Source organism: Urocampus carinirostris, chromosome 2 (genome assembly GCF_059441175.1).
Source record: "Urocampus carinirostris isolate Australia breed hairy pipefish chromosome 2, RoL_Ucar_1.0, whole genome shotgun sequence".
NCBI lineage: Eukaryota > Metazoa > Chordata > Actinopteri > Syngnathiformes > Syngnathidae > Urocampus > Urocampus carinirostris.
Genome location: NC_142350.1, coordinates 66,902,846 through 67,047,024, shown reverse-complemented (window position 1 = coordinate 67,047,024; position 144,179 = coordinate 66,902,846). Strand labels below are relative to the sequence as shown.

The 144,179-nt window shown below is 41.1% G+C and overlaps 3 protein-coding genes, 14 non-coding genes and 1 pseudogene across 21 annotated transcripts in view; 2 read left to right on the top strand and 16 right to left on the bottom strand.

Moving 5' to 3' along the window:
* bbs9 (Bardet-Biedl syndrome 9) overlaps window positions 1-44,710 on the top strand; it is a 266,939-nt gene extending 222,229 nt beyond the window's left edge. For both annotated transcript variants that reach the window (XM_088327566.1, XM_088327565.1), the window contains one exon: window positions 44,124-44,710. In XM_088327566.1, coding sequence (XP_088183692.1) covers window positions 44,124-44,410 — 287 coding nt within the window. In that variant the 3' untranslated portion in view covers window positions 44,411-44,710. The remainder of the gene's footprint in view (window positions 1-44,123) is intronic.
* trnak-cuu (transfer RNA lysine (anticodon CUU)) lies at window positions 1,913-1,985 on the bottom strand. The gene has a single exon. It is a non-coding gene; the product is annotated as a tRNA-Lys (tRNA).
* trnak-cuu (transfer RNA lysine (anticodon CUU)) lies at window positions 2,735-2,807 on the bottom strand. The gene has a single exon. It is a non-coding gene; the product is annotated as a tRNA-Lys (tRNA).
* trnar-ccu (transfer RNA arginine (anticodon CCU)) lies at window positions 3,147-3,219 on the bottom strand. Its single transcript has one exon. It is a non-coding gene; the product is annotated as a tRNA-Arg (tRNA).
* trnak-cuu (transfer RNA lysine (anticodon CUU)) lies at window positions 13,001-13,073 on the bottom strand. Its single transcript has one exon. It is a non-coding gene; the product is annotated as a tRNA-Lys (tRNA).
* trnak-cuu (transfer RNA lysine (anticodon CUU)) lies at window positions 18,894-18,966 on the bottom strand. The gene has a single exon. It is a non-coding gene; the product is annotated as a tRNA-Lys (tRNA).
* Window positions 20,820-20,892, bottom strand: trnak-cuu (transfer RNA lysine (anticodon CUU)). Its single transcript has one exon. It is a non-coding gene; the product is annotated as a tRNA-Lys (tRNA).
* Window positions 21,138-21,210, bottom strand: trnak-cuu (transfer RNA lysine (anticodon CUU)). Its single transcript has one exon. It is a non-coding gene; the product is annotated as a tRNA-Lys (tRNA).
* Window positions 21,456-21,528, bottom strand: trnak-cuu (transfer RNA lysine (anticodon CUU)). Its single transcript has one exon. It is a non-coding gene; the product is annotated as a tRNA-Lys (tRNA).
* Window positions 22,410-22,482, bottom strand: trnak-cuu (transfer RNA lysine (anticodon CUU)). The gene has a single exon. It is a non-coding gene; the product is annotated as a tRNA-Lys (tRNA).
* On the bottom strand, window positions 22,728-22,800 carry trnak-cuu (transfer RNA lysine (anticodon CUU)). The gene has a single exon. It is a non-coding gene; the product is annotated as a tRNA-Lys (tRNA).
* On the bottom strand, window positions 23,365-23,437 carry trnak-cuu (transfer RNA lysine (anticodon CUU)). The gene has a single exon. It is a non-coding gene; the product is annotated as a tRNA-Lys (tRNA).
* trnak-cuu (transfer RNA lysine (anticodon CUU)) lies at window positions 23,684-23,756 on the bottom strand. Its single transcript has one exon. It is a non-coding gene; the product is annotated as a tRNA-Lys (tRNA).
* Window positions 24,002-24,074, bottom strand: trnak-cuu (transfer RNA lysine (anticodon CUU)). Its single transcript has one exon. It is a non-coding gene; the product is annotated as a tRNA-Lys (tRNA).
* Window positions 24,511-24,583, bottom strand: trnak-cuu (transfer RNA lysine (anticodon CUU)). Its single transcript has one exon. It is a non-coding gene; the product is annotated as a tRNA-Lys (tRNA).
* A 15,802-nt stretch (window positions 44,711-60,512) lies between the features above and the next one.
* On the top strand, window positions 60,513-127,222 carry bmper (BMP binding endothelial regulator). Of its 2 annotated transcripts, XM_088328146.1 has the most exons (16): window positions 60,513-60,761; window positions 76,376-76,461; window positions 98,213-98,312; window positions 109,374-109,456; window positions 109,542-109,632; window positions 109,705-109,787; window positions 109,864-109,963; window positions 110,040-110,149; window positions 112,131-112,265; window positions 112,371-112,475; window positions 113,104-113,149; window positions 113,228-113,385; window positions 117,421-117,622; window positions 122,944-123,289; window positions 124,681-124,811; window positions 126,160-127,222. In XM_088328146.1, exons 1-16 carry the CDS (start codon window positions 60,674-60,676, stop codon window positions 126,339-126,341), a joined length of 2,046 nt encoding a protein of 681 aa, XP_088184272.1. In that variant the 5' UTR covers window positions 60,513-60,673; the 3' UTR covers window positions 126,342-127,222. The 2 variants fall into 2 exon arrangements, with proteins under 2 accessions (XP_088184272.1, XP_088184271.1); XM_088328145.1 differs by lacking the exons at window positions 60,513-60,761; window positions 76,376-76,461 and adding an exon at window positions 89,096-89,146.
* Window positions 111,224-111,356, bottom strand: LOC148373051 (U2 spliceosomal RNA; annotated as a pseudogene).
* Window positions 127,223-135,160: 7,938 nt separating the features above from the next.
* eaf1 (ELL associated factor 1) lies at window positions 135,161-144,107 on the bottom strand. Of its 3 annotated transcripts, none has more exons than XM_088327580.1 (7): window positions 143,939-144,107; window positions 143,111-143,270; window positions 140,851-140,945; window positions 140,645-140,781; window positions 140,400-140,572; window positions 138,519-138,746; window positions 135,161-136,924 (listed from the first exon to the last, which is right to left on the bottom strand). In XM_088327580.1, exons 2-7 carry the CDS (start codon window positions 143,211-143,213, stop codon window positions 136,875-136,877), a joined length of 786 nt encoding a protein of 261 aa, XP_088183706.1. In that variant the 5' UTR covers window positions 143,214-143,270; window positions 143,939-144,107; the 3' UTR covers window positions 135,161-136,874. The 3 variants fall into 3 exon arrangements, with proteins under 3 accessions (XP_088183706.1, XP_088183707.1, XP_088183705.1); XM_088327581.1 differs by having other exon boundaries at window positions 143,111-143,224; XM_088327579.1 differs by lacking the exon at window positions 143,939-144,107 and having other exon boundaries at window positions 143,111-143,391.
* Window positions 144,108-144,179: the final 72 nt, after the last annotated feature.

Below are 144,179 nucleotides of genomic sequence, written 5' to 3'. Positions count from 1 at the left end.
ACCGATATGATGCACCGGTGCCCGCTCCTTTGGCGCCAACTGCCCCGGACTTTAGCTCCCTGTCCCTATTTAAACCCACTCCTATCTGTCCCCTGTTGTCAGTCCGTCTGCGAACCTCAGATAACTGAGAAGAAGGCCGATAAGCGGCAGTGGCTCAGGAGGTAGAGCGCTCGTCTTGGGATCAAGAGATCGCAGTTCGAATCCCGGCTCCTCCGTGTTACATGTCCAAGTGTCCTTGGGTAAGACACTGAACCCCTAATGCCCCCAATAAGCAGGTTAGCACCTTACATGGCTGCACGGCCGCTATTGGGAAATGTGAAGCACACTGTAAAGCGCTTTGGGAAGTCTTGACTTGAAAAGCGCTATATAAATGCAGATCATTTCATTTCAACACTAGGCAAGCCTTTTTTGACCCTGACTCCCACCTTTCCCATTTTTTGCTCCCGTCTGTCCCCGGCTTCAACCCGTTTTAATCCTGACCACGTCTACTCTCCCATCCAAGCTTTCGACCTCTAATTGTCCCCGACCACGTCTACTCTCCTTTCCTGGCTTACGACTTCCTTCCGAGCCCGACCACGTTTTTGCTCTCCTGTCCCGGCTACTGACCCGTTTTTCCGTTCCCAACACTGCCATCGCTCGCCACGGAAGACGCACCCCTTGGTTTACTGATCAAACTACATCGCTTCAACAAGACTGCAGGAAATCTGAAAGAAAATGCTGCGCTACCAAGCTTGAAGTTTATTGGACCATCTCTACTTCATTCCAGTCCACCATCTCCACGACAACCAATAACGGCTAACCTTTACGGTTCACCACATAAAGCTGTCATCGGGAGACCTCATTAGTTGTTGTTTTTTTATATCCACCTGTACGCCACGCCGCCGTCCTCTGCTTAAACTCTCGGGCTTCGTGCAGCTGCCGAGCGTTCACACACACATCTCCGAGATCTTGGCCTTCAAGTAGATGTCAAACCAGGTGGGGACGAGCTACTACGAGCCAAAGCACGATACAAAGCAGACTCTCGTTGAAGTGCAGTAAAAACACAATGTACACACATTCACACACTTCCTTCTACTAGGTGAAGGAGCGTCCGCCGAGGGCCGTAAAAGTGAGAGATTAATGTGGCAGGGCGGTGAGAAGAAAGCCGATAAGCGAGCTTGAGGTGATGATATCATCGCCTCTGAGATCATTTAGGCAGTTTGCGCGGGAAGCGCCTTTCCCTGCAGCTGTGTGTGCTTGGATTACAGAATGTGAGAGAGAGATATCAGGGACTACTTTCATCAAGTTTGTCCTGAATCGGTACCCGATTCTGTTCATACCTTTAATACAGCCTTGGCGTTGAAGTGGTACGGGTTGGGAGTGTGAAGCGGCCGGGATGTTAATCAGCACCTCCAAGTCTGAGACCATGGTTCTCAACCGGAAAAGGGTGGCATTGTCAAGGTTGCCAGGTGTCCAATTGGCCCCCGCCATGTGGCGCCAGCTTCTGTCACGGTTGCCAGGGCGCCCTATTGGCCCCACCCATGGACACCAGCTGAAACTCCATGACAGATTGTGATCCAACTTAGTAAAGAGACTATCTCCAGCACAGTATTGTAAACGTTTTTCAACTAATCTGTAATTGGAAGACCTTGACATCAAAAGTGTCATGCTCTACCAGAAAAGCTAGCTTCTGAGGATGCATATAACATGGAGTTAAAAATATCCTGGTCCGCAATCTGACCCAGTATGTTTCAAACACAGGATTGTATTTTAACACCCAAAATGAGACTCACAGCCAGAGTTATGAGTTTAAATGTCTCATGCTCTACCTACTGATCAGGTAAAGCATCTGACGAGGCTTTTTGGATGAAGAGTTTCCTGGTCTGTTGATGTTAAGTTGATACTTTTCAAGCACAGGATTGTAAAAGTAATGCGCCCAACGTGGGGCTCGAACCCACGACCCTGAGATTAAGAGTCTCATGCTCTACCGACTGAGCTAGCCGGGCACAGATAACAGTGTCATCACACCTGATAACATGGACAGTGCCCGGCACAGGATCGTGTCAAAAGTGGTATGCTCCAACAACAAGCTAGCAAGGCTTCTGAGGATGCATATCACATGGTGTTAAAAATATCCTGGTCCGCAATCTGACCCAGTATGTGTCAAGCACAGGATTGTATTTTAACACCCAAAATGAGACTCACAGCCACAACTATGAGTTTAAATGTCTCATGCTCCACCAACTGATCAAGTGAGGTATCTGACTAGGCTTTTTGGATGAAGAGTTTCCTGGTCTATTGATGTGAAGTTGATACTTTTCAAGCACAGGATTGTAAAACTAACACGCCCAACGTGGGGCCTGAACCACCGATCCTGAGATTAAGAGTCTCATGCTCTACCGACTGAGCTAGCCGGGCACAATTAACCAGTCATCACACCTGATAATGTGGACAGTGTCCGGCACAGGATCCTGTCAAAAGTGATATGCTCTACCAACAAGCTAGCAAGGCTTCTGAGGATGCATAGCACATGGTGTTAAAAATATCCTGGTCCGAAATCTGACCCAGTATGTGTCAAGCACAGGATTGTATTTAACACCCAAAATGAGATTCACAGCCAGAATTATGAGTTCAAATGTCTCATGCTCCACCTACTGATCAAGTGAGGTATCTTACTCGGCTTTTTGGATGAAGAGTTTCCTGGTTTGTTGATGTTAAGTTGATACTTTTCAAGCACAAGATTGTAAAACTAACACGCCCAACGTGGGGCTCGAACCCACGACCCTGAGATTAAGAGTCTCATGCTCTACCGACTGAGCTAGCCGGGCACAAATGGCAGTGTCATCACACCTGATAACATGGACAGTGCCCGGCACAGGATCGTGTCAAAAGTGGTATGCTCTACCAACAAGCTAGCAAGGCTTCTGAGGATGCATATCATATGGTGTTAAAAATATCCTGGTCCGCAATCTGACCCAGTATGTGTCAAGCACAGGATTGTATTTTAACACCCAAAATGAGACTCACAGCCACAACTATGAGTTTAAATGTCTCATGCTCTACCTACTGATCAGGTAAAGCATCTGACTAGGCTTTTTGGATGAAGAGTTTCCTGGTCTGTTGATGTGAAGTTGATACTTTTCAAGCACAGGATTGTAAAACTGACACGCCCAACATGGGGCTCGAACCCACGACCCTGAGATAAGGAGTCTCATACTCTACCGACTAAGCTAGCCGGGAACAAATAATTGTGTCATCACACCTGATAACATGGACAGTGCCCGGCACAGGATGGTGTCAAAAGTAATATGCTCTACCAACAAGCTAGCAAGGCTTCTGAGGATGCATATCACATGGTGTTAAAAATATCCTGGTCCGCAATCTGATCCAGTATGTGTCAAGCACAGGATTGTATTTTAACACCCAAAATGAGATTCACAGCCAGAATTATTCAAATGTCTCATGCTCTACCTACTGATCAAGTGAGGTATCTGACTAGGCTTTTTGGATGAAGAGTTTCCTGGTCTGTTGATGTGAAGTTGATACTTTTCAAGCACAGGATTGTAAAACTAACACGCCCAACGTGGGGCTCGAACCCATGACCCTGAAATTAAGAGTCTCATGCTCTACCGACTGAGCTAGCCAGGCACAGATAACTATGTCATCACACCTGATAAGGTGGACAGTGCCCGGTACAGGATCGTGTCAAAAGTGGTATGCTCTACCAACAAGCTAGCAAGGCTTCTGAGGATGCATATCACATGGTGTTGAAGATATCCTAGTCCGCAATCTGACCCAGTATGTTTCAAGCACAGGATTGTATTTTAACACCCAAAATGCGACACTCAGCCACAAATATGAGTTTAAATGTCTCATGATCTACTTACTGATCAAGTGAGGTATCTGACCAGGCTTTTTGGATGAGGAGTTTCCTGGCCTGTTGATGTAAAGTTGATACTTTTCAAGCACAGGATTGTAAAACTAACACGCCCAACGTGGGGCTCGAACCCACAACCCTGAGATTAAGATTCTACTGCTCTACCGACTGAGTTAGCCAGGCACAGATAATATTGTCATAGCTCCTGACAAGCTGGACAGTGTCCGGCACAGGATCGTGTCAAGACACCCTCTCACCCTCTTGTGACTGTAATCTTTATATGAATTCTTCCAGTTTATCTCAGTGCTGCCTGGCATATTGTGGCTCTACGTGGTACTACACTGAACATGCATACTGTACAACTCCAAATTCAGACTCACATAGTGCTGTAAACTATAAATTGTGTTCCTGTACTCTGTAATCTATGACATTGTTGCAGGAAACTGGTGACAGCAGCGCCTGAAAAAAGAAATTGAGTTTTTCTTGCCCTCATGTTGGTTCCAGATCAGGGGATGGTGTAATAATGGTCTGAAAAATAGTATGTGTAATAACCATTGAAGCCCTTTAAGACTCTTTGTGATTAGGGGTTTACAAATAAAAATGACTTGACCTGACTTGACTTGACTTCTGTAAATTGCACCTGATTATAAGCCGCACCCACCACATTTTAAGAGGAAAACCAATTTCGTACTTACACAAGCCGCACCTGTATATAAGCCGCATGCGTCCACATTAAAAAAATATAACACAAACACAAAATTAACCCAAACCCGACTTAAATTCCCGCGATTGAAACTGAATGTCCTTCATTAAAGTACAGAGTCCAAAAATCACAGCCGGCAAAATGAACGGAAAATGATACCGGTACTTAAGGTTTGATGCAGACCTGCAGAGTCCGGGTCCCGTTGAAAGTAATCCAAGGAAAAAAGTGTATATTTCCAAAGGTAAGGGTGGGAAAAATATATATCCACTATTGTCCGCCGCGTCCACAAACAGGTCTCACCTTTACCCCGCTTCCCGTCACCCCGCGTTTGTACCGCCCCTTCTTTTTTATTCGCCCGTGCATATCAAATCAGTGTCTGAAATAAATACATTACAAAAATAATATATATATATATATATATATATATATATACATATATATATATATATATATATATATATATATATATATATATATATATATATATATATATATATATATATATATATATATATATATATATATATATATATATATATATACATATATATATATATATATATATATATATATATATATATATATATCACAGCCATATCCCCCTAGTAGGAGGTGGCTAGAGTCATTTCTGACTCTTTTTGTGAGATTGATTCAGAGGAGGGGATTCCCAGCCCCCTCGCTCAACCCAACTGAGGTGTTGGGAGTCATTAGGTGACCAAACCCCCCAATTCCAACCCCTCATGCTGAACGCCAAGCAGGGAGGCAACGGGTACCAATGTTTAAGTCCTCAGTATGACTCAGCTGAGGCTTGAACCACAACCTCCCAGTCTCGGGGCGGGTGCCATACCCCCAAGGCCACCGAGCTTGTTATATACAGTTGCAAATACATATTATACATGGTTACACATATTTACGAAGAAAGACGGTACATCGAGAGAGTTTTCAAAGCTTTAATAATAATATAACTTTCATCCCAAACAGTGCCTGTGACAGGTAGCAACACGCTAGCAACACGCTCGCAACACAGTAATCGGGTCTGTTAAAAAAACATACCGTACTTGTAAAAATCACGGTAAACCGTCCTCATCTTCCTCCTAAGAACTGAAGCCATCAAAGTCGTCTTCCTCAGTGTCGGAAAGAAACTTTGTCGTATAGACGTCGTCCCACGCTCCCGTAGCCTCCCTCGCGCTGTCACTGTCGCTGGAAGTATCATGTACTCCTGATTCTGTGCCCGCCTCTCCGTCACTCAGCAGACCGGCTTTTCGGAACCTGTTTGTGATGGTGGATTTTTTATGTGCCTTTCTTTTAGCATTTTGCATGAGGGTATGTTTACGCTAATTTAATTTAGGCACAAGCCAAAAAGTTGCAGTCTTCCTCTGTGCATATATTCCACCGGTCTAAATCTTACCTTTTGTACTCGAGCTTTAGAAAAATGACATAAATTGGCCGCATCACTGAATAAGCCGCAAGGTTGAACGTTTGGGGAAAAAGTAGCGGCTTATAGTCCGGAATTTACGGTATATAGTTTTTACGAAACACAATGTAACCTAATATACCCACCGTGTGACATTTTAACGATTTATTGTCAGTTGTTGGAAAAACTCTCACCGTGTTGAACACAATGGCTAACATGTTACAGATGTGAGGGCGGAGAGTCTGTTAGATTGATGGCACGTGGGATAAAACAGTTCTCAGTTAGATAAATAAGTCCTGTACTCTGGATGTGTCTCGCCCACTCTCGCTCTCTGCGGGACACACTGCTGTCTTTGTTCCCTTTGAACACGCGTGTTGCAATGGTATACGCACGTACCGGATCGGACCCGTCTTTGAAACGGTACGCCTCGTATTCTTCGCGAGCGCTACGCAAACAAGCTTTAAAAGCAAAGCCTTCGTAAATAAGAAGCGCTGCCAAAGTGTCGACGCCCGGCAAGCCCGGTGCCTTCTCGCATCCCCGCCCGTTACGTCCTATCAGGATTAGTGTGGAATGTGGGCGCTTCCTCCTACCGTCCGACCGTCCTCCGTTGTATTTTGTGTATGGGTACAGCATGGCCGTGACCACGGGCGTCATTTTTATGCACCATTACTACGCGCAAGTGTGCACAATCATTGATTTACTTTTAGAAAGAGAAGTCAAACATTTACCTTTCTTTCACAACATCTAAAAAAATGGTTAAAGTGAAAAAATACTATATTTATTTGTTCATCATGCACATTTCATCTCATCTCATTATCTGCACTGCTTATCCTCAGTAGGGTTGCGGGGGTGCTGGACCCCATCCAAGCAATCATCTGGCAGTGGGCAGGGGACACCCTGAACTGGTTGCCAGCCAATCGCAGGGCACACGGGGACAGACAACTCACTCGTCCATGCACACCTAGGGGCAATTTGGACCGGCCAATCAACTTGAAATGCATGTCTTTAGAATGTGGGAGGAAACCGGAGTGCCCGGAGAAAACCCACGCAAGCACGGGGAGAACATACAAACTCCGCACAGGAAGTCCGGTAGCTGGATTTGAACCCACGCAGGAGGTTCCCAAGATTTTAGAGCTGTGCCGCACACGCGCTAACCACTGCGCCGCCGTGCTGCCCATGATGCAAATTTTCTTCCCCTAAAATAAACCTCAAATTTTGGGTGAGTGTTATTCATGGGGTTTTACGGTATTTGTGAATGGATTCATTCATCAGTCGAAAAATCTTCTCATCAGCTGCACCGCTTAACCTCAGTAGGGTCGCGGGGATGCTGGAGCCCATCCCAGCAATCATTGGGCAGTGGGCAGGGGACGCTATATCTTTAAATCTATGTTATAGATGACATATGATAAGGCATTAGAATTGATCTCATTATCACGTTTTTTATACATGGTACCAGAGACGAACGTGAGAGAATGGAGGACACAGAAATTCGTCCTGAAAAATTATAAATAAACAGAAAAAAGCACGGCAAAGGAAACAACTATTCCTCCCACCGTCCGTGACCATGGGCGTCATTTTTATGCACCATTACTACGCGCAAGTGTGCACAATCATTGATTTACTTTTAGAAAGAGAAGTCAAACATTTACCTTTCTTTCACAACCTCTAAAAAAATTCAAATACTGACGCTGCCCTACTTCTGATCGATTGTTAGTAAGTTGAATTTTTTCGTAAGTTGCTTCAGCGCTATATTTTGTATGTTTAGGGTTTATTTAAGTATGTTTAAGGCTTGTATGAGTAACCGGTATTGTTTTGTACTAAAAAATAAACTTCGTAAAATAATATGCGCTATAAAGATAAAGTTTAGTTACTCTTACTTTTAAGAAATGGGCTTCAAGAGGTCTTCTTTCGTGGTTCACATAATAATATGCTCTATAAAGATAAATAAAGTTGAGTTTAATTAACTTTTGGAAGATGGGCTTCAAGAGGTCCTCCTCCGAGGTAGAAAGTGGCAAAGAAAATGCGATTCCAACCATTTTCTCAACCGCATTAAGCTTTCTTTTTCCACTTTCATTTTAAAAGAAACAGCTCGCCTTTTCTTCACACTTTACACCAACCATATTGAATAGATGCATGAGATATTAAACAATAAAAACATCCAAGTTCTTAGTGCGCTGGAGATACAGTATAGAATGTTTACACACAAACTAGGAAAAGGAAGCGGATTTCTTCTTCGCGGTGGATTCTGGGTGTGCTCTCACAGTGCCACACGCCGGTAGTGGCGGAAAGAAGTACTACAGTAATGTCCTGTTCTCAGAAAAAGGTGCACAATACAAAATCTAACTTACAGCAATGTCCGGATATTTTTCAACATCCCGAAAAAAATGTTCGTATCTACCATTTTACGTAAGTCGAATGGTCGTAAGTAGGGGAGCGTCTCTACACTTTTCCAAAGGTTTTAGTGTTGTAAACTGGTCATCTCCAAAATTTTGTAACTACACCTTCTGCTCTATATTAGGTTTTTAAAGTATTTTTAGGAATTCAAACTACTTCAATACTAAAGTCTTGGCTATTTTTACTTGTATTGGTAATTTTTTTGTATTATTCATCTAGAAAGACAAGGTACAAATATAGGAAAACATTGGATATGAGGGTTAAAAAAATCTATAATTACAGGAAGACTAATGATAGAAGTAAATAACCTGTCCTGAGCCACAAATAGTACGTACAACTTTATATTGTGGATGTAGGCAACAAGATCATTTAGGATTCTAAACAAGAATAAGAAACTGTCATGATTACTGATGTGCCCGTTCGTTTGGTGCCAACTGCCTCGGACTCTGATTGGCTACCTGTCCCTATTTAAACCCACTCTGTCCCCTTTTGTCGGTCCATCTGCAAACCTCAGTGTATAGTAGGCAAGCCTTTTTCGACCCTGACTCCCACCTGTCCGGGTACGACCCGTTTTTGATCCTGACCACGACCACTCCCCTCTCCTGGTTTTCGACTCGTTGCTGATCTCGACCATGTTTTTTGCTCTCCTTTCCCGGCTACTGACCTGTTTTTTTCCGTTCCCGACACTGCCATCGCTCGCCACAGAAGTGCCAGTGTGTGCAATCCTTTCCCTTCTTCCCAATAAAACTAAGAGAAACATAACGCAAGTGGGTCTTGTCTCCGTTCTGGTCTTTTGGCAGTGCCTCGATATTTTTCACTAAAAAGGAGCTTTGGCTTATTTTCAGTTTGAGAATCACTGCTCTAATCACGATGGCCATTAGCTGCATCCCGTCTTAATTTTTCATCTTGCACATCAGCAAAACGCCGCTGTTTGTATTTCCGCGGTCCGAAGGAGAGTTTTGCGCGTGCACACACAACTCAAAAAAAAGAAATGGATTGTGCATCTGAGTTCCTCCTTAAGTACAGTTGCTCTCCCATGACCGCGTCCAGTACCTGGGGACCCCTTGGTCTCGGGGCCCCCTCTGCGTTTCCGTGTTTGTGTCTCCGCCTCGCCGCCTCGGCCCCATCGGACCGTGTCAGTGAAGAACCCGTCAGTCAAAACATGTCTCAGAGAATAATTTAGGGGTTACAACAGGGGTGGGCAAACTGTGGCACTTGGGCCACATGGGCCACGGTTGGCTCATCAATCCGGCCTGACAAACGAAAAAAGGTACAAATATGACAACCTATAAAATTGTCAGGGTTGGGTTGGGTTACTTTAACTGGATTACTTTCTATTACTTTTGGATTACTCCAATATCAAATATGCTAATAAAAGACAAAAGAAACGAAATATGAATAAAATTACAAAATTTTGTGCAGGCTTGGGGAGTAACGGAATACATGGAACGGCAAAAATGATGTTGGCAAGCTGTTTGGATTGATTTTCATTTTGTTTCTGTCGCATTTGATGTTCGTTTTGCCGGAGATCAAAGAGATCAAAGCCAGGAGAGAAAGCTTACCACGTGTTGTGAGTCATCATTTTATTCATATTTAGTTTCTTTTGTCCCCGCGACCCTAATGAGGATAAGCGGTACGGCTGATGAGATGAGATGAGTTTCTTTTGTCTTTTAGTAGCATATTTGGTGATGGAGTAATCCAAAAGTAATTGAAAGTAATCCAGTTAAAGTAACCCTACACAACCCTGCATTTGATGTTAGTTTTGCCGGGTATCAAAGAGATCAAAGCCAGGAGAGAAAGCTTACCACGTGTTGTGTGTCATCATTTGATTCATATTCAGTTTCTTTTGTCTTTTATTAGCATATTTGGTATCGGAGTAATCCAAAAGTCATTGAAAGTAATCCAGTTAAAGTAACCCTACCCAACCCTGCATTTCATGTTAGTTTTGCCTGAGATCAAAGAGATCAAAGCCAGGAGAGAAAGCTTACCACGTGTCATCATTTGATTCATATTTAGTTTCTTTTGTCTTTTATTAGCATATTTGGTATTGGAGTAATCCAAAAGTCCGGACAGGACGGGACAGACAGGATCGATTTTGAAACAGGAAGTCAAAATTGAACAGGACAAACCAGACGGGAACGAAAACTGGAGAGACAATTTCTTTATCGTATTTCTTTAATTTTATCAAGGCAATGAATCATAATTCAATCCATCCAATTCAGTCATTTTGATTGTAGGCTTATATAGCTAATATACATACAAAGCATGTTTTGCATTCATTATAAGGCTTATACAAGACATTTAATTTTGGCAGCTTCAGACTAATTCCGTTTTTTTTTTTTTATTATTTATTTATTTTTCAAATATGGCTCTTTCAGCATTTTGGGTTGCCGACCCCTGATCCGCAGCCAGTGAAGGGATCCATGAACCGAGGTTAAATTTTGGTAAATTACAATGTGTAAATTTGATGACCTGGGGGAAGATGGGAGCCACCGGGCTGTACTTACCCAAGACGCACCACGGGAAATGGTGCCCCTACGAGGGATAGCCTAAACCAGTGTTTTTCAACCAGTGTGCCGCTGGAATTTGCCCAATTTTCTCTTTCAACAAAATCAGGCCATCATTCAGTATTTTTGTTATCTTCAGACGAGTAACTGTAATAGTCATCCATATCAGTAGGTGGCAGTAGATTTGTATACACTTTTTATACACAGTGGGACCTCACTACCTCGCGCTTTGACGTTCACGGGTTCAGAACTTCGCGGGCCTAAAAAAAAATTATATATATATATATATATATATATATATATATATATATATATATATATATATATATATATATTTATTTATTTATTTATTCATTTTTTTAAGCATTTTTGAAGGGGCTTCGCTACTTCGTGGTTCCACGTTTGCGAATTTAGAGCTTCGCAGGTCTAAAAAATAATAATAATAATAGAATAAAATAGATTAAAAAAATATATACATATATTTTTTATTTATTTTTTTAAACCATTTTTGAAGGGGCGTCACTACTTCGTGGTTCCATGTTTGCGGGTTCAGAGCGTTGCAGATCTAAAAAAAAACAATAATAGAATAAAAAAAAATTTTTTAATGTTTTTTTTTTTTTTTTAAACATTTTTGAAGGGGCGTCGCTACTTCACAGATTTTCTCTTTTCGCGAGTGGTTTTGGTCCCCATTAACCGGGTCGAATTTTTTTTTTTTTTTTTTTTTTTTTAAGGTGCGCCGCTACTTCGCGGATTTTCGCCTATCGCGGGTGGTTTTAGTCCCCATTAACCGCGATAACCGAGGTCCCACTGTACTAATTATCTGCGCATGAGACAACACTGGGCCTGGTCCTGAATGTTGACAAGACTAAAGAGATCATTGTCGACTTTAGGAAAAACCAGCCCAACCATGCCCCACTTTGCATCAACAACAAGGCTGTGGAGGTTGTCAGCAGTATCAAGTTCCTAGGGGTGCACATCACAAACAAACTCACCTGGTCCGTGAACACTGCATCTCTGGTTAAGAGGGCACAGCAGCGCCTGTACTTCCTGCGGAGGATGAGGAGAGCCCACCTGCCCCCACCATCCCTCATCACATTCTACAGGGGCACCATAGAGAGTATCCTGACCAGCTGTATCTCTGTGTGGTGTGGAGGCTGCAGCGCTACCGACTGGGGTAGTGTGAGGAGGGTAACGAGGACAGCGGAGAAAATAATCGGGACTACACTTCCCTCCATTCAGGACATTGGCCAGAAGCGCTGCTTATCCCATGCTAAGAACGTTACCGGGGACCCCTCTCACCCCCATCATGGACTATTCACTCTGCTAGCCTCTGGGAAGAGGTACTGCAGTGTGCGGTGCAGGACCACCAGGCTCCGCAATAGTCTAGTCCCCCTGGCCATTAGACTGTTAAATGGTCAATCTAACATATAGTTAACTTAAATCTAAACGGCTGCTAATTTGACTTTTGCACTAGTGGCAGTTTTTTTTTATAGCTTGCCACTCCTTGCACATTTGATCTCTGCACTATTGTTACTTACAGTGTTATTACTTACAGTGTTATTGTTTACAATATAATGGTACTGTGTACCTGACTTGTTAACCTGACTGCCCATCTTGCACATCTGGTTAGCGTCTCTTCTTGCACTATCGGCACTATGGTAAATAACACAATACAGCTTTATTTATATCTGTACACTGAAGGACACTGAGGGAAACTGTGGGAGTCAGATCCATCGACATTTCGTTCTGTATACACGTGTACTAGAATGACAATAAAGTAGATCTGAATCTGAATCTGAATCTGAACACAGTACATTTAATAACTTAACTTGTCTAACAATGCGGTTTAAGATTGCAATAAAAAAAATAAAATCAAAATAAAGCACATCATTATTTTTTATTTCAAGTATTATTTTCTTCTTTTTATAAACTAATTACCTACTTATGAGGTAGTACAGTAAAATATTTGACATAACTTCATTTTCAAACATTTTCGACAGACGGTGTGCCTCGGAACTTTTTCATAAATAAAAGTGTACTTTGGTTCAAAAGGGGTTGAAAAACGTGGCTTAAACAAACTAAAGGGAAAGGTTAAAAAGAGTGGAAAAAAAAATTTCAAAAGCAGTCGCCCAACGTGGGGCTCGAACCCACGACCCTGAGATTAAGAGTCTCATGCTCTACCGACTGAGCTAGCCGGGCACATGCGACTTTGTAAGAAAACGCGGTTTATAACATTAATACGATCCTCTACAGGGTAACGTACTCTACATATTCTACATTAAAGCACACACTGAGTCGTAAAGATCATATAAAAACTCCTTTTGGATAGTTAATTCTACTTTTGCGTTGCCTCGTTTTGCAGGTGAATGCACGCTTATTTGTGCGTTTACGTTTGGAATGCAGCATGCCAACGTGTCTTTGATTTATGGCGTAAATCTTGCCAGCTTTGGGGAGTGCTGAGATAAATTGGATAACAGCGACTCACTAATTACGGGCCACATCCGGCCCTTTGTACGTCCCTGTCCGGCCCGCGTAGGACCAATTATACACCATAAAAAAAAAAATAAACTTTTATTTTGAAATTTTATTTTGACTACATATACACGTCATAGACGTAGCGCCTTCACGCGCGTATACACTTGAGTGAGTGAAGGTGATACTGTTCGCCAGGGTACCCTTCAAGATGTCGGCACACCCCAAGAAAAGAAAAGTTGATAACGAATGCCGTGTTTTCAACAAGACATGGACTGCCAAATATTTCTTTACAGAAATTAAAGGTAAAGCAGTGTGCTTAGTCTGTGGTACACAGGTTGCTGTGTTTAAAGAATATAATTTGAGTCGCCACTACACGACCAAGCATGAAGATGAATACAGAAACCTGTCTGGTGAAGAGCGTGCAAGAAAGTCTGATGCATTGCTAGCAAAACTACAAACCCAACAAGGTTTTTTCACTAAACTTCACACTTCCAGAGATGCAGCCGTCAGGACAAGTTATGTAATTTCTCATAAAATCGCCAGAAAAAGTAAGGCATTTTCCGACGGAGAGTTCATTAAGGAGTGTTTATTGGACTCTGCTGAGCTGATATGCCCAGAAAAAAAGGGCGCGTTTGAGAACGTTTCACTCTCCCGACGCACTGTAACGAGGCGGATTGAGGACATCGCGGGAAATTTAGAGCTTCAGTTGAAGAAAAGAGCGGCCGACTTTGACTTTTTTTCTCTGGCTTTGGATGACAGCTGCGATATACGTGACACCGCCCAGCTGCTCATCTTCTTACGTGGGATAACCGCAGACTTTCAAATCACGGAGGAGTTGGCAGCCATGCAGTCAATAAAAGGGACAACCACAGGTAATGACTTGTTCAGAGAGGTAAATGCATGTATGGACATGTTAGGACTGAAATGGGACAAGCTTGCAGGTGTGACAACAGATGGTTGTCCAAATCTTGTCGGGAAAAATATTGGACTTTTAAAGAGAATGCAGGATAAAGTGACAGAAATGAACCCTGATCAGAAATTGACATTTTTGCATTGTATCATACATCAGGAAGTGTTGTGTAAGACAGTGTTAAAAATGAAACATGTTGTTGATTCTGTCACTAAAATAGTTAACTTCATCAGAGCGAGAGCTTTAAATCACAGACAGTTTGTTGCTTTGTTGGAGGAAAATGAGGCTGAACATGGTGACATAAGCTATTACTGCACTGTTAGGTGGCTCAGCCTTGGCAAAATTCTGAAAAGTGTCTGGGACCTGAGAGACCAGATTCAGGAGTTCTGTGTTCAGAAAGGTCATGACGTCTCAGAACTTTCAGATGAAGACTGGTTGGCAGACCTCGGATTCACTGTGGATGTGACTGCACTAATGAACGAACTTAATGTCAAACTGCAGAGCAAGGGCCTTTTTGTGCATGAGATGTACAGTGCAGTGAAGGCTTTTATGAGAAAACTGCAGCTTCTCTCAAGCCAAGTGAAGGACAACATTCTGACCTTCTTGCCAACACTTAAGGAAGCCAAAAGATCAGGCGATCACCTCCAAAAGTACTCAACCATGTTAGAAACATTGCATGCAGAGTTTTCAAGGCGATTTCAAGATTTCAAAACTCTTGAGAGTGAAATGCACATGGTCTCTTCTCCCTTCAAATGCAGTGTGGATGATGCGCCAAGTGAAGTTCAGATGGAACTCATAGATCTGCAGTCTGACACACTTCTGGCAGATCACTTCAAGTCAGTCTCACTGCTGGATTTTTACTCCTCCCTCAAAGAGGAGAACTTTCCACACCTGAGGAAGCATGCTCAGAGAATCCTAGTCCTCTTTGGATCTACCTATCGTTGTGAACAGACATTCTCAGTTATGAAGTTTAATAAATCCACACATAGATCCTCCATGACTGATGACCACCTCTCAGCTGTCCTTCGCATAGCCACTTCAGACATTCCGCCGGATTTCAATGCTCTTGTTCAAGCCCAGAACAGACTGGATTATTCTCACTGAAGAGGTGACATGAGGTGAAGAACATTAAAAGTTATTGTTTGTGGAAATTAACAAGTTAAAAATAAATTGCACTGGTTCAATGATTGTTTTTCTTATTTAACCAATACACGACAATTTCACATAGCCTAATATAAATATTTACAGAGTGCTATATTCTTCTGATTATCAGCATCAGCTATTCAAAATATTTAATTTGAGCATTTTACAATGAAAGAAAGTGTGTGGCCCTCTGACACAATTCAGGTTTCTCATGCGGCCCCTGATAAAAATTAATTGCCCACCCCTGCACTAAACCAACAAAAGCTTCGTTCTGGAATGATTTGCACGAGCTAAATCTAAACATGAGCAAAAAAAATCCCAACGCATAGGAACGAACGCTCTTAAAGTGGCAGTGACGTTTTTCGAGAAGGAGTTGCTTTTTAACGACTAGTTTATTGCTATCCAGCGTTGGGTAGGGTTACTTTAACTTGATTACTTTCAATGACTTTTGAATTACTCCATTACCAAATATGCTAATAAAACACAAAAGAAACTAAATAGGAATAAAATGACTCCATTTTGTGCAGGCTTGGGGAGTAACGGAATACATGGAACGGCAAAAATGATGTTGGCAAGCTGTTTGGATTGATTTTCATTTTGTTTCTGTCGCATTTGATGTTCGTTTTTACCGGAGATCAAAGAGATTAAAGCCAGGAGGGAAAGCTTACCACGTGTTGTGAGTCATCATTGTATTCATATTTAGTTTCTTTTGTCTTTTATTAGCATATTTGGTATCGGAGTAATCCAAAAGTCATTGAAAGTAATCCAGTTAAAGTAACCCTACCCAACCCTGCATTTTATGTTCGTTTTGCCGGAGATCAAAGGGATCAAAGCCAGGAGAGAAAGCTTACCACGTGTTGTGAGTCATCATTGTATTCATATTTAGTTTCTTTTGTCTTTTATTAGCATATTTGGTATCGGAGTAATCCAAAAGTCATTGAAAGTAATCCAGTTAAAGTAACCCTACCCAACCCTGCATTTTATGTTCGTTTTGCCGGAGATCAAAGGGATCAAAGCCAGGAGAGAAAGCTTACCACGTGTTGTGAGTCATCATTGTATTCATATTTAGTTTCTTTTGTCTTTTATTAGCATATTTGGTATTGGAGTCATCCAAAAGTCATTGAAAGTAATCCAGTTAAAGTAACCCTACACAACCCTGCATTTTATGTTCGTTTTGCCGGAGATCAAAGAGATCAAAGCCAGGAGAGAAAGCTTACCACGTGTTGTGAGTCATCATTGTATTCATATTTAGTTTCTTTTGTCTTTTATTAGCATATTTGGTATTGGAGTCATCCAAAAGTCATTGAAAGTAATCCAGTTAAAGTAACCCTACACAACCCTGCATTTTATGTTCGTTTTGCCGGAGATCAAAGAGATCAAAGCCAGGAGAGAAAGCTTACCACGTGTTGTGAGTCATCATTTTATTCATATTTATTTCTTTTGTCTTTTGTTAGCATATTTGGTATTGGAGTAATCCAAAAGTCATTGAAAGTAATCCAGTTAAAGTAACCCTACCCAACCCTGCATTTTATGTTCGTTTTGCCGGAGATCAAAGAGATCAAAGCCAGGAGAGGAAGCTTACCACGTGTTGTGAGTCATCATTTTATTCATATTTATTTCTTTTGTCTTTTGTTAGCATATTTGGTATTGGAGTAATCCAAAAGTCATTGAATGTAATCCAGTTAAAGTAACCCTACACAACCCTGCATTTTATGTTCGTTTTGCCGGAGATCAAAGAGATCAAAGCCAGGAGAGAAAGCTTACCACGTGTTGTGAGTCATCATTTGATTCCTATTTAGTTTCTTTTGTCTTTTATTAGCATATTTGGTATTGGAGTCATCCAAAAGTCATTGAAAGTAATCCAGTTAAAGTAACCCTACACAACCCTGCATTTTATGTTCGTTTTGCCGGAGATCAAAGAGATCAAAGCCAGGAGAGAAAGCTTACCACGTGTTGTGAGTCATCATTTTATTCATATTTATTTCTTTTGTCTTTTGTTAGCATATTTGGTATTGGAGTAATCCAAAAGTCATTGAAAGTAATCCAGTTAAAGTAACCCTACCCAACCCTGCATTTTATGTTCGTTTTGCCGGAGATCAAAGAGATCAAAGCCAGGAGAGAAAGCTTACCACGTGTTGTGAGTCATCATTTTATTCATATTTATTTCTTTTGTCTTTTGTTAGCATATTTGATATTGGAGTAATCCAAAAGTCATTGAATGTAATCCAGTTAAAGTAACCCTACACAACCCTGCATTTTATGTTCGTTTTGCCGGAGATCAAAGAGATCAAAGCCAGGAGAGAAAGCTTACCACGTGTTGTGAGTCATCATTTGATTCCTATTTAGTTTCTTTTGTCTTTTATTAGCATATTTGGTATTGGAGTCATCCAAAAGTCATTGAAAGTAATCCAGTTAAAGTAACCCTACCCAACCCTGTTGCTATCAGAGTGAACTTGTTGAAAATAGAATATAATAGATTTGTCATGATATCACCCGTGTCTGAAATAACGTCTGCCCGGGTGGCCGACAACTTTTTACAAGAAAAAAAAACAGAAAATTTTATTTTTCAAATCAAACGTTTGCCTAATTCCGATTTCGAAATCTTCGTTCAGTTTGGAAATTCCGGAATTTAGGTTCATTTTGCAATTTGCATACTCGGCAGCCAATCAGAAGCCTGCATCGAATAACTTGCCTCCGGACTTTCCCGAGTGCTATAAAGTGCATTTGTATATTATTTTCCAAAGGAGACGCACAGAAATCACAAGAAAATGTTTAGGAATCAAGCCAAAACTTCAGCCCCAGAAGAAATATTCGAAAGAAGCTAACAAAATTGTTGACGCTACAAAATGAAAAATGGGGCAGGCAACTTTTCAGAGTTGTCTGCCCTGGTGTCCGCTAACATTTTGTCACGAGCTCAGTGCTCTCCTTATTCCTTTGTCAGTCCATCAACATTTTTGTCCTGTTTATTTATTCTCTCCAGTTTTCGTTCCCTTCTAGTTTGTCTTGTTTAATTTCGATATTCTGTTTCAATATCAATCCTGTCCGTCCCGTCCTGTCCGGTATCGACCCCATCTATCCGATATCTGCTCGGGCAATTGGTATCGATCTCGTCGGCCTCTGGCTTCCTGTCTTTCCACGCCATGACTCTCCATTTCCCGTAAAATAAAAGGCTTGTGTGAGAACGTCACGCATTTGGGTCCTGATCCTGTTCCGGTTCTTGACAAAAATGTGATAAAGAAAATGTTCCTACATGCCTAAAACAAAATAGAAATGTTAAATTAAAATACCTTTAAAAATATGTTTTAAATATTATTGCAAAATGCCTAAAAATAAATAAATAAATAAAACCACTTGCTTGAGCAGAAAAGTACATTTGAAAATATTAATAATACTGTACTGTGTTGCAATAGGCCTAAAAAAACATATCATGCCCTTTGGCCGGATGATTAAGGTTGGGTACCACATTTCAATAACGAAGAAAATAAATCTAACGCCCAACGTGGGGCTCGAACCCACGACCCTGAGATTAAGAGTCTCATGCTCTACCGACTGAGCTAGCCGGGCTACGTTAAACATTAGAACTGGCCCACTCACGCTCCTAGCTCCATATGCTAACTAGCATTTGGCATCAGCTGAATGAACCCCTGTTATGTTTTATTATCTGTATGCAAGCAGGTCCAATTTCATGGTTGAGGTTATAGCAGCACACGCAAGTATTAGCGTATGAGCATATGTGTCAGTGTGCAGGTTAACTTATCGTAAGTACCGTACTTTCCGCACTATAAGGCGCACCGGGTTATAGGGCGCACCCCGAAAAAATAGTTTTTGGTCCTATATTTTCCATACATAAGGCGCACCGGATTATAAGGGGCTACAATGGGAACGTGGACAAAACAGTCTGATAGTTCAGTCCAACTTCTTACCCCCTTAACATTCCCAAAGCTTGCAAAGACGCAAATACGTGTCGTAGACACGTGCGGATGCGGTGTCCGTACGATGTCACTCAAATGCATCGTTCCATCATTCGGAAGGTTAAAGTCTTGGGATTCAAGAAATGCCATCCATTCCTTAGTTTCTATTTTCTTTTTCGCTCGCAACTTTAGTGTATATATGACAATAAACACTTGGAATTGAGTTGAATTTAAAAATAGACACTCCATTCCATCCATTATCTGCATCGCTTATCACAGAAACATCGAGTTCAGTCTGAAACAAGATACAGGGAAAATATATAGCCGGAGTAGCTCACCGAAGTCGTGTTCATAATAATGTGCAGCCGTGGTCCTCTTATATCCGTGAGTTTAGTAAATCCAGGAGAATCAAATATTTACAAACACAAAATAGTAAAAAAATGCTTTCTGTATGCCGTCAGCCACGTGCTATACGCATTCATCTTTTTCGGCCAATTGCAGGCTTTGTTTTGCCGTTTAAGCCAATGCCAGCCTGTAAATGACAAAAAGGATCCGCCTCTTGACCTCCGAATAACTTTAACCAATAGTGATCGATTCAACTGATGATTGACACGTCTTTTTGGGCCAATTGCAGGCTTTGTTTTGCCGTTCAAGCCAATGCCAGCCTGTAAATGACAAAAAGGATCCTCCCCTTGACCTCCGAATAACTTTAGCCAATAGTGATCCATTCAACTGATAATTGACACATTGGTTAGCCAATGAAACGCCGGTAAATAAATCCCAGCATACACCGCTGACTACTCGGCGTTCGGGGGAAAATCTAGTCGGCGGCTGCAAGTTAGTTGCAAGACTTTGCGACTTAATATTGATCCATCTATAAGGCGCACTGTATTATAAGGCGCATGGTCAGCTTTTGAAAAAAATAAAGGCTTTTAGGTGCGCCTTATGGTGCGGAAAATACGGTAAGCTGACATATGTAACCCCTCGCTACTTCATGCTTTGGTTACTGCAGATTTTTTATTTGATTTCATTTTAATCACCGCGAAGATCTGTCTCAATTCGAAGGCATTCAATCATAGCAGGCGGCTAGCCGGCCGCTCTCTAAATTGCTTTCTTGAACTGAAAAAAGAACCCTTCCAATTTTGTTTTACTTATGTATTCTGACTCTGAACCCAATTATTCTACTGCAGTTATGTGTTGTGTATTATTTGTGGATCTGTAATTGTTATTTTGTCATTGTCGTATACTCTATGTCTGTAATAACGTCATGTTGAGGTAAGTTTTATGAAGGTGCAACACTACTTCGTGGATTTTCATTTCAAAAACCAAGCAAGATTGAAATTTTGTAATGTTCGAGACTTTTTTGTGGATATGAGCTACACCTCTTTTGAGTAATTATGCTAACTACCATTTAACATCACCAAACCCTACTGAGGATAAGTGGTGCAGCTAATGAGATGGGTTATGCTAAATTTATATGACTGACAGCAGACCTTAAAATGCTAGCGCCCAACGTGGGGCTCGAACCCACGACCCTGAGATTAAGAGTCTCATGCTCTACCGACTGAGCTAGCCAGGCTGCATACACACTGGGAACCACATTTCCAGCACTGCAAGCACATTATGCTAACATGCTAACTACCATTTAGCATCATCAGATGAATGAACCCCTGTCATTTTTCAATATTTGTATGAAAGCGGGTATGATTTCAGGGTTAAGATTAACGCAGGAAACACAAGTGTTAGCATACGAATGTTGGTGAATTTTGGTCTATATGGGCTATGCTAAATTTATATGACCGACAGCACACCTTAAAATGCTAGCGCCCAACGTGGGGCTCGAACCCACGACCCTGAGATTAAGAGTCTCATGCTCTACCGACTGAGCTAGCCGGGCTACATACTCACTGAGAACCACATTTCCAGCGCTACAAGCACATCATGCTAATATGCTAAATACCATTTAGCATTACCAGATGAATGAACCCCTGTCATTTTTCAATATTTGTATGAAAGCGGGTATGATTTCAGGGTTAAGATTAACGCAGGAAACACAAGTGTTAGCATACGAATGTTGGTGATTTTTGGTCTATATGGGCTATGCTAAATGTATATGACCAACAGCACACCTTAAAATGCTAGCGCCCAACGTGGGGCTCGAACCCACGACCCTGAGATTAAGAGTCTCATGCTCTACCGACTGAGCTAGCCGGGCTACATACTCACTGGGAGCCACATTTCCAGCGCTGCAAGCACATTATGCTAATATGCTAACTACCATTTAGCATCACCAGATGAATATTCCCGTGTCATTTTTTCAATATTTGTATGAAAGCGGGTATGATTTCAGGGTTGAGGTTAGAGCAGCACACACAAGTATTAGCATACGCATGTTGGTGATTTTTGTTCTATATGGGTTATGCTAAATTTATGTGACTGACATTAGACCTTAAAAAGCCAGCACCCAATGTGGGGCTCGAACCCACGACGCTGAGATTAAGAGTCTCATGCTCCGACTGAGCTAGCCGGTCTACATACTCACTGAGAACCACATATCCAGCTCTGCAAACACATCATGCTAATATGCTATCTACCATTTGGCATCACCAGATGAATATACCCCTGTCATTTTTTCAATCTTTGTATGAAAGCGGGTACGATTTCAGGGTTGAGGTTAACGCAGCACACACAAGTATTAGCATGCACTGGTTGGTGATTTTTGGTCTATATGGGCTATGCTAAATTTATATGAGCGACAGCACACCTTAAAATGCTAGCGCCCAACGTGGGGCTCGAACCCACGACCCTAAGATTAAGAGTCTCATGCTCTACTGATTGAGCTAGCCGGGCTACATATTCACTGAGAACCACATTTCCAGCTCTGCAATCACATTATGCTATTATGCTAACTACCATTTGGCATCACCAGATGAATGTACCCCTGTCATTTTTTCAATCTTTGTATGAAAGCGGGTACGATTTCAGGGTTGAGGTTAACGCAGCACTCACAAGTGTTAGCATGCGCATGTTAGTGATTTTTGGTCTATATGGGCTAAGCTAAATTTATATGACTGACAGCAGACCTTAAAATGCCAGCCCCCAACGTGGGGCTCGAACCCACGACCCTGAGATTAAGAGTCTCATGCTCTACCGACTGAGCTAGCCGGGTGACATACTCACTGAGAACCACATTTCCAGCGCTGCAAGCACATTATGCTAATATGCTAACTACCATTTAGCATTACCAGATGAATGAACCCCTGTCATTTGTCAATATTTGTATGAAAGCGGGTATGATTTCAGGGTTGAGATTAGCGCTGGAAACACAAGTGTTAGCATACGAATGTTGGTGATTTTAGGTCTATATGGGCTATGCTAAATTTTTATGACTGACAGCAGACCTTAAAATGCTATCGCCCAACGTGGGGCTCGAACCCATGACCCTGAGATTAAGAGTCTCATGCTCTACCGACTGAGCTAGCCGGGCTACATACTCCTTGAGAACCACATTTCCAGCACTGCAAGCACATCATGCTAATATGCTAACTACCATTTAGCACCACCAAATGAATGAACCCCTGTCATTTTTCAATCTCTGTCTGAAAGCGGGTCCGATTTCAGGGTTGAGGTTAACGCAGCACAGACAAGTATTAGCATGCGCATGTTGGTTATTTTTGGTGTATACGGGCTCCACTAAATACATATGACTTACAGCAGACCATAAAATACTATCGCCCAACGAGGGGCTCGAACCCACGACCCTGAGCTTAAGAGTCTCATGCTCTACCGACTGAGCTAGCCGGGCTACATACTCACTGTGAACCACATTTCCAGCACTGCAAGCACATTATGCTAATATGCTAACTACCATTTGGCATCACCAGATGAATATACCCCTGTCATTTTTTCAATCTTTGTATGAAAGCGGGTACGATTTCAGGGTTGAGGTCAACGCAGCACTCACAAGTGTTAGCATGCGCATGTTGGTGATTTTTGGTCGATATGGGCTATGCTAAATTTTTATGACTGACAGCAGACCTTAAAATACTATCGCCCAACGTGGGGCTCGAACCCACGACCCTGAGATTAAGAGTCTCATGCTCTACCGACTGAGCTAGCCGGACTACATACTCACTGAGAACCACATTTCCAGCACTGCAAGCACATTATGCTAATATGCTAACTACCATTTGGCATCACCAGATGAATATACCCCTGTCATTTTTTCAATCTTTGTATGAAAGCGGGTACGATTTCAGGGTTGAGGTTAATGCAGCACACACATGTGTTAGCATGCGCATGTTGGTGATTTTTGGTCTATATGGGCTAAGCTAAATTTATATGACTGACAGGAGACCTTAAAATGCTAGCGCCCAACATGGGGCTCGAACCCACGACCCTGAGATTAAGAGTCTCATGCTCTACCGACTGAGCTAGCCGGGCTACATACTCATTGAGAACCACATTTCCAGCGCTGCAAGCACATTATGCTAACATGCTAACTACTATTTAGCATCACCAGATGAATATACCCCTGTCATTTTTCAATCTTTGTATGAATGCGGGTATGATTTCAGGGTTGAGGTTAACGCAGCACACACAAGTGTTAGCATGCGCATGTTGGTGATTTTTGGTCTATATGGGCTATGCTAAATTGATATCACTGACAGGACGCCTTAAAATTCTAGCGCCCAACGTGGGGCTCGAACCCACGACCCTGAGATTAAGAGTCTCATGCTCTACCAACTGAGCTAGCCGGGCTACATACTCGCTATGAACTACATTTCCAGCACTGCAAGCACATTATGCTAATATGCTTACTACCATTTGGCATAACCAGATGAATATACCCCTGTCATTTTTTCAATCTTTGTATGAAAGCGGGTACGATTTTAGGGTTGAGGTTAATGCAGCACACACATGTGTTAGCATGCGCATGTTGGTGATTTTTCGTCTATATGGGCTATGCTAAATTTATATGACCGACAGCACACCTTAAAATGCTAGCGCCCAACGTGAAGCACACTGTAAAGCGCTTATGAAGGCAGATCTTTTCATTTCAAACTCGATATGCTAACTACCATTTAGCATCACCAGATGGATGAACCCCTGTCATTTATAATCTCTGTCTGAAAGTGGGGATAGGGTTAGGGTTAGGTTAAATTTATATGACTGACAGTAGGCCTTAAAATGCTAGCGCCCAACGTGGGGCTCGAACCCACGACCCTGAGATTAAGAGTCTCATGCTCTACCGACTGAGCTAGCCGGGCTACATGCTAACTGAAAACTTTCTGTCGACTGCTGCAAACACGATAGGCTAACTACCATTTTGCAAGACCAGAGGAATATACCCCTGTCATTTTTCAATCTCTGTCTTAAAGCGGGTACAATTTCAGGGTTGGGGTTCACTTAGCACACACAAGTATTAGCATGTGTGTTTGTGTTCACTATTCATAAGCAAGCTGACGTATGTAAGTGTATGCACATCTGCAAATGTACTTTGTGCGTCATTCGGTGTTATAAAACGTCCTCTCTGATGTGGCTAACAGTATTTAGAAAGAGTTCAGAAAGAGCGAGAAAGCCGACACACTTTTTATGTCAGAGTGTTTGTGTGCGAACGCTGGGATTTGTTACCACCACACGTTTTGCAATTTTCCGGTCCTCCGAAACACTTATTGGGCAAACCACCGATCGGTCGTCACAGTATTGTGTAGGAGTGTGTGTTGTTGCTAGCAGGGCGTTTCTGTCCAGAAAGAAAATATCCCGGGACGACCACGGGAATGAATCCGCCCACTTCACCACACCCAGCCGGCGAGCGATGAAGTTGCGGTCTTCCGGCGTTGCTCGTCTCTCGTCTTGTGTTTCAGCACTTTTTAGGTTGAATTTGCTTTAACTGAAAATGGGCAGCACGGCGACGCAGTGGTTAGCGCATGTGCGGCACAGTTCATGTCTTGGGAACCTCTTGCGTGGGTTCAAATCCAGCTCCAGACTTCCTGTGCGGAGTTTGTATGTTCTCCCCATGCTTGCGTGGGTTTCCTCCGGGCACTCCGGTTTCCTCCCACATTCCAAAAACATGCATTTCAGGTGAATTGGCCGGTCCAAATTGTCCCTAGGTGTGAATGAGCGAGTGAGTTGTCTGTCCCTGTGTGCCCTGCGATTGGCTGGCAACCAGTTCAGGGTGTCCCCTGCCCACTGCCTGATGATTGCTGGGATGGGCTCCAGCACCCCCGCGACCCTACTGAGGATAAGCGGTGTAGCTAATGAGATGAGATGAGATGAGATGAGAAAATGAAATGTGAAATGAAATGAACTGCATTTATATAGCGCTCCACATCTCCCAATAGCAGCCTGCTTATTGGGGGTATTAGGGGTTCAGTGTCTTGCCCAAGGACACTTCGACATCTAACACGGACGAGCCGGGATTCGAACTGGGATCCCTTGATCCCAAGAGGAGCGCTCTACCTCCTGAGCTACTGCCGCCCCAATGTCAGCTAGATTAGCACAGGGTTCGTTCGGGTGCTTGAAATCCTTGAAAATGCTAGAATTTTAATACAGAGGTAGCTCTACTTATAAATTTAATTGGTTCTGGGAGTAGCTGTGTAACCTGAAAACTTTGTAAGTAGAGACACATTTTGAATGTAAATGCGGTAATATGTGCCAGTACGGTGGATAAGGGGTTCTCAGGTCATGAGATCGAACCTCCTAGTGTGGAGTTTGCATGTTCTCCGGTTTCCTCCCACATTCTAAACACATGCATGTCACGTTAATTGTCCCAAATTGTTTTTACTTAAATAATTATGAATGATTGCTATTGAACAGGGCAGCCCGGCGGCGCAGTGGAATTTGCGTGTTCTCCCCGTGCTCATGTGGGTTTCCTCCGGGTATTCCGGTATCCTCCCACATTACAAAAACATGCATGTTAGCTTAATTGGCCGGTCCAAATTGTCCCTAGGCATGAATGAGCGACTGAGTTGTCTGTCCCTTTGTGCTGGCAACCAGTTCAGGGTATCCCCTGCCCACTGCCCCGAGAAAGCTGAGATGGGCTCCAGCACCCCCGTGACCCTACTGAGGATAAATTGCACAGAAAATAGATGAATAAATGGATGGATGAAGTAATCTATTCCAAGCTCCACAAAAGCACAGTATGATATGTTTTCAATAAATCACAAAAAGGCATCAAAACGTGAAAAAAATGCATGTTAAAAGTAGATGACAGCACATTTACCTTTTGCCTCATGTTTCTTGAAAAACTGATCCAATGATGTCTGCTTTTGCCGGCTTTTGTCAATACGGCGGAAATTCACGGCGGCAGACATCATAATGAGCGATCGTTGACTTGTCAACACTTTTTTGGGTGATTCTTTCCACAAATTTAAGACTTCATAGAATTTTGCTAAAATGTCTTTAATTTGTGGTGATTAAATGATAGCTGCCTCCTCTATGACACCAACTTGTTGTAGCTCCTCTTCCTTGTTTTTGAACACTGAACTGTGACAGTGACACGAAGAGCATGTTGGGATACACACATGTGCACCGGGTTGCCAACCATTGGTTTGGGGAACTCTGAGAGCGGCTAATAGCAGTGGGTACTATACTGTATTTCTACTTTGTATCCTGAAACGCCTTTGTAACTAGAGGCGATATTTTCCCGTTCAGATACTTCGTAACCTGAAACCTTTGTATGGTGAGACATTTGTAAGTAGAGGTTGTATTCACCCAACATGGGGCTTTGACTCACGAACTTGAAAATAAGGGGATCACAGTCTTCATTTGAGCTGTGAAAAGTGATGGGTCCCAGGGACTCACATGCTCAAAAATCTATGGGTCCCAACAGAGATCTAGGGGTCCCCAAAATTTTGTGTTATCGAGGTTGAAATTGTAAATCGGCGACAAATATATAATCTAAATCTATATATTCATTCAGTTTTAATCATCACAGTTAATTGGTAATACTAAGCAGTTATCACTTCAGATTTTTCAGTTCATATATTCTTCGTCGTTTGCTGTCCCGCCATAGTTGTAATGCCTTCTCAAAGTCCAATCCATTATCCTCCTCCTTATAGCGTCACCACAAATATAATTTAGTCCATTTTGGCAGAAAAGTCCTTTTCTTGCTAGTATTCGTTTGTTTATTTTCTTTCGTCGAATCGTTGGCTTCAACACACGTGTTTTCCTTGCCTTCGCGGTCTTCCAAAGAATTTCTCCTCTGTTTTTTGGTGCCGGAATTATTGCCGTTGTTACCACTTTCTGTATTATGTTTCGACTTATTACCGACACTGAAGAAATGACCAATTTTTTGTTGATTTGCACCTAACACCAACTGTTTTTTCGGAGGCATACTTCTCTTTCACTCGACAACCGCCACAACAATGACGTCATCTCGAAGAATGACATCTCGTTTGCCGAGATCGGCGCGAGACCAAAACAACAATGGCGGATCTGCCTGACGAAAAGTTTGGAGTGCGGTAAATCTTTGTTAAAAAAAAAGAATCGGGTAATAATGACAATTTGGTGTCAAAAACGTTGCGTCCCGGGGACGCATGTTGATTTGACCCAATGCGTCCCCAGCAAGGACGCGGGGACGCGGCCAAACCAGAAGACTGGGATCAGGCTTTACTGACTGAGCTCTCTAAGCTAGATGGTTGTGCAGTTATCCAAAGACTCTCGAAAGAAAAATCGAAAACCCTACAAGACTGCTAGGTTTGTTATTCTTCTGCCAACGTCATTTTAAAAGTGGCTTTGCCAACACTTAACCTAAATGACCTGGAAAGTTGTTCTTCTCCTTCGGTGCCGTCACAACATTGGCAAAGAACTCAAAAAAATTTTGGGTCCTCCTCAAAACGTACGAGCGTTTAAGAAGCAAAAGCATGGAAATTCGAGCTGTGACGAAAAAGCTAATGGCTAAAAATAACATCGGAAAGGCAAAAACCTGTCACTGGCAAAACGCTCGGAGCACCTGCTCGTCCGTTCTTCAACTTGAAGTTTTCCTCGACGACGTACGCAAATATTGACGTTGTAATTCCTTTCCACAAATTTTGAGACTTCATAGAATTTTGCTAAAATGGTGGTTAAATGATAGCTGCATCCTCTTTGACACCAACTTGTTAAAGCTCCTCTTCCTTGTTTTTGAACACTGAACTGTGACAGTGACACGAAGAGCATGTTGGGTTGCCAACCATTTGTTTAAGTTTAGGGAACTCTGAGAGTGGCTAATAGCAGCGGGTATTATACTGTATTTTTACTTTGTATCCTGAAACGCCTTTGTAACTAGAGGCAATATTTTCCCGTTCAGGTACTTCGTAACCTGAAACGAAAAAGTTAATAGCTAAAACTAACATCAGAAAGGCAAAAACCTGTCACTGGCAAAACGCTCGAGCACCTGCTCGTCCGTTCTTCAACTTGAAGTTTTCCTCGAGGACGTACGCAAATATTGACGTTCTAATTCCTTTCCACAAATTTTGAGACTTCATAGAATTTTGCTAAAATGTCTTTGTGGTGATTAAATGATAGCTGCATCCTCTTTGACACCAACCTGTTAGAGCTCCTCTTCCTTGTTTTTGAACACTGAACTGTGACAGTGACACGAAGAGCATGTTGGGTTGCCAACCATTTGTTTACGTTTAGGGAACTCTGAGAGTGGCTAATAGCAGCGGGTATTATACTGTATTTTTACTTTGTATCCTGAAACGCCTTTGTAACTAGAGGCAATATTTTCCCGTTCAGGTACTTTGTAACCTGAAACAAAAAGTTAATGGCTAAAACTAACATCAGAAAGGCAAAAACCTGTCACTGGCAAAACGCTCGGAGCACCTGCTCGTCCGTTCTTCAACTTGGAGTTTTCCTCGAGGGAGCCCTCGACGAAGTACGCAAATATTGACGTTGTAATTCCTTTCCACAAATTTTGAGACTTCATAGAATTTTGCTAAAATGGTGGTTAAATGATAGCTGCATCCTCTTTGACACCAACTTGTTAAAGCTCCTCTTCCTTGTTTTTGAACACTGAACTGTGACAGTGACACGAAGAGCATGTTGGGTTGCCAACCATTTGTTTACGTGAGACTTCATAGAATTTTGCTAAAATGTCTTTAATTTGTGGTGATTAAATGATAGCTGCATCCTCTTTGACACCAACCTGTTAGAGCTCCTCTTCCTTGTTTTTGAACACTGAACTGTGACAGTGACACGAAGAGCATGTTGGGATACACACATGTGCACTGGGTTCCCAACCATTTGTTTACGTTTAGGGAACTCTGAGAGTGGCTAATAGCAGCAGGTATTATACTGTATTTTTACTTTGTATCCTGAAACGCCTTTGCAACTAGAGGCAATATTTTCCCGTTCAGGTACTTTGTAACCTGAAACGAAAAAGTTAATGGCTAAAACTAACATCGGAAAGGCAAAAACCTGTCACTGGCAAAACGCTCGGAGCACCTGCTCGTCCGTTCTTCAACTCGAAGTTTTCCTCGAGGGAGCTCTCGACGGCGTACGCAAATATTGACGTTGTAAAACAAGATGGCGAGCAAGGGACAAAGCGTCCCTAGACTAAACAAGACGCCCCTTCTTCCTTTGCGACACTGAGGCGCTGGGTAGGCATCTTCAGACGAAGGGGAAGGGGATCGGAGCTTTGGGAATCGACTTTGTAGCTAGCCGGGGAATTTGTTTAGCGGGGTAAGCTAGCCACAAATGAGCAGCCAAGGTGTTTCATTTTCTGAGCGCTTCAGTGTTCATTTGACCAGTGAAAAGTGATGGGTCCCTGGGACTCGCATGCTCCAAAATCTATGGGTCCCAACAGAGATCTATGGCTCCCAAAATGGAGTGTGCTCCATGCCCTTACAAACTGTCGTATTTACTCTTACAAAATAAAAAAAAAACGTTTTTTGTTTCAAACATGTTTATTTATGTACCGTAAATTCCGGACTATACTTTTTTCCCTAACTTTCAACCCTGCGGCTTATTCAGTGATGCGGCCAATTTATGTAATTTTTCTAATGGCCGCGGGGTGCCGAGTTTCAGTGGGGACCGCTAAAGGTGACGGACGGACAAGGAAAGAAGAGGGGGTAAAACGTTGGTTAAAGAAAAAGGAGTTGCGTGAGTAAATGTGTTCATCTGATATATTTTTCCCACCCTTACCTTTGGAAATATACACTTTTTTCCTTGGATTACTTTCAACGGGACCCGGACTCTGCAGGTCTGCATCAAACCTTAAGTGTCGGTATCATTATCCGTTCATTTTGCCGGCCATTTTTGGACTGTGTACCTTAAGTCGCTGGTTTGCGCCTCGGCCGAGTCATACCTAAGACTTATAACATTGGTAAAATGGTGGCGCCCTCTGTTGGCTGCGGCTGCATCGGCTCGCTACAATGGGTCAGGTGTATCGACATTTCGTTCTAACAAAGAATGACAATTCAAAGGAAATTATTATTATTTATTATTATTATTAATGAAGGACATTTATGTTCAATCGCGGGACTTGAAGTCGGGTTTGGGTTAATATTGTGTTTGTGTTACATGTTTAAATGTGGGCGCATGCGGCTTATATACAGGTGCGGCTTGTGTACGTACAAAATCAGTTTTCCTCTTAAAATGTGGTGGGTGCGGCTTATAATCAGGTGCGCTCTATAGTCCTGAATGTCCGGTAGTTTAGCATGTTATATTGTACCTGTGTTTCCTTATATCATATATTTTGTAATGAACATTTTGTTGTGAGACACTGAGTTGCTCGACATGAATGAGGTTTATTATCAAAAAAAGTTCAAAAATGAAGTCGCTTGGACGTTCACTGTAGAAGAAAAAATTCATGCAAATATAATTAAGCAGAATAATAGATTTTCTTATTCAAAATATGAATTCATTTTCTGCATTCAATTATTTTTGGTAATATACGGATTAAAGGGATCACCATAAACCTGCCTTTTTTCATTTTCTCCTTTTATACTTCCTTTTTTTCTTAACTTCTTTATACAACATCATCATATAATGCATCAAAGCAAGTGAGCCGTTTGAGAGCCGGCTCTCTCTAATGAGTTGAGCCGAAAAAGCCGGTTCTCCTAAAGGAAACGGACTTTCACTACATAACACGAACCGGAGATTGGCGTGCAGACGAAAACTCGAACCGCGAGACCAAAACAACAATGGCGGATCTGCCTGACGAAAAGTTTGGAGCGCGGTAAATATTTGTTAAAAAATGATAATGACAATTTGGTGTCAAAAAAGTTGCGTCCCGGGACGCACGTTGATTTGACACGATGCGTCCCCAGCAAAAATAATGCGTCTAGGACACAGGGACGCGGGCAAACCAGAACACTGGCGTTTCTTGTATTCCGTGTTACATTTTCTGGTCGGAGATACCTGTTCTTTTATAAGAATAATAGTCTGGCGTTGCCGGGCTTGGCGTTGCTGGGCATTCTACTTGAGTGAAGTTGTCGGGGATGTAGTTTGTCGAAAAAGCGCCACCGGGGAGAGCACATGTAGCTCCAGAGCCGCCTGTACACGAAAGCAGATGTTTATCGATTTTGTTCGTATTTATTGAGAGTGCTTTGGCACGAAATCTAGCTGAAGAAACTTGAAGAAGCCTAAGATACTTCTGTGTCACGGTTGCCCACTGCCCTCACTTGGCCCCCCTGTTTGGCGCCAGCTGCAGCTTGTTGCCTCATTGGCTTCTCTATTTAAACTGTCATTCACTCCATGTTAGTCCGTCAACGAACCTCTGCACTAGCAAGACTTTGTTTGTTTTGTGTTTTGACTCTGTCTGGTCATGCTGGTGTATCCAGTGTCCGGTATGGATCCCGCCTGTCTCGTCCTGTCCGGTATATTGCTCAAGTGTCCGGTATCGACCCCGTTTGTCTCGAACTGTCCGGTATCTTGCTGCCGTCTCCCGTATCCAGTATTGATCCCGTCTGTCTCCACCTGCCCGGTATCTTGCTACAGTCTTCGGTATGTGATATTGATCCCGTTTGTCTCATCCTGTCCAGTATCTTGCTCCAGCCTCCAGTATCCGGTATTGATCCCGTCTGTCTCCTCCTGCCCGGTATCTTGCTCCAGTCTTCGGTATCTGATATTGATCCCTTTTGACTCATCCTGTCTGGTTTGTTGCTCCAGTATCCAGTATCGACCCCGTCTTTCTTGCTCCAGTCTTCGGTATCTGATATTGTTCCCTTTTTACTCATCCTGTCTGGTTTCTTGCTCCAGTATCCAGTATCGACCCCGTCTGTCTCGCCCTGTCCAGTATCTTGCTCTAGTCTTCGGTATCTGATATTGATCCCGTTTGTCTCATCCTGTCCGGTTTCTTGCTCCAGTATCCAGTATCGACCCCGTCTGTCTCGTCCTGTCCGGTATCTTGCTCCAGTCTTCGGTATCTGATATTGATCCCGTTTGTCTCATCCTGTCCGGTATCTTGCTCCAGCCTCCAGTATACGGTATCGACCCTGTCTGTCTTGTCCTGTCCGGTATCTTGCTCCAGTCTTCGGTATCCGGTATCGACCCCGTTTGTCTCATCCTGTCCGATTTCTTGCTCCAGTATCCAGTATCGACCCCGTCTGTCTCGCCCTGTCCAGTATCTTGCTCCAGCCTCCATTATCCGATATCGATACCGTCTGTCTTGTCCTGTCCGGTATCTTGCTCCAGTCTTCGGTATCCGGTATAAATCCCGTTTGTCTCATCGTGTCCGTTTTTTGCTCCATTATCCGGTATCGATTTCGTCCGTCCCGTCCGGTATCTACCCGTATGTCCTGTATCGATCCCGTTTGTCTCATCGTGTCCGTTTTTTTGCTCCATTATCCGGTATCGATTTCGTCTGTCCCGTCCGGTATCTAACCGTATGTCCTGTATCGATCCCATCTGTTCTGTCCGGCCTCGATCTCGTCTGTGTCTGACTTCTCTGTTTCACTTCTTCCGCACAGCGATCACTGCATCCCTGGGAATTTTCACATGTCGCAGGGGGTTCTGGTCCATATTAACTCTGATGAATGAGAGATTACAGTACAGGAAATTAATTTACCTTTCCCAAAAAGGACTCAACATTTTGAAGAAATATCTTTGAATCCATCTATCCGATTTCTGCACTGCTTATCCTCACTAGGGTCACTGGAGCCTAGCACAGGTCTAGTTTTCAGGCAGTGGGCAGGGGACCCCCTGAACTGCGTGCCAGCCAATCACTTACAACACAGAGACAGACCACTCACTCCCTCATTCACACCTAGGTACAATTTTGGAATTTAACCTGAAATACATGATTTTGGAATGTGGAAGGAAACGGACACAGGCATGGAGAGAACATGCAAACTTGGCACAGAGAGGATGTAGTAGCTGGAATCGAACCCTGGACTGCCCGATCGTGGAACTGTGCGCTAACCACACAGCCACATTATGTCACGGTTGCCATGGCGCCCAATTGGCCCCGCCCGTGTGGCGCCAACTGCGGCTCATTGACAGATTGGCTTTCTGTCTATTTAAGCTCAGTGCTCTCACTCTTCGTTGGTCAGTCTGTCAACAAACCTCTGCCCCGCACGACGTGGGTTTTGACTTGAACCTATTTTCCTGTTGGTATTTTCTCTCCGGTTTTGTGCCCGTTTATCTTTGTCCTGTTCAATATCAGTTTCCAGTTCGTTCTCGTCTATTTTTGTCCTGGTTATTATTCTCTCCAGTTTTCATTCCCGACTAGTTTATCCTGTTTATTTTCATCCATCCTGTCCGTCTTGTTCAGTCCGGTATCGACCCTAACTGTCCGATATCAACTCGGGCACTTGGAATCCATCTCGTCGGTCTCTGGCTTCCTGTCTTTCCACGCCAGACCGCTGCCTAACGTGCCTGACTCCCCATTTCCTGTAAATAAAAGGCTTGTGTGAGATACGTCACGCGTTTGGGTCCTGATCATGTTCTGGTTTATGACACATTACTCTAAATCCCAACACAATATTTTTGTTTATAATCACATCTTGATACAGTTCATCTCAATCAGAGGTCTCAAACCTAATTTCTAATAGGGAGCCGCCGCAGTGAGGGTCCACTACTCTCAAATTTAAGTTTGGCAGATAATACAATACATGCATGGTTTTAAAAGCAACCCTACTAGTTTTCCTGGTGCACGTATCGAAATCATTTATAAACATTTGGCTTGATGACATGCTGGTGTTAGCTTAGTGTTAGCTTTCTATTCACATTTCCTCTTCTACCTCTTGAAAAACGACATTGGATTTCAAGTTTTTAGCGTGTTCACGTTTTGTTGTTCCCGACCGAAGACGAAAAAAACAAAGCCAGGCGAGATTATCTGCGGTGCGTTCAAAGCCCGCAGGTTCCGCTCGCTCGGGCCTGTTAGCGGCGCTGCATTCAGGCGTCGTCAAAATACAGGCGGGCCGCACAGATGGCCCGCATGATGCGTTTTTGTTGGAAGAGATTTTGGCTCGATGGCATCTCGATTAAAGCGCTTATTTCACTGCCTACGTTTACGCGCATCCAACAATTCGATTGGAAACCCATTTTTGAATGTGTGAAACTGGAGTGTCATGCCCAATCTCGTTGTCACAATATGTTAACCCATTTTGTAACAATTAAAATAAAGGTGTATTCTATTCTATTCTATTTTGCCAGTATTCCGATGACGGGAGAGCAGACGTGGTCGGGATCAAAAACAGATAGTAGTTGGACACAAACAGAAAAACGGGTGCAAAAACTGGACTATAAGTCTCTTTGGAGTATGGGTCACACCAGCCAAAAAACATGTTTAAGACACACTCAGACTATAAGTCACATTTTTGTGGGAAATTAATTTGATAAAATCCAACTCCAATAACATTATATTGCCATGATTACCGATTTGACTCACCTGATTGCTTCCCCGTCACTATTTGAACCCAGTCCTGTCAGTCCCCTGTTGTCAGTCCGTCTGCGATCCTCAGTGTATACTAGGCAAGCCTTTTTCAACCCTGACTCCCACCTGTCCCGTTATTGCTCCCGTCTGTCTCCGGCCACGACCCGTTTTGATCCTGACCAAATCCGGTCTCCCGTCCCAGCTTATGACCTCTTTTTGTCCCCGACTACGTCTACTTTCCCGCTTACGACTTGTTTCAGAACCCAACAACGCCTTGCTCTCCCAGTCCCGGCTGCCGACCCGTTTTTCCGTCCCTGACACCGCCATCGCTCACTACGGAAGATCCACTTCGGTGTTCGGATCAAAATCCGAGTACGAGAGCGACTTGCTTCTCGCGTCCAGCAAACACCGGATCGTGGGTGCAGCCCTTCCTCTTCCCTTCAATAAATCTTAACGCAATTGGGTCCTGTTCCGTTCTGGTGCTGACAGTGACATGATATATGACCTTGCATTAATTCTGAATGGTTCAAAACCAGTTGAATGAAACTGTCATGATGACTGACTTGGATTACCTGTCTTGTCCTGTCCGGTATCTTGCTCCAGTCTTCGGTATCCGGTATCGACCCCGTTTGTCTCATCCTGTCCGGTTTCTTGCTCCAGTATCCAGTATCGACCCCGTCTGTCTCGCCCTGTCCAGTATCTTGCTCCAGCCTCCATTATCCGATATCGATACCGTCTGTCTTGTCCTGTCCGATATTTTGCTCCAGTCTTCGGTATCCGGTATAGATCCCGTTTGTCTCATCGTGTCCGTTTTTTGCTCCATTATCCGGTATCGATTTCGTCCGTCCCGTCCGGTATCTACCCGTATGTCCTGTATCGATCCCGTTTGTCTCATCGTGTCCGTTTTTTTGCTCCATTATCCGGTATCGATTTCGTCTGTCCCGTCCGGTATCTAACCGTATGTCCTGTATCGATCCCATCTGTTCTGTCCGGCCTCTATCTCGAAATGTTAATTAAGAATGTAAACGATATAACGAAAAACATGTACAATATAACATGTTAAACTACATCAATAAACACGTTTGAAAAAAATAATTCGAGTTGTGTAGTGAAAGTCCGTCTGTCTTGTCCTGTCCGGTATCTTGCTCCAGTCTTCGGTATCCGGTATCGACCCCGTTTGTCTCATCCTGTCCGGTTTCTTGCTCCAGTATCCAGTATCGACCCGTCTGTCTTGCCCTGTCCAGTATCTTGCTCCAGCCTCCATTATCCGATATCGATACCGTCTGTCTTGTCCTGTCCGATATTTTGCTCCAGTCTTCGGTATCCAGTATAGATCCCGTTTGTCTCATCGTGTCCGTTTTTTGCTCCATTATCCGGTATCGATTTCGTCCGTCCCGTCCGGTATCTACCCGTATGTCCTGTATCGATCCCGTTTGTCTCATCGTGTCCGTTTTTTTGCTCCATTATCCGGTATCGATTTCGTCTGTCCCGTCCGGTATCTAACCGAATGTCCTGTTTCGATCCCATCTGTTCTGTTCGGCCTCGATCTCGAAATGTTAATTAAGAATGTAAACGATATAACGAAAAACATGTACAATATAACATGTTAAACTACATCAATAAACTTGTTTGAAAAAAAAAATTTGAGTTGTGTAGTGAAAGTCCGTCTGTCTTGTCCTGTCCGGTATCTTGCTCCAGTCTTCGTTATCCGGTATCGACCCCGTTTGTCTCATCCTGTCCGGTTTCTTGCTCCAGTTTCCAGTATCGACCCCGTCTGTCTCGCCCTGTCCAGTATCTTGCTCCAGCCTCCATTATTCGATATCGATACCGTCTGTCTTGTCCTGTCCGGTATCTTGCTCCAGTCTTCGGTATCCGGTATAGATCCCGTTTGTCTCATCGTGTCCGTTTTTTTGCTCCATTATCCGGTATCGATTTCGTCTGTCCTGTCCGGTATCTAACCGAATGTCCTGTTTCGATCCCATCTGTTCTGTCCGGCCTCAATCTCGAAATGTTAATTAAGAATGTAAACGATATAACGGAAAACATGTACAATATAACATGTCAAACTACATCAAGGCAGCACGGCGGCGCAGTGGTTAGCGCATGTGCGGCACAGTTCATGTCTTGGGAACCTCCTGCGTGGGTTCAAATCCAGCTCCAGTCTTCCTGTGCGGAGTTTGTATGTTCTCCCCGTGCTTGTGTGGGTTTCCTCCGGGCACTCCGGTTTCCTCCCACGTTCCAAAAACATGCATGTCAGGTGAATTGGCCGGTCCAAATTGTCCCTAGGTGTGAATGAGCGAGTCAGTTGTCTGTCCCCATGTGCCCTGCGATTGGCTGGCAACCAGTTCAGGGTGTCCCCTTCCCACTGCCCGATGATTGCTGGGACTGGCTCCAGCACCCCCGCGACCCTACTGAGGATAAGCGGTACAGCTGATGAGATGAGATGAGATGATTCTACTCCATTCTATTTGCATGTATTTTTTCCTTCTACGGTGAACGTCCAAGTGACTTCATTTTTAAACCTCATTCATGTCGAGCAACTCAGTATCTCAACAAAATGTTCATTAAGAATTTACCGTATATTCCGCACTATAGGGCGCACCGGGTTATAGGGCGCACCCCCAAAAAAAAAAGTTTTTGGTCCTATATTTGACATACAAAAGACGCACCGGATTATAAGGCGCTACAATGGGAACGTGGACAAAACAGTCGGATGGTTCAGTCCAACTTATTACCCCCTTAACATTCCCAAAGCTTGCAAAGAAGCAAATATGTGTCATAGACACGTGCGGATGCGGTGTCCGTACGATGTCACTCAAATGCATCGTTCCAAATATCATTCGGAAGGTTAAAGTCTTGCGATTCAAGAAATGCCAACCATTCCTTAGTTTCTATTTTCTTTTTCGCTCGCAACTTTACTGTGCATATGACAATCAACACTTGGAATTGAGTTGAATTCACTCAACTCATCACAGCAACATCAAGATCGTTCTAAAACAAGATACCGGGAAAATATAAAGCCGCATAGCTCACCTAAGTTCTCACGTTCAAAAATGATACGCAACCATGGTCTTCTTACAACCGTGAGTGTAGTAAATCCAGGAGAGTCAAATATTTACAAATACAGACTAATGAAACATGTTTCTTTATGGCGTAGTTTAGCAAGCTTGCTATTCAGTCATCTTTTTCGGCCAATTGCAGGGTTTGTTTTGGCCCTCTAGCCTATCCGAGGCCCCGAATAACTTCAGCCAATAGCGATCGATTTAACGGACGATTGACACATCTTTTTTGGCCAATTGCAGGGCTTGTTTCGGCCCTCTAGCCTATCCGAGGCTCCGAATAACTTTAGCCAATAGCGATCGATTTAACGGATGATTGACACATCTTTTTCGGCCAATTGCAGGGCTTGTTTCGGCCCTCTAGCCTATCCGAGGCTCTGAATAACTTTAGCCAATAACGATCGATTCAAATGATGATCGACACATTGGTTAGCCAATGAAACGCCGGTATATAAATCCCAGCATACACCGCGGACTACTCCACGTTCGGGGGAAAATCGAGTCGGCGGCTGTTGCGTAAGTTGCGAGACCTTGCGATTTAATATTGAGCCATATATAAGGCGCACTGTATTATAAGGCGCATGGTCAGCTTTTGAAAAAAATTAAGGCTTTTAGGTGCGCCTTATAGTGCGGAAAATACGGTAAATGATATAACAAAAAACATGTACAATATAACATTTTAAACTACATAAATAAACAAAAATTCGAGTTGTGTAGTGAAAGTCCGTTTCTTTTTAGAGAAGCGGCTTTTTCGGCTCAACTCTTTAAAGAGAGCCGGTTCTCAATGCCCAACAACGCCCCTCCAAATTTATTTTTTTAATTTTGTAAGGGAAAATATGACAGTTTGTAAGGGCACGGAGCGCCACAGGTTGGGTTTTTTTATGGCCTAATAATGGGAATCTCAATGGCGAATAAGGCGAGCCGTCGGCTGAATTTGACCGGTATGCATTCTCTCTCAGAAAACCCAGCAGGAGTGAGACGTGAGTCTGTGTTCTGTAAATGTTCTCATGGAGATAAGAAGAGCGTCTCATTGTGAGCAGACGAGCGTCCTCTTATCGTCTTATCAGCCGGCCAATCCCGGCTCTCGTACGTATGTGTGTCTTTGTGAGAACACGTGTCTTTGACGGGGCCCCGGGAGGGGTCGGGGTCCTGCGCTTGAAGTGGCGGTGCTTTGTCATGCGACAGGTGGCGTTGTCGCTCGATTTGTCCGAATGCTAAAGAGCGTTCGGGCGTGTTAGCGTAAGTGTACTCGTCTTCAACAAAAGTTAATCCTATCTGTGACCCGTCTGAGGCGCGGCAAACGGCTCGTTAGCATGACAAAGGGGTCTTGACTTGAAATCAATTGGGTCCAAATCAATGTTCCCTGTGATTCTCCTTACGGGTCTGAGCGTTCACACAAAGTCGGTGAGCAACGCTTGAAACAACAGTGAGCAACGGCAATCCCAAGTGTGGCAACTAAGTCATGATCAAACATGTCCGAAACTTGACTTCAACTTACATTTTGCTGAGTTTCCGGCAATGCAAAATTATTTTTCTCTTTTGAATGAATTGACTCATGTACTATTTCCTACAAACGTCATTTGTTTTTACAATTCTTTCACAAGATATCCATTTCTTTTTATTTCTTTATATATTTTGTCGCATAATATTAACATTTTTGGGGGGCTTATTGAGTCGGTTGTAAGATACAAAACTGTACTTAATCACATTTTTTAGTGGAAGTACAATGTTGGCAACAAGATTCACTTGATATCATTGGAAATTATTTGAATGCAACACAAACTTTTTCCCGTGTTTTTTTTCTACTTTTTTTTAAAATGCCTTTAAAAAAAATGTCATTATGTTTATTTTTTCTGAGCTGTTACTTTTTTCTTTTGTTTCTTTATTTACTTTTTTCCTACATTTCTTTCTTTTCTTTTTTTCTGGCTTTTTTTCTAAATGTTTCCTTCTTTTTTTTCTCTTCGTTTTGTGTCTTTTTTTCTCAGCTTTTCACTGCTTTTTCATTTTGGTATTTTTTTCATTTTTGTTCTATTTCCCCCCCTTCCTTTAAGTCATTTTGTGCATAATTCTACATGATATTTGGTCATGTTGGGATTAAAGAAGTAAAAACAACCTGAAGAGCCGTTTAGGACCCGAAAGAGCCGGTTCCGTTTAGTGAGCCGGGCCGAAGAAGCCGGTTCTCGACAACCTCTACTAACTTTACTCAACTTCGTTCTTCTTCGACTCGACTTCAAAATACCGCATTAAGGACACAACGTTAGGGGAACCCGTGTATTTTGACCTTCATGCACTGTAACTTTGACTTAAGTCGCTTCTTAATGAGTCATTTTGAGCCATCGATTTTTGTGCGCTGGCTAGATTTTCTTGTACGCGCAGCTTAGTGGGAACATGTCCAAAACTTGACATCACGTTACATTTTGCTGAGTTTCCGGCAATGCAAAATTCTTTTTCACTTTTGAATGAATTGACCCATGTATTATTCCAAAGGTTGTAAAGGTTGTAATTTTAACCAACATCATCCTTTTTAATGTATATGAGAAAATAGAAATAAGAACAATAATGAGTATAAAAACGGGTACAATTTACCTGCAAACGAATGAGTCACAACATTAGCTCTTCTGCTGGCTTTGATCTCTACAAGGGGAATTAACATTTTAGTAAAACGGAAACAAAACGAAAATAAATCTAAACAGCTTGACAATATCAATGTTTTTTTCTCTTTTTTTTTAATTCCTTTAAAAAAATCTCGGTGTTTATTTTTTCCTAGCTGTTACTTTTTTTCTTTTTGTTCTCTATTCACTTCTTTTCCTTTGTTTATTTTCTTTTTTTCTGGCTTTTCTGAATTTTTCCTTCTTTTTTTCTCTTCCCTTTGTGTCTTTTTTTCTCAGCTTTTCACTACTTTTTCATTTTGGTATTTTTTTCTTTTTTGTTCAATTTCCCCCACCCCCCTTTCCGTTAAGTCATTTTGTGGATAATTTTAAATAATATTTGGTCATATAGGGATGAAAGAAGCAAAAACAACCTGAAGAGCCGTTTAGGGCCCGAAAGAGTCGGTTCCTTTTAGTGAGCCGAGCCGAAGAAGCCGGTTCTCGAAAAACTCTACTAACTTTACTCAACTTTGTTCTACTTCGACTCGACTTCAAAATACCGCATTTAGAACACAGCGTGTATTTTGACCTTCATGCACTGTAACGTTGACTTAATTCGCTTCTTAATCAGCAATTTCGAGCCCTGATTTTTGTGCGCTGGCTAGATTTTCTTGTTCACGGAAAAGCTCTGGGTAGTGCGCAATTGCGCACACACGCAGCTTAGAGGGAACATTGGTCCAAATCCTATTTTGGATCAGCAGTGGACAAACCCGATACTTGGGTCGATCGTTTTGCAGAAGCAACCGCAGAGGTCCTCCATGTCTAGACGGGCCAGCAGTCTATAACCACAGGCTGTAAGGCTATTGAACTCTGCACCCCCCTCCCTCTTTGTCCCCCGCCTTTGCCCCCCACTCACACACACACTACTACAGTATACAATCATTACTCACCACTTCTTTCCATCATAATTCCCGAGAGAACCATGTCGGACACAATTTTATCTGAACATCTCATCTCATGTCATCTCATTAGCTGCACCGCTTATCCTCAGTAGGGTCGTGGGCGTGCTGGAGCCCATCCCAGCAATCATCGGGCAGTGGGCAGGGGACACCTTGAACTGGTTGCCATCCAGTCGCAGGGCACACAGGGACAGACAATTCGCTCATTCACACCTAGGGACAATTTAGACCGGCCAATTCACCTGAAATGCATGTTTTTGGAATGTGGGAGGAAACCCACGCAAGCACGGGGAGAACATACAAACTCCGCACAGGAAGTCTGGAGCTGGATTTGAACTTTGAATTTGCAGGAGGTTCCCATGACATGAACTGTGCCGCACATGCGCTAACCACTGCGTCACCGTGCTGCCCTTTATCTGAACATTGACTGATTTAATTATGCTGTTTGAGTTTTCAGGGTACCAGGTCTGCACTTTTACTTTTAATGTGTATATTGGGTTATCTCTGGGCATTGGGTTTTTAATCTCAATTTATTCTAAATATTTATGGATATTTGCATTTTATTTTGACTGTTGTTGGGAATTCACCATCTTCTCCCCGCATAATGCCGTTCCGACTCCTCCCGTGGGCGTGCCAAGGAAGCCCCCCCCCTGGGCGTCGCGATGTCTGGAATACTCAAAACAACACCGAGCGTTTCTACGTCATCAGGGCCTTTCGTCTTGATCTCTTCTGCTTCTAGCTTTCTGTTTTCCCGTGCCTGACTTCTCTGTCTCACTTCTTCTCTCTCTATCTCTCTCTCTGTCTCTCTTTCTCACTCAGTCTCTCTCTCTCGCTCTTTCTCTTCCTCCCCTTTTCTCTCACTCTCTATCTCTTTCACTCTCTGTGTCTTTTTCCTTCTTTTGCTCTCTCTTCCTTTTTTCCCATCCCCCCTTCTTTCTCTCTTTCTCACTCCCTCTCTTGCTTTCCCCCTCTCTTCCTACCCTGCTCTGTTTCTCTCCTTCTCATTTCTCTCCTTCCCTCTTTCTCTTTTTCTATTTCTCTTTGGATTTTTTCTCTCTCTCTTTCTTTCCCCCTCCCTCACTATTTCTCTTTTTATCTCTTTTCTTTCTCTCCTTCTCTTTTCTCTCCTTCTCTCTTTCTCTTTTTCTATATCTCTTTGGATTTTTTTTCTCTCTCTCTTTCTTTCCACCTCCCTCACTATTTCTCTTTTTATCTCTTTTCTTTCTCACATCCTCTCTCTCTCTTTTCTCTCTCTCTTTCTTTCTCCCTTTCTCTCGTTCTTTGTCCCACTCTCACTCTTTTTCTCTCCCTCTCTTTCTCTTATTTTTCTCTCTTTCTTTCTCCCTCTCGTTCTTTGTCCCACTCTCACTCTTTTTCTCTCCCTCTCTTTCTCTTATTTCTCTCTCTCTCTTTCTTTCTCCCTTTCTCTCGTTCTTTGTCCCACTCTCACTCTTTTTCTCTCCCTCTCTTTCTCTTATTTCTCTTTCTCTCTTTCTTTCTCCCTTTCTCTCTTTCTTTGTCCCACTCTCACTCTTTTTCTCTCCCTCTCTTTCTCTTATTTTTCTCTCTCTCTTTCTTTATCCCTTTCTCTCGTTCTTTGTCCCACTCTCACTCCTTTTCTCTCCCTCTCTTTCTCTTATTTTTCTCTCTCTCTTTCTTTCTCCCTTTCTCTCTTTCTTTGTCCCACTCTCACTCTTTTTCTCTCCCTCTCTTTCTCTTATTTTTCTCTCTCTCTTTCTTTATCCCTTTCTCTCGTTCTTTGTCCCACTCTCACTCCTTTTCTCTCCCTCTCTTTCTCTTATTTTTCTCTCTCTCTTTCTTTCTCCCTTTCTCTCTTTCTTTGTCCCACTCTCACTCTTTTTCTCTCTCTTTCTTTCTCCCTTTCTCTCGTTCTTTGTCCCACTCTCACTCTTTTTCTCTCCCTCTCTTTCTCTTATTTTTCTCTCTCTCTTTCTTTCTCCCTTTCTCTCGTTCTTTGTCCCACTCTCACTCCTTTTCCCTCCCTCTCTTTCTCTTATTTTTCTTTCTCTCTTTCTTTCTCCCTTTCTCTCTTTCTTTGTCCCACTCCCTCTCTCCTTTTCTCTCCCTCTCTTTCTCTTATTTCTTTCTCTCTTTTTCTTTCCCTCTAATCTACTAGTCCGGCCCCTGAGAATTGTTTTCGTTCTATCGTGTGGCCCCCGTGTTAAAATGAGTTTGACACCCCGGGGTAACCCGTTTTTCAAATAGTATTGGATGCCTAAAAGTAGAGAATGAATGAGCGTATCAATCAATCAATCAATCAATCAATCATGTTAATTATATTGTTAACTAGAAAAAAATGTGACATTTTTGTGGAAAAATAAAATAGAAAAAACAACTGGTCCCCACAAACCTCTGACAATGTCATCCTTTTCTTTCAGAAAAAGAGAAGAAAATCCAAAGTCTGCCTGTAGAGGGCGCCATGAAAGAAGAAGAGGAGACAGTGGCGGCAGGCGGGACAAAGAAGAAGGAGTCGTCCAAGGAGAAGAAGGAAACCAGGGAAAAATCGAGCAAGGAAGAGGTCAAGAAGGAATCGTCTTCCAAGGAGAGGAAAGAACGAGACAACAAGGAAGACCTCAAAGAGGCAGGGGACAGGAAAGTGTCCAAAAAGTCATCCGCGGGAAAAGTCAAAGAGAAGAAGAAGAACCCGGAAGCTGGTGAGGCTTGATGCCCAAAATGGAGGATTGAAGCCAGAGATGCTAACTGCCAAAAATATGTTGGCTAGCTGTTTGGATTGATTTTCATTTTGTTTCTGTCGCATTTTATGCTCGTCTTGCCGGAGATCAAAGAGATCAAAGCCAGGAGAGAAGGCTTACCACGTGTTGTGAGTCATCATTTGATTCAGATTTAGTTTCTTTTGTCTTTTATTAGCATATTTGGTCATTAGCATCATTTTTCTGCAGCATTACTACGCGCAAATGTGCACAATCATTGATTGACTTTCGGAAAGAGAGGTCAAACATTTACCTTTCTTTCACAATCTTTAAAAAGTGGTTTTAAGTCAAAAAATACAATATTTATTAGTCCATCGTGCACATTTTCTTCCTCTAAAATAAACCTCAAATTTTGGGTGAGTGTTATTCATGGGGTTTTACAGAATAGATTCATCCATCAGTCGAAAAATCTTTATGACCAAAAGCAAAACATTAGATTAAAGAGGATTCGAACCCAGCCGTGAGAACGCCATATCCTTAAATAGATGTTATAGATGACATATGAAAAGGCATTAGAATTGATCTCATTATCACATATTTTATTTATGGTACCAGAGACGAAAATGAGAGAATGGAGAAAACAGAAAGTCGTCCTGAAAAAATGTAAATAAACACAAAAAAGCACGGCGAAGGAAACAACTATTCAACTATTCCTCCCACCGTCCGACCGTCCTCCGTTGTATTTTGTGTATGGGTACAGCATGGCTGTGACCGGCCCAGTTTTTGGGCGTCATTTTTATGCACCATTACTACGCGCAAGCGTGCACAATCATTGATTTACTTTTGGAAAGAGAAGTCAAACATTTACCTTTCTTTCACAATCTCTAAAATTATGGCTCAAGTCAAGTACTGACGCTGCCCTACTTCCCAACCATTGTAAGTTGAACTTTTAAGTAAGTTGCTACAGTGCTATATTTTGTATGTTTAAGGTTTTGTAAGTCCTGAGTGGGTTCAAATCCAGCTCCTGGCCTTACTGTGCGGAGTTTGTATGTTCTCCCCGTGCTTGCGTGGGTTTCCTCCCACATTCCAAAAACATGCATTTCAGGTGAATTGGCCGGTCCAAATTGTCCCTAGGTGTGACTGAGCGAGTGAGTTGTCTGTCCCCGTGTGCCCTGCGATTGGCTGGCAACCAGTTCAGGGTGTCCCCTGCCCACTGCCCGGAGATGGCTGGGATGGGCTCCAGCACCCCCGCGACCCTACTGAGGATAAGCGGTGCAGCTGATGAGGTTTTTGTAAGTATGTTTTAGGCTTGTATAAGTAACCGGTATGGTTTTGTGCTGAAAAATAAACATTTCATAAAATAATATGCTCCATAAAGATAAAGTTGAGTTTAACTTACTTTTGGAAGTTGGGCTTCAAGAAGTCCTCCTCCGACGAAAAAAAAGTGAGCCAACCATTTTCTCAACCGCATCAAGCTTTCTTATTCCACTTTCAAAATAAATGGCTCGCCTCTTCTTTACACGTTACGGCACAGGTGTCAAAGAGGCGGCCCGCGGGCCAGATCAGGCCCGCTAAGGGATTGAGTCCGGCCCGCGAGACGACACTCAGAGAAGCGCAAGAGAAAAACAAGCTGCAGGTTGAAATAGGTCAACGTGATGTTGCCAAGGCCAGGTGCCTCGAACAAAGACACTGTACTTGTATCTCTCTCTCTCTCTCTTTCTTTTTCTTTTTTTTCTTTTTTTTTCTTTCTCTCTCTTTCTTTCTCTTTCTTTCTCTCTCTTTCTTTCCCTCTCTCTCTTTCTTTCCCTCTCTCTCTTTCTTTCTCTCTCTCTCTTTCTTTCTCTCTGTCTCTTTCTTTCTCTCTCTCTCTCTTTCTTTCTCTCTCTCTCTCTTTCTTTCTCTTTCTTTCTTTCTCTCTCTTTCTTTCTTTCTTTCTTTCTCTCTCTTTCTTTCTTTCTTTCTCTCTCTTTCTCTCTTTCTTTTTTTCTTTCTCTCCTTTTCTTTCTTTCCCTCTCTTTCTCTCTCTTTCTTTCTCTCTCTTTCTCTTTCTTTCTTTCTCTCTTTCTCTTTCTTTCTTTCTCTCTTTCTTCCTTCCCTTTTCTCCCAGTGTCTCTGTCTTTTTCACTCTCTGTGTCTCTTATGTTTTTCTTTCTCTTGAATCTACTAGTCCGGCCCCCGACAGAATATTTGTTCTATCGTGTGGCCCTCGAGTTCAAATGAGTTTGAAACCCCTGCTTTACGCCAACCATTTTGAATGGATGCACGAGATATTAAACAATAAAAATGTCAAAGTTCTTAGCGCGCTGGAGATACAGTATAGAATGTTTACACACGAACTAGGAATAGGAAGTGGATTTCTTCTTCGGTGTGGATGCTGGCTGAGCTCTCACAGCGCCACACGCCGGTAGTGGCGGAAAGAAGTACTACAGTAATGTCCTGTACTCGGAAATAGGTGCTAATTACAAAATCTAACTTTTCTACGTAAGTCGAATGGTCGTAAGTAGGGGAGCGTCTGTATCTGATAATGAGTTTCTTTAAAATAAAATGGCCGCACCGATTCAACAACAATGTCGAAATGCTTAGTTTGAGCTTAAAAGAGGAAACAAAATTGTACACAGATTTTTTTGTCAAAAATAGCTCGTTAGAGGCGAGTGCATATTACACAGTGAATGTCAGGACCAGAACGGAGACAGGACCCACTTGCGTTACGTTTCTTTCAGTTTTATCGGGAAGAGAGGAAAAAATTGCACCCACGATCCATTGGGAAGCAGGTCGCTCCGAACGCGGAAGTGGGACGTGGCGAGCGATGGCGGTGTCGGGAACGGAAAAAACGGGTCAGTAGCCGGGACAGGAGAACAAAAAACGTGGTCAGGATCGGAAACAAGTCGAAAACCAGGAGAAGGGTGTAGACGTCCATCCATCCATTATCTGCACCGCTTATCCTCAGTGGGGTCGCGGGGCTGCTGGAGCCCATCCCAGCTATCTTCGGGCAGTGGGCACGGGACACCCTGAACTGGTTGCCAGCCAATCGCAAGGCACACAGGGACAGACGACTCACTCGCTCACTCACACCTAGGGACAATTTGGACCGGCCAATCTACCGGGAATGCATGTCTTTGGAATGTGGGAGGAAACCGGAGTGCCCGGAGGAAACCCACGCAAGCACGGGGAGAACATACAAACTCCGCACAGGAAGTCTGGAGCTGGATTTGAACTGAGTGTAGACGTGGTCAAGATAAAAAAAAAACGGGTCAAAGCCGGGATACAAACAGGAGCAAAACAGGTGGGATTCAGGGTTGAAAAAGCTTGCCTAGAGTACACTGAGGTTCGCGGACGGACTGACAACAGATGACAGAATGGAGTGGGTCCAAATAGGCACAGGAAGCCAATCAGAGTCCTAGGCAATTGGCGCCAAAGGAGCGGGCACAGGTGCGTAATCATGACAGTAAATACATTAGGAAGATCTTCGAACTGGATCTTTGATGCCCTTACTCATCAACAGGGTTGGGTAGGGTTACTTTAACTTTATTACTTTCAATTACTTTTGGATGACTCCAATACCAAATATGCTAATAAAAGACAAAAGAAACTAAATAGGAATAAAATGACTCAATTTTGTGCAGGCTTGGGGAGTAACGGAATACATGGAACGGCAAAAATGATGTTTGGATTGATTTTCATTTTGTTTCTGTCGCATTTGATGTTAGTTTTGCCGGGTATCAAAGAGATCAAAGCCAGGAGGGAAAGCTTACCACGTGTTGTGAGTCATCATTGTATTCATATTTCGTTTATTTTGTCTTTTATTAGCATATTTGGTATTGGAGTCATCCAAAAGTCATTGAAAGTAATCCAGTTAAAGTAACCCTACCCAACCCCGCATTTGATGTTCGTTTTGCCGGGTATCAAAGAGATCAAAGCCAGGAGAGAAAGCTTACCACGTGTTGTGAGTCATCATTTTATTCCTATTTCGTTTCTTTTGTCTTTTATTAGCATATTTGGTATTGGAGTCATCCAAAAGTCATTGAAAGTAATCCAGTTAAAGTAACCCTGCCCAACCCTGCTCATCAATGACAGTGAACGGGTTAAAAAAAGATGGCGTCCCTAACCCATTCCAGTGGGAAAAACTGAATTTAGGTTTTCTGTTAGCTCAGGTTAACGCTTCCTTCCCAGTGAATTGAGTTTATGGTTAGCCATGACAGCGCTAACACTTGCCTAGAGTACACTGAGGTTGGCGGACGGACCGACAACAGATGAAAGAATGGAGTGGGTCCAAATAGGCACAGGGACGTTGGTCACCTAGCACGTTAGCATTCATGTGTTTAGCGCTAACATGTTTTAAAATGTTTTTTTTTTTTTTTTTTTGAAACTTTGTAATATAAGGTTTTCTACATCCTTGTGAAGAAAACAAATGTTTACTAGTAAATAAAACGAATTAAAAGTCAATTTTGACACATTTTTCTTCATGACTCTTGGTGTTTTTGTTTGATTTATTTGAACTCATTTGTTTGTTTTTTTCACTATTTTTGTTACCGGTTTTCCTTTTCTGTACCATTTTTTTATTATTTAGAGCAGGGGTGTCAACTCATTTTAACACGGGGGCCACACAATAGAACAAACATTCTGTCGGGGGCCGGACTAGTAGTTTAAAGAGAAAGAAAACGAGAGATAAAAAAATAAGAGAAAGAGGGAGGGAAAAGGAGAGAGGGTGGGAAGAAAAGAAAGAAAAAGAGAGAGGGAGAGAGCGTGAGAAACAAAAGATAAAAAGTCGTGAGAGAGGGAGAAAAGAAAGGGAGAGGAAGAAAGAAATCCAAAGAGAAATAGAAAGACAGAAGGAGAGAAAAGAAAGCGTGAAGGGTAAGAAGAAAGAAAGAGAAAAGAGAGAAAATGAAAAAAGGAAGTTAGAGCAAAAGAGGTTAAAAGACAAAGAGAGAGAAAAAGACAAAGAGCAACAAAGAAAGAGAAAAAAGAGACACAGAGAGTGAAAGAGCCAGAGAGTGTGGAAAAGAAAGAGAGAGAGAGAGAAAAAGAGAGAGGGAGAGAGAGCGTGAGAAACAAAAGATAAAAAGTCGTGAGAGAGGGGGAAAAGAAAGGGAGAGGAAGAAAGAAATCCAAAGAGAGATAAAAAGACAGAAGGAGAGAAAAGAAAGCGTGAAGGGTAAGAAGAAAGAGAAAAGAGAGCGGATGAAAAAAGGAAGTTAGAGCAAAAGAGGTTAAAAGACAAAGAGAGAAAAAAAGACAAAGAGCAACAAAGAAAGAGAAAAAAGAGACACAGAGAGGGAAAGAGCCAGAGAGTGTGGAAAAGAAAGAGAGAGAGAGCGAAAAAGAGAGAGGGAGAGAGAGCGTGAGAAACAAAAGATAAAAACTCGTGAGAGAGGGAGAAAAGAAAGGGAGAGGAAGAAAGAAATCCAAAGAGAAATAGAAAGTCAGAAGGAGAGAAAAGAAAGCGTGAAGGGTAAGAAGAAAGAAAGAGAAAAGAGAGAAAATGAAAAAAGTAAGTTAGACCAAAAGAGGTTAAAAGACAAAGAGAGAGAAAAAGACAAAGAGCAACAAAGAAAGAGAAAAAGAGAGACACAGAGTGGGAGAAAAAGGGTGGAAAAGAAAGAGAGAGAGAGAGAAATAAATGCAAGTACAGTGTCTTTGCTCGAGGCACCTGGCTTTGGCAACATCAACTTGACATATTCAACCTGCAGCTTGTTTTTCTCTTGCGCTTCTCTGAGTGTTGTCTCGCGGGCCGGATTGAACCCCTTAGCGGGCCTGATCTGGCCCGCGGGCCGCCTGTTTCACACCTCTGCTCTAAGAGATGGCAACATTACCCCATTTTCCAGTACCCTTCACAATTCCTCTCCCCAGGGGCTTTTCAATCATACAATGAGCCACCTCTACCATAAATACTAAAGGCTCCCACCTCACATTGCTAACTCCTTTCGATTCATGAAGACATTCATTCAATTGTCAAGATGACAAGCTTCCCGTCCTACATCTTCTATCTTCAGTTCCTTCCTCGTATCAAGTTTACCCATTCCAAGATCTTCCACTCCAGCCATATTTTCAAAGGTACTCCTGAGTCTCCCTTTCCAGATTTTCGCCACTCGAGACCACCTCTCACGTTTCCCTCTCTAGCCTCCCTCCCCAGTTTGTATCCCAAGTCCCCCTTCATCGGGAGTCCACTCCTCATCCCTAGATCTTCTTTCCAAGACCTTAGACCTTAGCTGTCCAAGTCTTCCCTCCTTGTCCCAGGACCTTCTTAAAGATACTCCCAAATTCCCTCCCCTCCCTATTGGGGGTTAATTTTGCCTAGAGAGGGATGGGCGCCACCAGACTGTACTTGCCCAAGACACACCTCAGAAAATGGTTCCCCTACAACCGTAGTGGTTAAGGGATTCACCCACTCACTGTTTGGGGTTCGATCACATCCCTGTTTTACATGTCCTTGTGTCCTGCATTTGGGTCCTGTCGGAAAAATCTTGTTAAAGGCTGAGCAAAAATTTTAAGGATGGAAAATGGTGCAGTTTATATTCTAACTCGTGCCTTGTACCACTCTTTTTCCGTTGCGTTACACGATACAGCAGGGGTGTCAAACTCGATAGAACAAACGTTCTGTCGGGGGCCGGACTAGTAGATTCAAGAGAAAGAAAAAGAGAGATAAAGAAATAAGAGAAAGAGGGAGGGAAAAGGAGAGAGGGTGGGAAAAAGAAAGAGAGAGAGGGAGAGAGCATGAGAAACAAAATAGATAAAAAGAGAAGAGAGGGGGAAAGAAAAGGGAGAGGAAGAAAGAAATCCAAAGAGAAACAGAAAGACAGAAGGAGAAAAAAGAGAAAAGAAAGCACAAAGGGTAGGAAGAGAGAAAGAGAAAAGGAAAAAAGGAAGTTAGAGCCAAAGAAGTTAAAAAGACACAGAGAGAGAAAGAGACAAAGAGCAACAAAGGAAGAGAAAAAGAGAGACACAGAGAGTGAAAGAAAAGGGGTGGAAAAGAGAGAGAGAGGGAGAGAGAGAGAGAGAGAGAGAAATAAATACAAGTACAGTGTCTTTGTTGGAGGCACCTGGCTTTGGCAACATCAAGTTGACATATTTCAACCTACAGCTTGTTTCTCTCTTGCGCTTCTCTGAGTGTTGTCCGCCTGTTTGACACCTGTACGATACAGCAACAACTAGTGGTGAACTTCCTGTACTTCAATGTTTTCTTTTTTATACACTGTCCCTTTACTCTTTTTATAGTTTAATTTTCTATTGATTTTACATCTCCCCGTCTATTGTTTCTTCCATTTCCACGCCTTTATACATTAGAACAGTGGTGTCAAACTGGTTTTAGCTGGGGGCCACAAATGCTATAAAAAAAATTACAGGGGCCGGACTAGTAAGTTTAAGAGAAAGAGAGAGAGCAGAATAGTGATATGAATGGACAAGAAGGGGGAAATTAACATAGAGAGAAAAACAAAGTAAAAAAGAAAGATAGAAAGAATAAGAGAAGTGAAACGACAGAAAGAAAAAGAGTCAGCAGGAGAAAAAGACACAAAGTGAGGTGAGAGAGAGAGAGAGAGAGAGAGAGAGAGAGAGAGAGAGAGAGAGGTCGAAAAAGAGAAAGAAAGAATGTGAGAAAGAAAGAGGAAAATAGAAATTAGAGTGTAAATTAGAGAGAGACAATAGAAAGAGAGCAAGACAGAGAAAAAGAAAGAGTGAGTGAAAAGAGAAAAAGAGGGAGAAAGAGAGAGTGAACAGGAGAAAGAAAAAGAGTCAGCAGGAGAAAAAGACACAAAGTGAGGTGAGAGAGAGAGAGAGAGAGAGAGGTCGAAAAAGAGAAAGAAAGAGTGTGAGAAAGAAAGAGGAAAATAGAAATTAAAGTGTAAATTAAAGAGAGACAATAGAAAGAGAGCAAGACAGAGAAAAAGAAAGAGCTAAAGAGTGAGAGAGAAAAGAGAAAAAGAGGGAGAAAGAGAGAGTGAACAGGAGAAAGAAAGAGTCAGCAGGAGAAAAAGAGACAAAGTGAGGTGAGAGAGAGAGAGAGGTCAAAGAAGAGAAAGAAAGAGTGTGAGAAAGAAAAAGGAAAGTATAAATTAAAGTGTAAATTAGAGAGAGAAAATAGAAAGAGAGCAAGACAGAGAAAAAGAAAGAGTGAGTGAAAAGAGAAAAAGAGGGAGAAAGAGAGAGTGAACAGGAGAAAGAAAAAGAGTCAGCAGGAGAAAAAGACACAAAGTGAGGTGAGAGAGAGAGAGAGAGAGAGAGAGAGAGAGAGAGGTCGAAAAAGAGAAAGAAAGAGGAAAATAGAAATTAAAGTGTAAATTAGAGAGAGAAAATAGAAAGAGAGCAAGACAGAGAAAAAGAAAGAGTGAGTGAAAAGAGAAAAAGAGGGAGAAAGAGAGAGTGAACAGGAGAAAGAAAAAGAGTCAGCAGGAGAAAAAGACACAAAGTGAGGTGTGAGAGAGAGAGAGAGAGAGAGAGAGAGAGAGAGAGAGGTCGAAAAAGAGAAAGAAAGAGGAAAATAGAAATTAAAGTGTAAATTAGAGAGAGACAATAGAAAGAGAGCAAGACAGAGAAAAAGAAAGAGTGAGTGAAAAGAGAAAAAGAGGGAGAAAGAGAGAGTGAACAGGAGAAAGAAAAAGAGTCAGCAGGAGAAAAAGACACAAAGTGAGGTGAGAGAGAGAGAGAGAGAGAGAGAGAGGTCGAAAAAGAGAAAGAAAGAGTGTGAGAAAGAAAGAGGAAAATAGAAATTAAAGTGTAAATTAAAGAGAGACAATAGAAAGAGAGCAAGACAGAGAAAAAGAAAGAGCTAAAGAGTGAGAGAGAAAAGAGAAAAAGAGGGAGAAAGAGAGAGTGAACAGGAGAAAGAAAGAGTCAGCAGGAGAAAAAGAGACAAAGTGAGGTGAGAGAGAGAGAGAGGTCAAAGAAGAGAAAGAAAGAGTGTGAGAAAGAAAAAGGAAAGTATAAATTAAAGTGTAAATTAGAGAGAGAAAATAGAAAGAGAGCAAGACAGAGAAAAAGAAAGAGTGAGTGAAAAGAGAAAAAGAGGGAGAAAGAGAGAGTGAACAGGAGAAAGAAAAAGAGTCAGCAGGAGAAAAAGACACAAAGTGAGGTGAGAGAGAGAGAGAGAGAGAGAGAGAGAGAGAGAGGTCGAAAAAGAGAAAGAAAGAGGAAAATAGAAATTAAAGTGTAAATTAGAGAGAGAAAATAGAAAGAGAGCAAGACAGAGAAAAAGAAAGAGTGAGTGAAAAGAGAAAAAGAGGGAGAAAGAGAGAGTGAACAGGAGAAAGAAAAAGAGTCAGCAGGAGAAAAAGACACAAAGTGAGGTGTGAGAGAGAGAGAGAGAGAGAGAGAGAGAGAGAGGTCGAAAAAGAGAAAGAAAGAGGAAAATAGAAATTAAAGTGTAAATTAGAGAGAGACAATAGAAAGAGAGCAAGACAGAGAAAAAGAAAGAGTGAGTGAAAAGAGAAAAAGAGGGAGAAAGAGAGAGTGAACAGGAGAAAGAAAAAGAGTCAGCAGGAGAAAAAGACACAAAGTGAGGTGAGAGAGAGAGAGAGAGAGAGAGAGAGGTCGAAAAAGAGAAAGAAAGAGTGTGAGAAAGAAAGAGGAAAATAGAAATTAAAGTGTAAATTAGAGAGAGACAATAGAAAGAGAGCAAGACAGAGAAAAAGAAAGAGCTAAAGAGTGAGAGAGAAAAGAGAAAAAGAGGGAGAAAGAGAGAGTGAACAGGAGAAAGAAAAAGAGGGGGGAAATAGATAAAAAAGAAGTGAGTCAGAGAGAAATGGAAAAATACTACCACAATTGTGTTGCAAGTGTTTTCCTCTTGCGCTTCTCTCACTGTTGTCTTCCGGACCGGATTCAAACCATTGGTAGACCTGATCTGGCCCGCGGGCCGCCTCTTTGACACCTGTGCATTAGAAACTTGTATGTAACTGCAGTACCGTAGTCGTGCTGCAGGGGGAATTTAGCCGTGCTAAATTTATCTCCTTATGTTGGTGATTCAGGTATAAGTCCAGATAGAGCAGGGCAAGCCCCTCATGTGGTCGGGACAGCTGGACCCCCGGCCCCTCCCGTCCTCAAAACTCATCCCCCCCCCCCCACACACACTCATACATGAGGTCTTTAAGGGCCAGACCTGTCGGCTGCAGGGGGCTTTAACCTCGGGGCCCGCGAAGGCTCCGAAGTTCCGACAATGGGCTCTGTTTTCATCAACACAATCGAGCAGTTTTGTCCTCTGCCGTTTAGCTTCGCTCTGTTAGACCAAGGGAATCACTTTGTATCCTGAAACGCCTTTGTAACGTGAGGCAATAGTTTCCCGTTCAGGTACTTTGTAACCTGAAACCTTTGTATGGTGAGCAGGGTTGGGTTTGACGGAGATCGAAGAGATCAAAGCCAGCAGAGAAAGCTTACCACGTGTTGTGAGTCATCATTTTATTCATATTTAGTTTCTTTTGTCTTTTATTAGCAGATTTGGTATTGGAGTAATCCAAAAGTCATTGAAAGTAATCCAGTTAAAGTAACCCTACCCAACCCATGGGGAAGACGATTTAAGTTGGGGATTGATTCCCAGACCAAGGGAATCACTTTGTATCCTGAAACGCCTTTGTAACGTGAAGCAATAGTTTCCCGTTCAGGTACTTTGTAACCTGAAACCTTTGTTTGTTGAGACATTTGTAAGTAGAGGTATTGTGTTTTCAAGGTCAGGAAAATGCTTCAATTTTGGATGAAAGGCTCTATAATGCTTTAGATCACAGGTGTCAAACAGGCGGCCCGCGGGCCAGATCAGACCGGCTAAGGGATTGAATCCGGCCCGCGAGACAACACTCAGAGAAGTGCAAGAGACAAACAAGCTGCGGTTGAAATATGTTAACTTGAGGTTAAGCCAATTGCCTCGAACAAAGACACTGTACTTGTATTTCTCTCTCTCTTTCTCTCTCTCTCTCTCTTTTCCACCCCTTTTCTTTCACTTTGTGTCTCTTTTTCTCTTCCTTTGTTGCTCTTTGTCTCTTTCCTTGTTGCTCTTTGTCTCTTTTTCTCTCTGTGTCTTTTAACCTCTTTTGCTCTAACTTCATTTTTTCCTTTTCTCTCTTTTTCTCTCTTCATACCCTTCGCACTTTCTTTTCTCTCTTCTCTCCTTATGTCTTTCTATTTCTCTTTGGATTTCTTTCTTCCTCTCCCTTTCTTTTACCCCCTCTCTAACGACTTTTTATCTTTTGTTTCTCACGCTCCCTCCCTCTCTCTCTTTTTCTTTCTTTGTCCCGCCCTCTCTCCTTTTCCCTCCCTCTCTCTCTTATTTCTTTATCCCTTTTTCTTTCTCTTTAATCTTCTAGTCTGGCCCCCGACGGAATGTTTGTTCTATCGTGTGGCCCCCGAGTTCAAATGAGTTTGACACCCCTGCTTTAGATTGTTGCCCTTGCCATGATTCTTGGCAGTCTGGCTCTATGGGCCACGCAATAAATGAAGCCGTAAATGAAGCAATAAATGAAGCAATACATGAAGCAATCATTTTTTTAATGTGTGAAAAGGACGCTAAAATATTTGCTCGGTTTGCTCGTCATGATGGCGTTGTCATGTGAAGCGTCACCGCCCCCTAAAGGGTGCACTCAAGAGGACAGCTCTATTTAGAGAACTGCCTCTTTCGGCTCCGTAGATTTGATATGATACATTAGTAATAATATCAAAACATTATGCACCAAATTATTAAGAACTGTATTTTCGCACTATAGGGCGCACCGGGTTATAGGGCGCACCCCCCAAAAAATAGTTTTTGGTCCTATATCTTCCATACATAAGGCGCACCGGATTATAAGGCACTACAATGGGAATGTGGACAAAACAGTCAGATAGTTCAGTCCAACTTCTTACCCCCTTAACATTCCCAAAGCTTGCAAAGAAGCAAATACGTGTCGTAGACACGTGCGGATGCGGTGTCCGTACGATGTCACTCAAATGCGTCGTTTCAAATATCATCCGGAAGGTTAAAGTCTTGGGATTCAAGAAATGCCAACCATTCCTTAGTTTCTATTTTCTTTTTCGCTCGCAACTTTACTGTGCATATGACAATAAACACTTGGAATTGAGTTGAATTAAAAAAAAGACCCATCACAGAAACATCTAGATCACTCTGAAACAAGACATTGGGAAAATATATAGCCGGAGTAGCTCACCGAAGTCGTTGCGTTCAATAATAATGTGCAACCATGGTCCTCTTATATCCGCGAGTGTAGTAAATCCAGGAGAGTAAAATATTTACAAATACAGAATGGTAAAACATGTTTCCTCTATGCCGTAGACAACCAAACTTGCTATTCACATTCCTCTTTTTCGGCCAATTGCAGGCTTTGTTTCGCCCCTTTAGCCTATGCGAGCCTGTAAATGATAAAAAGGATCCGCCCCCTTTACCTCCGAATAACTTTAGCCAATAGTGACTGATTCAAATGATGATTGACACATTGGTAAGGAAATGAAACGCCGGTATATAAATCCCAGCATACACCGCAAACTACTTCGCCTACGAGGAAAAATCTAGTCGGCGGCTGCTTGCCTTTGTTGCGAGACCTTGCGACTTAATATTGATCCATATATAAGGCGCACTGTATTATAAGGCGCATGGTCAGCTTTTGAAAAAAATTAAGACTTTTAGGTGCGCCTTATAGTGCAGAAAATACGGTAATTAGTGGTTTCATATGTTTCGAAGGGGATCCCTGCGAAACACACAATATATAAATTAAAATATTCACTAATCTACAAAAAAAATCATTTTTAAAAGACAGTTTTTGTAACAAGCCAGGAAAGGAGACAGGACCCAATAGCGTTCGTTTTACTCAGTTTTTATTAATAAAGACAGCAGTGCTTGCTTCCACGATCCGATGATCGTCGGTCTCGGGTCACTTCCGTGTCGAGCGTGGGGAGTCGTTGACAGCGAGAAAAACAGGTCAATGGCCAGGACGGTGAAGCAAAACAGAAACGGGTCCAGAAAATAGGTCGGCAACCGGTATCGGGCAGAAAAAAACAGGGCAGGATAATGTTGGAGAGTACAAAAGCTTGCCTAGCTGAGAGCATAGGTTCGCAGACGGTCTGACAGGTTCCTTTCGGAAGTCAATTTTAACTCATTTAGACACAGATCCTCTAAAAAAAAAACACGTAAAATATAGATTAAAATAAGTAAAACAAAAACGAAAAGATAAGCAGTCTCTAAGATTGAAAGTCCAAATTTGGCTCATTTTTCTGCGTTTTATACATACAGTTCTTCCTTTCTTATTTGTCTTCCGTATCCAACTCCTTTACCTTTACCGTGTTTACAAACAAGTGTGACGTGGCAAAGCTGCGCGTGCATTGTTAAAGCAAAATGGCGGAATTCATGTCAGTTTATAGCAGCCCATGGACACAAAAAGATTATAGATCGTAAATAGTTACAGCTCAAAATAGCACGGAGTACGTGTTAGCAGCAAGATAGCTGTCATGGTTGCCATGGTGCCCAATTGGCCCCGCCTGTGTGTGTGTCACGGTTGCCATGGTGCCCAATTGGCCCCGCCCGTGTGTGTCACGGTTGCCATGGTGCCCAATTGGCCCCGCCCAGTGGTGGGGGCAGCTGCGGCTCGTTGAGAGATTGGATTCCTGTCTATATAAAGCTCAGCGCTCTCTTGCTTCGGTTGTCAGCCTGTCAAATGAACTTCTGACCCACAAGACGTGGGTTCTGACTGTTTTCCTGTTGGTATCTTCAGTCCGGTATTGTTCCCGTTTATTTTTGTCCCATTTAATTTCGGGTTCCAGTTTTGTTTCTCTCTATTTTGGTCCTGTTTGTTATTTTCTCCAGTTTTTGTCCCCGTCTGGTTTCTCCTGTTAATTATCGATGTCCTGGTTTGTTGTCAATCTTGTCTATCCCTTCCTGTCCAGTATCGACCCCATCGGTCCGATATCAACTCGGGCAATTGGAATCGGTCTCATCGGTCTCCTATCCTTCCACGCCAGACCGGCTGCCTAACGTGCATGACTCCCCATTTCCTGTAAAATAAAGGCTTGTGTGAGAACGCCACGCGATTGGGTCCTGTTTCTGTTCCGGTTCCGACAATAGCGACTTTATTTTAGTTATCAAAGTTAAAAAAAAAAATTGGGGGGAACTGTGCTTGTTTTTTGCTTTTGAAGATAGTGGAACATTTGAAAAATTGGCCTTGAAAGTGCTTGGAAAGTAAAAACTTGGGTCCCTTTGTATTTAATACCCAGGGTTGGGTAGGGTTACTTTAACTGGATTACTTTCAATGACTTTTGGATTACTCCAATACCAAATACGCTAATAAAATACAAAAGAAACTAAATAAGAATAAAATGATGACTCACAACACGTGGTAAGCTTTCTCTCCTGGCTTTGATCTCTTTGATCTCCGGCAAAACGAACATAAAATGTGACAGAAACAAAATGAAAATCAATCCAAACAGCTTGCCGACATCATTTTTGCCGTTCCATGTGATCCGTTACTCAAAATGTAGTCATTTCATTCATATTTAGTTTCTTTTGTCTTTTATTAGCATATTTGGTATTGGAGTCATCCAAAAGTCATTGAAAGTAATCACGTTAAAGTAAAGTAACCCTACCCAACCCTGCTCACCATACAAAGGCGTTTCAGGATACAAAGTGATTCCCTTGGTCTGGGAATCTCCCCCCAACTTAAATCGTCTTCCCCATGGGTTGGCTAGGCTTACTTTAACTGGATTACTTTCAATGACTTTTGGATGACTCCAATAGCAAATATGCTAATAAAAGACAAAAAAAACTAAATATGAATAAAATGATGACTCACAACACGTGGTAAGCTTTCTCTCCTGGCTTTGATCTCTTTGATCTCCGGCAAAACTAACATCAAATGCGACAGAAACAAAATGAAAATCAATCCAAACATAATAAATAATAAAGTATCGCAGTGCGTATTAAACAGGGTTGGGTAGGGTTACTTTAACTTGATTACTTTCAATGACTTTTGGACGACTCCAATAGCAAATATGCTAATAAAAGACAAAAGAAACGAAATATGAATACAATGATGACTCACAACACGTGGTAAGCTTTCTCTCCTGGCTTCGATCTCTATAAGGGGAATTAGCATTTTAGCACAATATGCACATCCGGCAAAACGGACATAAAATGCGACAGAAACAGAATTAAAATAAATCCAAACAGCTTGCCAACATCATTTTTGCCGTTCCATGTGTTCCGTTACTCCCCAAGCCTGCACAAAATTTAGTCATTTTATTCATATTTAATTTATTTTGTCTTTTATTTGCATATTTGATATTGGAGTAATCCAAAAGTCATTGCAAGTAATCAAGTTAAAGGAACCCTACCCAACCCTGCCCCTTCATACACCCCCCTCCAGAGAAAAACAAAGCCTGCAACAACGACAATACAAACATCTTCTTTTTTCCTTTATCTTCTTTGTTCTCCTTTATCCTCACTGTAAAATGTGAAACTGGAGTGCCAGGTCCAATTTCGTTGTCACAATATGTTGAACCCATTCTATTCTATTCTAGTCCGATTCAAGGCCATCGTACCAAACCCTGAGCCTTTCCCAATAAACAGTGTTGGTTAGGGTTACTTTAACTGGATTACTTTCAATGACTTTTGGATGACTCCAATACCAAATATGCTAATAAAAGACTAAATAAACTCAATATGAATAAAATGATGACTCACAACACGTGGTAAGCTTTCTCTCCTGGCTTTGATCTCTATAAGGGGAATTAGCATTTTAGCACAATATGCACATCCGGCAAAACTGACATAGAATGCGACAGAAACAAAATGGAAATCAATCCAAACAGCTTGCCGACATCATTTTTGCCGTTCCATGTATTCCGTTACTCCCCAAGCCTGCACAAAATTTTGTAATTTAATTCATATTTAGTTTCTTTTGTCTTTTACTAGCATATTTGGTATTGGAGTAATCCAAAAGTCATTGAAAGTAATCCAGTTAAAGTAACTCTACCCAACCCTGTTAATACCACAAATGATTGGACTTTGCTGCCTCTGCTGGCTTCACACGCTGCAGAAGAAGAGGGGGAGGAGAGAGAGAAAAAGAGAGAGCGAGAGAGGAAGAAGGAGAGAGCAGCCGTCAAGAGCGCACGCACAGTCTGCAGTCAGCATCCACCGAAGCAACATATCTTCGATTTCTCCCCCAAATTTTGACGTTTTCTTCATCCCAAACGGATATAAGCCGCGAAGTCCAAACCGCGTGATGCGCTTGCGCTCCAGCTACGAAACCTCCGCGCTCCTTCCCTGAGGACGTCCTTCTTTTCGATTTTTGGAGGATTAAAAGTTCTAAACCAGGATGTCGTCCGGACGCCGGTTCACCTGCCGTATCCCGACTGCGTTTTATCTTCTATTTCTTCTCCAGGCGACCGACGCGCTCATCACAGGTGAGCTCCTGGTTTTTTGGGTCTTCCTTCCGTGCGTAAAAGCGCAGCGCGCGGGGGGTTTCGGGGGGTTCGTTTGAGGAGTATTGCAGGGCCGATTCCGTTTTGGGAGACGAGAAGACGAAGAAGGTTGTAATTAGACGTCTTTTTGACTACAATTTGCGCACGTGCGAGCGTTGCTGCCACGCAACCGCAGCCACGCGACTAAAAGGCGCAGAATCGGGATTTGGTTTGTTGGAGGGTTTTTATTTAGGCGCAGCTAAAAAAAAACAACGACATTGGGAATTTAAAAAAGGAAACAATGAGTTAATGTTATTGTGTTTTTCTCATCTCATCTCATCTCATTATCCGTACCGCTTATCCTCATTAGGGTCGCGGGAGGGGCTGGAGCCTATCCCAGCCATCTCTGGGCAGTGGGCAGGGGACACCCTGAACTGGTTGCCAGCCAATCACAGGGTGGCGAGCAAAAATCCAAGGAAGCAGACGTATTAAAGTTGCAAGTTTTTTACATGAACAAAAATAAGAAGAATAAATATTTCAAGATTAAAAACTAGTGGCTCATTAAATATATTCAAATCGTAAAAATTCAATCCTCTCGTTGTCTTCGTTCTATAGGATATCTTTGTACTTTTTATGCAGCTTACATGGAAAATGGTTTATAATATATAATGTATAATTGTTATAATGTTGAAGCCAATCTAGGAAAAGTCCTAAAATTGAACGTTAAAAATAATAATATAATTGTAATTAAGGTTTTTTTTCCCGTGTTTTTAACAACACATTAGTGGGTCATTTTGAGGATTACTTTATCACAATAAAAAAAAGTAAATATAAACAAATCTTCGATTTTTCCAATGTTGGATCCGATCTAGGAAAAGTCCTAAAATTTAAAGCTAAAATTGTGTAATTTAGGATTTTTTCCCCGGGTTTTTAAAAACACATTAGTGGGTCATTTTGACCCGAGGACAAATGGATTAATTTATCAAAATGAATAAAATTTAAATATAAACAATACTTCAATTTTTTAATGTAGGATCGAATCTAGGAAAAGTCCTAAAATTTAAGGCTAAAAATAGTATAATTTAGGGTTTTTTCCCCTGTGTTTTTAACAACACGTTAGAGGGTCATTTTGACCCAAGGACAAGAGGATTAATTTATCAAAATAAATAAAATTTAAATATAGACATAACTTCGATTTTTTTAATGTTGGATCCAATCTAGGAAAGTCCTAAAATTTAAAGCTAAAAATAGCATAATTTAGGGTTTTTTTCCCCTGTGTTTTTAACAACACCTTAGTGGGTCATTTTGACCCGAGGACAAGAGGATTACTTTATCACAACAAAAAAATGTAAATATAAACAAATCTTCGATTTTTCTAATATTGGATCCAATCTAAGAAGATTCATAAAATTTAGGGCTAAAAATAGTATAATTTAGGGTTTTTTTTCCCCCCGTGTTTTTAAAAACACATTAGTGGGTCATTTTGACCCGAGGACAAATGGATTAATTTATCAAAATGAATAAAATTTAAATATAAACAATACTTCAATTTTTTAATGTAGGATCGAATCTAGGAAAAGTCCTAAAATTTAAAGCTAAAAATAGCATAATTTAGGGTTTTTTCCCGTGATTTGAACAACACGTTAGTGGGTCATTTTGACCCGAGGACAAGAGGATTAATCTATCAAAATAAATAAAATTTAAATATAGAAAATAACTTCAATTTTTCTAATGTAGGATTGAATCTAGAAAAAGTACTAAAATTTAAAGCTAAAATTGTGTAATTTAGGAATTTTTCCCCAGGTTTTTAACAACACGTTAGTGGGTCATTTTGACCCAAAGACAAGAGGATTACTTTATCAAAATGAATACAATTTAAATATAAACAATACTTCAATTTTTTAATGTAGGATCGAATCTAGGAAAAGTCCTAAAATTTAAAGCTAAAAATAGCATAATTTAGGGTTTTTTCCCCGGGTTTTTAAAAACACGTTAGTGGGTCATTTTGACCCGAGGACAAGAGGATTAATTTATCAAAATAAATAAAATTTAAATATAGACATAACTTCGATTTTTTTAATGTAGGATCGAATCTAGGAAAAGTCCTAAAATTTAAAGCTAAAAATAGAATAATTTAGGATTTTTTTTCCTCGTTTTTAAAAACTCACAAGCGGGTTATTTTGACCCTGAGAATGACTGTCAGGACCAGAACAGAGACAGGACCCACTTGCGTTACGTTTCTCTCAGTATTATTGGGAAGAAAGGAAAGGATTGCATCCACGATCCGGTGATCGCTGGTCGTGGGAAGCATGTCGCTCTGAACACGGAAGTGCCACGATGGTGGTGTCGGGAACGGAAAAAACGGGTCAGTAACCGGGACAGGAGAGCAAAAAACGCGGTCGGGATCAGCAACGATTCGAAAGCCAGGAGAGGAGAGTAGACGTGGTCAGGATCAAAAAACAGGTCGAAGACGGGAGCAAAAACAGGTTGGAGTCAGGGTCGAAAAAGCTTGCCTAGAGTACACTGGGTTTTGCAGACGGACTGACAACAGGTGACAGATAGACGTGGGTTTAAATAGTGACAGGGAGCCAATCAGAGTCCGAGACATAAGCACAATAAAAATACATAATTAACACAAAAAACTGCAATATAGTGAATAGTACTCAATGTAAAAGTTTCAAATAAATAACCACAAATACTTCTCATTTAAATATACCAAGAAATCTAGAGCAAGTAATATATTCAAGTTTAAAAATAAACTTTTTCTATTTGGATGTATTTATATTCTTATTAAAAAGTTCTGAAACAATACGTATTTGTGTTATATAAAAGGTAACAAGTTAAAAGATTAGACTGGATCATTTCATCACTCTGGATAATATTTAATATATATATATATATATATATATATATATAAGTATTCACAGGTACCCTTAAAGAGGTGTTTTGTATTATTTAGCGCCTCCTAGTGTTAAAAACTCATTCAAAAGAAAAGCAGAACATATTGATATCAAATACAAGCAGAAATACATAAACTGTCACATAAAAATTTCACTTTTTAAAATACTCATTGTCAGAGACCAGAAACGGAGACAGGACCCACTTGCGTTCATTTTTCGGGTTCAGAAAAGGGGTCGTAGCCTGGAATCAAACAGGAATCGGGACAGGAGAAAGTCAGGGTCGAAAAAGGCTTGCCTAGCAGGAGCTGAGGTTTGCAGACGGACTGACAACGGGTGACGGGAAGAAAGGGGGTTTAAAAAGAGATAAGCAGCCAATCAGCGTCCGAGGCATTTGGTGCCAAAGGAGCAGACTCATGGGTCGAGAAATTTTGATATATTTTACATAACATTAGGGAGCTGCATAAATGTCTGCCATCTTGCTAGTACGGGTACCCGTAAACATCAAAAAGACTGGGCAAAAAATGAGAAAAAGAATGTGCGATTTGGTCACTTTGACTCTCTATAGGTTGTATTTAACTTTGTGGTTTGTAGCACTCATTTTCTGTTGCAATACGCAATGCAGCTACATATAGTGGTCAGTCATTACACACTGTCCCTTTAAATAAGAAAGCATATTTAGCTTTCCACATAAATGTATATTTCCAACACATTTAATGCCATTGACGGCTATAGACGTCTCTGGCATTTACTCAAGCACGTTAGTGAATGAGTACAAAAATATTTTATTTGCTAGCTCATGTTTGAGTTTTGTGTTTCAAAATCGGAGTTTATATTTTCTCTGATACATGGTGTTCGTTGCAGAGGATAAAGACTATACAGTGTTTTTGATCACATTGTGAATGCAATTTGTGTCACAGTTGCCATGGCGCCCAATTGGCCCCGCCTGTGGGCGCCAGCTGCAGCTTGTTGACAGATTGGCTCCCTGTCAGTATTTTAACTCTTTCTTGTCAGTCCCTTTTTTGTCGGTCCGTCTGCAAATCTATGTATTTACTCGGCAAGCCCCTTTTCGCCTGTCCCGTGTTTTTGCTCCTGTTTTTCTCCCGCTACGATCTGTTTTAAGTTAGACCACGTCTGCTCTCCCGTGTTGAATTACAACCTGTTTTGATCCTGATTACGTCTGCTCTCCCGTCCTGGCTTACGACCTTTTTTGTCCCCGACCAAATCCACTCTCCTCTCCTGGTTTTCGACTTTTTTTCCGTTCTCGCCGCCATCGCTCGCCACGGAGGTCCCACTTCCGCGTCTGAGCAACCTACTCCCCACGACCAGCGATCTCCAGATCGTGTGTACGCTCCTTTCCCTTCTTCCCAATAAAACCGAGAGTAACGTTACGCGAGTGGGTCCTGTCTCCGTTCTGGTCCTGACAGTTTGGACCTAAAGCTAATGACGGCTAAGGACATCACTGGCACTGAAAATATACACTTGTTTGCTAATTTTGCAAACATGAAACCCCAAGCGACAGAAAACAATTTTAAAGGGACAGTGTGTAATATTTAGCGCCTGCTAGTGGTCCAAAAAACTTTCATCCAGTATTAAAACATTGATTTGAATACCTGACAAAAAACCATGAACTATCATTGCAATATTCATTTTCACCAGACAACATAAATGCCATCTAGTGGGCAAATTTTACACAATGGTGTCACGACCAGTACACAGGGTGGACCCAATCGCGTAACGTTTTCTCACAATTTTATTGGAAGAAAGAGGAAGGGCAGCGCCCACGATCCGATGCTCACCGGGACTGGGAGAGTAAGGCGTGGCCGGGGTCGGAAACGAGTTGTAAGCCAGGACGGGAGAGTAGACGTAATCGGGGACAGAAAAAGGTCTAAAGCCGGAGCGGGAGAGCAGACGTGGTCAAGATCAAAACAGGTCGGAGACAGACGGGAGGAAAAACAGGACAGGTGGGAGTCAGGGTTGAAAAATTGCTTGCCCTGTATACACAGAGGTTCGCAGACGGACTGACAACAGGGGTCGGACGGGACTGGGTTCAAATAGTGACAGGGAGCCAATCAGAACCTGCGGCGGTTTGCGTCAAATGAGCGGGCACAGGAAATCTGTAATCATGACAAATGGGGCTTTAATGTTTTAGTTTTATCAACCATAGGCACAAAACAGGACTAGGGCTGCAATTAACTATTATTTTCATGATGGATGAATAAGTTGTTGTTTACTTTTTTTCATTTTTTTTCCTCTTTACTACTGCAGCACTTTCTGTTCCCTTTAAAAATGCTCACTTTGATAGTCAAACAATACAAAGTTGAAAATATCATGCCATTTTTTTAAATTATTCAATGTTCAATTAAAAAAAAAGATTAAAAAAATATATAAGGTAACTTTATTATAAAAACTGTCTGTGCACTCTCTGCGGGGCCGAAGAGTGACAGACCAGGAACGGAGACGGGGCCCAATGAGGAAAGGGCTTGCACCCACGATCTAGTGATCATCGGTCACGGGTAGCAGATAGCAGGAACGCGGAAGTGGCACGTCCGTGTCGAGCGAAGGCAAAGTCAAGAGCGAGGAAAAACAGGTCCATGGCCGGGACGGAGGAGCAAAAACATAAACGGGTCCAGAAAAGAGGTCGGCAACGGGAATCAGACGGAAAACAGGGCAGGAAAGAGTCAGGAGTCACAAAAGCTTGCCTAGCGTGTAGCGTAGGTTCCCAGACGATCTGACGAATGTTGACAGGAAGGCGGGGGTTTACAAAGAGTACAACAGCCAATCAGGGTCCACGGCAACGGAGCAGACTCGGGTGCCCCGCATCAGTCATCATGACACAAAGTGCAGTGTTCTGGTTTGCCCGCGTCCCTGCGTCCTAGACGCATTTTTTTGATGGGGATGTTTGGAAAAAATAAAGATTTTTTTTTGTATTTGATGAAAATAAGACCAATTTGTTGAATCGTCTCATACGTGTTCAAAGAAATGCAGGAATCAAATGACGTAAGAGGGAGTTCTTTTTTATTGATACACAATTTCAACAAGAAACTCCCTCTTACGTCATTTGATTCCTGCATTTCTTTGAACACGTATGAGACGATTCAACAAATTGGTCTTATCTTCATCAATTATTGATACACAATTTCAACAAGAAACTCAGCGAATCTCAGATATGCGTGGGTCTTTATAGTTTCAACATAGCACGTGTACCCGGTTTGGCCCCGTCCCTTTTCACGCTACACCCTTTCACATGTACATGCCCAGGGTTCCGTCCTTATTTGGAAGTGTTTTTAAGTTTATGCCAGTTTATGTCACCTTGCCCTTTGCCGTTATCTGTTGTCCTCCCTTAAGGAGGATTGTTTATACTATTTCGTCCGCCGAGACCTTCCCGAGATGTAAGCAACATTTCTCCCAACTGTAAGCAAGTCTTTCTACATTTCTTTCTAAATGTATGCAAATCTATTCTACAAATGCAAGTTTATTTTCTACAACATGTTTTGTAAGGGAAATTACGACAGTTTGTAAGGGGATGGAGCCCACTAAATTTTGGGGACCCTTAGATCTCTGTTGGGACCCCTAGAGTCCCCGGGACCCATCACTTTTCACAGCTCAAATGAACACTGAAAGTGGTTCTATAACGGAATAGATTTAATATACATAGTGGCTCATAAATCTAGCGACGCAACAAATGGATGATCTAATTCCTTGTTTTTAATAATCGATTGTCATTGATTTCATCGATGAGTTGTTGTCGCCCTAAACACGACAAATCCCAGGGTGAATTTCTTGCTTTTATGAGACCAACGCCGTCATTTTCTTTGCTCTTTCTTTCGTCTCGCTGCTTAACTGAAAATGTCAAATAGAAATGGTGATTTTCTCATTATCGGGGAACAAGTTGGCAAGGTGGCAGCACGGCAGCGCAGTGGTTAGTGCGTGTGCGGCACAGTTCTAAGGTCTTGGGAACCTCCTGTGCGGGTTCAAATCCAGCTACCGGACTTACTGTGCGGAATTTGCATGTTCTCCCCGTGCTTGCGTGGGTTTTCTCCGGACATTCCGGTTTCCTCCCACATTCCAAAGACATGCATTTCAGGTGGATTGGCCGGTCCAAATTGTCCCTAGGTGTGTCTGTCCCGGTGTGCCCTGCGATTGGCTGGCCACCAGTTGAGGGTGTCCCCTGCCCACTGCCCGATGATTGCTGGGATGGGCTCCAGCACCCCCGCGACCCTACTGAGAATAAGTGGAACGATTTCTCGAGTCATTTTTTTTCGTGCAAATTTATCCGAATGTATCCAAGTAGAAGGCAGAGGCACAGACCAGTTTTTTTTTTTTTTTTTTTTTTTTTTTTGCCAGTTGGCCTTCATCTTCATGGTCCCCATCGTGTGATTATAGCGAAGGGATGAAAGCGTTTGATGCAGAACATGTCCCGCGTCTTTGGGCTCAGCTGGAAACGTTAAATCAGACAGGAAAAAAAATGTTTGGGTTTTTTTTCCCCCCGTTTTTTTTCTTTTTTTTATTCTAAACATGATGTCGCGGTTCCTGGCGGGTTCTCCTTCGAGCAAAGATGGAAATGAGGCCAAAGAGGCACCAGATGGGTTCTGTGGGCGGAGCATCATAGGGGGCGTGGCCAATGGGCGGTCCTACTGGGGATGATTCATTGGCATTCGTACCTGCCGACAGGGTTGGGTAGGGTTACTTTAACTGGATTACTTTCAATGACTTTTGGATTACTCCAATACCAAATATGCTAATCAAAGACAAAAGAAACTAAATATGAATCAAATGACTCCGTTTTGTGCAGGCTTGGGGAGTAACGGAATACATGGAATGGCAAAAATGATGTTGGCAAGCTGTTTGCATTTATTTTCATTTTGTTTCTGTCGCATTTTATGTTCGTTTTGCCGGAGATCAAAGAGATCAAAGCCAGGAGGGAAAGCTTACCACGTGTTGTGAGTCATCATTTGATTCATATTTAGTTTCTTTTGTTTTTTATTAGCATATTTGGTATTGGAGTCATCCAAAAGTCATTGAAAGTAATCCAGTTAAAGTAACCCTACCCAACCCTGGTCATTGGGAAGCGATTTACGTTGGGGGGGATTCCCAGACCAAGGGAATCACTTTGTATCCTGAAACGCCTTTGTAACGTGAGGCAATAGTTTCCCGTTCAGGTACTTCGTAACCTGAAACCTTTGTATGGTGAGCAGGGTTGGGTAGGGTTACTTTAACTGGATTACTTTCAATGACTTTTGGATGACTCCAATACCAAATATGTTAATAAAAGACAAAAGAAAATAAATATGAATAAAATGACTCCATTTTTGCAGGCTTGAGGAGTAACGGAATACATGGAACGGCAAAAAGGATGTTGGCAAGCTGTTTGGATTTATTTCCATTTTGTTTCTGTCGCATTTTATGTTCGTTTTGCCGAAGATCAAAGAGATCAAAGCCAGGAGAGAAAGCTTACCACGTGTTGTGAGTCATCTTTTTTTTCATATTTAGTTTCTTGAAAATAGGATATCATTTTATTCATGATTTTCAAGGTATTGGATCGAGACTGTATTCGCGGATAAGGAAAAATCAATTTTTTGATTTAATGCTGCACAAAAATGTTTGACCACCCTTGCTGTAAAAAATGAGTCCAAAAGTGAAAAACTGTGAATTGTATCTTTTAGCCAAAAAGTTGTTCTACATATTCTGGGACATCGTTCCTCGGAGCGCCATCCCTTTGCTGACATCTATAATCTAATCTCTAATCTGTTTATTTGCGGCCCGAAATGTTTATTTTTATCCACGGCGTGAAGGGCGCGTTTGTTTTGCCGACCTTTACGTTTGACGGTCATGTGCAGAATCACTACTTTGAAAATCGAGTGAGTTTTGTAAATTGTATTTGTGATTTCATTTTTGAACTGGTTGTCGTACTTTTACAAAAAAAAATTGAGGCTTCAATGGGCCATCTTAGAAAAAACATGAATACGTTTTCTTTTGATTTAAAATAAATTGTCTTTATTGTCATTTTCATAGTGATGTCATGAACCGGAACAGGACCCAAACACGTGACGTTTCCTTTTATTTTACGGCAAATGGGGAGTCAGGCACGTCAGGCAGCAGTCTGGCTTCAAATGATAGGAAACCAGAAGCCGACGAGATCTATACCAATTGCCCGAGTAGATATCGGACAGGACGGGACAGACAGGATTGATAATGATACAGGATATCGAAATAAAACAGGAAAAAATTGCTGGTAAAGAAAACTGGATATTATAATAATAAACAGGACAAAAATAGACGGGAACGATACTGGACAGGAAACGCAGGCAGGAAACCGGAGTCCAAACCCACGTCTTGCAGGGCAGAGGTTCATTGACGGACTGACAAAGGGTGAGTGTGAGATCTGAGCTTAAATAGAAGGGAAGCCAATCTGTCAACGAGCCGCAGCTGGCGCCACACGGGCGGGGCCAATTGGGCGCCATGGCAACCGTGACATTGTCCCCAGTTTCCCTTCCTGCATAATCCAGTCCACGATAAATTGAACAGGTCTACATTATCTGAGGTATCGGATTTTAAACATATAAAAAAATCAATTAGTCAATTACATTTTCCTCCTAGCCCCACTTTAGGTCAATTAACGTTGAAACCAAAAATGTCGAAAGATAAATCTTACATTAATAAATCCACTATTGATAAAGCAATTAGTTAAAAACCCATTTACTTAAAGGGACACTGTGTAATAACCTACCACTAGATGTCACTATGTCATGTTTGGTGGTCATGTCACAAAAAGTGACCAAACCTCGACATTTTCTTCCCATTTATTTGCTGAGCTTTTCACAAGGTTTTGGGTTTGTGTAGCAGCAAGATGGCGGACAATCATAGTAGCTTCTTTTAGGTGAGGCTTATATCATATCAAATATATACATTTTTCAAAATTCACGTTTATATTATGGGCAGCACGGCGGGGCAGGTTAGCGCATGTGCGGCACAGATCATGTCATGGGAACCTCCTGCGTGGGTTCAAATCCAGCTCCAGACTTCCTGTGCGGAGTTTGTATGTTCTCCCCGTGCTTGCGTGGGTTTCCTCCGGGCACTCCGGTTTCCTCCCTTATTCCAAAAACATGCATTTCAGGTGGATCGGCCGGTCCAAATTGTCCCTAGGTGTGAATGAGCGAATGAGTTGTCTGTCCCCGTGTGCCCTGCGATTGGCTGGCAACCAGTTCAGGGTGTCCCCTGCGCACTGCCGGATGATTGCTGGGATGGGCTCCAACACCCCCGCGACCCTACTGAGGATAAGCGGTGCAGCTAATGAGATGAGACGTTTATATTATATGCTCATTCTGTTTTTAATATTGGACACCTGCACAGGAAATATCATAGGATGCCAGTTCATTATCTCGACTTTTTACATCATTGTCACTATCGGCCAATAATGGAGCTGTTCTTTGATTGCCACACCATTTTGGGCGGATCTGCTTTTTATAACCTTGGAGATTTAAAGAAAAGATAGTACTCAGGGAAGGGCTTTTAGAACGGTTGGAATTTCTTATTGAAGTTTTGGGTCCTCTCCTGTTCTCCTTGCAAAGTTCGGAATCCATTGATGAGCTCTTATTTTGAGTGTTTAGTAAACTATAAACTCATGTGTAGTTTTTGTGTTTTTGCATGCTTTTCAAATCAATATATTTTTTTAATAAACAAGTTTGTTTTTTGAGGTGCTCAATAATGCACAATGTACCTTTAAATCAGGGGTGTCCAAATTTTAAAGAAATCGCTGAAAATGTTTCTAACAGTCTTTAATGAATTCAAGGATTGCTGTGCTTGGCGATCGGCGTCATGATCTCTTAGCTCACCTTTGTAGCAGTTTCATTTGACTCGTGGGATCCTGTGAAAAAAAGTACTGCTTTGTTGTTAAAGCAGCTTCCAATTGCTTCACCTTTTCACAGTGTTTGTTTCCAGTTGGCTTGTCATAGTCAGCATGTTTCCTCTGGCAGTTTCTCCTGGCATATTAGGCAAACGCAGGTTCAGATTTAGAGGAAAAATTACTCCAGTTTTGCCTTGTCCTGGAAGCGGCGGCCCTCACAGTCAACTTTCCTTTTTTATTTATAGTCTCAATGTTGGAAAATAGGGTTGGCTAAAATTCTCACAGAAAGCCAAGGACAAGATAGATAGATAGATAGATAGATAGATAGATAGATAGATAGATAGATAGATAGATAGATAGATAGATAGATAGATAGATAGATAGATAGATAGATAGATAGATAGATAGATAGATAGATAGATAGATAGATAGATAGATAGATAGATAGATGGCTGGGTAGATAGATAGATAGATAGATAGATAGATAGATAGATAGATGGCTGGGTAGATAGATAGATAGATAGATAGATAGATAGATAGATAGATAGATAGATAGATAGATAGATAGATAGATAGATAGATAGATAGATAGATAGATAGATAGATAGATAGATAGATAGATAGATAGATAGATAGATAGATAGATAGATAGATAGATAGATAGATAGATAGATAGATAGATAGATAGATAGATAGATGGCTGGATAGATAGATAGATAGATAGATAGATAGATAGATAGATAGATAGATAGATAGATAGATAGATAGATAGATAGATAGATAGATAGATAGATAGATAGATAGATAGATAGATAGATAGATAGATAGATAGATAGATAGATAGATGGCTGGGTAGATAGATAGATAGATAGATAGATAGATAGATAGATAGATAGATAGATAGATAGATAGATAGATAGATAGATAGATAGATAGATAGATAGATAGATTAGATGGATAGATAGATACTTTATTCATCCCCGTAGGGAAATTCACACTTCCAGCAGTATCAATTGAAAAATAAAAAAATATAGATATAGAATACAAAAATACCCAAGATAACATTTTGCTATAGAGTATTTAAATAGTGTTACGGAAAATACACACTGTAGTAAGAATAAGATCATATGCAAATGTAGGGGTGGGGTTTAATGTGGGCTTTTGCTCCCCCGGGTGGGGTTAAAGAGCCTCATGGCATGAGTAGGAAATGATCTCGATTTGAACAACTCACTGAAGGTTATTGTTTTTTGCTTTTTTGTTTATGCAATTGTATTTTTGGGGAAGTCTATTTTTCAAAAGTGAGATACAAATGTTGTTTTCACCTCTCTAATTCAAAATATTTTGATTTTTATTCGCAAAATGCGCCTTTTCTCTTCTTGAATTGCAATTGTCGGTGTCCCTAATGAAGTGTCCCCTGAGGTGGCACGTTAGATAAACATGTTAGCAAAGAGTCTCCACGGGAAAGTTTGAGCTTGTTAGCGGAGACAGCACAAAACAATGAGTGAGTTATTTAGTCAAAGCGGGGACGTGTCCCCGGAGACGGGTGTCTCCGTCACCCCTCCCTCGACTTCTTCAGGGCCCCCTCCCTCAGCCATGCCAGTTTAATTAGGCCCGAAGGTCATAAAGTTTAACAGTGGCGGCGGAGTTTTTTTCCTCCGCCCCCCCCGAACGCAGACGACCCGGCGCTAGGAAGCTTCCGAGGGGTTCCCTCGGCCGCCCCCCCCTCGTCTTTAATTAAACGTGATGTCATCCAACATGGCGGAGGTCGGGAAGCGGTTTCGCAGGTCGCGGTCGGAAGTTTTCTCGGTCCTGCCCGAGCGGTTTTGCTCCCGAGTCCACGTGCGCCCGTAAAGTCTGGTGTTTCCTGCGCTCCTGCCTCAGGTTTCGTTTGCCACCGTGACTTTTAAGACCCTTAAGACCAATGTTCCCTGTAATTTTCCTTACGGGTCTGAGCGTTCACACAAAGTCGGTGAGCAACGCTTGAAACAACAGTGAGCAACCATAATCCCAAGTGTGGCAACTAAATCATTATCAAACATGTCCAAAACTTGACATCACCTTACATTTTGCTGAGTTTCCGGCAATGCAAAATTATTTTTCTCTTTTGAATGAATTGACTCATGTACGATGGCCGACAAACGTCATTTGTTCTTACAATTCTTTCACAAGATATGCATTTCTTTTTATTTCCTGATATATTTTGTCGCATAATGTTAACATTTTTGGGGGCTTATTGAGTCGGTTGTAAGATACAGAACTGTACTTAATCACATTTTTTAGTGGAAGTACAATGTTGGCAACAAGATTCACTTGATATCATTGGAAATTATTTGAATGCAACACAAACCTTTTCCCGTGTTTTTTTCTACATTTTTTTTTTAATTCCTTTAAAAAAAATGTCATAATGTTTATTTTTTCTGAGCTGTTACTTTTTTCTTTTGGGGGCGGCAGTAGCTCAGGAGGTAGAGAGCTCGTCTTGGGATCAAGGGATCCCAGTTCGAATCCCGGCTCGTCCGTGTTACATGTCGAAGTGTCCTTGGGTAAGACACTGAACCCCTAATACCCCCAATAAGCAGGTTAGCGCCTTACATGGCTGCAAGGCCGCTATTGGGAAATGTGGAGCACATTGTAAAGCGCTTTGGGAAGTCATTGACTTGAAAAGCGCTATAGAAATGCAGATCATTTCATTTCATTTTCATTTCTTTATTTACTTTTTTCCTACATGTCTTTCTTTTCTTTTTTTCTGGCTTTTTTTCTAAATTTTTCCTTCTTTTTTTCTCTTCGTTTTGTGTCTTTTTTGCTCAGCTTTTCACTGCTTTTTCATTTTGGTATTTTTTTCTTTTTTGTTCTATTTCCCCCTTATTTTAAGTCATTTTGTGCATTATTTTACATCGTATTTACTCATGTTGGGATTAAAGAAGCAAAAACAACCCGAAGAGCCGTTTAGGACCCGAAAGAGCCGGTTCCTTTTAGTGAGCCGAGCCGAAGAAGCCGGTTCTCGACAAACTCTACTAACTTTACTCAACTTCGTTCTCCTTCGACTCGACTTCAGAATACCGCATTTAAGACACAACTTCAGGGGAACCCGTGAATTTTGACCTTCATGCACTGTATCTTTGACTTAAGTCGCTTCTTAATGAGTAATTTCGAGCCCTCATTTTTGTGCGCTGGCTCGATTTTCTTGTGCGCGCAGCTTAGAGGGAACACTGCTTAAGACCCTTTAAATGTCACCGGTTAGGATTTAGTGGAATGCTCAAAGTGACCGGTGTGCTCGGGCTAACGGGATGTGCTTTGTCAAAGTGTCAGAACAAAAACATTCAACGTTTTAAAGAAGAAAAAATGTGAAACAAATAAATCATTTCTTGGGAGATTTAAGACCCTGAAGACTTCAAATGTCAAAAGCCAGGTAAAGGAATGCTAAAACTGATTTGTTCTTCTTACTGTGAAGTTTTCTTTTCAAACTGTAATTTGAGAAGGGAAAATACTTTATAGCATTGCTTAAATGAGGTAATATATTACCATAAACTTTATGTATGACTGCAGACCCAAAGTTTTTGTGTCAGGACCAGAACGGAAACAGGACCCGCTCGTGTAATGTTTACCACAAGTTTTATTGAAGGAACGAGGAAGGGGTGCGTCCACGATCCAGTGTTCGCTCTCGTACTCGGCTTGTGATCCGAACATGGAAGTGGATCCTCCGTAGCGAGCGATGGTGGTGCCAGGGACGGGAAAACTGGTCGGTAGCCGGGACTGGAGAGCAAAAACGTGGTCGGGGTCAGAAACAAGTCGTAAGCCGGGACGGGAAAGTAGACGTGGTCGGGATCAAAAACGGGTCGTAAGTGGGGACGGGAGTGCAGAGGTGGTCGAGATCAAAACGGATCGTAGCCGGAGACAAACGAGAGCAAAAAGGCGACAGGCGGGAGTCAGGGGTCGAAATAAGGCTTGCCGTGAAAAACAGAGGTTCGCAGACGGACGGACAACAGGGGATTGACAGGACAGGGTTTAAATAGTGGGGAGGCCAATCTGTTGACAAGCTGCAATGGGCGGGGCCAATTGGTCGCCATGGCAACCGTGACATTTTGTTTATTTAAAAAAAACGCTAGCTTTAAACGGTATGAGCAAAAAACGCTTTTACACACATATATATATATATATATATATATATATATATATATATATATATATATATATATATATATATATAAAACCATTATCTGCACCGCAGTAGTAGGCGAAACATTGAACCGGTTGCCAGCCAGTCGCAGGGCACACAAGGACAGACAATTTGCTCGCTCATTCACACCAAGGGACAATAAGGACCGGCCAATTAACCTGAAATGCATGTTTTTGGAATGTGGGAGGAAACCCACACAAACACGGGGAGAACATGCAAACTCCACACAGAGGGTTCGATCTCATGACCTCAGAACCGTGCCGCACACACGCTAACCACTGCACCGCTGTGCTGCCCCATATCCATCCATTATCTGCACCCCTTATCTTCTGTAGGGTCGCGGGGGCGCTGGAGCCCATCCCAGCTGTCTTCAGACAGTGGGCAGGGGACACCCTTAACTGGTTGCCAGCCAATTGCAGGGCAAACAGGGACAGACAACTCGCTCGCTCATTCACACCTAGGGACAATTTGGACCAGCTAAGTAACCTGAAAATGCATGTTTTTGGAATGTGGGAGGAAACCGGAGTACCAGGAGGAAGCGCGGGGAGAACATGCAAACTTCACACAGAAGGTTTGATCTCACAACCTCAGAACTGTGCCGCACACGCGCTAACCACTGCCCCGCCGTGCTGCCCTATTATATATAAATGTCATCTGTCTTTGATGACATCGTAACCCTTCTTCCTCCGTTGATTTCCAGGCACTGAGGCGAGCTGCGAGAACGAAGGAGAGGTCCTGGACATCCCCAACATCACCGACAACCCTTGCATCACTTGCGTCTGCCTGGTAAGTTCCATCTCTTCCTCTTTTTCCTTTCTTCCTGTTAACATCGGTCACGCCGATCATCAACCGGGCCCTTCGTCCCTTATCGGGATCGGCAACGTGACTTTGTCTGCTTTGAGTGTTTGCATTGCTCCTTTCACAACTGAACAAACGCCAGCTTTGTCGGGAGTCAATACCAGGAAGCTGATGTGTCAGGGTGGGAATTTGCTACCAGTGGCGGCCTGTGTTATATTGGCAGGGTTGGGTAGGGTTACTTTAACTGGATTACTTTCAATGACTTTTGGATGACTCCAATACCAAATATGCTAATAAAAGACAAAAGAAACTAAATAGGAATAAAATGATGACTCACAACACGTGGTAAGCTTTCTCTCCTGGCTTTGATCTCTTTGATCTCCGGCAAAACTAACATCAAATGCAGGGTTGGGTAGGGTTACTTTAACTGGATTACTTTCAATGACTTTTGGATGACTCCAATACCAAATATGCTAATAAAAGACAAAAGATACTAAATAGGAATTAAATGATGACTCACAACACGTGGTAAGCTTTCTCTCCTGGCTTTGATCTCTTTGATCTCCGGCAAAACAAACAAAAGATGCGACAGAAACAAAATGAAAATAAATCCAAACAGCTTGCCAACATCATTTTTGCCATTCTATGTATTCCGTTCCTCCCCAAGCCTGCACAAAATTTAGTCATTTTATTCATATTTGGTTTCTTTTGTCTTTTATTAGCATATTTGGTATTGGAGTAATCCAAAAGTCATTGAAAGTAATCAAGTTAAAGTAACCCTACCCAACCCTGCCCCTTCATACACCCCCCCCCAGAGAAAAACAAAGCCTGCAACAATGACAATACAAACATCTTCTTTGTTCTCCTCTATCCTCACTGTAAAATGTGAAACTGGAGTGCCAGGTCCAATTTCGTTGTCACAATATGTTGAACCCATTCTATTCTATTCTAGTCCGATTCAAGGCCATCGTACCAAACCCAGAGCCTTTCCCAATATACAGGGTTGGTTAGGGTTACTTTAACTTGATTACTTTCAATGACTTTTGGATGACTACAATACCAAATATGCTAATAAAAGACAAAAGAAACTAAATATAAATAAAATGATGACTCACAACACGTGGTAAGCTTTCTCTCCTGGCTTTGATCTCGTTGATCTCCGGCAAAACTAACATAAAATGCGACAGAAACAAAATGAAAATAAATCCAAACAGCTTGCCAAAATCATTTTTGCCGTTCCATGTGTTCCGTTCCTCCCCGGCCTGCACAAAATTTAGTCATTTTATTCATTTTTGGTTTCTTTTGTCTTTTATTAGTATATTTGGTATTGGAGTAATCCAAAAGTAATTTTAAGTAATCCAGTTAAAGTAATCCTACCCAACCCTGTATATTGGGAAAGGCTCTGGGTTTGGTACGATGGCTTTCAATCGGACTAGAATAGAGCAGAATGGGTTGAACATATTGTGACAACAAAATTGGACGTGGCACTCCAGTTTCACATTTTACAGTGATGATAGAAGAGAACAAAGAATATAAAGGAACAAAGAAGATGTTTGCATTGTCCTTGTTACAGGATTTGTTTTCTCCGGAGGGAGGTGTATGAGGGGGCAGGGTTGGGTAGGGTTACTTTAACTGGATTACTTTCAATGACTTTTGGATTACTCCAATACCAAATATGCTAATAAAAGACAAAAGAAACAAATATGAATAAAATGACTCAATTTTGTGCTGGCTTGGGGAGTAACGGAATACACGGAACGGCAAAAATGATGTTGGCACGCTGTTTGGATTTATTTTCATTTTGTTTCCGTCGCATTTTATGTTCGTTTTGCCGGAGATCAAAGAGATCAAAGCCAGCAGGGAAAGCTTACCACGTGTTGTGAGTCATCATTTTTATCATCCGTCTGCGAACCTCAGTAAACACTAGGCAATCCTCTTTCGACCCTGACTCCAAACTGTCCCGTTTTTTTGCTCCCGTCTGCCCCTGGCGTCGACCGTTTTTTTGGATCCTGACCACATGTGCTCTCCCGTCCTGCTTTCATTTCATTTGCCCGACTAAATGTGTTTTGATGACTTAAAGTAGACAGAAATCGAAACTACTTTCAGACCTATCACATTTCAAGTTTGATGTCACGGTTGCCAAGGTGCCCAATTGGTCCCGCCCATGTGCCATGGTTGTCATGGCGCCTAATTGGCCCCGCCCGTGTGGCGCCAGCTGCAGCTTGCTGACAAATTGGCTCCCTGTCAGTATTTAACCTCTGTCCTGTCAGTCCCCTTTTGTCCGTCCATCTGCGAATCTGTTTTTACACTTTTTTCGCCTGTCCTCCCGTTACGATCTGTTTTGAGCTACACCACTTATGCTCTCCCGTCCCGAATTACGACCTGTTTTGATCCCGACCACGTCTGTTCTCCCGCCCCGAATAACGATTCGTTTTTTGATTCCGATCACGTTTTTGCTCTTCCACCCCAGCTACTGATCCGTTTTTTCCGTTCCCGACACCGCCATCGCTCGCCACGGAAGTCCACTTCCGCGTCTGAGCAACCTACACCCTGCGAGCAGTGATCTCTGGATCGTGTGTGCAATCCTTCCCCTTCCTACCATTAAAACTGTGAGAAACGTTGCGCGAGTGGGTCCTGTCTCTGTTCTGGTGCTGATGATGTCGCCATTTAATGTTTTCTGATTGGTTGGTCAAAGTGAAACATCTATAGTGATCTGGGCAAACAGTGACATGCGTTCATCATGGAAATATAAAATGTTCTATAAGTATATAAAACTATTAATATATGGTGCTATATATATTCAGTGTTAATGTTCTTTCTCATTTAATTTCACAATTTTGGATTTTCCTGGAGACAGGACTAACTTGCGTTGCGTTTCTCACAAGTTTTATTGGAAAAAAGATCCGTGGTTCGCTGGACGCGGGAAGCAAGTCGCTCTGATACTCGGATTGTGCTCCAAACGCGGAAATGGAGAGCGATGGCGGTGTCGGGGACAGGAGATCAAAAACGTAGTCCGGGTCGGAAGAGAGTCGTAAGCCAGAAAAGAAGAGAAGACGTTGTCGGGGACAAAAAGAGGTCGGAAGCCTGGACGGGTGAGCAGACGTGGTCAGGATCCAAAACGGGTCGAAGCGGGGGACAGACTGGAACAAAAAAAACGGGACAGGTGGGAGTCGGGGTCGAAAAAGGCTTGCCTAGTGTTCACTGAGGTTCGCAGACGGACTGACAAAAGGGGACAGACAGGACTGGGTTCAAATACTGATCGGGAGCCAATCAGAACCTGCGGCACAGTCACATAAGTAATTATGACACTGAAGATTTTAAGGATTTGATTGAATGGTTGTTGAAGACATTGCTACAGTTACTTGGAGTTTTTTTCACCAAGTACTTTTATTTTTACTTAAGCAATTATTTGGATGACTATTTTTTGAGTGATATTATTGATACTGAGTAATGTTATTCTGTGGAACAGTACTTGTACAGTATTACTGTAGTTTTATTCTGGGAAAAGGTTTGCAGTATTTCTGCAGTAGTATTTCCATCGCAGTATATTTAAAGTATTTCCATAGTAGTATTTTTGTTGTATTTCTATTGTAGAATTTTTGTTCTATATCTGGAGTATTTTGTAGTATTGCTGTTGTAATATATCTGTAGAAGTGTTTTTGCAGTATTTCTGTCATACTTCTGTCATAATATTTCTGTAGTGGTATTTTTGTATTATTTATGTAGAAATATTTTTAAGCAATTCTATCGTAGTACTTTAGTATTATTTTTGTAGAATATTTGTAGTATTTCTTTAGTATTTTGTAATGTTACTGTAGTTGTATTTTCGTGGTATTTTTCTCGTAACATTTCTGTGGTAGTATTTCCATTTTATGGTATTGCTGTATTCGTATGTTTTTTGTATTTTTATACAGATTTGCTATTTATTCAAAATGAAAACAAAATAATTAAATGATAAAATGTTAAATCCCTGTTTTGAAAGCATAAAATATGATATTTAGTTTTGTAGTCATTTTGTGGGATTGCTTTAGTTCTTCTGTCTTTCTATTTTTATTTGGAAGACTATTTTTTGAGTGATATTATTGATATTGAGTGATATTATTCTGAAGGAACAGTACCTTTACTTGAGTAAAATCTTTGGCTACTCTACCCACGTCTGGAATTAATCCAACAATTTTGTAGCGAAAATTGAAAAAAAACTGTATGAAATTCCTTTTCTCTGGACCCGGGGGTTTTGTCGTCATGGCCACCGTGGAATTGTGGTACTTATCAGGTCGGCATCAGTTAAAAGGCCACCAAAATGGGGATGTCACTCATCAGTAGCTAATTGTTGACCCAGACTTTAACCCCATCAAGCAGCCATCGTGACTCTCTTGTCAGTCTTTGTAGTCGATCTCGTCAAAACATGATGACGGTGACACGGAAAAATAGGATACGATATTTGCTCTGGGGACACGATACAGTCACAAAAATCGATGGTTGTCAGGCAAAGTGCTGTTTTTAACACTAAAATGAGGACCTCTAGGATACATGTGTCAAACTACCGGCCCGCGGGCCACGTCCGGCCCGCCGTGTAATCATATCCGGCCCGCAAGACTATTTTCCATTACGCCGTCTCATCCCTGGACATCATATTCTGACGTTTTAGTCACTGTACCTATTCCTTCATATATGACGTAGACTACACTATATACCAGGGGTCAGGAACCTATGGCTCGTGGGCCATATATGGCCCTTTCTATGAGGACCAGGGTTGGGTAGGGTTACTTTAACTTGATTACTTTTGGATTACTCCAGTACCAAATGTGCTAATAAAAGACAAAATAAACTAAATATGAATCAAATGATGACTCACAACACGTGGTAAGCTTTCTCTCCTGGCTTTGATCTCTTTGATCTCCGGCAAAACGAACATAAAATGCAGGGTTGGGTAGGGTTCCTTTAACTGGATTACTTTCAATGACTTTTGGATGACTCCAATACCAAATATGCTAATAAAAGACAAAAGAAACTAAATAGGAATGAAATGATGACTCACAACACGTGGTAAGCTTTCTCTCCTGGCTTTGATCTCTTTGATCTCCAGCAAAACGAACATAAAATGCGACAGAAACAAAATGAAAATAAATCCAAACAGCTTGCCAACATCATTTTTGCCGTTCCATGTATTCCGTTACTCCCCAAGCCTGCACAAAATTTAGTAATATTATTCATATTTAGTTTTTTTTGTCTTTTATTAGCATATTTGGTATTGGAGTAATCCAAAAGTCATTGAAAGTAATCAAGTTAAAGTAACCCTACCCAACCCTGATGAGGACCCATGTACAACGCTACAGAATCCTTTATATAAAAGCTCACTATATAATCTGTGTTCAGTGTTCAGATACCTTATGATGAAATCCACGGAACAAACTGTAAATACGCCAAAACACCGGAAAAGACCTTAAAGTTATTTGATTGGGTGAGTGGGAGGGATGGGTGGAGCTCCCATCTCTCGCCCTACTCCGTCTGCGCCAAAGGTAAGCGCATCAGGCTCCCTGTTCTCAGAATGTTGTGACCTTTTTACAAAATAATTTGTGGAGCATTTTCATATTTCTACTTTTGACAGGAGATATATTAAGGAGAGCAAAATCTTTTGGGATATTTAAGTTTTTTTTTAATACATACATTGACAAAGGGGCAAAGGAATTTGAATGTTATTTTGATGCTAAGTTAAGTTCTAAGTTGTATAATTGAACAAGATATTTTTATTTAGAGCAAAATAATAAATACTGTATAAGTGATTTAAGGTTTAGATTTAATATTCTTGTCTGTTTTTAGTCATATTTATGTTCCAAAAACATTCAGTTTAAGTGTGTTCAATAAATGTTTGTCCTGGTTGGACCGCGACCTTAAGTGTGTTTCGAATTTTGGCCCCTTGTGCAATTGAGTTTGACATCCCTGCTCTAGGAGCTAAGGCCGTTACTGTCATATTGCGGGAATGTCATTTCAAGTTTTATGACCAGGGATTTGGGTTTTACTGATTTATGCGGCGATGATTACATCTTTTGGATAGCCTTTTTGACCAAATGTCTGGGTTTTTTCATCGCCAAAAATCGTGAATTTTGACTCGGTCACATCTTGTTGTCTCAAATTGTTGGAATTAATTGTTACTCAAAAGCAATGCTTCTCAATATTTTCTGGATAGAAGAAATCACTTCGCGCGCCCGATGGCCTACAAACGTCATTTGTTTTTACAATTCTTTCACAAGATATCCATTTCTTTTTATTTCCTGATATATTTTGTCGCATAATGTTAACATTTTGGGGTCTTATTGAGTCGGTTGTAAGATACAGAACTGGACTTAATCACATTTTTTAGTGGAAGTACAATGTTGGCAACAAGATTGACTTGGTATCGTTGGAAATTATTTGAATGCAACACAAACTTTTTCTTCTTTTTTCCGTGTTTTTTTTCTACTTTTTTTTTAATTCCTTTAAAAAAAACTCATTGTGTTTACTTTTTTCTTTTTGTTCTCTATTTACTTTTTCCCTACATTTCTTTTCTTTTTTTCTGTCTTTTTTCTAAATTTTTCCTTCTTTTTTTTCTCTTCCTTTTGTTTCTTTTTTTCTCAGCTTTTCACTACTTTTTCATTTTGGTATTTTTTTCTTTTTTGTTCTATTCCCCCCTTCCTTTAAGTCATTTTGTGCATAATTTTACATAATATTTAGTCACGTTGGGATTAAAGAAGCAAACCTGAAGAGCCGTTTAGGACCCGAAAGAGTCGATTCCTTTGAGTGAGCCGAGCCGAAGGAGCCGGTTCTCGACAAACTCTACCGACTTTACTCAACTTCGTTCTACTTTGACCTTGACTTCAAAACACCGCATTTAGGACACAACGTCAGGGGAACCCGTGTATTTCTACCTTCATGCACTGTAACTTTGACTTAAGTCGCTTCTTAATTAGTAATTTCGAGCCCTGAATTTTGTGCGCTGGCTCGATTTTCTTGTGCACTGAGAATGTGCGAGCAGTTTGCAATTGCATGCCCACTTTTTTGTCCATTTTTTCACTCATTTTGTGCCACCTGAAAGGAGGTCTGTCTTTTTTTTTCAAAAGGGTGGGGGGTATATCCTGCGTGTGTTCAAGTACTTCCACATCTGTCAGCCCTCTCGTTACCCCCCTCCAACCCCCCAAGACTTGCAGTGAGTCTCCTGTCGCCAAGCCGTCTGATGGATTTTGTGCTTGGGTTGCTCACACGTAGACTCGTATATATTGTGTACGTGTGTGTGTTTTGGGGGGTCTGGACCCACTACACTTGGCTTGAACACACACACAGAGGGACTATTGTGAGACTGACATTGCAGTCGCCATGACGATCCGTTATCTCCATCACCTCTTCATCAAGTCGCCTGCCTGTCCGTCTGTTTGTCTGTCTGTTCGTCTCACATCTTGGTCATGGTCAAGTGCTTTTCCAAAGACAATTGGGAAAATAACTCAAGGGGGGATTTCTCATCCTGGGATTTGGAGGAATTATTATAGAATACGTTATATACGATGTTTGTCCTTGATCATGTTACAGTGGAACCTCGGTTCTCGACCATAATCCGTTCCAGAACCCTGTTCGAAAACCGATTTGTTCGATCGCCGAAATCATTTTTCCCATTAAACATAAAGTAAATCGTTTTAATCCGTTCCAACACCCTGAATGTTTACCTTGAATGTTTAACGTAAAGCTAACCCAGGCTAATCGTAAGATTACGCTAACATGAACGTGTAAAAATAAAAAAAAAAGGATAAAGAAAAGAATTATGAATAGGATTTCTTACCTTTGTGGCGGTCAGCAGAAGGCGCAGGTGGGCGGTGGGGAGAGGAAAATCATCAAAGGTTTTTTAACCTCTTTCAAAACTTGCGGCCGTTGCTTGCTTTTAGCACTCACTCCCTTAGCCACATCACTAGATTTCACAGCCTCCTTATTCTTTAGTATCGTACTGATCGTAGATTTAGCCATGCTGTATTCACTAGCAAGATCAGACACTCGCACACCTCCTTCATATTTGGCTATTATTTCTTTCTTAAATGCAATAGTTGTATGATTTTTTTGACCGAACAGCGAAGCAAGAATTTCTCAAAATTTTGGGTCGGACTCCGATTTGTTCGAACTGAGAGGCGTTCGAAAACCGAGGTTCCACTGTACCTTTATTGTCATTGTTACAACATGGGTTGAATATATTGTGTCAACGAAATTAGACGTGGCACTTCAGGTCCACATTTTACAGTGAGGATAATGAAAACAAAGAGATAAAAGAAACAAAGAAGATGTTTGTACTGTCCTTGTTGCATAGGCTTTGTTTTCCTCCGGAGGGGGGTGTATAAGCGGGTGAGGGACAGACAGAGATGGCCGGATCCAACTAGATGTTTGATCTTACTTTACACACGGTCCAGTGTTTTTTCCCCAATTGCTCAGTGAATAGGATTTCTTACCTTTGTGGTGGTCAGCAGAAGGCGCAGGTGGACGGTGGTGCTATTGTTTCTTACTCAAATGCAATAGTTGTACGCACTACTTTTCTTTTTTCACCTGTAGCAACTTTGCTGCTTGCACTGACTTTCTTCGGAGGCATAATTAGGGGCTAAAACACCCGTACGCCGCTCAGCATGGCACCCTAGCGTACGCACTCACGCATTACCGGCGTTCGAACTCCGATTTTTTGACAGAACCGAAATTTTTGGTCGGACTCCGATTTGTTCGAACTGAGAGGCGTTCGAAACCGAGGTTCCACTGTATACTCAGATATAGAAAACGTTAAAGAAAACTGTTTTAACTACTTAGTTCGGGGGGTCGGAAACAGGCGGCTATGGAGCAGCATGCGGCTCTTTGGCGGTACCTTGTGGCTCCCTGGCATGTTTTCAAAACTGTTTGATAATGGAAAATGATATGGTCTCTGTAGGAGGACAAATATGACACAAACATTCTTCACAGTTTCCAATGAATATAGATATATATGGAGTATATATATATATATATATATACACACTATGTGTTGTCTTCCTTAAATGGCTCTTTCAAGGGGCGGCCGGGTGGTTAGCGCGCAGCCCCACAGTTCTGAGGTCATGGGTTGAAATCCAGCTACCAGCCTTCCATACCAGCTTGGTGGCCTTGTGGGTAGGGCGCCGGCCCCGAGACTGGGAGGTTACTGGTTCGAGCCTCAGACTTACAACATTGGTACCCGTTGTCTCCCTGATTGGGGGTTTTGGTCACCTAATGACTCCCAACTCATCAGTTAAACTGAAACTGTGCTGAGTTTGCATGCACTCCGGTTTCCTCCCACATTCCAAAAACAGGTTAATTTTGCGGTCCAAACTGTCCTTAGTGAGTTGTCTGTGTCTGTGTGCCCTGTGACTGGCAGACAATCGGTTCAGGGTGTCCCCTGCCCACTGCCCGAAGATAACTGGGATGGGCTCCAGCACCCCCGTGGCCCTACTGAGGATAAGCTAGGCAGAAAATAGATGAATAGATAGCCCTTTCAACATTTTGGTTTGGCAATGGGTGTAATGGGAGGCCTTTGGAGATGAAATTTTTCCCTTTTTATTATAAATCGGGTCCAAAGACTTGTTTGTTGCTCATCAAAGTTTTGTAGATTGCAAAAGTTCTGCTCCCTGGGCCGAGCTTCTATCCATTTTCTAAAATTGTGAATGAATATACTTGCAGACACATCATACTTCCTCACGTTTGGATTAGTTTTATTAATTTGGTTTTTAAACAGTCTCCATTAAAGCAAACTAATGTATTATGTCCTTGTTTGAAGCAATTCGTTTCATACTTAATTTTGTAGTATTACCGAAGTCGTTTTTTTTTTTTTTTTTTTTGTATTTTTGCAATATCTCTGCATTTGGATTTTTGTAGTATTTTTGTATCAATTTTGTAGAATTACTGGAGTTTTTTTGGGGGAAAAATGTTTGTAGTATTTCTGCAGTAGTATTTCCATAGTAGTATTTTTGTTGAATTTCTATGGTAGAATCTTTGTTCTATAGCTGGAGTATTTTGTGGTATTGCTGTTGTAATATATCTGTAGAAGTACTTTTGCAGTATTTCTGTCATACTTCTGTCATAATATTTCAGTAGTGGTATTTTTGTATTATTTATGTAGAAATATTTTTAAGCAATTCTATCGTAGTACTTTAGTCTTATTTTTGTAGAATATTTGTAGTATTTATTTAGTATTTTGTAATGTTACTGTAGTTGTATTTTCGTGGTATTTTTCTTGTAGCGTTTCTGTAGTAGTATTTCTATCTTATGGTATGACTGTATTCGTATGTTTTTTGTATTATCACACAGATTTGTTATTTATTCAGAATGAAAGCAAAATAATTAAATGATAAAATGTTAAATCCATGTTTTTAAAGCATAAAATATGATATTTAGTTTTGTAGTCATTTTGTGGGATTGTTTTAGTTTTTCTGTAGTAGTATTTTTTTTGTTGACACACAAAGGAACAACATTGGCACCATAATACATGTTTTTTTTTTTTGTAATGCATTATTTTTTTGTTATATGCGTCGCCATTATATTTGGACCATTTTCGTTTGGCGGGCCGGATGAAAAAGCCTGGCAGTCCACATGTGGCCCATGCACCACAGTTTGCCCACCTCACATTGAATAAATGTGAATTTAACTGTGAACCCTAAAAAATACACACACACCCACAAATTTACTCACCTACACTTTATCCAGGAAAAAAGGGACTGAGGGGTTCAGGGGAAGTAAGTGAGTCCGTTTGGGGAATTCCTTTCCCCGAAGCTACTGTGGCTCATGCAGTGTTAAGGGGGGTCCCGACCTGTTTGTGTAGGAGGTGAAAGTTCAGGAAGAAATCGGGGGGATGGCGGCTGAAGCGGATGAAGTGAAAGTGATGGAAAAGAGCAAGGAAAACGGGATGATGGGGTTCAACAGAAGGGCAGCAACCTCAGGCATTGTCTCCCTCTAGCGGTAAAGTAGTAAAACAACATCATACTTGAGTGAAAATGTCGCAAAGCCAGTATTAAAACACACTTCTATTATACTACACCCACGTCTACTACTACTACTACTACTGACAATAAATAAGGGAAACAATAAAGAAGAAGAAAAACAAAAAAGAAGAATGAAGAAGAAGGAGAATAAAGAAGAATAGGAAAAACAAGAATAGAGAAGAATAAGAAATGAAAAGAAAGAGTAATATCAATAATAATAACAATAAAGAAGAGCACAAATTGAATAAGACTAAGAACAAAGAAGATTAAGAATAAAGGAGAATGAGAATAAAAAATAAATAAGAAGAATAAAGAAGAATAGGAAGAATAAGAATAGAGAAGAATAAGAAACGAAAAGAAAGAGTAATAGTAATAATAATAACAATAAAGAAGAGCACAAATTGAATAAGAATATGAATAAAGAAGAATGAGAATAAAAAATAAAGAAGAATAAAGAAGAAGAAGAAGGCGAATAAAGAAGAATAGGAAGAATAAGAATAAGTAAGAATAAAAAACGAAATCAATAATTATAAGAAGAAAGAGTAACAGTAATAGTAATAACAATAAAGAAGAACACAAATTGAATACGAATAAGAACAAAGAAAGATAATAATAAAGAAGAACAAGAATAAAAATAAAGAAGAAGAATAGAGAAGAAGAACAAAGAAGAATAACGAAGGAGAATAAAGAAGAATAGAAAGAATAAGAATATAGAAGAATAAGAAACGAAATCAATAATAATAAGAAGAAAGATTAATAGTAATAATAATAACAACAGTAAAGAAGAACACAAATTAAAAGACTAAGAATAAGAATAAAAAAGAATAAGAATAAAAATAAAGAAGAATAAGAATAAAGAAGAAGGAGAATAAAGAAGAATAGGACGAATAAGAATAAAAAAGAATAAAAAACGAAATCGATAAGTATAAGAAGAAAGAGTAACAGTAATAGTAATAACAATAAGGAAGAACACAAATTGAATAAGAATAAGAACAAAGAAGGGTAAGAATAAGGAAGAATAAGAATAAAAATAAAGAAGAAGAATAAAGAAGAAGAAGAACAAAGAGGAAGAATAAATGAGAATAAAGAAGAATAGGAAGAATAAGAATAGAGAAGAATAAAAAACGAAATCAATAATAATAAGAAAGAGTAATTGTAATAATAATAACAATAAAGAAAAACACAAATAAAAAAATAAGAATAATAACAAAGAAGAATAAGAATAAAGAAGAATAAGAATAAAGAAGAATAAAAACGAAATCAATAATTATAAGAAGAAAGAGTAACAGTAATAGTAATAACAATAAAGAAGAACACAAATTGAATAAGAATAAGAACAAAGAAGGATAAGAATAAGGAAAAATAAAAATAAAAATAAAGAAGAAGAAGAATAAAGAAGAAGAACAAAGAAGAAGAACAACGAATGAGGATAAAGAAGAATAGGAAGAATAAGAATAGAGAAGAATCAATAATAATAATAAGAACGAGTAATAGTAATACTAACAATAAAGAAGAACACAAATTAAAAAATAATAAGAATAAGAACAAAGAAGAATAAGAGTAAACAAAAAGACGAATAAAGAAGAATTCAAGTTTGCTAATACCGGACTATAATTCCCAGGATACACTGCGACACCTGATGCTTCAATGTAGGTAACTAGCAACCCACGGCTCCTCTGCTAATTTCGGTAAATAATCACTTATTGGGTATATTGTTGAAATTTTGAGGGTAGTTTTTGTTACAATATTAGTCAAAGTGAATACGTGCTGCCTTTTAGTCTTAAAACAATACTTTTATGTCTTTTGAAATTGAGGTTGCGTGTAGTTTAGCACCACTGGCTAGGTACTTACTACTGTAACTTGAGGGACAATTTAAAGTTTTCAATTTTCGTCATCCTGATCATGTTCTGAGTAGTTTTTTTGGTAAAATTGATTTTTTTTACCCACTGTAATTAATGTATTTTGTTATAATGTCTTAATATTTATTTAAATTAGGATTAAAATCTGTTTAAACTATTGCATATCTACCAGCACGACGGATGTTTTTTTTTTTTTTAAACTTGTTTATTTTAAATTTAAATAACAACAACAAAATCTTAGCTTGAGACTAGTATTTTAGTCTATAGTTGCCTTGTTTTAAAACGATAACGTTTTTTTAAAATGAATAAATTGCTCCAACGATCGCATTAGAGTTCCATTTTTGGTAAGTTTGTCACTACTGCTTTTACACAAGCACGATATTGTTTTTTGTATAACTATTGTAATTGTCCATCCATCCATTAACTGCACCGCTTATCCTCAGTAGGGTCGCGGGGTGCTGGAGCCCATCCCAGCTGTCTTCGGGCAGTGGGCAGGGGACACCCTGAACTGGTTTCCAGACAGTCGCAGGGCACAGAGAGACAGACACTCACTCATTTAAAACCTAGGGACCATTTGGACCGGCCAATTAACCTGACAAGCATGTTTTTTGAATGTGGGAGGAAACTGGAGTGCCCGGAGGAAACCCACGCAAGCACGAGGAGAACATGCAAACTCCACACAGAAGGTTCGATCTTATGACCTTAGAACTGTGCCGCACACGCGCTAACCACTGCGCCGCCGTGCTGCCTATTGTTATTGTCATTTTTTGTTTTTATTTTTTTTAGTATACCGAAGACTGATTGTGAGCTAGATATGTGCCTTTTTGTTAATAATACATCCGGCACAGAGATAAAATGAGACATTTGCTATTTTCTGGAATTGTTCCAAATGTAGTCTAAGCAATTGCAACTGAAAACCATGCAAATCCAAAGACACGGACAGGTATACTTCAGTTTACAATCACATACCATGTTAAGCTGTTTATCGTTAAGGAATCCATTATATGGAAGCTCATTAAAAACCTTAATTGACCAAAAGAGTTTTTTTTTAAATTTTGATTTCTCAGGTTAAGATCGATCCTCTCCAGACAAACCTATTTCTTCATCCAACTCTCTTTCAACCATTTTGAAGGGTTTTCCACTCTTAAGAGATTTCTGGACATGTTCTTACTCATTTATTTTTTTTCCTCTTGTAAATTCTTCAGTAAAATAACAGCTAATGGCTAACACTCCGTCTCACACGATAGGACGACCATTCTCTCGGGGGCCGGACGAGAGAGAGAGAGAGAGAGAGGGAGAGAGAGAGAGGGAGAGAGAGAGAGAGAGAGAGAGAGAGAGAGAAGAAAAAAGAAAAAAGACTTCCACAGCACCGGGGCCCGAATGGAGAGCGCTCTCAAACCTGTGGATCTCTTCTTGGCTCTTGGGATCACTAGTAGACCAGCGTTTTCAGAGCGAAGGCTCTGGACCGGAAAATAGGGCAAAATTAAATCTGAAAGAAATGAGCGAGCAGGTCCATGCATGATTTTGTATACTACCAACAGAACCTTAAAATCACATCTTAAGCTAACAGGGAGCCAATGCAGGTTAGCTAAAATCGGGGTCATGTGATCAAATTTTCTTGTCTCAGTTAAAACCCTTTCTGCAACATTTTGTACCAGCTGAAGGCTCTTGATTTTGGACTTCGGGAGACCGGAGAGTAGTGCATTGCAGTCATCGAGACGGGAGGTAACAAACCCATGAATTATAATCCCCGCATCCGACTGAGACAGCATAGGGCGAATTTTAGCAATGTTGGGAAGAGGGAAAAAAGCTGTTCTAGTAATATTCTTAATGTGTCTTTGAAATATGACACCTAATTTTTTGACTGAGTCACTCTGGGCGATATTACATTCGTCAATGTTCAGGTATTAAGAACAAGTCACGGCATTTAGATGACCAATAACTAGCATTTCGGTCTTTTCAGCGTTAAGGCGCAAGAAGTTAAGTGACATCCATTCTTTTATCTCCGTGAAGCAGGCTTCCAAATTTCCACAGTTTAGTGTGGCAGATTCCTCCATCGGAAGATATAGTGACTGTCATCTGCGTAGCGATGAAAACTGATATTATACTTGCGAATAATATCATCTCATGGAAGCATGTAAATGCTGAAAAGAAGGGGGCCAAGTACTGAACCCTGCGGAACACCACCCTAATTGCTTGTATGGCTCTTTGGATCAAAAATGTTCCTGACCCCTGATCTAATGGGTAACATGAATGAATGATTAATAGAAAAACAAATCAAATTGAAACATTTTTTACTCGTTGGTGGGGTTTTTTTGCCACATCAATGCCCATAGTTCATATTCTGCTCTTTGTAAAGTGGACTTGTATTCGTCACAGGAGTTTGAATGTCCTGTAAAACAATTACCATTCACATCCTGCAGGCTGGAAATGTTGTGACCTATGCGTAATTTGATTGCTGGCTGAGATGTAATCTGTTTCCGCATGACATTTCAAGAGAGGTTTGATTTTCATGTTTTCTCGAGACTTCGGTAAATCAATGCGTCCGCCGTGTGTATTTAATGGTGGCGGCAGACGGTCATCCAGCGGTGCAGCCTCGGTGTCGCGGTATGTCGAGTGTTTAGAAGGCATTATGACCCGTCACCACCTCTGACCTATAGACAAGAGACCCCATGGAGGGGTGATGGAGGGTCAGATAGGGGGATACGGTGGGGGTGGATGCCTTAGGTCACATGTACGAACACCACTTTGTGTTAACAGATGACGGGAGCAAAACAAGGACAAGACCTTGGACACAAGTAGTACACTAAAAGGGAATCTTATCATGTAGGAATCATATATGTATTCGTTTGTGGCTTTTTTATTTTCGGCATAGCACAAAAAACAACATCAATCATGAAGTGAAATGATCTGCATTCATATAGCGCTTTTCAAGTCAATGAATTCCCAAAGCGCTTTACAATGTGCTCCACATTTCCCAATAGCGGCCTTGTATTGCAGCCATGTAAGGCGCTAACCTGCTTATTGAGGTCATTAGGGGTTCAGTGTCTTACCCAAGGACACTTCGACATGTGACACGGACGAGCCGGGATTCGAACTGGGATCCCTTGATCCCAAGACGAGCGCTCTACCTCCTGAGCTACTGCTGCCCCTAAATTATCAAACAATTAGTAAAAAAAAGCACAAAAATACAGCTTTAAAATACAATTATGCAATACATGAAGATGTGCCCAAAGCTAGTAGGTTGAAACCGAAGCTTTTTAGTGCCTACACCCGGGCATGTCCAAAGTCCAGCCCAGGGACTAGTTATGGTCTGTGATCAATTTAAAAAAAAAAAAAAATCACCATTCCATCAGATGATGGCAGTAGCCCACCTCATTTCCAACATTGCGACTGTAAATCAAAAAATGAAATTTGACTGTGAGGGCCGCTGCTTCCAGGACAAGTCGAAATTGGAGTATTTTTCACCAAAATCCCCCCAAAATTCAATTTGCCTTATTTGTCGAGAGACTGAGGATGATTCCAAAGAATATAAAATCAAGAGGCACTGCCAGACAAAACATTCTGACTAAAAAGCTAAGGAAACGGACGGTGTGAAAAAGTGAAGCTACTGGAAGCTGTTTAAACGGCACAGCAGCACTTTTTCACGAGACCGTGGTCGCACTGCAAACCTTTGACAGAGACTGAATTTATTAAAGAATGCCAGGCTGAATAAGCTTTTTAGGTCTGGCCCAATTTCTGAAAGGTTTGGACACTCCTGCCCAACTCCTATTCTATTGTATTCCTCGCAGGGAAGATATATTCAAAACCATAACTAGAAAACAAATAAATGAAATTTCTAACTCATAATAATATCACCAGCAATTAGAAGTTGACCAATAATAAGGTGGGCTGTTTATCGGCATGTATATCTGGGGACTTTGACAGAACACGGTGTTGGCATTTTTAATTATTCGACGGGACGATTATTGAGGCTCAGATAGAGATAGATAGTGGGATACTTTCTCTCCCTCTCTGCCTTCTGTCTCACACGCTACCCACCTCGTGTCTTCTGATGGGATACGCATCATTAATTCGTTAATCAAGCACGTTTGTGATTGAGAGAGACCATAGAAAGCATGCGATAGTGGGAGGCTGAGTGATGAGCTGTTACCATAACATTTGTGAGTGCCCACACTTTTTAATGTGCGAGCTCTGTTGAAATTTCAATGCAATTTGTGTTTTAAATTAGTCATGTTGGTTGTATTGACATTTTTATTTATTGTGAAGAAAAAATAAGGGATCTATTTAAGTTTTTATGTACCGTAGTGCAAGGTACTACTAAGCCTAATTTTGTTTCCTGCACTGTTCGTTTTTGGTTTAAGTTAAAGATTTGTAAATTTAGTTGTGTTGAAATTTTAATTTACTGTAAAATGATTCTGAGAGCTATTTATTTATTTTTTATTTATAACAAATATTTTCGTTTGTTTTTGACAATATCGCAAATTTCTTGCTCCAAATTTTAAGCTTTTACAGCAAATGAAGACTGGCTCCAAATATTGGTTATATATAATATTGGCCTCCTCTTTACACTAATAATCGGTACTGGCCCTGAAAAACTCGTATCGATCCTTACCAGTGACTCCTATAACATTTAATTCCCAAAGAAACTCAATAAATGAATCTTCCTTAATATGTATGACGTATGGTGTATGATTTTTTTAAATGGGTGTAAATTAGGGACATTTTGAAAGTCATTATCTAAATCATTCCATAATTGAATACATTTAAAAAAAATTACTTTTAAACCAGCTCGGTGGGCTTGGAGGTAGGGCGCTCCCCCCCAGACTGGGAGGACGCTGGTCTGAGGCTCGGCTAAGTCATACCTAAGACTCGATTGGAATTGGGGGGGTTTGGTCACTTAATGACTCCCAATGACAGGTGTTGCGACACATCGGTTGGGTTGAGCGAGGGGGCTGGGAATCCCCTCCTCTGTGTCAATCCCGAAAAAGAGTCAAGTATGTGGCTGTGTTCTTGACTCTCTCTCCCTCCCGCTAGGCCCCGCTATATAAATACAATACAATGCTATTTTGACGTTGTGCAGGAATATTGGACCTAGAAGTTACGGTTCCTGATATGACGAATGTCTGCCCTGTAGAAACAACTGTTTTTGTTGGAAGATGGTGCTTACTGGCTTTGTGTAGGAGATGATAATAGATTTCCGTACTAAGCCTCCCCCGCATGTGCCACTGTCAATTAATGGTAGTGAGGTGGAACTGGTCCATTCATTCAAGTTTCTGGGTACTTACTTGTCAGCTGACCTCACATGGACTGTCAATGCTATTGATATTCATTCTAAAGTCAGCCAGACTTCCTTCGTCAACTCAAATCATTCGGAGTCCGTCAATCCATTCTAGTCAATTTTTATCGTGCTATCTTTGAATCCGTTTTAACTAGGTCAATCACAGTCTGGTTTGGGCGCGTCAATCAGAAAGAATGGAATCAGTAGTGAGGACGGCAGAGGAAATAATAAGTTCTGGCCTTCCGTCCCTGCATAGTATCTACATCGATCGAACGAGAAAACGTACACTAAACTGCTTATTTATAGTATTATTATGCCAACGGCGTTCCTCCGACCTATTCTACTCTAGTCTTGTTATTTACATATTCTTTCTTTTTAAACTATTCTATATAATTACCTAGTATTATACACTACAATATCGTTTTTACTCTATTCTTTTTATTCTTTTAAATCTATTATATTATCATTATTGAGAGTTCGCGTGTCAAATGATTTCTTGTATATATCATGTTTATGGTTTATACTTGCTGAATGAATAAATAAATACAATACAATACTGATAATGGGAATTTAGGTTTTGTTATAACTTCAAATTATATTAGGAGTCCGAGGCCACATTTGGTTAAAATAATGGCCAAGGGGCCCCTTCAATCCCATTTTTTTCATTTATGAATATACATTCAGACATGTACATGTTAAATTTCATTGAAAATGGTTTTTAAATAGATTAGTTTCATCCAAATGCTTTTGTAAAACTCACAAATGATTTAAGTCAAATTATTTTAATATTCAAGCACTAAATTCTATATTGTAATATTACTGGGGTAATATTACTGTAGTGTTATTTTTTTTTTTGTCTTTTTGTAGTATTTCTGCACTCGGACTTCTGTAGTATTTTGCAGTCCTTCCATATTAGATATTTTGTTGTATATCTGTAGTATCTGTAGCGTTACTGTAATTGTAGTTTTGTTTTATTTCTGGCATAATATTCCTCTAGTAGTATTTCTGTCACAACATTTCTGTATGAATATTTTTATATAATAATATTAGTGTAGTGTTATTTATGTAGTATTTTTCCAGACCTAATTGAAAGTATTTCCATAGTAATATTTTGTAGAATTGTTGTAGTATTTCCAAAGTAATATTTTTTTTAATATTACCGTAGTTGTATATTTATAGTATTTGTTGTAATTTTTCTATAGTATTATCTTTCCCGCATGTTGGTTTAAGATCAGGGGATGGTGTAATTGTAACCTGTGCAGTCCTTTGAGACATCTTGTGATTAAGGGCCTTACAAATAATGCGACTTAACTTGACTTAAAATGTTTGTATCATTATGCACTTTTATCTGTATGCATTTCTATATTGCTCTGATATTTATTCCCCCAAATCTCTATACAATAAATTAAGCAAAATGAATTTCATTTTCATTTGTTGCATGCATAAAAAGTAAGTATTCCATATTTATTGTATTTACTTCAACTTCACTGTAAGAATTAGAAGAATTAGAATATACCTTCATTGTCATTGTTACAACATGGGTTGAATATATTGTGACAACGAAATTGGACGTGGCACTCCAGGCCCACATTTTAAAGTGAGGATAAAGAAAACAAAGAGATACAGGAACAAAGAAGATGTTTGTACTGTCCTTGTTGCATAGGCTTTGTTTTCCTCCGGAGGGGGGTGTATGAGGAGGTGAGGGACAGACAGAGATGGCCCTATCCAACTAGATGTTGGATCTTACTTTACACACGGTCCAGTGTTTTTTCCCCATTTACTTAGTCCACTTATTGAATGGATTTGGGAAGTACAGTCCTTAAGCATGCTGTTAATTGTGATCTCACGCATTTTAAGCACACGATACAAACATCCATTTTTTTTTTTTCCAATTTAACTCTGCTTACGCGTCCTCTTCCTCGACATGATGTTTTCGAACTAAATTTAACCAAGCATGTTCCAAGTTTACTGCAGTGACGCAGCAAATAAACCGAATGTAACAATAAAACCCAAACCGCATGATGAAACAACAGGCAGCAGACAGAAAAGGGTTCCGAAAACTGTCCTGTCTGGAAACGGCGTCAGTGACAATTACAGAGTATAATCCATCTTTTCTATATTTAGTTTTGCGTAACATCTCCGTTTTCTCCGTTTGAAACGGACAAAACCGCTTTTAGTTGTTTACCGGTTTGATGATCCATTTTTTTCCGCCATATTTGGATATTTTATGCTTTTTTTATCCTCGTCACTGACGGGGGAGAGGTTGACTCACATTGATGGTTATGAGAAACAGAACTTGTGAAGATGGATGACTGGATGGAGAAAATATAATAGAATTCATTCAAGTAGTGTACTTCTTTTACAACAATATTTGAGGAAAACATGTAATACATGCTTAAGACATTGTTTCCCAACTTTATGGAATCAAGGAACACTTTTTCCAACAAAAAATCGTATGTCACGGTTGCTGTGGCTCGTTAACAGATTGGCTTCCTTTGTATTTAAGCTCAGTACTCTCACTCACCCTTTGTCAGTCCGTCAACGAACCTCTGCACCCACATGTTGACTATATGTTGACTATTTTTTGCACTATGTTGACTATTTTTGCACCAAATGCATATTGCAAAACCCTTATGATACCAAACTGTATTACGATACCAACTGTATGTAACATCCTACATTTCTTTGTGTAAATATTGTGTAAATTATAACTATAACCTTATCCTCCTTGTTTTTATAACCTTATCTTCTCTGTTCCTTTATCTTCTTGTTTTCTTTTATCCTCACTGTGAATATCTGAACCTGGAGTGCCATGCCCAATTTTGTTGTCACAATATGTTAACCCATTTTGTAACAATGACAATAAAGGTATATTCTATTCTATTCTTCTATTCTACAAGGCATGGGTTTTGACTCTGTCCAGTTTCCTGTCCGGTATTGTTCCCGTCTATTTTGTCCTGTTCAATATCGATCTTCAGTTTCGTTCTCGTGTAGTTGGTCCTGTGTAATTTCGATATTCAGTTTTGATATCAACCCTGTCTGTCCCGTCCTGTCCGGTATCGACCCCATCTGTCCGATATTTGCTTGTGCAATTGGTATCGATCTTGTCGACCTCTGGCTTCCTGTCATTCCACGCCAGACTTCTGCTTAATGTGCATGACTGCCTCATTTCCCGTAAAATAAAAGCTTGTGTGAGAAACGTCACGCATTTGGGTTCTCCTCCTGTTCGGGTTCATAACATTGTAAGGCACACTTTCTGACAGTATAACGTTTTTGCGGTCACCGTGGCTGAGGAAGTAATAAACCTTATAATTTTGGTCAAAAATATTTCTGTAATATAGGATTTTACTACATTTTTAACCTGTTTTTACATGTTTACTATATTTTCATCTTGTTTTCTTTCCTAGAGAAAATCCAAACAGAAAACTGTTGTGAAACATGTGTGGATGTTGATTATTGCACTGACCTCATAACTTCTAACAACAATAATTACAATGTTCTCTGGCGTGTCCTCCCATTTTACCCTTCAAAATGATGTTTTTTGAGCAAAAATCAAAAAGGAACACTAACCAATCTTTCAATTCTTTTTGTTCTGCCTCTTCTGCGGCTGACAGGAGGGTAAGGCTGACTGCAAGCAGGAGAAATGTCCGCCCGTCTCCGAAGATTGCGCACTCGTGGTCAAACAAAGCGGCGCGTGCTGCGAAAGATGCAAAGGTAAGAATTTCTTATCTCATCTCATCTCCCGCACAGCTTATCCTCAGTAGGGTCGCGGGGGTGCTGGAGCCCATCCCAGCAATCATCGGGCAGTGGGCAGGGGACACCCTGAACCGGTTGCCAGCCAATCGCAGGGCACACAGGGACAGACAACTCGCTCACTCATTCACACCTAGGGACAATTTGGACCGGCCAATCTACCTGAAATGCATGTCTTTGGAATGTGGGAGGAAACCGGAGTGCCCGGAGGAAATCCACGCAAGCACGGGGAGAACATACAAACTCCGCACAAGAAGCCCGGTAGCTGGATTTGAACTCACACAGGAGGTTCCCTAAGAATTTTATGAGGTTAAATATACTATAATATTGTACAGATATACCACTGGGACTCGGAGCATTTGTGTTGACTTAATTGTGACACTTCCATTAAGGGGGTCGTTTTATAATTATAATTATGGCCATAACAAGTCATTTTTTCCTTTGTGTTATTAGTGTGTTATACCGTTTAAGTGAAAAAAACCAAACAAACAAAAATATTTTTATTTATTTTTTCAAACCAAACATTTGCTTTATTCCGACTTCGAAATCTTCGTTAGGTTTGGTAATTTCAGAATTTTGTTTCGTTTGGCAATTTGCATACTCGGCAGCAAATCAGAAGCCTGCATCGAATAACTTTGTGCTTCCGGACTTTCCCGAGCGTTATAAGGTCGTGCCTTTGCATATCATTTTCCAAAGTAGATGTACAGAGAACACAAGAAAAATGGGTAAATGGTCTAGAACAGGGGTGGCCAACCATTCAGCGACTAAGAGCCAATTTTTCGTCTGTGTTACTACAAAGAGCCACATCATAGTTGTTAACGGGGGCGAGTTGATTATTTTTTTTCTTTGTTCCTAAAAATGCCACATTATACACATAAACATCTTTTAATCATGTACGCACGCATACACAAATCTCTACTCGACTAGATCTGATGAAAATAACCACACCAACATGATAATATCAATAATTTTCAACAGTTAACATTGTGAGCACTGTTCCAGATCCATTATCGACTTGAGGTCTGAGAGCTTGGGATAGTCCTTGTCCTTCTCTTCCATGAACAGTTTCACTGGATCCAAAAGCTCAAAGAAGCGAGATAGTACCTGGCTTTTTGACAGCCACCTCACCTGGAAGTCCTTGGTCCAGTTCAGCGATGATATTCCTGAATATCCTCCGGTTAAGCGCATGTGTGCAGATGAAGTTGACGATTTCCATCACAGGTTTCATGACGTTGTCAAATTTGAGTGATTTAGACACGAGTTGCTCCCTGTGGATGATGCAGTGGAAATCCCAAAAGTCTGGAAATGTTTGATCAGCTTTGTACAGTCCCACAAGCCCGTTCATTGATCCGATGATGGCTGGCGCTCCATCCGTAGCTCTTGCAGTTAGTTTGTTTGCAGGTCAGTGTGCAACTGTTATTCAACAGCTGCATTAATATCGGATATTCTTCGTTCCATACTGTGGCGAGACAGTTGAACATCTGATTTGCTCTGTTTTAGTTTGTTGTCTACAGGAGCCAAGATTTCAAAGGCGTCAATGACGCATTTTTAATGAATTCTCTTTCGATGTATAGCTTTTTAGCCCGTGCTATGTTCCAAGCTAACTGATACGAAGCAAGCGTTACGGTCTCAGAGTGTTTCATAATTTTTTTGAAAGAAATGCAACTGTTTTTCTGCTTTGCTTTTCGTAGTCAACAACTTTTTCTTACTAAGTTCAGTCCCTTTTGGAAATTCCTGTTCGATGTTAGGGTGGAGTGAGCTGAATTGACGCTGAAGATTTGAAGCTTTGAATGTGCTAATGCCGCGTTACGTATAAGGCAGATAGGCTTGCCATTGCGTTTAATAAAATAATATAAACTATCCCATTCTGGCAAAAACGTCCTGTGTTCTTCTTCATATTTTAGTTTGGCTGTGCCTTTTTACCTGCCATTTCAAGAGGTAATTTCACATAAATTGACTACAATACATTTTGTCAAACAAATATTTTCTCGTCGCTCGTTTTACGTCACTAAAACAGACATTCATTGTCGGAGTGCCATCTACCTGTAGGGAAGGCAAATTACAGTGCCGGCTAAACATTCTTGATGCATGTCATGTTACAGCTTCGAAAGAGCCGCATTAAACAAGTTTATAACAGCTCCTAAAGAGCCGCATGAAACTAGTTCAAGAGCCGCATGCGGCTCGAGAGCCGCGGGTTGGCCACCCCTGGTCTAGAATCAAGCCAAAACCTCAGCCCCAGAAGAAATATTTAAAAGAAGCTAACAAAATTGATGACGCTACAAAACGTAAACGTACATTAAAAGCATGGTGGAAAGAGGAGTTCACGTGGCTTTTAGCAGAAAACGCAATGCAAACATTGCATGAACGAAGATGAGTCAATACAGGTACATACTGATGGCAGATGGAAAACAGCGATGTCATATAAATGCAATGAATGTTAAAAGTAGATTTATAATAGACTTAAATTTAAAGTGTTGTTCGGTTATATATTCTTATTATCAATTCTAATACTTTGCAACAATGGTTTTTTTTTGCGATGAGTCGTATTATTGTGTTTCAAGTTGTGAAAAATGGGCGACCCTACTGAGGATAAGCGGTGCAGCTAATGGATGGATGGATATATGTATATATATACTGTAATCCCTCATTTATCATGATTAACGGACTGTAAGTCTCTCCAGGGTATAAGCCGCACCAGCCAAAAAATGCATAATTTAGAGGCAAAAAACATGTACAAGTCACACTCGGAGTGTAAGTTGATTGTTGGGGTAAATTTATCCGATTAAAATCCAACACCAAAAACAAACATGTCAGCTTGAAAGATGAAAACACCATTTACTCTCCGTTGCAGCCTGGTCCTGGAAGGGGGATTACCTCATGTGCGGTCCCTTCTCAAGGTTTCTTCATATTCTTCATGTTGAGATTTTTGAGTTTTTCCTTGCCGTCATGTAGGTTTTAGATCAGGGGATGGTGTCATAATAGTCTGTGGTTTGGAATAATCTGTGGTCTGTGCAGCCCTTTGACAAATATTTTACAAATAAACATGACATGTGCATATCTCAGACACGCTGGAATACATCGGTATCAACGTGACATATTAAGAGGTATTCAGATAACTAGCATAAATAATATGCTTATAAAACTATCAGTTTATAGGGTACTCGACTGGGGATAATGGATCGCGGCCACAACTGTGCATTTCATTTTAACCGGCCAGAATTGTATGCCTTAAGCCCGGCCCCACTGGCAGCAACATGGAATCAGGGATAATGGATTACGGCCGCACGAGTGCAGTTCATTTTGGGCGAAAATACTGTAATGGCAAAAAAGCCATGAGGTCTAACTAAAGTGTACTCTACAGGTCCCAGGCGTATGTGATCGGGGATAATGGCTCGTGGCCGCACGAGTGCGATTCACTTTTTGGTGGACAGAAGCCATTGCTTGATCATGGAATAATTTTCACCCTGATGCACTGAGGCCACTAAATCGAAGGATTATAGTATAAGCAGGCAGGGTTGGGTAGGGTTACTTTAACTGGATTACTTTCAATGACTTTTGGATTACTCCAATAGCAAATATGTTAATAAAAGACAAAAGAAACTAAATATGAATCAAATGATGACTCACAACACGTGGTAAGCTTTCTCTCCTGGCTTTGATCTCTTTGATCTCCGGCAAAACTAACATAAAATGCGACAGAAACAAAATTAAAATGAATCCAAACAGCTTGCCAACATTTTTTTGCCATTCCATGTATTCTGTTACTCCCCAAGCCTGCACAAAATGGAGTCATTTTATTCATATTTTGTTTCTTTTGTCTTTTATTAGCATTATTTGGTATTGGAGTAATCCAAAAGTCATTGAAAGTAATCCATTTAAAGTAACCCTACCCAACCCTGTAAGCAGAGCACCATTCAGCGCCGTTCACAGCGAAATACGTCAAAGATACTGTTGCAATAGGGTGTCAGTGAGCGAGATAAAAATATTTTATTGGCTTTTGACCAGCTTCCATGTAATTATAATAATAATAATAATAATAATGCATTTTATTTAAAAGCGCCTTTCAGGCCACCCAAGGACACTGTACAAACAATGAAAGAAAAAAATACAATTTAAAAAGTGATGCGTGATTATGATGCGTATTTATATCCCTCAGTAAAATTCAGGCTGGTTATGACATCATTTAGTGGTCACATGAGGTCCTGCTGTGTCTTTTGAAACTTTACGAGACCGACAATAAAATCCTTTTTCCCTACTATTTAAAGGTAGCACTCAAAAAGCTCTTTACGGAGTGTGATAAGTAATAAAAGGTGATAACATTGCAACTATCTAAGATGGGTGCACCGATTAATATGTTTCAGCCCGGTTTCGTCAACTGTTGCCCAGTCAATGCAGATAAAATCTTACTTTTAAATCAAAGAGTAAATACTTTGGGAAGGGTATTCATTATTTGTGGACCAAATAAGATTTAAAAAAGAAGGAATTTTGTTTATTTGCGACGCCCTTAATCACAAGGAGTCTCAAAGGGCTGCACAGACCACAGACTAGTATGACACCATCCCCTGATCTAAAACCTACATGAGAGCAAGGAAAAACTCAAAAACCTCAAGTCAAGTCATGTTTATTTGAGACGCCCTTAATCACAAAGAGTCTCAAAGGGCTGCACAGACTTTTGCAAACTACAGACTATTATGACACCATCCTCTGATCTAAAACCTACATGAGGGCAAGGAAAAACTCAAAAACCTCAAGTCAAGTCATGTTTATTTGAGACGCCCTTAATCACAAAGAGTCTCAAAGGGCTGCACAGACTATTGCAAACTACAGACTATTATGACACCATCCCCTGATCTAAAACCTACATAAGGGCAAGGGAAAACTCAAAAACCTCAACATGAGGAAAATGAAGAAACCTTGAGAAGGGAGCGCACATCAATGTTTACCTCAATTTTTTTGGGCCGATTAAGTGGCCCCGATTTCATAAACTGTTCGAATAAAGGTATCGTCTAGGTTTTTGCTCAAAGAGTAAATTCTGTTTGCAGGAATTAATCGGTTAATATATTACTGTTAGATTGATTTTGATGTAAAGAACATTTTTACTTCTAAAAATAATATGTACCATTTTATCGCACAGCAAATCGATTATTTGGCCGCTATATCGGCCCTTATTTTTTTAATAATATAACAACCCAAATAAAACTAAATTCCAGCAATCCCACCTACTCAATAGAAAAAGGCAGGGTGAATGTGTGCTCGGGGGGTAAAGCGCTCAACTTGGGATCAAGAGGTCGCAGGTTCGATTTCCGGCTCCTTTGTGTTATATGTCAAAGTGTCCGTGGGCAAGACACTGAATCCCTAATGCCCCCGATAGCAGGTAGTTGCCTTGCATGGATGACGCTGCTATCGGTGAGTTAGTGTATAAAAGGGAAAAGTGTGAAGCACATTGTAAAGCGCTTTGGGAGGTCTTCATTGACTTGAAAAGCACTATATCAATGCAGACCATTTACATTTAGTTAGCGCGTGTGCGGCACAGTACTGAGGTCATTAGATCGAATCCCCTGTGTGGAGTTTGCATGTTTTCCCCGTGCTTGCGTGGGTTTCCTCCGGGCACTCCGGTTTCCTCCCACATTCCAAAAACATGCACGTCTGGTCCAGATTTTCCCTAGGTGTGAATGAGAGAGTGAATTGTCTGTCCCTGTGTGCTTTGCGATTGGCTGGCAAGCAGTTCAGGGTGTCCCCTGCCCACTGCCTGAAGATAGCTGGGATGCGCTCCAACACCCCCACGACCCTACTGAGGATAAGCGGTGCAGATAATGGATGGATGTACGGTGCACAGGAGAGCTAACTGTGAGACACAAATATTGAGAAAGTGGAAGGGGTAGGATTGAATAAGCATAGATAGATAGATACTTTATTCATCCCCGCAGGGACATTCACATTTCCAGCAGCATCCCTGAGCTGAGAACAACACAATGATAAAACAAAAAGAATACAATATACAAATACCCAATGTGACGTGCAAATTCCCACTGTAGCATGTTATATAGAATATCTAAATAGTGCTACACAGAATACATATTGCAAAAAATTCGGTAATATGCAATGTAGGGGGTGTGGTTTAATGTGGGCTTTTACTCTGCCGGGTAGAGTTAAAGAGCCTCATGGCATGAGGAAGAAAAGATCTCTTCAGTCTGTCCGTAGTACAAGACAGTGACAGCAGTCTGTCGCTGAAACTGCTCTTCTGTCTGGAGATAATGCCGTGTAGTGGATGCGATGGATTGTCCATGATTGACCGCAGTGCCCGTCTCTCAGCTACTGTTGTCAGGCTGTCCAGCTCTGTGCCCACAACAGAGCTCGCTTTCCTCGCCAGTTTATTTGGACGAGAGGCATCCTTCTTCTTGACGCTGCCTCCCCAACACGCTTCTTCCTATTTGTTTACGGGCATGTTACGTTAACATTGTTTAGTTTTTGTTTTTCTTCTGTAAAATAGGATTTATCTGGGTTCCTATTACCAATAGAATCTCTTTTTAAAAGCAACATACTCGGACGCAAAGACAAATTGACTGGGTAGGAAGTCGCCGGACGGTCATATTAGCGCGATTTGAGCGTATGAAGCTGATCCGAGGCTCCCGGGAAGGCTGCGCTTTCGAACGTCTCGCTGACTCATTTTTTCGAGGGGTTTGATTTTCAGACCCAGGAAAGCAGATCGATACTTTTGATCGGGTTTCGTCGCTGGGGCTGTGCGGCATCGATCTCAGTCCATTTACTGTAAATGGCATGAAATGAATAGGCTATTCATTTTGTGCTGAACGGACGAGCCACAAAAGTATTTGAGGGTGTATGTTGGATTTCTGCGCATGTTACAAAGACGCTGATGAGCACTTTTTAAAACAGATTTAAAAGTTGATTGAGGTATTTGCAACTTGCTTAAAGTGATGTGAAATGAAGTAGTGCAAATATTTATAATTGTTTTAACTTTCTTTGGCATTTAGCTGCTATTTTATGATAAACGGTGTATATGCTTGTTTATGTTTGATTACCGTAAATTTCCGGACTATAGAGCGCACCTGATTATAATCCGCACCCACCACATTTTAAGAGGAAAACCGATTTTGTACATACACAAGCCGCACCTGTATATAAGCCCGCACCTGTATATAAGCCGCATGCGCCCACATTTAAACATGTAACACAAACACAAAATTAACCCAAACCAGACTTCAAGTCCCGCGATTGAAACTAAATGTCCTTCATTAAAGTCCACAGTCCAAAAATCACAGCCGGCAAAATGAACGGAAAATGATACCGGTACTTAAGGTTTGATGCAGACCTGCAGAGTCCGGGTCCCGTTGAAAGTAATCCAAGGAAAAAAGTGTATATTTCCAAAGGTAAGGGTGGGGAAAATCTATCAGATGAACACATTTACCCACGCAACTCCTTTTTCTTTAACCAACTTTTTACCCCCTCTTCTTTCCTTGTCTGTCCCTCACCTTTAGCAGTCCCCACTTAAACTCAGCACCCCGCGTTTGTTCCGCCCCTCCTTTTTCGTTCACCCGTGCAAAATATATCAGATTAAGTGTCTAAAATAAATACAAATAAATACATTACAAAAATATACAGTTGCAAATACATATTATACATGGGTTAAACATATTTACAAAGAAAGACGGTACACAGAGAGAGGTTTCAAAGCTCTAATAATCATAATATAGCTTTGACAGGGCTGTTAATGGTAGCAACACTCGAGCGCCGCTGGCGGCCGTTAGAAAAATGACCGCATCACTGAATAAGCCGCAGGGTTGAAAGTTAGGGAAAAAAGTAGCGGCTTAAAGTCCGGAATTTACGGTAATATATTGTTTACCTATCTTCATTACAGTGTGTATTTTCCGTAGCAATATTTAAAATACTTTCTATCAACACGTTATATTGGGTATTTTTGTATTCTATACCTTTATTTTATTATTTTATTTTTCAACTCAAGGATACTGCTGGAAGTGTGAATTTCCCTACCGGGATGAATAAAGTATCTACCTACCTACCTCCCTAAAGATGGTCAAATTATAGATGAATTTTAAAGTTTAAAATAATAATTAATTAGAAAGTTAAAAAAACGTCTGGACAGCATTACTAAGTCCCAAGTGATTAATCACCTAAAGACAAATCCCCTTTAATTACGCCTTTATTGCCAATTTAAATAAAACGCTGCAAAATATAATAAAGAAATAGAACAATCATCTCTTCAAGTAAAATTATGAGATGATTTCATACATTTTCTTTATTTAATAAAAAAATATTCCTCAAATAAATTGTAAATTATTCATTACTAAAAATTGAACTAAAACTTAAATTGACAAAAGTTAAAAAAAAATCCTAAAATATATTTAAATTTTTTTTTACAAATACAAACAATTTTATTACAAAATTGATTGTTGTAATGAATTGGCTGATATGAATGAATTAAAATTCAAATGACTAACGTTAATGAAAATAAATCTTGAAATTAATGTTAAATGATAAATTATATATTAGCCTTTGAAGTTTTATTTTACATCTCTTACTATGTTTTAGTAAGTATTTTGCTCTTTTTATCCTATGACAACACCCTAGTGGGATGTTTAGATAGATAGATAGATAGATAGATAGATAGATACTTTATTCATCCCCGAAGGGAAATTCACTTTTCCAGCAGCATCCCTAAGCTGAGAACAATCGAAAATAACTGAGAACAATCGAAAATAACACGGGAGCTGCTGGAGTGGCTGCCATTCGTGACGGCGCCGGAGAAACGATTCAATTTGAATCATGTACAAACAAACAAACAATTGAATCATGTACAAGAAACGATTCAATCTGAATCATGTACAAACAAACAAACAATTGAATCATGTACAACAAACAAACAAAATATTCATGTTTCAATAAGTGGAGTGTTAATAAAATGGGGGGAAAATAATTTCTGATACTGATATAACCAGGTAAAACTAATTTTAAGTTACCTGTCCAAATGAATGTTGTGCCATCTCACCTTTCCCACTCTCTCTGCTCGCTCCTGAAACTTTATCAAATAGTCCAAAATTTTACCTCATCTTCTCCGCTCACCTCGTCGTCCTCTTCTCCTTCCACTGAATCCGAAGCATCATAACGCCCTTTTTTTACCCACTAAAGAACCAAAAGGTTGGCTGTGCCTTATACACAAGGTATGATGTTAGTATATCGCAGGATTTGAGCCAAAAAAATATTGCTGAGCAGATTTAATGCCACTTCTGGAGATTGAAGCAGACTGAACTGGACGAACTAAATCAAAATAATCCTCAGGGTTTAGGAGTCTCCAATTGTAGAGTTAATTTTTGTTACTTATTAGCTCAAAGGGCACGCAGTTTGATATCATTTTCTAAAATAGCTATAACTAGATGGCTTGCTAAATAGCTAAAAAGGTTGGTTGATGAGAAATTTAAACAGATTAAAATCCAAAAGGGAGCTAGATAGCTAGCTAAATAGTAAAAATCAATCTTAATTGTCGACTAAAAGGCTAGAAACAAAGTTAGATAGCGTGCTAGAAAGGAGCCCAAAATGTAACTTTAACAAGCAAAAAGGGTTAAGCCAGATACATACACATTTTTTTAAAAAGCTAGCTTGCTAAATAGCTTGAAAGGTAGCTTGAGATTTAGCTAGAAAGGTGAAAAGGTAAAACAAATAGGGAACTAGACAGTTTGCTAAAAAAAGTAAATATGCATATAAATAGCTAGATAGAAAGTTAAAAATATACCTATATGGTTAGCTAGGAGCCCAATATTTAGCTTGACAACAAGATAAAATGTTAGCTAGATAGTTTAGACGCGTTCTAAAGGGATGGGCAGGGCACCCATATGATGCTGCAGGGGTAAACCAGCGAAAGATGTCGGGCCCTGCTGTTGGACAGAAGAGTGTGTTGTGTCACCCTCACCCGAGTGAAATGGCTGCTTTCTTGTGCCCCGTTTCATCTGAAAGGGACGAGAGCATAACCAACTTAGGTGCCGAGGTGCCAAACTTGTTTGGGTGTTTGGGTCTGCTGTGGTCAATTTTTGTGTTTTTTGCTACTTTTTTCTTTTCTTTGTTTTTGTATACGTGTTTTTCTTGCTGTCGGTCACCCTACTCGAGGTATATGACCAGGGTCAATAGATAAATAGATTTTGCTCTTTTGAAATTATATATATATCTCATCTCATCTCATTAGCCGTACCGCTTATCCTCAGTAGGGTCGCGGGGGGCTGGAGCCCATCCCAGCAATCATCGGGCAGTGGGCAGGGGACACCCTGAACTGGTTGCCAGCCAATCGCAGGGCACACAGGGACAGACAGCTCATTCACACCTAGGGACAATTTGGACCGGCCAATTCACCTGAAATGCATGTTTTTGGAATGTGGGAGGAAACTGGAGTGCCCGGAGGAAACCCACGCAAGCACGGGGAGAACATACAAACTCCGCACTGAAAGTCTGGAGCTGGATTTGAACCCACGACAGGTTCCCATGACATGAACTGTGCCGCACAAGCGCTAACCACTGCGCCGCCGTGCTGCCCTTATATATATATATATATATATATATATATATATATATATATATATATATATATATATATATATACATGTGTCCTATTTTACTATCTTTTGACCTGTTTAAAGTGCTTTGAAAGTGCAAAATACCACAAAACAATTGGATATATAGTAGAATAAGAAAAATAAACGGTTGAAAGAAAAATCTGCCAGTAAAAAAACTGAAGAATTAAAATAGTTTGCTATTATTGGCAACTATTGGTGTAATGTTATGAGACAAAAAAGAGGGTTTGAAGCTTTTTTCCTCTAATAATTGACCGGTTAATAAGATTTATATCTTGACAAGAAATGAAATACTATAATTTAAATGCAACAAAAAGTCTTGTTCAATATTCATACCTTCAGCATCATTTTTTTGGGAACATTCTAAAAGATGTGATGACATGAAGTGATTGACATTTGAAACCAGAAACATTTTTTGTCTTCTCAGGTTGCATGTGGGACGGACGATCCTACAACAGCTCCGTTTCCTGGACCAGCACTGTCAAACCCTGCGTGACTCGACGTTGTCAGGTCTTACAGACGAGATAATAAAAAAATAAAAAAAACGAGTGTGCAAGGTGATCTCGACCTAAAACTTTCCCACCGGTTGCCACAGGAAGGCGTCATGACGGAAGCGGAAGTGCAGTGCGTGGTCCATTGCAAGAACCCTAAAATCCATCCTAAAAAGTGCTGTCCCACCTGCCCAAGTCAGAAAAACCTCCAAGTGGTCTAAAATAGTGAAAAAGAAGACATGTCATAATGACGTCTCTTTTTGTCAGGTTGCATCTTTGAGGGTCGGCTGTACAAAGAGAAAGAGGAGTTCAGTCCAGAGGGTAAGCCGTGCATCAAGTGTACCTGCACGGTGAGTTTTGGACCTCAGCATTCACAGAAAAACACATTCAGAAGTCATTTGAAATAAATTGTATGTATTGTTGCAGGGGGCACGCACACTCTGCATGAAAGAAGTCTGTCCGGTCCTCTCTTGCCCCGCCCACCTCAGCCACACTCCTCCCGGGCAGTGCTGTCCCAAGTGTCTCGGTAAATTCATCACAAATATTGGTGCAAGTGTGTATCGGTCCGTGACCTTCTAACGGACGTGGTCTCGGTGAGTCAGGTCAGCGGAAGGTGTTCGACTTGTCTGAGGGGAGTTGCTTGTTCCACAGCGAGGTCTTTGAGAACGCCACCTCCTTCGTGCACGACAACTGCACCACATGCACCTGCAAGGTAGGATTTGTGTTCACTCCTACACAGTGCAAACTACCTTCATTTGTGCTCTTCTGCAAAGTATATGGTAAATGCTCTGCATTTCTATAGCGCTTTTCAAGTCAATGAAGAGCTCCCAAAGCGCTTTACAATGTGCTTCACACTCACCCATTCACACACACACTCACACACCAATAGGGAGTCAGCCATGCAAGGCAACTACCTGCTTATCGGGGGCATTAGGAATTCAGTTTCTTGCCCAAGGACAAAGAAGGAAAACTGAACACCAGGAGTACAAAAATATTTTACAAGATTGATACAGCATCAACGATGAAAATATAAGAAGGATGCCTCTCGTCTTAATAAACTGGTGAGGAAAGCGAGCTCTGTTGTGGGCACAAAGCTGGACAGCCTGACAACAGTAGCTGAGAGACGGGCACTGAAAAAGCTGCGGTCGATCATGGACAATTCATCATGATTCATATATACCGTAAATTCCGGACTATAAGCCGCTACTTTTTCCCAAACGTTCAACCCTGCGGCTTATTCAGTGATGCGGCCGATTTATGTCATTTTTCTAATGGCCGCCAGCGGCGCTCGAGTACAAAAGGTAAGATTTAGACCGCTGGAATATATGCGCCGAGGAAGACTGCAACTTCTTAGCTTGTGCACAAATTAAATTAGCGTAAACTTACCCTCATCATGCAAATTGCAAAAAGAAAGGCACATGACGCAGTTTTCAGGCTAACAGCAATCGAGCAATTCGGCAAAGAAGGAAACAGTGCTATTGCACGTAAACTTTACTTTGCGAGTGTGTTGCTAGCGTGTTTTGGAATAAGGGAGTGTGGGACGACGTCTATATGACAGTTCCTTTCCGATACTGAGGAAAAGGACTTTGATGGCGTCAGTTATAAGGGGGAAGATGAGGATGGTTAACTGGGGTTTTTAAGGGTTATTGTTCTATCTTCGTTATTCATTATCCATTATCCGTTATCGGTCAGTTCATAATACGCTACAAAGCCTAGGAGCCGGGACACTTACTCTCAGCCAAAAGGCTAAGCTAAGGTCCTAGCCCTAAAGCCTTGTTGCGATCATTGCGAATGCACCGTTCCCGGAGGTACTGCAATACCGGGCCGATGCGTGGAGTGGACAGAGCAAGCTCTTATTCCATCTCCGGAATGCAAAAATCAAAAGGCCAAGCTAAGGACCTAGTGTAACATGGAGGTGTCATAACTGTGATTTTTAAAAGTACGGTATATTTTTTTAACAGACCTGTTTGCTGTGTTGCGAGCGTGTTCCTAGTAGCGTGTTGCTACCTGTCACAGTCACGGTTTGGGATGAAAGTTATATTATTATTATTAAAGCTTTGAAAACTCTCGATGTACCGTCTTTCTTTGTAAATATGTGTAACCATGTAAAATATGTATTTGCAACTGTATATTTTTGTAATGTATTCATTTTAGAGACTATTCTGATATGTTTTGCGAATTAAAAAAGAGGGGCGGAGCAAACGCGGGCTGACGGGAAGTGGGGTATAGTTGAGTGAGACCTGTTTGTTGTCGTGGCGGACAATAGTGGATATATATTTTTCCCACCCTTACCTTTGGAAATATAGCCTTTTTTTTCCTTGGATTACTATCAACGGAACCTGGACTCTGCAGGTCTGCATCAAACATTAAGTTCTGGTATCATTTTCCATTCATTTTGCCGGCTGTGGTTTTTTGGACTGTGTACTTTATATTCAGTTACGATCGCGGGCCTTAAAGTCGGGTTTGGGTTACTTTTGAGATTGTGTTGCATGTTTTAATGTGGGCGCATGCGGCTTATATACAGGTGGGGCTTGTGTAAGTACAAAAGCGGTTATCCTCTTAAAATGTGGTGGGTGCGGCTTATAATCTGGTGCGCTCTATAGTCCGGAATTTGCGGTATATTAAAACAAGGGCTCGAACTGATTATATTTCAAGTAGTTTATAAACCGACTCCGTCTTTTGTACTCGGTCAGGACTCCACCGTGGTGTGCAGGAGACGATGCTCTCGTCCGGGCAGTTGTCGTGGCGACCACTGCTGCGACCAATGCTTGTCCTATGTGAAGGTGGACGACGTCAAGTACTGCAGAGTGCGCAACAAGATCTACAGGGTAAGCTCACCTCGTGATGGATCAATGGACAGATTCACAGGTGGATGTATGGATTCACGGATAATGGACGGGCATCTGATCCATAGTTTGCTCAATTTCTTAAAGGAAGGAGACATGTGGTCATCGGTGAACTGCACGCTTTGCGCATGCGTGAAAGGCAGCGTGGAATGTCGCCCCAAACAGTGCGTACCAATCACCAGCTGCCCGTCGGTGAGTGACACTCCTCTCCGACCAATCAACATCAAGCTGTACGCACTCACGCATTACCGGCGTTCGAACTCCGATTTTTTGACCGAACAGCGAAGCAAGAATTTCTCAAAATTTTTGGTCGGACTCCGATTTGTTCGAACTGAGAGGCGTTCGAAAACCGAGGTTCCACTGTACCTTTATTGTCATTGTTACAACATGGGTTGAATATATTGTGACAACGAAATTGGACGTGGCAGGCACTCCAGTCCCACATTTTACAGTGAGGATAAAGAAAACAAAGAGATAAAAGAAACAAAGAAGATGTTTGTACAGTCCTTGTTGCATAGGCTTTGTTTTCCTCCGGAGGGGGGTGTATGAGGGGGTGAGGGACAGACTGAGATGGCCGGATCCAACTAGATGTTTGATCTTACTTTACACACGGTCCAGTGTTTTTTCCCCAATTGCTCAGTCCACGTATTGAATGGATTTGGGAAGTACAGTCCTTAAGCATGCCCGATTAAAGTCGCCGGCGACGATAAAAGCTCCGTCGGGGTGTGCAAACTGCTGTTTATAGATAGCAGCGGGCAGGAGATTTAGCGTCTATTGTCTGAAGTTACGTTCTGATGGCATGCGTTGCTCCCCCCTCCAGAACAAAATCTTGAACCGGACCGGCTGCTGTCCAGTCTGCACTGAAAGTGAGTAAGTTCCTTCCTCACCCAGTTTGGAACCACCGATTTTCGCCTTCTTCTTATTGGTGCATTGTGTCCCCGCAGAGCCTGGCGTGTGCACCGTGTTTGGCGACCCGCATTACAACACATTCGACGGGAGAACTTTTAACTTCCAGGGAACGTGTCAGTACGTGTTGACCAGGGACTGTGGTGGCAGGGCTGGCAGCAACTCTGTCACCAACAGTGGAGACTCCAGCTTTACAGTAAGGACTTGTTGTTTTTACCTCCCACGTGACATTAGCTCAATTACGTTTTTTTGGTGAAACTTGTTGGGTTTTTTTTTGAGATCCTTCACATCAGTGTTCTAGTTTGCCCGCGTCTCTGTGTCCTAGATGCATCATTTTTGCTGGGGACGCATTGTGTCAAATCAACGTGCGTCCCCAGGACGCAGCGTTTTTTTACACCAAATTGTCATATCACCCGATTACTTTTTTTTTTTAACAAAGATTTACCGCACTCCAAACTTTTCGTCAGGCAGATCCGCCATTGTTGTTTTGATCTCGGCAAACGAGATCTCGTTGCTTCGAGATGACATTATTGTTGTGGCGGTTGTCGAGTGAAAGAGAAGTATGCCTCCGAAAAAACAGTTAGTATTAGGTGCAAATCAACAAAAAATTGGTCATTTCTTCAGTGTCGGTAATAAGTCGAAACATAACGCAGAAAGTGGTAACAACGGCAATAATTCCAGCACGAAAAAACGGCAGAGAAATTCTTCGGAAGACCGCGGAGGCAAGGAAAACACGTGTTTGAGTTTGAACGATTCGACAAAAGAAAAAAAACAAAAGAATACTAGAAAGAAAAGGACTTTTCTGCCAAAATTGACTCAATTACATTCCTTGTGATCCTATGAGGAGGATGATAATGGATTGGACCTTGAGAAGGCATTACAACTGTGGCGGGACAGCAAACCACCAAGAATATATGAACTGAAAAATTTGAAGTGATAACTGCTTTGTATTACCAATTAACTGTGATGATTAAAACTGAATGAATATATAGATTTACATTATATATTTGTCGCCAATTTACCATTTCAACCCCGATGAAAATTTTGGGGAGCCATAGATCTCTGTTGGGACCCATACATTTTTGAGCATGCCAGTCCCCGGGACCCATCACTTTTCACAGGTAAAACTAACACCGCTTCACATTCTCAACTAAATGCTCCTTGTAATTGCTCACCTGTGTGAACAGCTAAGTGGCTGGAACACCGATGATAAAAGTAAGATAAAAGCAGATAGGTGTGGTGAAAAAAATATTGGCATTGTTAACTAGGACTTAATAGAGAAACTATTAATTTGAAACTCTTGAAGGACACCTCAAACTACGCATCAAACCATTAAATAAATGGTAAATGGTGTGCATTGATACAGCGCTTTTCAAGTCAATGAAGACCTCCCAAAGCGCTTTACAATGTGCTTCACTCTTACCCATTCACACACACACTCACACACCAATAGGGAGTCAGCCATGCAAGGCACCTACCTGCTTATTGGGGGCATTAGGGGTTCAGTGTCTTGCCCAAGGAAACTTTGACATATAACGCGGAGGAGCCGGGAATGGAACCTGCGACCTCTTGATCCCAAGACGAGCACTCTATGTCGCTCTTTTATTTTGGAGTTTACGTTGTCAATTCATTATTTTAATCATGACCCCGCATATTCAACAATGTGGTACTATGAGTTAAAGTAGCGTGATGATGAGATAACATCGAATGCCTTTTCCTATGTCATCTACATGCCTAGCTGTTTATTAGTTAGATTTTGGCACTCTCTTCATTACAATCCTTGTTCAATTCCCGTTGCATCCAATGTCATGCAAATGTGGTCAGCAATATTTTTCGACTGATCATTCATTCCACAAATCCGATAATATACTGTACTACAAGAAAACCTCGTGTATAACTAGTGTCTGAAACTCATGCGAAAAAGTTAGCGGACACCAGGGCAGACAACTCTGAAAAGTTGCCTGCCCCATTTTTCACAACTTGAAACGCAATAAGACAATTAATCGCAAAAAAAACATTGTTGCAAAGTATTAAGGATTGATCATTAGAATATATAACAGAACAACACTTTAAATTTAAGTTTATTATAAATCTACTTAGAACATCCATTGCGGTTTTCCATCTGCCATCAGTATGTACCTTTATTTACTCATCTTCATTCACGCAATGTTTGCGTTGCATTGTCTGCCACAAGCCACATGAACTCCTCTTTCTACGATGCTTTTAATGTACGTTTACGTTTTGTAGCGTCATCAATTTTGTTAGCTTCTTTTGAACTTTTCTTCTGGGACTGAGGTTTTGGCTTGATTCCTAACCGCTTCTCAATTTTTCTTGTGTTCTCTGTGCGTCTACTTTGGAAAATGATATTCAAATGCACGACCTTATAACGCTCGTGAAAGTCCGGAAGCAGGAAGTTATTCGATGCAGGCTTCTGATTGGCTGCCAAGTATTGCAAATTACCAAACGAACTGAAAATTCCGAAATTTCCAAAGAACCCAAATTCAGAAATTTCCAAATCGAAGGAAGATCTTGAAATCTGAATAAAGTAAACGTTTGATTTGAAAAAAATAATGTTGTTTTTTTTTTCTTTTCTTTTTTTTCGTGACATTTCTTGACGGGCAGAGACGTTTTGTAAGTTGTGCGCCCGACATAAAACATGCACGACCCAGGCGTCCGGGCAGACGTTATTTCAGACTCTGGTATAACGCACACCCGAACTTTGAGTGGCTTTTTTGGTTATAAAAAAAAAGAAAATGTGCGTTATATATGGTAGAAGCAGAAAATACGGGAACCCCCTTTTTTTTTTTTGACTTTTGTTTTTTTCTGTGCGGCCCGGTACCAACCAGCCCATGGTGCAGTACTGGCCCGCGGCCTGGTGTTTACCGACCACCAATTTAAACGATTAAATAAAAAACGATTACCGTAAATTCCGGACTATGGAGCGCACCTGATTATAAGCCGCACCCACCACATTTTAAGAGGAAAACTGATTTTGTACTTACACAAGCCGCACCTGTATATAAGCCGCATGCGCCCACATTAAAAAATGTAACACAAACACCAAATTAACCCAAACCCGACTTCAAGTCCCGCGATTGAAACTAAATGTCCTTCATTAAAGTACACAGCCGGCAAAATGAACGGAAAATGATACCGTTACTTAAGGTTTGATGCAGACCTGCAGAGTCCGGGTCCCGTTGAAAGTAATCCTAGGAAAAAAAGTGTATATTTCCAAAGGTAAGGGTGGGAAAAATATATATTCACTATGGTCCGCCACGTCCACAAACAGGTCTGTCTGTTCCTCACCTTTACCCCACTTCCCGTCACACCATGTTTGTTCCACCCCTTCTTTTTTCATTCGCCCGTGCAAAATATATCAGAATAAGGGTCTAAAATAAATACAAATAAATAAATTACAAAAATATACAGTTGCAAATACATATTATACATGGTTACACATATTTATAAAGAAAGACGGTACACCGAGAGAGTTTTCAAAGCTTTAATAATAATAATATAACTTTCCTCCCAAACTGTGCCTGTGACAGGGCAGTTAATGGTAGCAAGACGCTAGCAACACGCCCGCAACAGAGTAAACGGGTCTGTTAAAAAAACATACCGTACTTGTAAAAATCACGGTAAACCGTCCTCATCCTCCCCCTTAGAACTGAAGCCATCAAAGTTGTCTTCCTTAAAGAAACTTTGTCATATAGACGTCGTCCCACGCTCCCTTATTCCAAAACACGCTAGCAACACGCTCGCAACCCAGTAAACAGGTCTGGTAAAGAAAAACATACCGTGCTTGTAAAAATCACGGTAAACCGTCCTTATCTTCCTCATGTGCTGCGTCATGTGCCTTTCTTTTTGCATTTTGCATGATGATGGTATGTTTACGCTAATTTAATTTGTGCACAAGCTAAGAAGTTGCAGTCTTCCTCGGCGCATATATTCCACCGGTCTAAATCTTACCTTTCGTACTCGAGCGCCGCTGGCGGCCCTTAGAAAAATGACATAAATTGGCCGCATCACTGAATAAGCCGCAGGGTTGAAAGTTTGGGAAAAAAGTAGCGGCTTATAGTCCGGAATTTACGGTACATAAAGTGGATGGTATTCACTCATTAAAGTTATCACACTCATTTCATAATCCAACAGCATCATATGTAGAAAGATGACTTTATCATAAAAAGTTCATTCCTTACCGTAGTTAAAGTCAGTATCCTCCTTCCCTCAGGTGTTGGTGAAGAACGACGCTCGACGCACACGTTCCTTCTCCTGGACTCAATCGGTGGAGGTGCGTCTAGGTGGGCTGGTCCTGGGCCTTCACCAGCACTTGACCGTGCGCAGGAACGGCACCCGCATCGCTCTCCCTTACCACGGACCCGGCGTGCACATCGACCTGGACGGATACCTTCTCAAGCTCACTGCCATCGTAGGTCCGTTGACGATTGTGTGGGTCACCACAGTAAACTAATATAGTATGTTAAAAATGTAAAAAAAAAATATGAGCGATTTAATTATTCATGTTGTCAAGTCAAGTCATGTTTATTTGTTTGGCCCTTAATCACAAAGAGTCTCAAAGGGCTGCACAGACCACAGGTTATTATTGCAAATCCCTGGACAGCCACCATGCTGTGCATCTATTATTTTCAGACCTTTAATATGTGACATAGTTACATTGTCTTTAGAAATCTCTTCCCGTATTCGTTGAATCTTCTTATTAAAGAAGACCATAAAGTCATGGGCTGAATGGGTAGAAGTATCTGGGATAATTTTTTGCCTCGTTAGCGATGCTACAGTGTCAAAAAGGATTGTCGAGAATTAACTCAAAAATATTCGTAGAAAATATTTGTATTTGTATGATATGATCTGATACGATACATGGTATTATGATGCATTACTTAACATTATCCATCCATTTTCTGATCCACTCATCCTCCCTAAAACCTTCCTACTGCAACTGTCATGAGTCAAATCACATTTCATTGTAAAGAAATAAATAAATTAAATAATTTGCCACACAATGTGCTGTTTAAAAACCTTCAGTGTACAATAAGACAATAAAATCCCCTCCTTTATCCCCGCCCAACAACCCAAAACACGTAATACACAGACACGATCAATAGTTACAATACATTCATTCATTATCTGCACTGCTTATCCACAGTAGGGCCACGGGGGTGCTAGAGCCCATCCCAGCCATCTTTAGGCAGTGGGCAGGGGACACCCTGAACTGGTTGCCAGCCAGCTTAGGACACACAGGGACAGACAATTCGCTCACTCATTCACACCTAGGGACAATTTGGACCGGCCAATTAACCTGAAATGCATGTTTTTGTGAATGTGGGAGGAAACCGGAGTGCCCGGGGGAAACCCACGCAAGCACGGGGAGAACATGCAAACTCCACACAGGAGGTTCGATCTCATGACCTCAGAACTGTGCCGCACACGCGCTAACCACTGCTCCGCCGTGCTGCCCCGTTAAAATACAATAAAAACAAAAATAAATAGTAATAGAAATAAAATATGATTTGTAGCAAGGTACCAACTAACCATGTAAGGAAAGGGAACTGAGAGAGGCTTATCCAGACTGATAGAGATCGCAGCAGATGGCCTCAGGATTTTTAGCCATTGAACCATACCCTACCAGTGCGGTATCTCCAAATGATGAAACACTAAAATATGAAAACAAAATTAAAAACAACTGGAGGACAAAACATAAAAATGTGAAGTCTATCCATTTATCCATCTATCCATCCATCTATCTATCTATCTATCTATCTATCTATCTATCTATCTATCTATCTATCTATCTATCTATCTATCTATCTATCTATCTATCTATCTATCTATCTATCTATCTATCTATCTATCTATCTATCTATCTTGGTCATATCCCTCAAGAGGGGTGACTGACACCAAGACAAACACATACAAAAAAAGGGAAAAAAGTAGCAAAAAACACACAAAAATTTTGGACCATGGCCAGCCCAAACACCCAAACAACTTGAGTTGGTCATGCTTTCGTCCTCCAGATGAAACGGGACACGAGAAAGCGGCCATGTCACTCAGGTCAGGGTGACACAACACACTCTTCTGTCCAACAGCAGCTTTCACTGGTTTACCCCTGCCGCATTATAGCCCATCCCTTAGAACTTTCCTCTTGGTCTCCTTCCATTTACTTCCGCTCTGTAGATCCTCATCAATATTCGCTCCTCATCCATCCTCTCCATGTGTCCAAACCAACCGAGTACTCTCGCTTGCTCAGTTCCTCTACTACTCCAGTTCTGTCTCTCACAATTTCATTTCTCAATCTATCCGATCTTGTCACTCCTAACATAGTCCTCAAACACTTCATCTCAAAAACATTTCATTTCCTTCTCAAATCTGCGTTCAGGCTCCAAGTCTCTGCACCATACAACACCGTCGGCACAATTACACTCTCATACTGTCCCTTCTTAACATCCATACTCATACTAGTAAAAGTAAAATATGATAGAGTAAAAGTTATACAAATCAAAACTGAATTGAAAAGATCTATTAAATGCTATATAAATAAAGTAGGTCTTGGGCCTCCTCTTAAAAGTATCAAAGTTCCCCGCAGTTCTGATGTTCTCTGGCAGACTGTTCCATAGGTGAGAACCATAGTGGCTGAACGCTGCCTTACCTAGGAACATTCAACAAATCGCTGCCAGAGGACCTGAAGGACTGCAAAGGCCGATATAATTATTTCAAATCTAACAAACAGGATGTCCCAAGACCATTAAAACATTAAAAACCACCTTCAAAACCACCTTAAATTTGATCCTGAAACTCTCAGGGAGCCAATGCAGTAATGTGATCCCAAACCCCGGCCCACGTAAGCACACCTGCTGCTGAATTTTGTAGTAGCTGCAAGCTGGCAATGTTCTTATTGGGAAGATCGGAGAGCAGGGCAATACAATAAGCACACATCGGCGCCTCCGTGTTTTCCGGAGAAATAAATGGGTGGACTTTGGCTATCTTCTTGAGATGATAAAACCCAATTTTATTTTTGAAATGCGGAATACAATTAAAAAGTAGCGCCTATATTTTTAAAGCACTCTGAAGGTCTAAAATATTGTGGTTTGTTAAAAGTTTCTCCTGCTGACTTTAAGGACCAATGTCTAAGACAGTGGTGTCCAATTCTGAAAATATAGTTGAATATGGCCCGCACATGGCGCTTGAGCTCAAATCTGTTGCACTTCTCAGTTTTAACACTAGACGGAGCCAGTAACGATCCATGCATTTGGGATCCCCTGAACTGGAAAACATTGGAATTGTGTTTTCTTTGCTTATTTAATGAACCTTCTTGTCATTCATTTGAACTGTCATTGAAATTTAAAGTGTATTACTGTGTCACTTGTTCTGACACAAAATAGATTGATTGTTAATTCTAAACCCTATCAGTGCAGATAAACGTAAATTTTGCTACTAAAAATAGGTTAACAACGAAATTAGAGTAGATGACTGGCTATCAAACTGAAAAATAAATAAAACATCCATCCATCCATCATCTGCACCGCTTATCTTCAGTAAGGTTGCGGGGGTGCTGGAGCCCATCCCAGCTGTCTTCGGGCAGTGGGCAGGGGACACCCTGAACTGGTTGCCAGCCAATCGCAGGGCACACAGGGACAGACAATTCGCTCGCTCATTCACACCTAGGGACAATTTGGACCGGCCAATCAACCTGACATGCATGTTTTTGGAATATGGGAGGAAGCCGAAGTGCCCGGAGGCAACCCACGGGGAGAGCATGCAAACTCCACACAGGAAGGTTCGATCTCATGACTTCGGAACTGTGCCGCACACGCGCTAACCACTGCCCCGCCATGCTGCCCGAAATGAAACATATTTAACAAAATAAATATTAGCACTCCTCGAACCTAGAAAAAGTCCAGTAGCTTTTCTTTCCTCTGTCTAAGGAGCTACACTCCTATTGCTGAGGTTTCTATTCGACCCGTATCGCTATATTCGAAAAATGTAATCAACATTTTTTCCTCCTCCTGGCCCTTTCAAAAAATGTTTAAGCCAATGCAGCCCGCAACTCAAAAAGTTTGCCCACCCCTGGTCTAAGATATCTGTTTTGTCCTTGGTTGAGCTGTAGGAAGTCCTCTGCCACTATATAAAATGCCTTTTAAAGGTTATCTATAGGACTTGTTCAGCTGGACGTCGTCAGTATAACTATGGAAATGAGGTGTAGCGAATATGGGTGGTAAATCAATTATTCTAACAAACAATTTATGGACCAATTGAATTTAAGAGCCGAGTTTATTCTTAAAACGCGTTTCTCCTTTTTGGAGCACCACATACGTTTTTAGATCATGATGTCAGGAAAACAGATTGAGCTGAGACCGGCCAGGGCCTTGGTCCAGCTCCTCCTGTCAGGACATTCCCTCCTACCTTGGCCAAATTCAGACTGCCCTTGCGAGGTGAGACGTGTACCAGCTCTGGCTTACGGTCTCGTGGGAGGGGCAGATCCCCTGTGGTGGAGTTGTTACGGCGACCTTTGATGCGCAAATGCAGCCATAGACACCCCCCTTTCCCAACCTCACAATCCAGCTGTATTAGTCAGATAACATACCGTAAATTCCGGACTACAGAGCGCACCTGATTATAAGCCGCACCCATCACATTTCGGGAGGAAAACTGATTTTGTACATACACAAGCCGCACCTGTATATTAGCCGCATGCGCCCACATTGAAAATATGCAACACAAAATTAACCCATACCCGAAACAGTCCAAAAATCATAGCCGGCAAAATGGACGGAAAATGTTATCGGTACTTAAAGGTCGATGCAGACCTACAGAGTCCGGGTGCCCGTTGAAAGTAATCCAAGGAAAAAAAAATATTTCCAAAGTTAAGGGTGGGAAAAATATATATCCACTATTGTCGGCCGCGTCCACAAACACGTCTAACCTTTATTCCACTTCCCGTCAGCCCGCGTTTGCCCCGCCCCTTCTTTCTCATTTGCTCGTGCAAAACATATCAGAATGAGTTTCTAAAATAAATACATTACAAAAATATCCAGTTGCAAATACATATTATACATGGTTACACATATTTACAAAGAAAGACGGTACATCGAGAGAGTTTTCACAGCTTTAATAATAATATAATAACTTTCATCCCAAACCGTGCCTGTGAAGGGTAGCAAAACGCTACTAGCAACACGCTCGCGACCCAGTAGACGGGTCTGTTAAAGAAAACATACCATGCATGTAGAAATCACGGTAAATCGTCTTCACCTTCCTCCTTATAACTGTCGTCATCTTCCTTCAATGTGGGAAAGAGACTATGTCGTATGGACGTCGTCCCACGCTCCCTCATTCAAAAACACGCTAGCAACATTCTCGCAAAGTGAAGTTTACGCGCAGTAGCTCTGTTTCCTTCTATATCGGTCTGCTCGATTGCATTTAGCTTGAAAGATGCGTCATGTGCCTTTCTTTTTGCAATTTGCATGATGAGGATATGTCTACGCTAATTTAATTTGTGCACAAGCTAAGAAGTTGCAGTCTTCCTCGGCGCATATATTCCAGCGGTACTAAATCTTACTTTTTGTACTCGAGCGCCGCTGGCGGCCGTTAGAAAAATGACATAAATTGGCCGCGATAAAATAGTCCGGAATTTACGGTATTTATGTAAGTTTCACATGTTTTGACAATGTTTGATCATTTTCTGACCAAACGCTAAATACTCTACAGTGGACTCATCTTGATTTTCCTATTTGGCCAGGTCTTGAGATCACCTGGGACGGCGATAGCTTTGTGGAGGTGGTGGCGGCCCCCCACCTGCGCGGGCGCCTCTGCGGCCTTTGCGGCAACTACAACGGGCACAAGCGTGACGACACCATGGGCGGCGACGGACACTTCAAGTTCGACTTGGACGAATTTGCAGAGTCGTGGCGCGCGCTAGAGGGCAACGAGCTGTGCGCCCAACCTCCGCCGCATCGCCGCCCGACTTCCTTCCTGTGTCCCGGCAGCGTCAAGGTCAAATTCCGCGCCCATCGCGAGTGCCAGAAGATCAAATCGTGGGAGTTCCAGAAGTGTCATCGCGTGGTCGACTTTACCGCTTTCTACAGGTGATCACATTTAAAATTAATGAAATTTCTATAGCGCTTTTCAAGTCAATGACTTCCCAAAGCGCTATACATTGGTCTTCACATTTCCCAATAGTGGCCGTGCAGCCATGTAAGGCGCTAACCTGCTTATTGGGGGTATTGGGGGTTCAGTGTCTTACCCAAGGACACTTCCACATGTAACACGGAGGAGCCGGGATTCGAACTGAGATCTCTTGATCCCAAGACGAGCGCTCTACCTCCTGAGCCTCCTGATTTTTGTATTCTATAAAACATATGAAATACAAAAATACCCAACATAATGTGTTGATATACAACAGAGTATTTAAATAGTCCTACGCAAAATACACACTGTAATAAAAATAGGGTAATATGCAAATGTGGGGGTGGGGTTAAATGTGGGCTTTCATTCCCCCGAGTGGAGTTAAAGAGCCTCATCGCATTAGGAAGAAATGATCTCCTTGTATGACAGTTCGTAAAAACTTAAATAGCTCCCTGCTATTTTTTTACAATAAATAAAAAGGTCAATCCAGCCAACATAACTAAAAACAAAAATTGCATAACAATTTCAACATAGCTCTCGAATTGAACAATGTGGGCACTCCTGTTTAGAGCCAGATTGATTAACTAATGTTATGGTAACAGCTAATCACTCAGCATTCTAATTTGGCTTATCACTAACACACATACAATGTGTTATGATAAGAGCTAATATATCAATCTGAACGTTCTTACCTGAAACAGGTTAGCTCCATTAATCACACACACGTTTTACTACCACAAACTTTTTAAAGTCTCAATATTATCAGCTGTCTTTATTCACAGGAATGTTGGGAGTTAGCAGAGCTTCTGCTGTTTACTCCGCTTGAACGTTATTCTTTCTGCTTCTGTGGCTCAGTCCCGGGTCGCTTATTCAATCAGAAGGCGTAGGGTGGGTAGTTTCCGAGACAGGAAGAGAAGAGAGGGAGAAAGAGGCTCAGCTGCATCTGAGGCTGAATAACCAGGGTTTAAATATATTGAATCGGCCTGTCAAATAGATGAAAATGCTGATACTGATCAATTTCTCAAATATCGTTGCCAATAATCGGTCAACCTCTAGTATGCGCACACTGTTCACTACAATTGCTTTTTGTTTCGGAGCTGCCTCACATGTTGTGTTAATAGGATTCGTCACCAGGAAAGTGTTGTGTTCCCTCTATGATGTCACAGCTTTAGAGGAAACAAGAAAGATGGGTGAAATGTGAGACCAAATTTCTTGAGTCTCCTGTGGCGTGGAATATTTTCGAACATATTTGCATAATTGTGGGGAGGAACCACGACACGTTCTGTGCTTAATGGATTGGGATTACCTTTGGTTGAATTTTTCGTTATTGATATTTTTTTCATGTTCACAGGTCGTGCGTAACGGACATGTGCGAGTGTCCTGTGCACAAAAACTGCTACTGCGAGTCCTTCCTCGCTTACAGTCGAGCGTGCGAGCGAGAGGGCGTCCCCGTCCTCTGGAGGCCGGACGCCGCCTGTGATGGTGAGCTAAAAGTTTATAGTTTTGCCTCTTGACATAAACAAACGATGTCACGGTGTTCATATGAGCTGTGAAAAGTGATGGGTCCCGGGGACTGGCATGCTGAAAAATCTATGGGTCCCAACAGAGATCTATGGCTCCCCAAAATTGAGTATGCTCCATGCCCTTACAAACTGTCGTATTTTCCCTTATACAAAAAAAAATATGTTTTTTTTAATTTATGTAGTTTAACATGTTGTATTGTAAATGTGTTTCCTTATATCACCTCATCTCATCTCATCAGCCGTACCGCTTATCCTCATTAGGGTCGCGGCCATCTCCGGGCAGTGGGCAGGGGACACCCTGAACTGGTTGCCAGGGCACACAGGGACAGACAACTCATTCGCTCATTCACACCTAGGGACAATTTGGACCGGCCAATTCACCTGAAATGCATGTTTTTGGAAGGTGGGAGGAAACCGGAGTGCCCGGAGGAAACCCACGCAAGCACGGGGAGAACATACAAACTCCGCACAGGAAGTCTGGAGCTGGATTTGAACCCACGACAGGTTCCCATGACACGAACTGTGCCGCACAAGCGCTAACCACTGCGCCGCCGTGCTGCCCTCCTTATATCATATATATTGTTAATGAACATTTTGTTGCGAGACACTGAGTTGCTCGACATGAATGAGGTTTATTATAAAAAAAATTCAAAAATGAAGTCCCTTGAACGTTCACTGTAGAAGGAAAAAAATACATGCAAATAGAATTAAGTAGAATAACATTACCTTGTTTCAAAACCGTTATTTAGGACCAGAAGTGGGTAGAGTAGTCAAGTAAAAGTACTCTTACATTGGAGTAATACATTTTCTTATTCAAATTATGAATTCATTTCCTGCATTCAATTATTTTTGGTAATATACTGATTAAAAGGGATCACCCCAAACCTGTCTTTTTTCATTTTCTCCTTTTATACTTCCTTTTTTTCTTAACTTATTTATACAACATCGTCATTCATAATATAATGCATCAAACCAAGTGAGCCGTTGGAGAGCCGGCTCTTTAATGAGTTGAGCCGAAAAAGCCGGTTCTCTAAAAAGAGACGGACTTTCACTACACAACTCGAACCGGAGATCGGCGCGCAGACGAAAACTCGAACCGCGAGACCAAAACAACAATGGCGGATCTGCCTGACGAAAAGTTTGGAGTGCGGTAAATCTTTGTTAAAAAATAAAAATGACAATTTGGTGTCCAAAAAGTTGCGTCCCGGGGACGCACGTTGATTTTGTCCCCAGCAAAAATAATGCGTCTAGGACTTCCAAACCAGAACACTGTGTTAAACTATTCTCTTCCCGGTGTTTTCTTCCAGCCACGCAATGCAAGCACGGCGCGGTGTACGACACGTGCGGGCCGGGCTGCACCAAAACCTGCGACAACTGGAACGAAATCGGGCCGTGCCGCAAACCCTGCGTGGCCGGCTGCCATTGTCCGGCCAACCTGGTTCTCTTCCAGGGGCGATGCATCAAACCCCTGGCCTGCCCGGGACGGTGACGAAGGCGCCGCCCCTGGGGTTCTCCGACCCCCCGCCCCCAAAAAGCATCTCGGACTCTGTGAGATGCGGCGAACGGACTCGGTCTCCCTTTCGGATGAACACTAGGAGACTAGGATTGGACAGGAGGACCTCATGGAACTTTTGGAGCAGCTCCAAAGCTTTTTTGTACTGGAAGCGAAACGGATTTATGATAAGCTTTTCTACAATGGTGTTGATATTGTTAATTTATATAGCGCAAAAGGCGACGCAGCTAAGAAACCTTTTTCAGTGAACCTCTGTCCAATCGCTAGGGCAGGGGTCTCCCGACCGGGTGCCCCCCTCAGGACATAGCTTACCAGTGCGGGGTCATTGTGATCTTCTAGTAAAATTATTTTTCTCATTGGTCGACTGTGTCTATTCAACCCTATTTTTAAATAATATGGTAATAACCAGGGTTGGGTAGGGTTACTTTAACTGGATTACCTTCAATGACTTTTGATGACTCCAATACCAAATATGCTCATAAAAGACAAAAGAAACTAAATAGGAATCAAATTACTCAATTTTGTGCAGGCTTGGGGAGTATCGGATTACATGGAATGGCAAAAAAATGTTGGCAAGCTGTTTGGATTGATTTTCATTTTGTTTCTGTCGCATTTGATGTTAGTTTTGCCGGAGATCAAAGCCAGGAGGGAAAGCTTACCACGTGTTGTGAGTCATCATTTTATTCATATTTAGTTTCTTTTGTCTTTTATTAGCATATTTGGAAATGGAGTCATCCAAAAGTACCGTATTTTCCGCACTATAAGGCGCACCTAAAAGCCTTTCTTTTTTCAAAAACTGACCATGCGCCTTATAATACAGTGCGCCTTATATATGGATCAATATTAAGTCGCAAAGTCTCGCAACTAAGGCAAGCAGCCCCCGACTAGATTTTCCCCCGAAGGCGAAGTCGTCCGCGGTGTATGCTGGGATTTATATACCGGCGTTTCATTTCCCAGCCAATGTGTCAATCGTCATTTGAATCAGTCACTATTGGCTAAAGTTATTTGGAGGTAAAGGGGGCGGATCCTTTTTATCATTTACAGGCTCGCATAGGCTAAAGGGGCAAAACAAAGCCTGCAATTGGCCGAAAAAGATGAATGTGAATAGCAAGTTTGGTTGTCTACGGCATAGAGGAAACATGTTTTACCATTCTGTATTTGTAAATATTTTACTCTCCTGGATTTACTACACTCACAGATATAAGAGGACCATGGTGGCACATTATTATTGAACGACTTCGGTGAGCTACTCCGGCTATATATTTTCCCAGTATCTTGTTTCAGAGTGATCTAGATGTTTCTGTGATGGCTCTTTTTTTAAATTAAACTCAATTCCAGGTGTTAATTGTCATATGCACAGTAAAGTTGCGAGCGAAAAAGAAAATAGAAACTAAGGATTGGTTGGCATTTCTTGAATCCCAAGACTTTAACCTTCCGAATGATATTTGAAACGATGCATTTGAGTGACATCGTACGGACACCGCATCTGCACGTGTCTACGACACGTATTTGCTTCTTTGCAAGCTTTGGGAATGTTAAGGGGGTAATCAGTTGGACTGAACTATCTAACTGTTTTGTCCAGGTTCCCATTGTAGCGCCTTATAATCCTGTGCGCCTTATCTATGGAAGATATAGGACCAAAAACCATTTTTTGGGGGTGCGCCCTAAAACCCGCTGCGCCCTATAGTGCGGAAAATACAGTAATCCAAAAGTAATCCAGTTAAAGTAACCCTACCCAACCCTGGTAATAACATAGTAACAACATAGTAATAACATGATAAGTTGTTTTAGACATGAAAAGAAATAAATTCCAGTTGATGGGATTCTATTCAAATATTGACAATTATCTTAAAGCGATGGATTAAGAGAAAAGAATCAGAATTGATTTATGTATTTAACAAATGCATTTTTTAACTTTTTATTGTTTTATTCTACAGGAACGACCACTAAATTCCAATCAATGGGTTTTATAAAGCCAATGAGCAAATGCAGTTTTGAGCTCGCTATCCGGCTACCTTTTTAGCTTTGTCGCTAGCTAGCTATCTTCCTACCTTTTTTAGCTATTTAGCAAGCTATCTAGCTAGCTTTCTACATTTTTTGCATGCTATTTAGCTAACATTTGACTTTTTCTGTTATCAAGCTACTGTTTGGCCTCCTTTTTAGATACCTATCTAGTTTTTACCTTTCTTTCTGGCTATTTATTGGCGTTTTACTCTTTTAGCTAGCTCCCCATTTGCATTGTACCTGTTTACCTTTCTAGCTATTTATCATGCTATCTTTTTAGCTTTGTAGCTAGCTAGCTATCTTCCTACCTTTTTAGCAATTTGGCAAGCTAGCTAGCTTCCTACCATTTTAGCTATATAGCAAGCTATCTAGCTAGCTTTTTATGTTTTTATTTTGCATGCAATCCTGCTAACATTTGACCTTTTCTGTTATCAATCTAGCTTTTGGCCACCCTTTTAGCTAGCTATATAGTTTTCCTTTCTACCTGGTTTTACTCTTTTAGCTAGCTACCTAGTTCCCTTCCTGTGTTGTACCTGTTTACCTTTCTAGCTACTTGTCACGCTACCTTTTTAGCTTTGTAGCTAGCTAGCTAGCTTCCTACCTTTTTAGCAAGCTATCTAGCTCGCTTTTTACTTTTTTTGCATGCTAACATTTGATTTTTTTTTCTGTTATCAAGCTACCTTTTGTCCTCCCCTTTTAGCTATCTATCGAGTTTCTACCTTTCTACCTGGCTTTACTCTTTTAACTAGCTACCTAGCTCCCTTTCTGTGTTGTACCTGTTTACCTTTCTATCTACTTATCACGCTACCTTTTTAGCTTTATAGCTAGCTAGCTAGTTTCCTACCTTTTTAGCTATTTAGCAAGCTATCTAGCTAGCTTTCTACATTGTTTTGCATGCTATCTAGCTAACTTTTCACTTTTTCTGTTAACATGCTACCTTCTGGCCCCCTTTTTAGCTAGCTATATAGTTTTTACCTTTCTTCTGGCTATTTATAGGTGTTTTACTCTTTTAGCTTGCCACCTAGCTACATTTTTTAGCTTTGTAGCTAGCTAGCTATCTTCCTATTTTTTTTGCTATTTAGCAAGCTATCTAGCTAGCTTTTTACATTTTTTTTTATTGTTGCATGCTATCTTGCTAACATTTGACATTTTCTGTTATCAACCTACCTTTTTCCCCCCCCCCTTTTTTTAGCTAGCTAGCTTTTAGCTTTCTACCTGGTTTTACTCTTTTTAGCTAGCTACCTAGCTCCCTTTTTGCGTCGTACCTGTTTACCTTTCAAGCTACTTAACACGCTACCTTTTTAGCGGTTTAGCAAGCCAAATGGGGTCCCCTTTGCACTAATTAGTAGCTAAACGTAGCTCTCGGCTTAAGGACGGTTGGAGACCCCTGCGCTAGGGAATAAATTCCCTTTCCACACTTTCTTTACATACTGAATGATTTTTTTTCATGCATCTGTAATTTGTCCCCTTAAAAATATTTTGAACATGTTTTAGCGTTTTATCAAGTAACTTCAAACAACGTCATCCCATCCTGGTGGTCTCAAATACCTGAGACCACGCCCAAAGAGGAATGATCTGGTCAAGCATCTTCGGTCCGCATAAAAAGAGGAGCTGATCGATAGGGCAGGGGTTCACTGTGAAAGGACGAAACAAAGAAAAAGCTATTTATGTTTATGTGTTGTGTGTACTTTAGTGTGCCTAAATGTGATCTGTGTGCTGTCGAGTACTGTAGCGTCTTTGTGGAAGGCACACATGGAAACAAAATACCTTCATTATTTAAGAACCACAATATAATCTTTTATCTAAAATACTGCCGGATCACTGTGTTTCCTTTATGACGGGGACGTAGAGCGCTCGACTCGAGAGTAGGAGGTCGCGGGTTCGATTCCCAGCTCCCCCGAGTTATATGTCGAAGTCTCCTTGGGCAAGACACTGAACCCCTAGAGCCCCTAATAAGCAGGTAGGAGACTAGCATGGATAAGAGTGTTATCGGTGTGTTTGAATGAGTAAGTGTGAAGTACATTGTAAAGCGCTTTGGGACTTGAAAAGAGCTATATAAATGCAGACCATTGGGGGGCCTTGGAAGCTAGGATCGGCGTGATTTGGGGTTTTCCACAAAAACAACACTGATAAAAAAAAAATTCTTGTTCTGATGGTGTTTTATATTTGTCCACTAGATGTCGCTGTCATGTGTTGTGCAACCAAGAAAGACGACAAACTACAGAGACTGAAAGTGAGCAAAAAGCACCCATTTTTTTCCATGTTTCACCTCGCTTTCTCAAAGACAAAAAAGGGAAAATATTTGTTTTTTTAAAAAAAAAGAAAAAAAAATAGAGAAGAAATAAGAAAGAGGCAAAGAAGAAAAACGGGAATAAAAAGAAATGTAGGAGGAAAGAAAAAAGTCATTCAAGAGAAAAAGATTAAAGATTTTTAGCTGTTTTTCCTTTTTTCTTATCCTTTTTCTGTTCCTTTTTTTGAGCTTCACTTTCTGTCTTTTCTAATTCCTTTCCTTTTATTATTTCTCTTTTCCAAAATATTAAGGTGTGTTTTGGTCACTTTGAGTCTCTATTTTGTCTTCTTCCATTGTGCTTTTAGCACTCGTTTTGGATGGCACGACAGATTACAGAATAATTAAGTGGAAAATTGTACACACTGTCCCTTTAACTTTTATATTAAGGTGGGGGCCTCAAACCATCATCCTTGAGGCCACAATTGGCCCCTGGGCTGTGAGTTTAAGACCCCTTATAGTTATGAACAGGAATTATGCGTAGTTCCTTTTATCCCACACCATGGTCTACTATAGGGGTTGGTAAACTATGGCTTGCGACCCATATATGACTCTATTCACGAGTACATCTGAGTCTGAGATAAAATAGAACTTGCACATAGATCTGTTTATTGGGTACACAGCATTCCTTTTAGCCTTCACCCAACGCCATCTGCACTCAAGGTAAATACAGTATCCTTATGGTTTGGAGTATTTTGTGACATTTTTACAAAAGAACTTTGTTAGCACCCTCTTTCAAAACCATTATTTAGAAACAGAAGTGGGTAGAGTAGCCATTAATGTTACTCAAGTAAAAGTACTCTTACATTGGAGTAATATGACTCAGTTAGAATTCAAAAAAACAATCATCCAAATAATTACTCAAGTAAAAGTACTTGCTGACACAACTACTTAAGTACTGAGTAACAGTATTAAAGTCTTATTTATTGATTTATTTTTCTAATCAGTCATTCAATTAGATCAACATATCATTAAACTCCATCCCAACAACAATCAATTACAATCCTGTGTAATTGTAAGTCGTTGTACTCGGATGATTTGGTTGAACCCCCTGTGAATTCACAAAAATCTATAGATGTGACTGTGAGATGTGACCAGCACATAGAGTTCAGTAAAAAAAGAAACGTTTCTAACCAAGCTCAACAGTGCCACCTGGTGGTTGTTTGGAAAACGAGGTATCTGACTAAGTAATGCACCTGGGTCGAGACAGAGTCTCGTACTTACGTAGAGGGGATTTAAGTAACGGGTTCAATGTAGCTTAATGTAGCGGAGTAAGAGTACAGATTCTTCTTCACAATTAGAAGTACAAAATGTCGTATAACTTACCGGTACTCAAGTAAACATAACGGAGTAAATGTAACTCGTTACTACCCACCTCTCTTTAGGACAATAATGAGCCTCAACACACTTAAGGGAGACCATTTTAAGTGCTATATTTATATGGGACACAGGCTCTGGCGTTATTCTTTAATAGTTTTGATTAAATCATTTAATATCTCAATAAAATAAAATGTGCTGAAGAATTAGCTTTTGTCTGGAGAGCTATTTGACGTTTTTGTTGAATTTTGTCTTAAGAATATGTTATAGCTCTCAAATAAAAATGTAAATATTTTTGCTGATGTAGGGCAGTTAGTGAAGGGTGCCACTGGAGGGCGCGCTTTCACTGTTTTGTTTTGATTTTGTTTTATGCTATTTATTAATGCTGTTAAGTGATAATGACACGTTTTGTTGTGTAAATTAATAACATAAATCACAAATACAGCATGTTGAAATCATATTTTCATAGAAAACAACAAAATAGGTCATCACCTTGTAAATCCGAGCGAAACAGTGACGTAAAAATGGCGTCAAGGGAAGACGAAATCAAAATAAGGGGTCTTGACTAGGACAAAATAAAGAATCTACCGTAGCTTTAATTGCGAAAGAAAAATAAAAAAAATAAACAGTGAAAGCGCGTTCCCTAGCGGCACTCTTCACCAACTGCCTTTTTAGGTCAATAAGGTTTCCGGCCCCTTTTCACCAACGACCTGTTTTACGTACTTTTTTCCCTTCTTTATAAGCTACAGTATATTTTTAGACACAAGGTGTCACTACAGCGCCACCAAATATTTCTAGATGTTTAGGATCGTTTTTTTCTCTCGAAACGCAGGGGTGTCCAACTCATTTTAACTCGGGGGCCACACGATAGAACAAACATTCTGTCGGGGGCTGGACTAGTAGATTAAAGAGAAAGAAAGAGAGGGATAAAGAAATAAGAGAAAGAGGGAGGGAAAAGAAAAGAAGAGAGAGGGCGGGACAAAGAAAGAGAGCGTGAGAAACAAAAGAGATAAAAAGATAAGTCGTGAGAGAGGGGGACAGAAAGGGAGAGGAAGAAAGAAATCCAAAGAGAAATAGAAATACAGAAGGAGAGAAAAGAAAGCGCAAAGGGTAGGAAGAGAGAAAAGTTAGAGCAAAAGAAGTTAAAAAAAACAGAGAGGGAGAGAGAGAGAGAAATAAATACAAGTACAGTGTCTTTGTTCGAGGCACCTGGCTTTGGAAACATCAAGTTGACATATTTCAACCTGCAGCTTGTTTTTCTCTTGCGCTTCTCTGAGTGTTGTCTCGCGGGCCGGATTCAATCCCCTAGCGGGCCTGATCTGGCCCGCGGGCCGCCCGTTTGACACATGGGCTCTAACGTCATTAACCGTGAAGATTTTGTTTTCAACAATAATGTTATTGACTATTTTTTGTGGTTAAATACCACTTTAAACTTGTCTCCCTCCAAAATCTACTTAAGATTATTGAGGCCTGTTTCAACCTTCATTTTTCCCCCTTTTGTAAATATGTCACAAAAAAACTGCAAACGAAACGTTTATGGATGTAAATTCCCTTCAGTGCAGTGAGTGAGAGTCAGAGAGAGAGAGAGAGAGAGAGAGAGAGACAGAGAGAGATCTCCTGACCCAATGAAATTGCTCTGTGTGCTTTTCTGGCGTTTTTAGGTGTTTACAGTTTGTTCTGTGGGTTTTTCCCACCGTGTCCTGACAGTGAACATTTCGAACTAGCTTCCATATAATGGATTCCTTCGCAACATACAGACAATATGGGGTCTGTAAGTGTGATAGCGTGACAGTAAACCAGAGCCCGCCCAAGGTATGAGCGAGCTAAGCGGCTGCTTAGGGCCCCGAAACCACTAGTGGGCCCCCCCAAGAATTTTTTGCTGCGAACAACTTTGTGTGTCCTCTCAAATGCTTCATCAGAAATACAACAAAAATCTATCCATTTATCTATCTACCTTGGTCATATCCCTCAAGAGGGGTGACCGACATCAAGACAAACACATACAATAACAAAGAAAATAAAAGGGAAAAAAAAATAGAAAAAAAACACACACAAAAATTTTTGGACCATGGCCAACCCAACTGCCCAAACACCCAAACAAGTTAGGCACCTTGGCACCTAAGTTGGTTATGCTTTCGTCCCTCCAGATGAAACGGGACACCAGAAAGCGGCCATGTCACTCGGGTCAGGGTGACACAACACACTGTTCAACAGCAAGGCACGACAGCTTTCGCTGGTTTACCCCTGCCGCATCATAGAACACGTCTAAACATCACACTATCCTTTCACAACACCTCTCCATTCATTCCTATCACCAACAATAGCTTTAGCTTCCATTATATTTAGACCTCTTTCCTGCAGTGCACTCATAACACCATCCATCCACGTCAATCGCGGCCTTCCTCTTGGTCTCCTTCCATTGACTTCTGCTCTGTAGATCCTCTTCAACATTCGCTCCTCATCCATCCTCTCCATGTGTCCAAAGCAACCGAGTACTCTCTTATCCACAGGCTTGCTTAGTTCCACTACTACTCCAGTACTGTCTCTCACAATTTCATGTCTCAATCTATCCAATCTTGTCACTCCTAACACATTCCTCAAACACTTTATCTCAAAAACATTCCATTTCCTTCTTAAATCTGCGTCCAGGCTCCAAGTCTCTGCACCATACAACACAGTCGGCACAATCACACTCTCATACAGTCCCCTCTTAACATCCATACTAATCCTTTTGTTGTTCATCACTCTTCTCAGAGCACCCAAAACCTTGCTTCCTCACACTCCATTCCACCAACAGCAGCCACATCACAACCCAAGTACCTAAAGCTTTCAACTTCTTCCAGCACCTGTCCATGCAACCTGATTTCTAACGTCATGTCCACTCCATCACGTGAAGACTACGTCACCTTACTCTTCCCAACATTGACACATAACGTACGCCTATCACATACTCTTCCAAACTCCGTTCCCAACCTTCTCAATGGTTCCTCAGAATCAGCCACAAGCACTGTGTCTGATGGAACTAAAAAAGTATAACACGTCAAATGCAGGCCCCGACTCTAAATAGTTGCCTACCCCTGGAGTAGAACACGGAATGAGTTCTACTTGGTATAGAAATGATCACACACTAATTCTTAACGACGAACATGGGGCCCGTTCGATTTCCAGGCAAAGATGGTCACATTCCTGCAGAGATTTCATCATTATGTTTATTTAAACAACAATGAAGAAACATTGCTTTGACACAATGAAAAGACTCAAAATATAGCCAGTAGTAGCTAAACCCCTAGTCACAAAGGTGAGTACACCCTTAAGTAAAAGTTCCTGAAGTTCAATATTTTGTGTGTCCACCTTGATTTTGCAGAACCGCTTCAATCCTCCTGGCCATGGTTTTCACAAGAGCCTCGCTGAAAGCTCTTCCACTCCTACATGGCAACATGACTGAGCTGGGGGATATTCAAGATCTTGTGCTTCTCCACCTTCCGCTTGAGGATGCCCCAAAGATGTTCTATTGGGTTTAGTCCATCCCCTTTACTCTAAGACCCTTTAGAATAGCCTTAGTCGTCTTAGAGAGTTATTTGGGGGCATTATCGTGCTGGAACCTTGCCCTGGGACCCAGTTTCTTGAGGGAGGGGATCATTCCTTACTCCGGTATTTCACAGTGGACACTTGAGTTTGTGTTTCCCTTAAGGAAATGCAACTCCCCGATTCCAGTTGCACCTATGCAGCCCCAAACCATGACATTTCCAACACCATACTTGGCTTGAGGCATGACATAAATCTCTTTGTACTCTTCACCTTGTTACACATGCTTCACACCATTTGAGCCAAATCCATTCATCTTTGTGTCATCAAACCACAGGATATATTTTCCAGTAAGCTGTAGAGCACACAAGACCAGCAAATAAATGACTTCCACCTTCTTTTGGGTGGTTCTCTTGTGGTTAGCATCGCTCCATTGGACAAAATCCTGAATCAATTTTGATTACGTACTTATTTCCATTGAGATTTATAGTCAAGGTTCAATGACACAAATTTGAAAAATTAAATAAAAATAATCAAAGCTAGCAAGCCGTTGAATGTTTTGAATTGGAATTTATTTTTTGTCAATTGTTGGTGTAATCAAATCATTAATATATTCATCTGGGCGGCAGTGGCTCAGGAGGTAGAGCGCTCGTCTTGGGATCAAGGGATCTTAGTTCGAATCCCGGCTCCTCCGTGTTACATGTCAAAGTGTCCTTGGGTAAGACACTGAACCCCTCATGCCCCCAATGAGCAGGTTAGCGCCTTACATGGCTGCACGGCCGCTATTGGGAAATGTGAAGCACACTGTAAAGCGCTTTGGGAAGTCTTGACTTGAAAAGCGCTATAGAAATGAAGATCATTTCATTTCATTTCATTAAAATAGATTTTGGGGACTTTTCTGTGCATTTGATCCTTTCTTTAATCACTACGAGGAGCGCTGTCCAATTATAATATTTCAAAAAAATAGTTCAAACTTTTATGTTATTTTGACTTAGTTTTTGAGTGGATTTTTAATCGTTTATTTCAATTCTAAGACCTTATTTTTTAGTAAAATGTATTTTTCAAGAAAAGGTGTGGTTGACATTTTGCACGATTGAAACTTCTTTTGGATAGTTACCGCTTCATTTAAGATCTGAGGTTCCCTTTTCAAAATATATAATTCACAAGGCGGATAGAACAAAGCTATTAGAAGTATTGAAAATAAATCACCCTCTGATAAAATCTTCCATTTATAAAGTATCTCTCTTGTACAAAAAAATTAAATATGTCACATATCTGAAAATCTTCCTGCTTTTTTGGGCAACCCATAGAAAAATGTACAGTCGAGCCGGCGTTGGGTGAAGGGGGTGTATTTGTCCCTCGGTTTCCGTCCGAGTTCAATCGTCGTCGCTGTCGCTTCCCGATTCGCTGAGCTGAAGATCGCTTCCTGTTTCCGTCGGCACAAAATGGATCAGGGGGGTTAACGCTTGACTCATGCATACTTGTTGAACAGTGGTCCCCAAGCTACAGCCAGCTTCCGCATTTAGTCCAAACTCCCGAACAATACCAGAGAGCATTTTTGACCAGGATTTTCTTCTAACTGAAAAAAAGAAACTTGAAAGTCTAGGGGCGTGTCTATGATTACTAGGGATTGACTAATATGGGTTTTTCAGTGCTGATAGCGATGATTAGTATGAAGGAGGCCGATAACCCATGTCTATTTTTGCACCAAATGCATATTGCACAAACCCTACGATACCAAACTGTATGTAACATCCTATATGCCGACATTTCTTGGGTTAATTTTGTGTAAATTATAACCATAACCTTTCCTACTTGTTTTATAACCTTATCTTCTTTGTTCCTTTATCTTCTTGGGTTTTTTACCTCACTGTGAATGTGTGAAACTGGAGTGTCATGCCCAATTTCATTGTCACAATATGTTAACCCATTTTGCAACAATGACAATAAAGGTATATTTTTTTCTATTCTATTCTATATTCATTTGCTGTAAAAGCTTAAAGATTGGTATAAGAATTAGTCTCATCTCATCTCATTAGCTGCACCGCTTATCCTCAGTAGGGTCGCAGGGGTGCTGGAGCCCATCCCAGCAATCATTGGGCAGAAGGCAGGGGACACCCTGAACTGGTTGCCAGCCAATCACAGGGCTCACATGGATAGACAACTCGCTCGCTCATTCACACCTAGGGACAATTTGGACCGGCCAATCCACCTGAAATACATGTCTTTGGAATGTGGGAGGAAACCGGAGTGCCCGGAGGAAACCAACTCAAGCACGGGGAGAACATACAAACTCCGCACAGGAAGTCCGGTAGCTGAATTTGAACCTACACAGGAGGTTCCCAAGACCTTAGAACTGTGCGGCACACGCGCTAACCACTGTGCCGCCGTGCTGCCCGTAAGAATGAGTAATAATGCCAAAAGAAACAAAGAATATTTGCTATAAATTTGAATAAAACTTAAACAGCTCTCTGAAACCTTTTACATTAAGTAAACCAGGATTTCAACATGACTAATTGTCCACTTAAACCAAAAACTATGCATGAAATAAAATTGGGCTTAGCAACAACTTGTATTAAGGTAAACCTAAAATAGCTCCCAGATTTTATTTTTACAATAATTAAATATATAAGAATATAAATAAAACCAGCATGACTTAAAACAAAAAGTGCATTGAAATTTCGACAAAGCTGTAAAGTGTGGGCACTCCTGTTTTAAAGCTAGATTGACAAACTGATGTTATGGTAACAGCTAATCACTTTCACTTGATCGTGCCTTTTATGCTCTCTTCCCTCTCAACTACAAACACACACGCTTGATTGATGAACTTATGTTATGATAATAGCTAATATATCTGTTTATTCGGTGGGGTGGGTAGCATCCGAAGGGAGATGAGTAGGAGCAACGGAGGGAGAGTCTTGGCTGCACTTGAGACTTAATAATCGAACCGTCAACTGAATAAAATTTTGGTAAAGTTTGGGGACCTCTACTGTGGAATATGAAGCCATCCGACTACTCACTGAGCGTGTTGATGAGCTGGTGGTTGGTGGGCGGCGGCCGTTCTGTGGCCCCGTTGGCGAGGGTGAGGCGGCCGGGGGGCGGAGAAGGGCCCGGGGCAGAAAGGCGGCCGGCATCGCGCTCGCCACTTTCGTCATCATCGCTGCTGTCGCCGGCACTCGGGGAGGCGCTGGCCGAGCTGCTGCCGCTGCTGCTCATTTGCTCGATCACGTCCACTTCGGCGCGCAACTCTGAAAGCAAAATGGGAGCAATTTTAGATCAAAATGTCCACAACAATTTGAGTCCTCCTCATTTTTTGGTTGTTTGTTATTGCAACATCTGTTGTAGCCTGGTCACCCTGGAAGGGTGATGACCTCATGCGTGGTCCCTTCTCAAGGTTTCTTCATTTTCCTCATGTTGAGGTTTTTGAGTTTTCCCTTGCCCTCATGTTGGTTTCAGATCAGGGGGGTGGTGTCACAATAGTCTGTGGTTTACAATAATCTGTGGTCTGTGCAGCCCTTTGAGGCTTCTTGTGATTAAGGACTTTACAAATAAACATGACTTGTTTTAAGGGAATTAGATGCAATTTGATTTAAAGGGACAGTGTGTAATACTTGGTACCATCTAGTGGTAAAAACAAGTAATTCATCAAAATATATTTATATTGATTACACTAACTATAAACCATTAACATTGCATTATTTAAAACTACGTAGAGGAAAAAAAGAAAAAGCAAGAAGGAAAGAAAGAATAAAAGAGAAAAGTAAAAAGGGGAATAGACAAAGTGAAATGAAAAAGAAATGAAGGAAACACTAAAGAAAATTTATGAGAAAAGGGAAAAGAAAGATGAACGAAAAATTAAAGGAAAAGAATAAAAGTAAGAGCTAAAAAAGAAGAAAAAAAAGGTTTGGGATTTTAGGGGTACCCTTATCATCAAGAAGGCCGACAATGATGTCAGCTCCCTTAAGGTGAGCTTCATGTTAAAAAAATTGCAATTGAATTTGCTATGTCTATTAAAGTATGCACCATTATATTATAGTTCATCTATTTTTACTTATGATTTGAATCCACTTTGTCTTTTTCTACCATGAATAAGTTTGTTTTACCACTTTAAGGTGCTAAATATTACACACTGCCCCATTAAAATAGTTTAAAAAAATAGATCAAACTTATGACCTATATTTTTTTTGTGTTGACAATATCTGTGTATTATTTGGTATTTCAACATTTGTTGCAGCCCGGTCATCCGGTAAGGGGGGGATCACCTCGTGTTCTCAAGGTTACTTCATTTTCCTCATGTTGACTTTTTTGAGTTTTTCCTTGCCCTCATGTAGCTTTTAGATCAGGGGATGGTGTAATAATAGTCTTTAGTCTGGAATAGTCTGTGGTCTGTTCAGCTCTTTGAGACTCTTTGTGATTTAGGGCTATACAAACAAACATGACTTGGCTTGAATTGAGGTTTTTGAGTTTTTCTTTGCCCTCATGTAGGTTTTAGATCAGGGGATGGTGCCATTATAGTCTGTAGTTGCAATAGTCTGTGCAGCCCTTTGAGACTGTTTGTAATTAAGGGCAATGACTTCCCAAAGCGCTTTACAGTGTGCTTCACATTTCCCAATAGCGGCCTTGTATTGCAGCCATGTAAGACGCTAACCTGCTTATTGGGGGTATTAGGGATTCAGTGTCTTACCCCAGGACACTTCGACATGTAACACGGACAAGCCGGGATTCGAACTGGGATCCCTTGATCCCAAGACGAGCGCTCTACCTCCTGAGCTACTGCCGCCCCATAAATAAACATGACTTGACTTTTCAATGTTTAGACCTTATTTTTAGTAAAGTATAAATCATATTTTTCAAATAAAAAGTGTGGTTGAAATTTCACACAATTGAAACCTAACCCATACCTTTTTTGATATCGTCCAGCTGTGGCTCTGGTGATGGGTTGTCCTTCGAAGGCGACGGTGAAGTCTTTGCGGCGACCCCCGGCTTAGTGGGGGCCCGGAACTGAGGCGGCCCTTGTGTGGTCCGCACCGCTTGCTGCTCGATGCGAGCTTGGATCTTACTGCTGCCCTCAGCCCTGAGCAATCAGGTCCCAGTTTTCGGGACCCTCAATGGAACAGGCGAAACTGACGTTGTGGGGCCCACTCACCTGGTCTTCTTCACCTGGATGTTGCTGTTGAGTTTCTCCAGGACGAAGGCGCCCGTATCGTGGTTGATGATGAGCACGCAGTCCTTCTGGTACTGACGCTTGTTGCCTTTAAAAACCGTCATGGGCGGTGTGGAGCCCTGCCGGTGATAAAAGTAAAACTCGCGACACTTTCCCAGCTTCTGCAAAGTCTGTACGATGAGTTTTACCGGGATGTGAGGCAGTTTGATGGTGACTTCATCTCCTTTGCCAACATGCAGCTCCCCTTCGCAGCTGGTGTCGATAGACGCCGGTTTGAAATCATCTAAAACGGAAGCCATTTTTATTACATTTTTAAAATATATTTTTCACTGGTTTACCCCTGCGGCATCATACGGGTGCCAGCCCATCCTTAAGAAGGCGTCCACAATCCCTTCACAACACCTCTCCACTCCTTCCTATCACCAACAAAAGCTCTAGCTTCCATTATATTTAGACCTCTTTTGACGAAAGCATGACCAACTTAGGTGCCGAGGTGCCTAACTTATTTGGGTGTTTGGGCAATTGGGTTGGCCATGCTCCAAAAATGTTTGTGTGTGTTTTTTGCTATTTTTTTTTCCCTTTTATTTTCTTTGCTATTGTATGTGTTTGTCTTGCTGTCAGTCACCCCTCTTGAGGGATATGACCAAGGTGGATAGATAGATAAAATATATTTTTACATGCATACTTTTTCTTTTTACAGAGTAGAGGAAGTAATTTAATCTGTGCTGTATATTGAGCATATAGCATATTCGACAATAAAGTTGTATATTCAGTTTTGATGACTTAGTCATGAACACAATCTTGCGAATGGATGGGTGACATGTTTTTATTTGTATTGTCTTAAGAGTGGGGCTCTCAAACTTGATTTACTCAGGGGGGCGCTGGAGCTAGGGTATAAGTGAGGCCTGGAGTGCAACAGAAAATGAGTGCTAAAAAAGCACAAGGAAGATTACAAACTACTAACAAACCATATCTATGTTCTTCTCGTTTTTGCCCAGTCTTTAACAAGGTTTTTGTTCTTTCAGAAACTCGTAGCAGCAAAATGGCGGACAATCATGTCGGCTACCTCTAGGTGAGGCCCATGTTATGACAAATAAATACAAAATTTCTGAACCAAAGTGTCTTTTGAAGACAGAATGTTTGCATCATTGTTCAGGTACTGTTGATGGTACAGTGGAACCTCGGTTTTCGAACGCCTCTCAGTTCGAACAAATCGGTTCTCGACCAAAAATTTCGAATTCTTGCTTTGCTTTTCGTTCAAAAAATCGGAGTTCGAACGCCGGTACGCTAGGGGCGATGCTTAACGGCGTACGGGTGTAGATTGCCCCCAACCCTCGTGAAGAACTGTTGTCACGTGACCGCGCACTTCTTTTTGCGTTCGTTTATAATAGAATAGAAGAATAGAATAGAATATGCCTTTATTGTCATTGTTACAACATGGGATATTCAGATTCAGATCTACTTTATTGTCATTCTAGTACGCGTGTATACAGTACGAAATGTCGATACACGTGTATACAGAACGAAATGTCGATACAGTGAGGAAGTCGCCGGCGACGATAAAAGCTGCTGTTTATTGATTGCAGCACGCAGGAGATTTAGCGCTATGCTAACGTTAGCATAATATTGGTGAACAGTGTTTTAACCACTAATTATGCCTCGGAAGAAAGTCGGTGCAAGCAGCAAAGTTGCTACAGGTGAAAAAAGAAGAGTAGTGCGTACAACTATTGCATTTAAGAAAGAAATAATAGCAAAATATGAAGAAGATGTGCGAGTTTCCCTTCTTTCGAGGGAATAGAGCATGGCTTCTGCAGACCACCACAAAGGTAAGGAATTTTATTCATAAATCTTTTCTTTATCCTTTAACCGCTCACCACTTGTTGTGGAGACCCCGGTGCTAAATGACGTGTAAACGACCTGAATTTATTTTTACACGTTCATGTTAGCGTAATCTTTCGTACGGAAGATTACGCTAACGCGAACGTACGATTAGCCTGGGTAAGCTTCATGTTTACGTTCATGGTAAGCCTTCAAGGATTTGGAACGGATTAAAATGATTTTACATTACTTTTAATGGCAAAAACGATTTTCGGTGATCGACCAAATCGGTTTTCGAACAGGGTTCTGGAACGGATTATGGTCGAGAACCGAGGTTCCACTGTACTTTCAATCAATATTATTGCTTTACTTATGTTTTCCCCCTACCACTAGGAGGCGATAGCAATACAAACTGTCCCTTTAAACTTTCATATTAACGAAGGTGCCTCAAAGTATCATCCCAATTCTGTGCTTTATAAAATGGAAACATATTATGAACTTTCACCACTTTTTTCTGTCATTTTTTTTGTATTTGTAATTTTGTCCAAAGAAAATGAGATCATTTATAATTGCTTATTGTACATTATACAGTAAAACATTGTATATTTCGTGTGTTGTCCGTTGACTCACATCTGATCGTATGAAAAGAAGACTTGGGCCTTTTTTCGAAGCTTTCGCCGAGCTTCAAAACATGTTCTTCATTGTCCAGCAAGGGGTTCGAACTCCCGTTCATCTTTCTCCTTTCTGCTCGTCAAGGGCACAGGACGTTCAAACAGTTAAAATAGATTTTCTAAAAAAACAACAAAAAAAGAAAGTTAAATAAGCGTAACGATTTTAACATTAAGTCAGCTACATCAACGTTAGCCAAAAGGCTAACAGCTAGCAAAACATCCCTTACGTCACTAATGACGTCATATCCGCCTTGCTGTCAACATATTTTTAATTTTATATGTAATCGTATTGATAAGGGAAAAAACGTATTTAGAATTTGTTTTTGTTTGAAAAAAATTATATTTTATTTCACTGGTACGCCATAGTGTCTACATTTTGGAACCTCGATGTTGCAATTGTTCTATGTTTTTTTTTTTTGGAACAATTTTATTAACACTATTAACAGCAAATAAACAATGTGAGGTTTGAACAATTTTTTTGACACTTTTAACAGCAATTAAACTTATTCACAATTTCGTTATATCTAACAATATGACGTTTGAACAATTTTTTCGACATTTTTAACAACAATAAACACATTCACAGTTTCATTATATCATATCCCAACAATATGAGTTTTTATCGACACTTTTAACAGCAATTAAATACATTCACAATTCCATTTTATCATATTCTAACAATATGAGGTTTGAACAATTTTTATCGACACTATTGAACAATTTGCCTGCTGAAATATTTCAAGATTTAAAATATGTGCTAGCATACAAAAAAATCCCGAAAACGTACCTCAGATTTTAAGGAAGAACTGTCTTTTCTTCAAGTATTAAGTTCTTAGAATTACAATCTTATACAATAGATCGACTCTAACATATCTATTCAATTCATTAACGATCTGCACATGGAAAACATCTGATTTTGAAGCGAATTTGCGTTTTAAAAAAAGTCAAGAATGTTCAGTATTTGTTGTTGTTGAGGAGCCTGATGACGTCAGATATGACATCAGACGCTCCTTTATTGCAAAAGATAT

Coding starts and splice junctions, on each gene's coding strand:
- eaf1 (XM_088327580.1), bottom strand. CDS start 143,213: ATGAACGGGAGTTCGAACCCCTTGCTGGACAATGAAGAACATGTTTTG. Junction 140,782..140,850: donor TCAAACTGCCTCACATCCCG/GTAAAACTCATC, acceptor TATCACCGGCAG/GGCTCCACACCGCCCATGAC. Junction 136,925..138,518: donor CCAGCTCATCAACACGCTCA/GTGAGTAGTCGG, acceptor CGACGGAAACAG/GAAGCGATCTTCAGCTCAGC.
- bmper (XM_088328146.1), top strand. CDS start 60,674: ATGTCGTCCGGACGCCGGTTCACCTGCCGTATCCCGACTGCGTTTTAT. Junction 112,476..113,103: donor CAATCACCAGCTGCCCGTCG/GTGAGTGACACT, acceptor TCCCCCCTCCAG/AACAAAATCTTGAACCGGAC. Junction 123,290..124,680: donor GACTTTACCGCTTTCTACAG/GTGATCACATTT, acceptor TCATGTTCACAG/GTCGTGCGTAACGGACATGT.